The sequence below is a fragment of the Haemorhous mexicanus genome, chromosome 7, assembly GCF_027477595.1.
Source record: "Haemorhous mexicanus isolate bHaeMex1 chromosome 7, bHaeMex1.pri, whole genome shotgun sequence".
Taxonomy (NCBI): domain Eukaryota; kingdom Metazoa; phylum Chordata; class Aves; order Passeriformes; family Fringillidae; genus Haemorhous; species Haemorhous mexicanus.
Window position 1 is genome coordinate 3,433,678 of NC_082347.1, and position 112,335 is coordinate 3,546,012.

Below are 112,335 nucleotides of genomic sequence, written 5' to 3' on the forward strand. Positions count from 1 at the left end.
AGGGGTCTCTGAGGGGAGGTGGGAATGTCCAGGTATGGTGGTGGGGCTGAGGACAGGCAGGAATGTCCAGGTATGGTGGTGAGGCTGAGGACAGGCAGGAATGGCCTGGATGGCGGTAGGGCTGAGGGGTGCCTGTGAGGACAGGCAGGAATGTCCAGGGATGGCGGTGGGCTGAGGGGTCTCTGAGGGGAGGTGGGAATGTCCAGGTATGGTGGTGGGGCTGAGGACAGGCAGGAACTGCCTGGGGATGGCGGTGGGGCTGAGGGGTGTCTGTGAGGACAGGCAGGAATGCCCAGAGATGGCGGTGGGCTGAGGGGTGTCTGTGAGGACAGGCAGGAATGCCCAGGGATGGCGGTGGGCTGAGGGGTGTCTGTGAGGACAGGCAGGAATGCCCAGGATGGCGGTGGGGCTGAGGGGTCTGTGAGGGGAGGTGGGAATGTCCAGGTATGGTGGTGGGGCTGAGGGGTCTCTGAGGGGAGGTGGGAATGTCCAGGTATGGTGGTGGGGCTGAGGACAGGCAGGAACTGCCTGGAGATGGCGGTGGGGCTGAGGGGTGCCTGTGAGGACAGGCAGGAATGCCCAGGATGGCGGCGGGGCTGAGGGGTCTCTGAGGCGAGACAGGAATGTCCAGGCGTGGTGGTGGGGCTGAGGACAGGCAGGAACTGCTTGGGGATGGCGGCGGGGCTGAGGGGTGTCTGTGAGGACAGGCAGGAATGCCCAGGATGGCGGCGGGGCTGAGGGGTCTGTGAGGACAGGCAGGAATGCCCAGGATGGCGGCGGGGCTGAGGGGTGTCTGAAGGAAGGCGGGAACTGCCCGAGGTACAGCTGGTTCCAGCCGGTTCTGGCGGCTCAGCCCAGCCCCTCAGACCGCGGGTGTGACACCTTGGGCAGACTGAGGTAAGGACGGGGGAAAATGCTGGAAAATAGGGAGGAATGAGGGAGGAAAAAGAGATGAACAGCCCACAGGGGCTTGAGGAGGAGGTGGGGGTCCTAGCCCGTCCCGCCTGTGGAGATGCCGTGGTGGGGCGGGTCCGAGCCCCCCGGGTTCTCCTTGTCCCGCTGAGGTGAGCAGTGTGAGGGACTCTGTGGGTGACAGCTGGGCACTTCCAACGCGACGCAACATGAGTTTGTGTCGTTTTCCACCTTCTCACATCATTTATGTGAGGAGAAAGTGGAAAACGAGCCCAGAAATGTTTCATCTGTATGGCTGTGGGTTCAAGTGGAGCACCCTGAGGGGTCAGCTCAAGCGCTGCGGACCCCACTGCTGGGTCCACACTGAGCTTTTTTAGTTCCGTTTTCTCGTTTCAAGGGAAGTATTTGGGTGGGTTTTCAGTTTCAGAGTACTAGACGCTGTGATGACAACAGAGGTTTCTCTTTATCATGTAAGAAACGCTGTAAAGTGCTCGTTTTCTTGGGTAAGAAGGTGTTTTGTCTAAGCAAGGAGGAAGAAAAGTTGCTTTGGCACTTGCAGCTGATAACGTGTATTTTGTGAGAAAATCGGTTTTGACTGTAGGATAGATTTGTGCAAAGTTAAATGAAGATAACATGATTTTATTGCAATTGTGATGTAAACTGAGACACAGCTCTGCCAGGAAAGGTATCCCTCCCTCTGGTATATTGTAGAATTGCATATAGTTCATGCCAGTGCAGATTAGTTGGCTTAGGGCTAAAAGGGGATGTTGAAGACTACTTCTTTGGATCATTCATTGTGGTTTTGTCCTCCTGAGGATGGGAGCATGAGGCAGCTTGATGGACTGATTTGCTGCTCACACAGCTCTGTTTTTTCACCAGAAAAAATATTTAACTGCTTAATGTCTAGCTTCAAATGGAAAGAGGAGAGATCTAGATTAGGAAAAAATTCTTAGAGGGGGATGAGGGACTGGCACAGGTTGTCCAGAGCATCTGTAGCTGCCCCATCCCTGGAAGTGTTCAAAGCCAAGCTGGACAGAGCTTGAGAATCTGATCTAGTGGAAGGTGTTCCTGTTCATGAGAGAGGGTTGGAATTATATGGTCTTTAAGGACCCTTCCAGTCCAAATCATTCTAGGATTTGTTCTGTGATTCTATACACTTTCCAACACTGCTCCCCCTGACAACCCTTGCATGGTTCTTGGGAAGGACAGCCCCAAGAAATCTGCTAGATGAGAGTAAAATTGATTCCCTGATGGAAGGAGGCTTTGATCCCCAGCAGGTGCTTCTTGGCACGGTGGGGTGGGAGTGGAAAAACCTGCAAAGTGGGCTCTGTCTAGGAGGAAGCAGAGCAAGAAGAGGGAGTTGGTGACCCTGGCATGTGGTAGACAACAGCTTGCCATTAAGAGATTGATAAATATGCCTGCTGTTGGGACCATACCATTCCTAGAAACTGCACACAATTTATATAAATAGAGGGGGTGTGAGCTCCAGGCCAGAGTGGGATTTTTTAATGGCTCTTGCCAGCAATGGTAGTGAGGACTCTCGTTGATTCCAAGCTACATCTGACATAGACACAGCAGTGCAGCCAGGCAATATGCTTTTGTCAAAAAACAGTATTTAATTTTTCATTCTTTCTTTCTGCATTTGGGCTTTTCATCAAAGCCATTGCTATTTTCCTTCGATTTTCCAAAGGCAGCAAACAAACAAGCCTTCAAAGTGAAACAAGCCTGAGGTTTTCTTTTCCCTCAGGAAACTTGTTTTCCTTATTTTCAGAAACCAGCTCTCATAAGTCCCTGCTGCTGGGCCTCCCAGTCCCGTGCAAGGGGAGCATCAAAGGGGACAGGGCCTGGTGGGAGCTGTTTGCAACCTGAGAGTGTTTGGTGTTGCAGTCTCCATACTTTGCAAAGTGCCAGGTTTTGGGGAAAATTGCCTGAATTTGACTTGGATCCTACTATGTAGCTGCCTGGTTCTCCAGGCTTTTAATTTTTTTTATCCAATGGAGCAATGAGCATCAGCCCTGGAGCTCTCTTGCACACCTGCAGTTATTGCTTATAGTTTAACATGTCAGTTCTTCTGCATTTGTTATTTTTTTCCCATCTGCTTCTGCACACATTATTTGATTTACTCCACAGAGGAATCCAAGGACTTGGCCACAGCAGCACAGGAGTCAAAGGCAGAGCCTGTTAGGACCACAGTGTCCCTTGTGATGTCAGCCAGGAAAACATTGCATGCAGACAAATATCCCAGGCAAACAGAGGGCAGTTTCAGAGAGGTGTGGGTAGGGAAGTGAAACCAAAACAAACTATCCCTTTCAAACAACACACCGGCTTGGTCTTTGCAAATGTGGACTCCTGCAGTTGTTTGGACCTGAGCTGAAGTGGCTGTAAAGTGCAGCCATTCAGATCTGATGGTGGTTTACACTTGCTTGATAAATGTGTCCCTACAAGAGGTTCTGGGAGGGGGAGACTCTGGAGATGCGTGGGTACTGTTGGGTTGTGTCCTGGAGACCTGGCAGCAGATGTGCCTGTCTCTGCTGGGTGTTGCTCAACACCTTGGCTCTCCCTCACAGAAAACGTGCCTGGCTGAGCCTCTCCTTCCAGGCCAGCCACTGTGGTCATGTTCTTGTGTAATGCAGTGCTTGTTACAAGTGAGTCCACCCGCTCAGCTGCAGTGTGGGGCTTCACTAAAGCTTTTCAGGAGTGATCCTGCTCATCCACAGAACGACTGACAATCCTCTGACCTGCTTTGCAAGCTCTGGCTGTCCAGAGACAATGGCCCCAAGAAAGTTTGTTCTTAACCTTTCCCCAAAGAGCTAATTTCGGTGCCATGCATGCTGCTGGGCTGACAGAGCCCCTGAAAACGTGGAGGAACTTGGGAAGGGCACAGAGTCATTGCAATGGTATGGTTGTTCTTCTATCAGCTTCAAAGCATTAGGAGTGAGGGAGGCTTACTCATTGGTGTCCCTGAGGGCTGCTTGGGTCACCCTCAGCGCCACTCACTGCCTTTCCCTGGATGACACATGGCACACGTGTCTTGGAGGTGTGAGTTGAACAGAAACAGGCTTTTAAGTGGTGTCCTGGTTGACAGGAACCTCTCCAGACCTGGAGGAGGCTGCCTTCATGGGCACCATGAGATTCAGGACTAGTAAAGTAAGGGTTTGATAACTTTGCCTTGACACTCCTTATGGCTGACCCTTTATTAATCTCTTTCTTTCTTTGACCCTTGTCAGCAGTTTTATCTTTAGGCAGCTTAGAGTGGCCTTGTTTCCCTGAGGAGGAAAGGGAGGAATACTCCAAGAATGAAAAGCATTCATTGATCACCAGAGGCCACCAAGCAATAGAGTGGCAGAGGTGGGAGAAACACCAAGTTGTCTATCCATCAGGCCATGGAGCCCTAGAATTAAATGTGCCTTGCAACAAAAACACTTAAAGGACAAAAAATGTCTCAGGGACTGAGAGAAAGCCACAGATTGTCTATCTGAGGCCACCCTCTTATGCAGGTTACACCTGTCTCTGCTGCAGACAATGGGCACTTCCAGTGATGTTTCCCTGCAAGTGGTCAGCCCCTGGAATTGCTCCTGCCTGTGAGATAGAGGCAGGAGCAATTTGTGTCTCAGCCTTGCTCCCACCAGCTCCCCAGCTGCATGTGTGGAACGGTGCAACTCAGAGTCCTGCTCCCAGCCACGTTTGGGGGCTGCCTCAAGGCACTTGCCACCTTGCCTCACTAGTCCCTAACAAAGCAAATGGCAGCTCAGGCTTGTTGCTGTCAGTGTCAGGATTTTAACACCTTGTGGCTGTCAGCAGAGTTGGTGTCCCCTGCACAGCGTGCCACTGGCCCTACTCTGGCTGTAACCTAAACCAGCCTTGAATGTATCCTTGATTCTGTCCTGGCAGGAGACCTGAGAATCCAAATCCAAAGGCAGCATGGTGTTTGCTTTCTTAAAATTGTGTTTGATGTGGGGTAGTGTTAAACAGGTTGACCAAGCCTAGGGGAGAGAGTCACCCTTGGAAAAGACAACCTGAAAGGACTTTCCCAGGAAGACCAATTCCGAATCTGGCAGTTATAAAGCTGCTGCAGCTGTCAGATAGGCTTCTAGGAAAAATAACAGGACAGCAGGACAGAGCTGACAGCTGAACTGGTACTGGTGACAAAAAGCCATGCTGCCTCACCAGGGACTGAAGTGACCATTAGCCTCTCAGAGGGTGTAAAAAACCAAATTGCGTGCCAAAGTATGCTTTGGACTACGCTGATTTGGGACCTGAATGCGCTGGGATATTTGCTGGTGAGTGCAACTGGATTTTCCATCTGGAAGGCATGACTGTCTGGCCTAGAAGCCAATTTAAAGAACAAATTAGATCTGGCTGTTTGTCAGAGTCTCCTCCTCGAAATGCAATAAGGACAGGGTGGTTATATAATGTAAACCATTCTTGGTAGTTTAGTGGTCCTGAAACAACAAACAAGCCAAGGAGGGAAAAATTGGTTTGTAGAATTCAGAGCCAGAGGAGTTCAGCTGAGGAATTCAGTCCACATGATCCAGCAGAGATGTGTGCTGCTATTCCTGTATGTCTTGAAAGGAAACTGCCACCAGATCCTCTGCTATTTTCTGTCCACAGGGCCCTACTGATAGGCGTGATATTTCAGCCTCTGCACTAAACCCCCGTGCTCCAAATATGCAGGGACAGTTGTGTGCAAAGCCAGGCAGTGTTCCCCACTGCTGGGGCGCCAGTGGGAGGCAGCTCCTTCCTCACCAACCCATATCAGAGCCCTCAGGAAAGGCAAACCTCTATGATAAATGTTGTGGTGGCTTTGCCCTGATCTGTTGCCACATCCACTGATACAGGCAGGATGGGCACTTCAGGAAGAATTTCTTCACCTACAGGGTTTCCAAGCACTGGAACAGGTTGCCCAAGGAGGTGCTGGAGTCACCATTCCTGGAGGTTTTCAAGGAATGACTGAGTGTGTCCCTTAGTGCTATGGTTTTGTTGGCAAAGAGGTGATTGGACAAAGGTTAGACTCCATAATCTTGGAGGTCTCTCTTCCAACCTAAATGATTCTGTGATTTGCAAGGTGTGTAGTAGCACCCACTCACAAGGGGTTCCACGCTGTCTTCTCTCCTCTTAAAGCAGAAAAGTTTATTTTAATCATTGGTGGCAGCCTCTGGCCAAATTAAAGACAAATATTTTTGGAGCCTGAAGGAGGTGAACCACCATTTCAGACTGATGTCCTTCAAGGGCCACTGCAAGGGTCTGTTTACTACTTAATACTGATCTAGTAATTATCTATGCTTTACTTCCTGCTGTTCATAATCATCAACAGGCCTCTCAAACTTGAGGAAGGTACGAAGCATGCACAGGAAGTGGACAGCACTGATTTATTGAGGAGAAAGAGGAAGAATGTTGCAGTGCATCAAGATGAGGTTTCAGATGCCTGAGGTAAAAAAGGAGCGCTTGGCCCAGCCATGTGGACAGTGAGTTTTGTAGTGGGATGACCCACATCTCCCCTCTTCTCACTGGGGCCTGTCACAACAGATTCCCTTTTTCTGGGCTGGGTAAATCTAGAGTGACTAAACTCATGTTGAGGTGCCACGAGACCTAAGTGGCAAAGACTAAGGAAGCTAAAAAGAGCTTTTTTTCCGTTGACTTCAGTGAGTCCCAAATGAGAAGGATTGGACCCTTTCTCTTAAAACAAGTTTGTTTGTTGGGACTCAGCTTCAGACATGTCCTTTGGGCACCCAGCCTGATGGAGATGCTACATCCTGGAATACTGCAGCCATCGTGTGTGCTGGTCTTGCCAAGTGTGCCCTTGGGATAGAAAAGCATCTTTCCATAGTCCCCCTCTGATGCTGCTAAAAGGAGGCAGAGCCCCCAGTGGCAGCTAAAAACCCACCAAGCTGGAAGGGACTCCATAGATGGCTGAAGGTTTACTGGTAGAGCTGCTTTTAATAAAGCAGGTTAATTACCCTGCCAGGGAGGATTTACATCAGGTGCCATGAAAGCAGCGCTGGTGGGAGGGAAAACTCTGCTGTGGAGCCATGCTGCTCTCTGACACCATCAATCTGCTCCCAGGCTCACACCCTTCCTGCTTCACCTTGCTTGCCTCTCCCTCACACTGGTGTGCAGGAGTGACCCGTGGGGGACAGAGGGCACGAGTGAGGGCTTTGCCCTGCACAGGGGAACAGTGGTGCTGCAGAAGGACATTAGCAGTGCTCCTTGTCTCCTGGCTTTCCTCTGCAAGTAATTTCCAGGGAAATTGAACCCGACTCCGCTCCATTAGCCACTCGCCTCTTGTCTGCTGGGCCTGTCTTTTGCATTACGATGGAGCAGAGCTGCCTTGCACGCTGCTGTCAGGGTCTGAATCAGCTTTGATAAAAGACCAAGTGTTGGAATGAGAGGAAGTATTTACCTTAAGTTGTTTTCAATTTCCTGAGCTTGCTATATCCATTCTCCTTAGCTTCTGGATTCCCAAACAATCAGTCTTCTGGGGGAGCCTTGCTTCATTACTTTTGCTTCCCCCAGTGCAGTTGTCACTTAGTCTGGGTTTCCCAATCCTCCCAGCTCTGATTCATTAACTTCAAAGTTCATACAAAGCTGCTGCGGGTTTCCCAGCTGCTTGAGCAGGGATACTCGCCTGCCCTGGCACTGCAGGGTTTGGTTTTCCTAGGCAGAGCTGTGTCACAGCTCTGCCTCCCTCCTCTGTGCACGTGGCCCTGGGCAGGACCCAAGATTTTGGGGTTTCTGGCTCACCCCATAGGGCATTCACCCTACATATATTGACTGGTTGTCCTGGGTTGGTGGCAGCTTGACCCTGATCTGCACCTGCCAAAGCTGAAGAAAATAGGTTTTCTTAGTCATGTGCGTGGAAATAGGTAGTGGAGGATTAACAGGAGCCCTCTGCCTGGCAGATGTGAGGGGGAGGGTGGGCTTTGGGGTGGATGGAATAGCCCAGCTGTGCAGTGAGGCTGTAGGCATTCAGCAGTAGCTTTTCACTAAACTGTTTAATGGTAAATCTAAATGCAAATCAGTGCTCTGGCTTATCAGCCCCACGTGTGCCAATGCACTGTGTCGAGCACCACGGTGTAGAGGTAACTAACTGAGCATACAATGCCTGAGCTTGCTTTTAATAGAGGGAGGCTTTCTGCTCAGCAAGGGGCCGAGGGAGTTGCTGTTGGGAACAGAGGAGCTTTTCCTCACAGCCCTAGCCTTGGCATGGAGAATGTTGGGCCCTGATGATTTCATGCATGAAAATCTCACCTTTTATTTTTCCACCTGGATGAGGAGGTTTTGAGTGTTCAGTCTAAGAACCTCTTTGCTACAGCTAAAGCTTCGTACTGCTCCAGCTGTGCTGAGAGCCTGTAGCAATGCTCTGCACCAGGGATTTCCCAGGTTCACCAAAACAAAGAACTTCCAAAGCAGCTCTCCCAGTGTAGGCACAGCTCTGTCATGAGCAAAACCCATCTCCCACAGACTGCTTGTGGGAATTAGGCTTGCAGGATACTTGGGAATAGTGCTGCAGGGATGGAGGCTTTTTCTTGTCTTATTTGTAGCAACGTTGTTCTTAATTTAACTTCTCTTTCCCACCCAGGCTCTGCAGGAACCAAGATAACAGTAGAAAACAGCCTAGCAGAGATGACCATCTCTGCAGACTCCACTGGCACCGAAAATTAAAAATCAGCTCCAAACAAGAAAGAAAAAGCCCATCAACAAACAAAAAACCAAACAATTGCTGTGAAGAAATCAAACTTCTTCCTGTGAAATGCTTCTTGGCCGTGCAGGGCTTCTGCTGTGAGAAAAAAGTTCCTCCATGAAGAAGGGTGCAGAGCCTGGTTTGCTCAGAGCCATTTCCCTCATCATCTGAACAAAAGGTGAGAGGTTAGTTGAAAACACAAGGACAAGCGTGGGCAGTTTAACTGTGTGTCCACCACTTGCTGCCTCCTGCTCTCCTCCAACAAATCCTTCCCTCTGCGGGGTGTGTGAGAGATGGGGTGGCCCCAAACTGTGCACAACCTGTGTTTGCTCCATCCTCTCTTGGAAGCTGTGACACAACCGCTGCGGGAGCTGCTGGTGGCCATGCTCCCACCCTGGACGTGGCTCAGCTCTGCTTGACTGTTCTCACAGAGCTCTGGGGACAGGTTCCCAGCACTGCAGCTGCACAAAGCCAGTTTGCCTTTGTTGGGAGGGAGGCAACGACGAGCTCAGGCATTTTAGGGTTATGAAAATATAGAAGCCTAATCAGATACTACTAACTTTGCTTCTTGCTTACTTCCTTTGCTGCTACCAGTGCTAGGAGTTCATATTGTGCAGTGAGCCCCTTTGTTTTGTAGGAGACCAAGTGATTGAAAACAGCCATGATATTACTATGCATGGACAGTATATTTTTTCCATGTATTTTCATAACCCTTTTCCCAAAGGATCAAATGTGTCTTTATTCTATAACTCCACAATGGGTTAGAGCAGCTCCTCGGGCGGGAATTGTTCTGCTCCATAGGCCACTTAATGCTTCCTATAAACAAATACCAAATTAGGTAGGTAATACTCAATATTCCTGACCTTACTTGCAAAGTATGTGTGACTGCATCTCAGAGGGACAAGGGTGTGGAGATACCCATTGTGAACCTGAGGTTAAAGATGACAAAATACTTGTTACAGGGTTTTGGTTTTTTCTGTCTTAGTTTCTGGAGTTGTTTGTTGGCTTTAGGTTTTTTCTTAATAAAAAGTGAGGGTATGTGTATGTGCAACACTGCATTTCCCACAAAAGAAATGCAGAGAAGCTTTGATCTCAGACCTCTGTTGTACCTTAGGCATCTCTGGTACCTAAGCCAAAGTGTATCTAGTTGAAAATGGAGTTTCACAATACTTCCATGAGATAAATTTTTAAGTATGCATGTACCTGCTTGCTTTTTGTCCCTAGTTAACACTGTGTAATTTTCTAAATATTGTCTAAATTTGAGCCATGATATCGAGACTCCACATCAGAGCAGGACCCCTTGTTCTTTCAAAGTCCCTGGCATGGGAGGTTTCCACTCTGCTTGCCTTTTGAGAACAGGCTGCTTGGGACAGACAGGATACTGTGGGAGCCCTAGACCTTGCCTACACTGTGGGCACAGTGGCAGATGCTGCCAAACTGTTATGGAGGTGACATTGTCCCACTACAAGCCTGCCAGACTCTGAGATATAGAGCAGCGGAGGCCTGGGAAGGTCCAGGATAAGGAAAGGAACACCTCCCTAAATCTCTCTGCCTCAGTGTCCCGTTTGTGTGAGTTGGTTCTGACCTTTCCTCACAAGGGCCCTGAAAGCTGATGTGAGTTTTTCTATTCCCCCATTGCTGTTTCTGTCAGGCAGCCCCCCTAAGATGCTCCACTCTCGCTGCCTTGCCTTGGAGGGATGTGGCTGCGCTTGCCTCAGCCCCTTGCAGCGCTCCATCTGAGCAGCATTTTGCAAAGGGATGGTCTGCAGACCATGTACTTCCACTTGCAAGAGTCCTTCCCACCCCCTTGTTTCGTTACCCTCCTTCCTCCTCTCTTCTCTGCTCAGAAAACATCTGTTTCCAGATGTTGTTCTTGAGTCTAATAAATGCAGCGAAAGGCCTTGAGTTAATATATTTACAATAGCTGGAGATGTTGGCTGCTGGTTAATGGCTGCTTCCAGCACACCAAGACCCCCGTGTTTCCTGCGGGGGGTGGGGGGGAGGGGGAAAGCAGAAGAACAGAAAGAGAAAGAGAACTGGCGTGGGGTTTTTCTCCCTGGTAAACGGTCTGAAAAGGGGAAGATTAGTGGCAGGATTGAGCACATGGCATCTCCAGGCAGCTGGCTTCAACTTTCAGTTAGTGACAGGAAGGACATGTTATTTTTTGATGGAAGGTTGTCTTTTAAGTGATGGAAGGTGAGGAAAGCCTGCTGCTGTTTCCTGTCCCTTTACAAGTGAAGACCTGTGGTAGATAGCACAGTTCAAGCCAGCCAGGTCTTAGAAGCAAGAACCTCATCCATGCTCAGCTCTATCCATTTCTGGCCTGTGGCATGGAGTGGTTCATGTCCACAGTACCTGCTTTGGGTCAAAGAGAGCTTATGGTCTATTGCAATGAGACCACATTGTACCATGTCAGGAATCCCCACATATTGTGAGCACTGTGTGTCTGCTGCAGAGCAGTGCTGGGCAAACTCTGTGGGGTGCTTTGCCCACATACAGATGTCCCTGAGGAAAAACAAAGTTGCCTGTGCCAGCTCGAGGGTGACCAAGCTGGAGTCTTGCCATACCTGCTTGTAACTGATCAATTGACTCAGTGCCATGGGCTAGATGTGAAACTTTTTCATTGAACAGAGGAGTTTTGGCTGCTTTGGGAGGTTATATGTGAGTTCTATTTGGTCCAGTTCTTTATATGTTTGTGCTGAGGTCCTTAAACACCCTGGAAGACGTGTTAGAAGCGATGGAAGTGTGTGGTTACAGTCCTTGAAAGGAATATCATCAACCCCCCTGAGGAAAGAGGGATACAGGCTCAAGCTCAGTGTGTGCAGGGCTTTCTGAGAGTCACCAGTTAGTGAAATCACTCCTGATTGCAAGTGAGTATTTGTTTCTATTCAACCAACTTTGCGAGTCACAAACTTGCAGGAGGACTGGTTTCAGGAGGGGTTTCAGGCTCTCCTCCTCTCAGGCCTTTGAGAGGGCTGAAGTCTGGGGTGTGCTCAACCCAAGGAATGCTGAGCTGATTCCACATGCCAGGCCTGTCTCTGGAGGCAGCTTTTTTTGCTGAGCAGTGCTGCAGACTCGACATGCACAGTTGGCTCAGGTTTGTGGCGAAATTAGTCCATCTCTATTGGCATGGGATGACAGGGCTCCGTAATATCTCATGGATAGAAAAATTACCCTCCTGCACATCTGCACCTAAGGCTTGTGCGTGAAACCCGTCTGTGTGCAGCTCCCCAGCCTGCAGCAGCTATGACATACCCTCTAAATGAGCTGATCAGCTGGAGAGGGGCTGGGGGGAGGCAGGAAAAGGCACTTACAGTCATTCAGGCGATGCTCGTGTCTGGACAGCAGGATCTGTATCAAAAACCAGCACAAAAGAGCAGAGAGCTCTCCCCAGCCAGTGGGGGGAAAAAAGAGATGTAGACACCCAGCAGATTTCCATTTTTAGCTTAGAGGGTGCATTTTTGTGATATCAGTGTTTAGGTTGGTATAAAGGGGAGAGAGACAGACAGACTGTGTTTGTATAACACAGGCAGGTAGCTGCAGTTCTCAGTAGTTCAACCCCAGTCTTGAGGTAGTGTACTGCAGTACTCTCTAGGACACTCAGCACCAGTTGCTAACTGGTATTTTCCTGAGAAGATCTCTGCTTCTCAAACACTGTATCATCAGCCTCTAGGCATCTCCCTTTCATTTCTCTCTGTCTACTTATTTGCTGTGATTGCAGGTGGTATCTTGGGTAACTCCCATGGAGCCAGGGCCTCAAAGACTTCTTTTCCTTTTGTAAAGAAGTAGGCTGCAAACTCAGGGGGTAGGAGACTGGGGTGGCTACACCTTCTGAAGGAATAGACACCCTTTGTGTGCCAGGTCTGTGGGTTACACATCTCTGCCCCGCTCATATGAAAAACTGTTGAAAGGCTGCAGCCATCAGAGGGGTGTTTTCCCTGCGTGCCGGAACAGCAACGCAAATTTGAGCAGTGAGATGACAAGAAACCCACTAAAAGAAATAAAGAAAGGATTTCCTGCCTTGCAGACTCTAAAACCCCATTTTGGGAAGTGAGTGGCTGTGAAAGGCATGAGGCCATCCAAAGAATTGGGGCTGTGTGCTACCGGGTCCTCTGAGGGTTTGTCTGGTGGAGGAGAAACAGCTCGTGCTTGCATTAACCTGCTCCCAGAAGGTCTGTCTCTTCCAGCCCCCTGAAACAGAGACCAGGCCAGAGATGAATATGAGTTTTCTCTGCCAGTTAATTTCCAGCACAGACTGCACGCAAAATCTTCATTTAAAACGTGTAAATGACAGCAAAAGAGCCACAAGGGAGCCAGATTTTAAAAGACCAATTTGCTGCCTGGCTTTTAATGACTGTGCACCACGGTGAGCTCTCTGCTGCCTCACTGCTGAGCGTGCTCAAGGAGAGGATGAAAGAATGGACAGACAGACAGGCAGGGGCTGAGCAGAGCCTGCATGTCACCCTGGAGGATAAAATATTGTATGTTATGCTCAGAAAAACTGGGAGAGGTGGCCCTCCCTTGCTGCTGAAGAACAGAAGGAGGCTTTGTTTCCCAGATGCATGGCTAGGAGCTGCCCTAAGGCACGTTTTGGGGAGACTGCTCCCTGCCAAGGGGGGGATTGTCTGTCTGTCTGTCTGGTGCCCTGTGCCTGGTGGGACATGGAGATGATGAGAAGTTCTGCTTCACTAGAGGGCCTCAGCAGATTGGTTCCTCTGAGCACCCTTGGCAGGTTGTACCCCCAAATCAGGCCCCAGATGTTCCCCCCTTGCACTGCAGCCTGCCGGCCTGGGGTGTTTCTCCCTGCTGCCCTTCCCTTGTTTCTTGTAGAGCCCTCAGCTGCCAGCTCTTGTTTCCAGATGTTTCCCTCTGCTTCTCACCCTGCCTGGCTGCTCTCCTCAAAATATCGGGGTCAAAATCCCCCGCTGTCGGTGCCTCGGGGCTGCCCCAGGATCTGCGTGGGGGACGCGACAGCCCGTTTGTACCATCCCATAAAGTGCTCTCGGCTGCCTGGAGGAAAGGAAGACGCAGGCTGGTGTGAGCCCAGCCTCTGCTTTTTACAATCTCTTTCCTGCCACTATAAATAACCTCGGCGAGAGTCACTTCAAAGGGAAGGGCTGGCGGCGGAGAGGTGGTTTGGGGACCGAGCGGGACAGGGGCGTCCCACTGCCCGATCCCACCCCGGCGCTTTGCATAAATAAATAAATCATGCAGCAAGGGAGAGGTGGAGAGAGAGGGCGAGCAGAGGAGGTTACTTTGGGAAGCCGCGCAGCTCGCTCATCCCAGCCCCGTAGTTCGGAGGGAGTGTGTCATGTTACAGGGGAGCCACGATCAGCCAGAGCACAACGTCGCCGGAGCAGCTGAGAATTACCTCTCTCTAATGGGGACTTTCATGTGCGAGCTCCTGGCCGGTCTGCAAAGGAACTGAAACTGACAGCTTAGAAAGAATCAAAAACTTACCAGCGAACCAAAAGACTGAAATACAGGAGGAAAAAAAAAAAAATCTTGATCAGATTATTTTTTTCCCTCTTGCACTCTTTGCTGCAGCTGGATCCCTTTTTTCTGCACCCCTTTTATGTGTGTGTGGTTTGTTTTTATTTTTTAAAGACACCCCCCCATCCACTTTTGTCATTATTGCTGTCACTTGTGATTTGCTGGCACTGGGATTCCCTTCGACGTTCTTTTCCTATGCCTTCTGGATCGCGCGTCTCGGAGTAGGAGCGAAGCTTTATTTATTCTATTTATTTATTTATTGTTTCTCAGGACAGGGAGGGAATGTTGGAGGAGAAGAGCTGGAAAGGCGTCGACGAAGCAGCTTTTGACAGGGGGTGTGTGGCTCCCCCCAGGAGCGGCGATGGGGAGAGATGCTGCCGCCTCCCTCTCCTGCTGGGCTCGGGGCTGCCCGGCGTGTCCCTGCTCTCTCTGGTGCTCAGCCTCCTGCTGTACTTTCGGACCTCCGATCTGCAGTCCCGCGTGTCCCACTTGGAAGCAGACAGACCCACACAGCTCCCTGCCTGGCTCTCAGCAGACCAAATGGAGACAGCTATTTTGGGAAGAGTTGACCAACTGCTCAATGAGGTCAGTGTTCTTTCATTTTGCATGTAAAGGTTGTAGTATTATGGGTTTTAGGCATATGCATGCTTGCATCGTCACGTTATGCATTTTTCCCCCTTCCTTAAAAATGTGTCTCTGCAGAAGTGATGCTGCTGCTAGGTTGAAGTCCCTGTTCCTTCAGGTCCCTCCCACCTCTCAAACTTGCTCGGCGTTTACTTCCCTCCTCTCAGCCCACGCTGTAGCTGAAGCCTGCACTTTGCAAAGAGGAAACCCTTATCCCTTATCCTGCTGGGAAGGCAAAAACCTCCAGCCCTTCTCTTCAGGAGTCTAGCATGCTGAAAGTGTTAGAATTAGAGGTTGAACCTGGGGATTCAGCATGGGTTTGAGCCCCGGAAGGGGGACAGGCAAGGCATGTCACAGCCAGCATGGCTATGGGAAGAGGTAATTGCAAGCACACCAATGTTGTGATGGGCTGATATTGCTGCTGTACCAGCCCTGACCCCTTCCACAGCTCCTGGCTCAGGAAAATGAGACACGCTGGGGTTGCCAGGATGGTTTCTGGTACTGCCAGGGCATCAATGCAGAGCATATGGCTGTGTTACACTGACTTGAGTCCCATCCAAACACCACTGGACTCTCTGAGCTCTCCTCTGGTGATGGGGGAGTGCTGCTACTGGCTTCAGCAGGTCAATAAAGGGGGCCCAAAAGTGCAGATTATTGTTGCTGACACCTTTTACTTTGCTGTGTTGATGCTGCTGGGGGCTGTCTGTGTTCCTCTACTCTGGCTGCGATGAGTATTCCTTGCCTTGTTGGGCTTTGAAGTGGTGTTGACATGTGTCAGGGAGCAGATGGTGGCTCATGTCTCTGAACTCTCCAGACAGGTCCCCACTGACCTGTTCCCACAGCTCTAGGAGAGGCTTGGGGGTGAAATTCAGAGCTGGAGCCATTTCCACCCACCTCTCCTTTTCTCTGTTTACTCTAGCTTTGGATTGAGTCATGCTGGAGAGATCCCTAGGGCTAGCCCAAAAGCTAGCTGAAAAAAATCTCTTTTGGGCTGCTGTTGCCAGATGAAGTGAGGAATGGGGTGATCAGAGTGCTGACTACTGGGACCTGCCTTGGGCAGTGCTGCCTGGCACCTGGGGTGACCTGGACCCCCTCCTGCTTTCTAGGAGCAGTGAAAGTCTGTGGTGAGGAGTTTAAACCTACAGCTGACAGGCTCTGCTTCTGTTTATGGGTCTTGTGAGAGCAGTCCCTGGATCTGCTGGGCTGTGCAGCCAAAAGCTGTGAACCTTAAGTTAGCAAACACTGCAGGAGCTGAAGGATACGGTTTTGAGTTGCCTCTTTGGATGAGGAATAAGGGAAAGACAGGGTCCATGGGGCAATATCCTACTTTAAAAAGGGGTTTGGGAAGGCAGAAGCATTGTGAGTGATTGGATCTGTGCCCTGTGGCTGCACTCTCATGCAGGGACTCCTTCCCTGTCACCAGGCAGGGGATAGTGCAGCATTCCCTCTGTTGCTGCTGGCACGAGTCTGCTGGGAAGTCGAAGTTTATCTCTATGGAGATTTGAGAAGTGCCTCCCGGGATTGGTGCCTGGGGCCGGATGGCCCTGTGTCCTGCTGGCTCTGCTGGCAGCGACACCTTTGCACCTTTTTATAGCTCAGCTTAGCGAGGAAATGGGGGTCTCATGATGCCCATGTGCCCAGCAGCACCCCCTGTGCTCCTGGGGATGCCCACAGTCCCCACTGCAGCCAGTGTGGGGAGCAGCTGTAGGACAGGAACTACAGCTTGAGGGGCCAGCACTTGCTCCTGAGTACCACCAGGGTTACCAGCTCCATCCTGGGCCACAGCTTCAAAAAGAGCTTGGAGTAAAGTGCTGGAGACTGTGGAGGAGGAAGGATGCCTGGCCCACGTCTCCTGTCCCTTTATACCTGTGAAGGTCTGATGCCCATGGGGGAAGAGGGCTCTGTCCCCCAGGGAGGACACTCTTGCCAACTGTGCTGCCCACTTGTGCTAGGCATCTAAACCTCAGAGCTCCACACTCAGCCAGAGGCACTGGCATGGACCAAGCAGCTCAAGGTCTAGGGCAAGGGGCTGCTGGTGGACAGATGGTGGGGTGCCATATCAGGCTTTTGATTAGGAAAGAAAAATCCTTCTGGTCCTTCTTTTCATTCTGTCTGAAGTGGGGCCCAGGACTGACTGGTGAGGGGCAAGGACGGAGAAAAACAAGGTAGATAAAGGGAACAGGGAAAGGATGGGAATAAAAAAGTAAGGAAAGCAAACTAAGTTGTGCTGACCATGAGTGGGGGAGAGGGGCTGCAGATGGGTTTGCTGTGATGGACATGAAAGTGGGATATTCATCTCCCCCTGCTCAGACCCTTGCTGCCTCTCATTGCCACATCCTCACCGTTTCCTGGTGTTTCAACCTTAATGGGTTTCACAGCTGCCAGCTCAGTGAATCCATCACAAAATAAAACAGCAAAGCTTTAAAGGAACCCCGGCTTTAGAAAAATCTGATCAGAGCTGGGAGGGAAGGCACAGCACAGGAGAACATTTCTAGCTCTGGTGGCTGTGAAGATGAGCTGGAGGGATGTGAATAAGTAAAGTCTGTGAGGGCTGATAGAGGAGCTCTGAGGTTATGCTCAAAACCTTTCCTGCTCTGAGCTGGAGTGTGTAATGCCCTCCAGTCTGGGCCGTGAGTGTGCCCAGGTGTGCCCTGGGTGTTCCCAAGGGTCCTGCAAGGGATGCCATAGAGATTGCACTGAGAAGCACAAATTGCCAAAGTCCTTTTAGAGGCCTTTCTTCTAGACATGCACAAATAAAGTGGCAGGGAGAGGAGCTGGGGTGGTTTGCTTCAGATGTTAATTTTAAGGCAGCTGGTGGGGATGTTTTCTCCATCTCAGAGCCTGGTTTTTGAGCTCTGGTGGCTGGCTGTGGCAGAGTTTCCATCTCAGCTCAGGAGGAGTGAGGAGAGGGCGGGAGATGCCTTCCCAGGAGCAGCCTGAGCAGTGCTTCATTTGCTACTGTGTAAACCTCTGCCTGGTGTAGGCGAATGCCACAAGGGAATTTTCTACCAGACTCAAATTGACTAGGTTTTCTTGTAAAAACATCTGTGCAGAATGGGCCAGAAGCAGGTAGTACAGGGAGAACTTTAACTCCATGTAGGAATTCAAATTCCTCTGCATTTATGAGACGTCATAAAATCATACAAGGAGCACAAATAAACTCACTACTGGCATTTGCAAGAGAGGCAAAGCTTTCCAAAGAAGAAAACAAGGTCCTTTCCCATGCTGGGTAACACTTGCTGCTATTTCACTTGCCAAAAACTCATCAGGGTGGAGAATGGAATGGATTCAGTGCTGTTGCTAGGAAAAAGAAATCCCAGAATTTGTGAGTTTGTACAGATAGAAATGTGTATGTGTGATGCAGCAGCGGGTTATCCCGTGCTCCCTGGGGGAAGATCAGCTGCCCCTCAGCCTTCTCAGGGGCTTGGGTTGAAGGTGTTTGTTGTGGTTTCAGTGACTCTTAAGGGATTCAGGAATGTGCCTGTGAATGGGGAGGGAGCACCGATCCTCACTGCTTTCCCAATAGTCTCATTTCCCTGGAACTCTTTCCTTCTGCAAGCAAAGGAGGGACACCAGGCAACTCTTTCCCTCCTGACTTGAAGCATTTTCCCCCCTCATTTTATTCCATATCTCAAAGCACACAGCACAATTGTTTCTTAGGGTCTGCAAGCTTGCTCTGAGCATCCCCTGCCTACATCTTTAGCTTAGTGTTCTTTGCCCCACAGTCAGGGGATCTATTTTTTTCTTTCAGCTTCTCTGGTAGCTAAGTTCCATTTCCTTTCAGCTGCTTGCAATCCCTGTACCTAGGTGGTGTTATTGCCAAGCTTTTTGCTCCATCTGGGAGGACTTGCTGCTCTCTTTTGCTTTGTGCCACAAAGTCCCATGATCCCAGGAGCTGGGCCTTTAAGAAAAAACGGGGAAATCGGAGGTAAAACAATAAGAGTTAACAAAACCACCCACCCCTGAAATCCTCCTGATGGTTGTAATAGATTATCTATTTAAAATTTGTTTCTCTTAGCTGTTGGAGATAGTGGTGGGAAATGATTTCACCTCCCTGGGTGACTGCAAACAACTGGGAATGCTAAAGAGCTATTAATCTGCCCCCTCTGAAGAAGTGCCCTCCCTCTCACCTAATCTCAAGTGCCCATCCAAAATAGGCAGGCACTGGTTTAGGAGAGCACAGCCTAATGACACTTTAATGTCAGAAGTGGCCTTGCTGTTGCTGCTCTGTCCACCCATGTCAGCCCTGTCCTGTCACACTTGTGGTGAGTTAACAAAACCCATGGGAAAAGCCTGTGCTGACTTTAGTGCCCATTCCCAGCAGGTGTTTCAGCATGACCCTCCTGGCCTTGCCCTCTTGCAGATGGGATTTTCCCTTTCCTCTCACTCAGCAATGTGCCATGGCTCCTGAATCCACAGAGGTGCAGGCAGGGGCCATCAGCTGTGGCTCCAGTGCTGGCAAAGGCTTTTTTCAGCCACTTGCCCTGGTGCAGGGGGAAGATGCAGCTGTTAGGTCACTGGATAAAGTGACAGACGAGAGTAGGCTCTGCTGACAAAGCAATCCCCTCCATAGGAAGTGTTTTCAACCTTTCTGGAAGGCAGCCTGTTGCTGCTCTTGATGTTACATGCTCCAGGTATCCCTCAGGTAAAAAAAAAAAACCCAAGATGCCAGGGAGAAGGTTGCAAACACTAGATTCCCAGAGCCGACCTTTTTTTTAAATTTTGCTTACAAAAGCCAACCTTGCCCTTAAATTGAATGCTTTTCTATTGCCTGTGAATGAAAGTTTTCTCTTGGAAATGACATTTTTAGAGGGAAATACATTTGGTTTGCTCTCCTGAACAAAGCCAGCTTCTTGTGTTGGACCAGGCAATATTTTGCACAGTGGAAATGAGGGAAGCAGAAAATCCTGGGGGGTTTGTTTTGTTTTGCCATCTCCACCCAAAGTTGAATTGAGGTCTCCAAGAGCCAAGGATTTTTTCTGTGGCAGTGTTTGTTTAATAGACTGTGCAGGAGAATGAGCACCAGGCGCTCCTAAATCCCTGGTAGGTTTTGCCTGCCACTAAAGGGGAGCAGTCCCATGGCACCACTGCCCTTTGCATTCCCAGGGATGTGCAGAGCTCCTGGGCTTGAGGGAGACACGAGGGATGGGGCAGAATGTCCAAGTGCTGGTAAGTGAGTGATGGCTGCATGCTCATGGTGCACAGGGCTGTGCTCCAGCCTGCCCAGCAGCACCAGCACCTCCCTCCCCAGAGGCCCCTGTCCTTGAGAAGGCTATTTCAGTTGTCCCAGGTCTTTCCACTACCTTGACCCTGCAGATAAAGCCTCAGGGAAATGTTATCAGCCCTGTTCCGTTCCCAGTCATGCTCAAGTCCTGCTGGGTCATCACTTCCCTGTCCAGTTATGCTGCTCCTCTCTTTGTAAGCCTGCACAGCAACCCAGCCAAGGCTTCTTAGGCACAGCCTAACTCAGCCATTCTCCTTCACAGCCTCTCCAGTGCCTCTGCACTTGGTGGGGCAGGGATCTGTTCCATGTTTCCTTGGAGATTTGTGTCCTCTGAAGGCTCCTGTTGCATGCAGGGTGTTTGGACCCTTGTTGGCTAGGAAATGGCTTTCTGCTCCTGCCATTGCAAACCATCATCCCTTCCTTGTCTGAGCCCCATTCCAGACATGGGAGCACCACCCAAACGTGGCAGTCTGGTGTTGGAGACGTTTTGGTTGGCACATGTGTGGATGGGAATGGGGCTGTGTGTGCCCACATACCAGTGTGAGTATCCAAATAAAGGCTCTGCTGTCCTGCTTGTGCCCATGTTTGACCACAGGCAGGGCTGCAGAGCAGAGCTGTGCCATCTGGGGTGCCAGCAGGATGGCAATGTGCCCAAATGCAGAAATTCACAGAATATCTGTGCTTTTAACTGAGAAGGTAAACACCAATGAAATGCTCTATGGGAACTGGCAATTTTCCTTGCCTGAAACCCTCTCCTCACCCTGCTATCAAATCAGCTTGCTATCAAAACATTTCAATCTACCATGCAAAATAAAGCTCTGAAAATATTTAATTTCTAGTCAGTCACAACAACCATTACTCTTTTGACTTGCAATGAGGGAGCCAGTCCTTTCAAAGTGAAAAAGTGGAAATGTTCCAGCCAATTCTGCCTTCCTTCATCCCAGGTAGAAACAAGCTGATTTACTTTATCCTCTCTAAAAGAATTTTCCCCCAAACTGATGCCTTCTTGCAGGAAGCTGCTTTTGTGAAAATAAAGCAATTTCTATATGATCTTGGGCACGGGCTTCTGTTGTGTCCTATGTAAGGCTATTTCTTTTGAAATATTGGCCCACTTGTGAAGTAGTTAAAAAAATAGGAAGGCTCCATGGGGATGGGAATTTGGGCTTGGAGGTTAGGAGGGAAGAGAGAGTGATTCCAGAGCTTAGGAACCCCAGCAGCTCAGTGGTCTCAAATCATTAACCAAGTGTGGTTTGCAGGCATTAATGAATAACTTATTTGGATTGATTTGCATTTTCTTCACTAAATTAAGGTTATTTTATAAAGTCTGTGAGGGGTGTTGAAGATGCTACCCCTGAAGCACATTTTTCTCAGGACATGGGTTAATTTTGTTGATGTTCCCAGTGAGGGAAGATGCAGTGACCTCAGGTGGAATTTATTTGCCTTTCAAGAGATACACAGGTGGGCCCAGAGAGCAGGGGACTGACACGCTGGCACCGTTAGAAATCCAAACTCATGTATGAAATGGACATTCTGACAAAATTCCACCTTGTGGAAGCTCTTGATAGGTTTTGTTGTGTTTTACCCTTGGGGGAAGAATTAAGTTTCACAGCGTCTGAAGATTTCAGGGGATGCTGTTGCTGTTTTCAGTCATCTTCAGCCCCAATCCCAATCCCAATGCAGTGGGATCCTTCTGTCCATCCAGGTGTCTCCAAGAACATCAGGAATGTGCTGCAGGGTGGAAGAGGACCTGCTTCAGATCTTCATTTTCTGCCCACTGAGTGGGTCTTCTGAGAAATGTGGCTTTGTCACGAGGACACAGTCCCCAATTTATTTGCCACTGCTGGCTCTTGGTTTTGTAATGCCTGTCAGGAGGGCCACATTTGGAGGCCATTATGAAACTCCCTCAGCCTGCTTTCAATCAAACCCTGCATTTCTAGTTAAGGGCTATGAACTTTATTGCCTTTCTTCGTTCCCAAACTGCTCTGCCCTGTCTCTCCCATCTCTACTTGGGCAGCATCCACTTCTTCAAGAATTTGAGGCTTTGCTTTCAATGGTATAAATTAATCCTTTTTCTCTTTTTCCTCTCTTGGCAGAAATTAAAGTTCCACTTGCCAAGACATCGAGAAGTTCGAGACACACACCAGCGATGCAACTGCCCGGCAGGTAGGGATCTGGGACAGCTGGCACTGTGGAAAGTGACAAAAACTTTTCTGTTTTTATATCTCATTGAAGGATTTTTTAATGCAGTCTCCAGTGTGAATGCAAAGTTGCATGACACTTTGCTCAAATACAGGAAATTGATATGGAGATGTGGGCAACAAGTCTGGTACATACGTAGGTGCCAACAGGTGACAGGAACAACAGGAAAAGGGATCCAGGTGGATGTCCAGATAGCCAAAAGAGGACACATCTGGAGGACCAAAGTCCCCACTGATTTGAGATATCAGTTTTGAAGTGGGCAGAGAGGCCCTTGGGAAGTGCATCTTTCTTGCCTGATTTTGGAAGGCTTGAGACATGTAAGCCAAGTCCAACACCAAAGCTGAATTTTGGTGAGCCAAAATGCCTCTAGGGTGAGAAGATTTGAATTCCTTGGAGTTCTACAACTATCCGAGGCATGTTGCAGAATTAACTGCTTTCTGCTAGAAGCAGCCATTTATGAGGGGCTTGAATGAAGTGGTCACTTGAGGTCCCACTCATATAACATACAGAAATATTATGGGATTCCCTAATGGCATTATGGTTTTAATCATGTAAATATCAAAAGGCTCTTTGAGACACATCTTCTGAAGTGGTTTCAATACAATAAGTGACAAATTGCTATGGAAAAAACGTTTGTGAATGGCATTTCATTCCACGAGTATGAATCATTCAGCCTTCCTCATTGTCTTTTGATGCATTTGACTAGAAAAAATAGAGAAGTGCCAGCTACCACTCACATCCAAAGCTGAAGTTCTGGGAGAATTTGAATCTGTATGTTCAAATTGGGTGACTGAAACTCGTTTTGCAAAGAAGGTGGCAGGGAAAGTTATGTCTAGATGAGAACATGAAAGTAGCATTTCCATTTTCAGTTGTTTCCCCTTTGGCTCTCCTTCATGTCCAGTGTGACAGTATTTGGCAGTGTGCTCAACAAAGGGTATTTAGATGTGGCCAACAGTTGGGATAAGGGTGGATAAAATTACAAAGGGGTTGTCTTTGCTGTAGCTAAGGTCTCAAAATCATTGTATTTAGGCTTGTTCAGACACAGTCTCATGTCAGACTGAAATGAATTTGCAGCACAGCAGCTTGTAAAAGCAAGAGTTAAAGTTCTACAGGTTTGTGGTGGAAAGAACTAAAATCCAGGATCCAGAACTGTAGAACACTGGGAAAAGCCTATTTGAGTAGTCCAGGTCAGGACTGTTGGACTTTCTTTTTAGTCCCAGAAAGAAACAATTTTGGTTTAAATTTAAAAGACGGTACAAATGAAATGTTTTCTAAGTAGCGTTTCACAAAAGAACAGATCAAAACTGAGTTCAACTGATTTAAAATACCAGCATTTTCCCTTCAATGGGAACACAAATCACAGCCCTCCTCCATTTTTAAGTTCTTGCCTGGGCTTGACAAGTAAATGCCATAAAACCACAGGAGTGAATGTCCTCCTGGTGTTTCTGAGCCAGTTTGAAGAAGGAAACTTTGAACTTGAGTGCAGAGCAGAGAAAAAAGATACTATTTCCTTTCTGAGGCCATCTGAATGTCACTCCTACACCATTTGTGTGATAGATGATTCACCCAGGTATTTCAGCATCAAGATCATAACACTGGGTTACAGATACCCACATCCATTGGGGAGCTTTGGCAGCAATCTGTACTGGATTTCTCAGAAATCTTAGGTGCCCATTCATTCCATTAAGCTCATAGTATTGCTGAATAACAGCTCTAATTCAGGAGGACAATAATAATAATAAATGTCTCCTAAGGATTGAGGCTTCCTTTTTACCTGTCAAACTTGCTTCTCTTTGTCAAATATTCTGTGGATACAGAAACTGTATATAAAATTCTCCCCCACCCATCAGCTAATCTGTTGAGGGAAATGAAACCATGGTCTAAAGCTGATGTTGTGGCAGGTGAGGTTTAGATTGGCTTGGAGCAGTACAGAAATAAAGGCACCTTCAGCCAGCTGTTGTTTTCTCCTCTTAGACCCTTTGCTCCAGGGTATTTCCCTCTGGTCTCCAGGCTGGTGCACCTGACCATGTTTCAGCGTGGTCTCTCTTCCAGCACAAGACCTTGGGAATCCTTTTCCTCCGTGCATTTTTTTCCCTGGTGTTTAAAACGCCCCAAGGACCAGACAAGATGACTTCTGCAGGAGACCAAGGTAGTCAGAAGTGTCAGGATGTTGCAAGACTTGGAGCATGCCCGTTGCTTCTCACTGGCCCACTTCACTTCCTATAAACACACCGTGCTCCTCAGCAAAAGAAATGTTTATCAGAAGTGACATTTGAGTTCATCCCTGTCTGGGAGTCAGGTCCCTGCATGGCAGAGAAGGGGAAAAGGAAGACAAGTTCATTTGCTGACCTGTTCAGTGCGGATGTGGAGGTCCAGGGCAGTGTCACCCATTGCCATAGAAGAGCTTCTGAACGGATGGGATTGTGAACAGAAATGGTTTGGAAAAGCTGGGAATAGGAGAAAAAAAAGATTGTGAATTGTGTGACTGTGCTGTGGCTATCTGAGAGTGTGTGATAAGGATTCTAGAAATAAGATGGTCAGGAAAACAGCACAGCTGTATTTACAGCAAGTGATAAGGAAAAAAAAAGCTTCATTTGACTGGAGAGCAGCTACTTAAGATCACTTGGGCTGGGTGTGACTACCTGTGAGATGTTGCTCCTTGGCATTGTTTTTTTTGAGTTTAGAGGTCACAGTGGGCTTCTCCAGCAGTGTCTTGGTGGGGAGGACACAGCCCTCAAGTTTAACATAACCTGTCTGGGTAATTAATGACTTTGTTCCCTTCAATAGATAACCTCTGTCTTTCATTCTGTCCCCACTTACTGCTAGACAGATCTGGGACAACGTGGTACAGGTTGGAGAAGAGAAACCTCAATGGCAGCAACGACTGCACCCAGGCTGTTCTCCATCCCCGGACCCTGTGCTGGGGATGGGGCCAAGTTTGGGCAGGGAGCTCACACGTGTTTTGGTCTGAGGTTGTTGAATGCATGGATGTGACTTGGGGAATTTTTCTGGGACTGAGCAGATGCTTTTCCATATGGTGTGTGGATGTGGTCAGGAGCTACCTGAGGCTGGAGGATCCTCTTACAGCCAACCGACCTCCCTTAATTTCCTCCATGTAGTAAAAAAATGCTGCAAGGGGAAAGCATTTTGTTTCAGGTTGACAGGGCAAAAAATCTAAGCTTTCCTGGTCTAATCTTGATCCAGTTGCAGATCCAGACTGTGTCTGCCTGGGCAGCCTCAAACAGCCAGGGGATTACACCACAATCCCTTCCCACAGCTTTCCTGGCGGAGGTGGGCGCTTGTGTATTTTGTATATTGTGACTCTCTTTATTAGACCTTTCCCATCTTACTCTCCTCAGCTCTGATTTTCACAGTCCCCACGTGGCTGTTTTTCACTGTGCTGGCTCTCTTCTCTGGTCTTCAATATCCCTTAAAAAAAAAAAAAAAAAAAGAAAAAAGAAGGCTGGCTGCTTTCCCTCTGCCTCCGCAGTGCTTGTTTTGGTCCGGTTTCTCCTTGGTCAGACTGGGAGCCTGCAGTGCTGGAGGCGGTCAGCCATTCAAGCAGGGAAGCAGCTCAGAGGGATGCTGAATGACTTTTCCATCCCTCCCTGTGGCAGCCCTCGGGGGCAGAGGAGGGACCTGGGCTGCAGGAGGAGGCAGCTCCCAGGCACTGGCACTGACAGTCAGAGGAAGGTTGCACAGCCCTGCCACAAACCAATGTACCTTCTGTTGTTACAGGGGCTTGGAGGATGGTGTGGGGTGGCTGCAAGAGTTTTGGCAGTGGCCAGGAACTGAGCTTTTCTCTGGAATGTCTTTGAGGCTTTGCAAAGGAATGTCCCCTGGGCATTTCTTCTCATACAAAATTTCACCCACGTTTCCTATCTGCCCCACCATGGGGGACAGAGAAGGCTGCTTGGCCACCCTTCATCTGCAATTGACTTTACAGAAATATCAGCAGCAGACACTGCAAGTCAGAATTGTTGCTGCTGTTCTCCTTCTTGCAGGGAAGCTTGCAGAAGCCAAGGTGCAACCATGGCCCAAATTGCACCCAGGAGATGTGTGCCACTTGGTGCACACACTCAGTCCAGGCATTCTGCTTTCCTTCTTGGCTACACCTGTCCTCTGCTGTCTGGACCCCTTGACACATTGGCAGCTGCTGGACAAGGCCAGCAAGAAACAGTGTAGGGCTGCAGTGGGGTGTTGGCTCCCACCCAGAGCCAGCGGGCCAGCTGATGGGAAGTGGATTTCCCACATCCCAACCTGTGCCTGTCCCCACAGACAGGTGCAGAGGAAGGAAAAAATGGTGGGAAAGGCAGCAGATGAGGGGTTGGTGGGGATGGCTGGAGCAAGGGGAGACTCCTGGGCAGTGTGGGCTGAGCCTTGGCCTTGCAGCAGACGGGCAGGATGTTGTATCCAAGTGGATGCATCCGTTTCTAACTTGGGATTTGTATCTTCTCCCCAGACATCTCTGTGGAGATGAGCCAAAAAGGGGGACAGTGCCCAAGTCCTGCCTTCTCCCCACATCCCAGCTGGGGTGCTCCATCTCTTGACAAGTTGTTTTCATGGCTTTTATCTTTTCTCGCTGTAATGTTTAATGTGATCCTTTTTCATCTTGCTGGGGCTGCTTGGACAGATCACAGAATCATAGATAGGTTTGGGTTGGAAGGGACCTAAAGGTTTATCTAGTTATACTCCTCTGGCACAGACAGGGACACCTTCTGTTAGACCAGGTTGCTCCAAGACCTGTCCAGCCTGACCTAGAACACTTCCAGGGATTGGGCAGCCCCAGCTTCTCTGGGCAACCTGTGCCAGTGTCTTAATGCTGCTCCGGGGCTCCCATGAGATTAAAAACATGCACACACTGGTGAGCCCTGAGAGGTGAAGGAGGTGTTTGGGATCCCTGGTGTGGGGTGAGGGTGTGGAAAGGTCAACTCCAGCTATTTAAACACCAGCAGCCACAAGCTGTGTCAGTGGCCCTGGCTCAGAGCCATGAGGAGGATGAGGTGGGAGGGTGCAATGGAACACCCATGGCCCCGTGGCCTTACTGTCAGGAGGTGCATTGAACTGGTTGAAATGCTATGGTTTTGTATTTCACCCCTTTTGAGGACAGTAAGTCAGCGTGGCTTTCTATGCTGACTGTGCAAAAGGTGTTTTCCACCTTGGAAGTGCCTCAACGCAGCTTTTTGACAAGTGCTGACAAAAAAATTGGACAAGAGGACTTCTGTCTCAAGCAGCTGCTCCTTGCCAAAAGCTCTGGGCTCTCTGAATTGTGTTTCCCCTTGGAAGGACTAAGCCCTCGTGGCAGGGCTGACCAGAGAGCTGGGATGTGGAGGGAGCAGTGCCTGGGCCGCTGCGATGGGCTGCCATGTCAGAAAATGGGGTTCTCTGGCTCACCACTCCCCCAGCACATCTGGAAAAAAAATTGCAGTATAATCATTGCTTAAATACTACCCTCATTTTTTTCCCTGGGAATTCTATTATTCCCTGAAATTTAAATATATTCCCCCATCCACATTTTTGGGCCCTCCAGAGTATATACACACTTCAGCCTGGAAAGTTGCTCATGCGCCCTGGGCTGCTGGCTGTATTTTGGGTTGGGGTTTGTTTGGTTTAGACATACTGTTGTTTCATTTGTTTTGAAGATGCAAACCACACGATGAATTCCGTGGATTCTGTGAGCAGTTATGAATAAATGGGGGTGAACAATTCAATAAAAAACCAAACAAATAGTTTGTTTGGTCACTTAACTCTCTTTCTCTGAACATGTAGGCTGCTGTGCTCTTAATTGGAGTGGCTTGAGGAGCCACCCCAACCGTGGCTTTTGTCACCTGTATGTTGCCACATGCATGTCTGAGGGACAGGAAGAGGGAGAAAGGATGTTCCTTAAACCTCTAAGCATCAACTCATCCGGCTTAGTCTGCTTTCGGGATTTAAACTGGCTTTATTAAGGAGCATTTAATTGATTTTAATTAAGCTGCAGTTGTTGCCTGAGTGCAGACTAGGAGGGCTTGTGTAAGCCATCAATATGTTTGTGAGCATGGCCTGTGCTGCAAAATGGTTGGAGGGCTCAAAGCATCCCTGTGGTGCTACCATGCAATAGAGTTAGGATGGCAAACACCTTGGCCTTTCCCTCTTTATCCAAAATATGCTTAGAAACAGCCAAAGCCTTGAAAAGGGAAGGTGCCCTGGAGCAGTGGTGCTCTGGAAGAGGGTGGCCTGTTCATTTACACGCATCTGCTTGTTCAGATAATTCCCCCTTGCCATGTTCAGGCCTGCTTCCTGTACACCCCAGGGCTCCCCTCTCTTTTTATATGTCTTCTTATTTTAAACTTTATATTTTTTGCTTTTTTAAAATTTTAAACTGGTTGGAAGATGGGAAGAATTTCCTCCAAAGACAGGGAATTGCTATGGAGGCTGAGCTCTGCCCGAAGGTGCAAACAGGTGAATATTTATATTCAGGTGTGCATGAGTCCTGGTGGCACAAGCATTAACTTTAACAGTGTTTGTATATTGTGGCCCAAATGTTACATCCTAGCCCTTGGTTGTTTGAGACAGCCATTCCCCATGCAAATCCAGGGATAAACTAACCTATTTCTCGGGCAAAAGATGGTGCAGAGAGAGAGAGAGATTGAGGATTAAATGGATGGGAAAGAGATTTTGGAGCAGATACCTGCCGTGAAGTGCTCTGTGAAGAAAAGCGCCGTGGCTGTGCTGATTTTTATCAGGCAGTGGTCCCGGTGTGACCTTTGCTATCCGTGTCTCAATGACAATCCAGTGGCACAGGGCACCCCACGTGCAGACTGGGGCCTGACAGGTTGCCTGTGGGGCACCGGGGGCGCATGTTGAGGGCCGCAGCAGGGAGCTTCTGCATGTTTGACGGGTTTGTGTACAGATGTTCGGTGGAAGTGTTTACACCATTGCGTGCCTGCTCTCACAATGTATATGGTACATATGGGCATAAATCAACGCCTTGACAAAGCGAGGCAAACCCATCCCAGCTGCCTGAGGAAACCCGAAGAGCACATTGCGCTGCTACTGTACGCGACGGCTTTGATTCCGCGCGAGCGTGCTACCGGGGCGGAGGCTTTTCCCCAGGCCCGGGCTGCGTGCACATGGCCGGGCTGGTTTGCGTCAGCCGCTGACGCACGTCCGGGCCCCGCGACGTGGGCCTCGCGTGTGCTGCCCATGCCACAGCTCTGCGGCCGCCCGAGGAATGAGCGTGAGCCGAGCCGGCCGCCAGGCTCCACGGCGGGGCACGAGCCCCTTGCGCAAAGCGTGGGCGCCCGCCAGCCGCCGAGGAGCGCTGGAAATACCCGGGATGGGCCCAGGGAGATGTTGCAGGCGCCAAGCGGCTCCGTCCGAAGCTGTTTGCCAGGGGATTTCGCTTCGGTGCCCACGTTAGGTGCTGCCATGAGGGCCATGGGCAGGTAAAAAGAAGGTTGCTGGCCTGGCCGGTGGCAGGATGGCTCTGTTTGGTGTCCCTTTGGTGGGGCAGAGAGGGGTTTTACAGTGGGATGCAGAGGCCCGTGAGGAGCCGTCCTCTCCAAGGTTTCTGCTTTCAGTGTGGTGATACCCGATTCCCCGTTGGCTTTTCCGGGCATCTGCCTACACCTTTGCCCTATGGGGACCAAGGACCAGGCTGATCCGCCGGTGCCCGAGGGTGTCCCAGGACGCAGATCAACAGGAAGAGGGGAGGGGCGGCTTTCCTTCCCCCGGCTCGCCTTTCAGCCCTTGTGCCAGGCAGGGGCCGCAGGTACACTGATGGTACAGGGGCAGAGTCAGCCTTTAAAAGGGAGAGGTTGCATCATGCGGGGCTGGGCTGGCCTTGGGAGGCAGAAACCTCATCTGTTAAACATATACCGCCCCCCCTCCACCCGGGAACATTCAATCCTCTCTTTGATGGACGTCCAAGAAAATACTTCTTCCACATCCTAAACTTGTTAGCACCAGTTAATCATCTTAACCTTCTTCCCCTCCGAACACACACTCCAATGAGTTTCCCATCGCTGGCAGCTGTTAAAGACGCAGCGACGCTTTTTGTGCCAGCCTTCGCAGGCGAGCGCACGGCCATTAATTATTAAACCTCCCGGCTGTCCCCCAGGTGGGGCAGCAGCAACACACACCTTGTGCTGAAGCACCTTCGAAGTGACTGTCAGTAGAGTCACTTTGGGGGTGGATGCACTTGGTGCAGCTCTCCCCTTCCAGGAGCTGTACCAGGTCTGTGTTGCTCTCTGCACGGCCTCTTTGACATTACCAGTGCATTGTGAAGCAGAAGCCCTGGAAAATATTTATTTGCATTAGAGTGATGCTCCAACATCCCAGATGAACACTGCAGAATGCCAGCAGGGTGACAGTCAGAGGGGTGGGAGAGATGTGCTCACGTGTGGGGTCTGAGCCATGCACTTGGGGAGAGGCGTGGGTTGTGACATGACACCTGGAAGCTGAGCATCTGCCCTTTATTGCAGCCGGCCATTTCTCCCCTTTCCAGTCTGGAAACCCCCTCGTTGCCCACTGTGTGTCTTTGGTTTTCCCCTCAAAACAAGGTTGTGTTTCAGATAGAAGAAAGGTGACAGCCTGATGCATCCATCCCCTCTGCAGTGCCCAGGGCTCTGGTGGGGCAGTGATGTCCCCTTCGATGGTGTCTACCTCTTGCACATAAGAGATTGGGTGGCAGCCCGCTTGCATGGGCTCCCTGGACCAATTCAACCCCTCTCTCCCCAAACCAGCTCTGGGATGATTCCTGTTCTGCTTGCCCATCCTGCTCTAGCCTGGCTGCTGAGGCTCAGTGTCTGTTTCTTCCTCGTGCAATGTCTTGGGTGAGCAGCATTGCAGACGGGCTGTGCAAGCAGGCGGTAATTAAATCAGTGTATTCCCGGGGGGGCAGCTGATTAACAGCACATGGGGGGCTGAGGCTCACATGAGCAGTATCAATCCATCGCTTGCCTCACTCCTCTCCCTTAGGATGTCTGTTTTTTTCTTCTCTGCTTTTCTTTTTTTTCCCTTTCTTTCAAAGAGAAAATGAAGATTATATCAGCTGAACTGGAATCTGAACTGACAGAGCTTTGTGCGAGGGACTTGTTTATTATGATTTGGTGTTGCTCCGGGCAGCTGGGGACCACCCAGCTGTCCCATCCACGCCAGGCTACCCTTGCTGGGTGGCTCAGCCAGCAACAGGTAGAGGACCTTTTGGGAGGGCTCTTCCAGAGGCTGAACCTGGTACTGGAATGTGGCACTGGGTGGATGCAGCCAGATCCTGGTGGCTGCTCTTTTCTTGTCCTTCTCCTCTGTCATCTGCTGCTGCTGTCCCAGGGAGGAGATGTTGCTGGAGGCAACAGCAGCTGTTGGGAGTTGTGTGTTGGCCTTGTCCCTAACGGAGCTGAAGAACACAATGGGCTAGGATTTTTTTTAATCCTTTTTTTGTTTAGGTTTTAAATATTAGCTCCTTATTAGAGCAATTTTGGCAGCCAAGAGGGAGTAGTTGTGTCTCCCAAAATGGCAGTCCTTGCCTACAGATAAACTTCCCATTAGTCTCTAAGATATACAAGTACCACACCCCTGGCAGAGGGGTTGAAACCCCAAAAGCACCCACAGAGCTTACAGGTCTGTGGCACTGCCTTGGCCACAGTAAGGGAGCCATGTGTCAGCTCTCTGCTCAACAGGGAGCAGTGTACCTGGCTCTGACCCCTCTGAAACCCAGGGAGAAGCTGGATTGCTGTGAGGCTCTTTGCCCCTCCCTGTGCAGTGTGATTTCATCTGTGGTTAAAAACAGAAGGAGAGGAGAGGGGAAAATAAGTGTGTATTTTTCTGAAAGGAGTAGCCTTGTGTTTATTGGTTTACCCCCAATTCATGTGTGTGGTGATCTCTTGCTCATGGATGACCTGAGAAATAGAAAATGCTTATTTTCTGGGGAAGCAGGTGGAGATGGGGGTTTACCAGGTGTGGTTGTGAATACTTCTGTCTCTGAATTCCAAAGCCATCCTGGATAGAACCTCATGCTCTGCTATTGCACTAAACTATTTAAGAGGCAGGGTCCTGGAGTTTGTTGGGACAGTGGCTCTCAGGCCCTTTAGGAAGGGAAGCTACAAAAATGTGACTCTTGGCTCGAGGGCTGGTGTGGGGCATGTGCCACGTGGTTTGGCATGCATTCAGCCATTCCCCCCTCCTCATGGGTTTTTCTACGTGCCTTTCCCATGCAGCAAACTGTTGCAGACCTTGGTTCTCATTCCTCCTCTTTGCTCTCTTCTTTTCTAGAACAGTGAGGGTTTCCTGTTTTGATTGAATTTGCCTCTTTAGCAGTGGCTGAGGAGCCTCAGCCTTTTTTTTACCAGGTGTACCACACAGCCCATGTACTTTGGAGAAACTTCTCTCTGAATATAATGCCCTTTTGCCCTCATGCCCCCAGGGCCTTTCCTTTTGTCTGGCAGGAAGAGCTTCAGAGTAACTGATGTCTAAACTTGCTTGGTTTTCCTCCAAGTAATTTTTTTCTCTGCTCTGGGGAGAAGGGAAAGTATTTCTTGTCCATTTTCTTTGTGTTCTCTTTTCTTTTTGAGATTATAATGGGATCTCTCACTACCTTAAAAAATAACCACCTGAATGCCTAAATGAGAAAAAATCTTGCCCTCTCAAACAAGATGGAGGTCCTGACAGAATTTAGCAGACTTACTGAGCCAAATTTGCCATGTTGGGAAGATGAGAGCATGCAGGTGCCTTCCAGCCCACGCTTGGCGGGAGGCAGCAGTTGGTTGGGGTTCCTTCTTTGCCTTTCCACTTGGATGGCTCTCTCCACAGTGTGTGCTGTGCATCTGGTGCTGGCACTGGAGGCAGCAGGGAAGGGATCTGCACGCACAGTTCATTCTAGGTAAGGGAAGCCTGAGTCCTTTATCCCTGTCAGCCAGTGCAGGTTGTCTCCATATGTGCATGCTGCCCCAGCCTGGCTCCCACTGGGCATGGGGGAGCCAAGCCAACCTCTCCAGCTTGAGATGTGCTAAAAAGCATCAGCTAGAGTTGGCTGAATGAATACTCTCCTCTTCTGCTCCATAAAACACTCTGAACAAACCCACTTAGGCTCATAAACCCCATCACATTTTTCCTTTTGAAAGGACTAGCATCAGCCCCACTCTCCTCCACATGCTCTGTTTGGAAACAAGGCGACGCATCAGGAAGAGCCTGAAGGAAGAATTTATGGTGTCTCTAATTAGTCAGTTTGTTCCATCCTTGAAGAAGAGGATAACGAGCGACAGGGATGCATTGCTGGCCTCTGGAGGAAGAGCACTGTGGCTAGGCTCATGTCCAACTGCTGATAGGGTAATTAGTGGTAACTGGGAGCTATCAATCATCTGGGGTGGAAAAATGTCTGGGCTAAAGGAAAGACCCTCCCAAACATTTTCATAACTCAAAAGGGTGTGAGACAGGGTCTGGAAGGGAGTACTGGCAGTCCGTGAGGTATTTGAGGAAGGAGTCTATTAAAAGATAAATTGAACACAATGGTCTTTTGTTCATCCCTGGGTAGGTGACAGAATTTGCTGTTATAAAAGTTGCAAAGTATTTTGGAAGGAGGAAGGAAGAAGAAAAGAGTTAGCAGATGGAAAAGAGAGAAGAATAACAAAAATTAGGGGGAGAAAAAAAAGTAACAGTGCGCTAGTTATTAAAATCAGCTGCTAATTGCAAAAATTATATAGGATTAAAATGAATTAAGCAATTTGCCAAATGAATAAAGTGTGCTGTTTGCATTTGAAGTGCGCGAGCAGAGAATTTATTCAAATAATTATTAGCTGTAGTAAGGTCCAACTTTCTACTTTTCCCAGACAACCACATTATGAGAGAGATTGTAATTTTCAGCAGGAAGTAAAAATGCCATGGATTTTGGTTTTTGCTTTACCCAGCCATGATTTACTTTGGCCATTTTTTCCTTGTGGTTCCTTCCTAATTCTGCAACTCTCTGAGGAATAGGGCTTGTGCAGGGCCTGGCCAAGTGCTGAAGAAGTCAGCTCCTCGGTGCAGAAACAAGAGACTCCTCTTGAGCAACCAGCTGTAACTTTCAAACTGGTTTGGATCTCTCCAGAGCTTTCAGATGCCACCTTCTTATTCCTGGCATGGAAGAGGATGTGTTAGGGGATGGAGGGTGGGAGTTCCAGAGAGATTATCAAACATCTGCCAAAGGATAGGGTTTGTTGGAGTGGTCCCTTCTGGAGTTGGCACATGCGTCCTCAGACTAAGAGTTGCGAGGTGCTTCTGGTGCTCAGGTGTTTGAGGTGGATTTCAAAAACACAGAAGGAGCTGGGGAATTGGTGGGTGGTGCCCCTGGAGAGCAGGTGCTGGGGAAGAAGTTGAGAAAACTCAGCAGCCTAACAGAGAAGCTGCTGAAGGCAGTGGGTTGAAGTTGTCTCGGTGCAAAGGAGCCACAGGAAGAGATCAGCTAAAGAAAATCACTAAGTCCTCAGCAAGGTGAAATTTAAGACAGGAGGAAAGTAAAGCTGAAAGGTTTTAAAATGAATGGGTGTGCATGATGAAAATCTGAGAGCCTGGGCTGCGGTGGGACTGTCAAGGACACCAAGGAAAGGCTGAAGTTATTCCTTGTGAGTGAGCAGGAGACCTTCCTCCTCCCTGGAACATGAATGCCAGTCACACCCAACAGTGAGGACATCAGCTTCTTAAAGAAGAGAGCCCTCGAGGGCTCCTGGAGAACAAGTGACATGTCAGAACATAAGGGCAAGGCAGAGGTGGTGACAGGGAGGAACTCATTTGCCCTCTGTGAGTAAGACCCTGTGGGTAAGGTAAATAGACACCATGTCTTCTGCCTTCACCAAGTCGTCTGCCATTGACTCATGCAGTGAGCTGGAGAGGCAGTTGCTGTTTGAGAATTGCATTTCAAGAGGCAAAAAGGCCACTGAGGGGGAGCAGTGAGAGCAACCAGAGGTCCAGAAAACATGGCCTCTGCAGAGAGACTGGAAGAATTAGGTTTTGTTTAGTCTAAAGACAAGAGAAGACTGAGGAACAGGACTGCAGACATCAAATACATGAGGTAACCGCAAAAAGGAGAGAAATAAAAAAAAAAATCCCTTCTTTGAATTTGCTGTGCATCAGAGGTCATTGACTGACTTAAACAACAACACTGGAAATTTTGGGTAGTCTCTAAGAAAGATAATAAATATGGCCTTATGAATCAGGGCTTGGGTATTGCCTGGACTGGATCACTAGGGAAGCATGTGGTGTCGCTATCCCCAGAGGACAGCAGCAGGTTAGAGAAATATTTGCCCAAATGGGCTAGGTACAGACTTTTTATTCCTTTGGTTGCTTTGAAGATGTTCCCTCCTCAGTTTCGTGTCACTCTCATTTCACAGGAATTCTTTAATCTCTGTTTGGTTTGCTCAGGGGAGGCAGAAGGGGAAGAGAAAGGGGCATAGTCAAGAGCAGCGGTTTTGGGCTGCTGGTTTGCTGGAGCCTGGGGGCTCTTTGCACAAGGTGGTGGAGTGGAATGAGCCTGCCACCATAAGGTTTCCATTTACCATCCAGGGGTCTGCACCACTACTGGAAAACCTTGGGGGGGCCTTCAAGTATGAAAACCCACTGGGTGAGCTGACCCTGGGAGTCCTTCCCAGTCCGGATTTCTCTGCTTTCTGTGGTGCTAAGTGCTTCAGCATGGCAGGGACAAATGTGATTGTTTGCTGCTTGGGAAGAGCTTGCTGACCCATGGATGCCTGCCCAAAAGGAGCATTGTGCTGTCCAGCATTGGCCATCCCACCATCTCTCCCCTGGCGGTGCCAGAGGTGCTCTGTTTGTCCTGGGTGCAGCCAGCACTGTGTGGGCCATCTGCTCTTGACCCTTTCCTGCCCTTTGTTTTTACAATGGAGCTTCCCAAATGTTTGTCAGAATATTTTTTGCTTGTCTATTGTTGAGCACTTTAATTTGCCTAACGGGCTGGCTGTGGTTATGCCAAAGGCCCCACTTACCCTTATTAGATTATTTTGGCTCTGGAGGCTGGCTCCTGTTGTCCTTATTTTGAAACAAGCAGAGATGTTTGGAGATGCACTTGGGATCTGTGATTAAACTCCACTATCAGACCCCCCCCTCTTTTATTTTTGAGACTAATGCTTAATCATGTTAATTTTTCTGTGAGGCTTCACCTTGGTGTCTACTTTGATCATAGCAGCATCCTTTGGACTTTTTTTGGTGCTGTGCTTGTGGCCTTCTGCTTGGCTTGTGCTGGTGGTGGTGATGCTGGGATGCTCAGAGTGCCTGAGCAGTGACTTTTATCCTCAACAGCTGCTGATATTAACTGCCGACTCTCAGTGATGTCATGGGTTTGATTTTGGGGGCCAGCTTGAATGACTGGCATAACCTGGTGCCTCAGCTTAGCGTTGGTCAGATTTTTTGGCAGTGAAATCCTGATGGTCCTTTCACTGTCCAACATTTCTGCAATCCTTTGAAGAACCTCTTGCCACTCTGCAAGGGTGTAGCCTAGAAGGGAATGTTTTAGGGATGGAGGAGCCTGGCCTTTTGCAAGGGCCTTCTGCTCTCTGGAGTGAGTTATCCACGCAGGTTATCTGCCACTGCTAACAAAACCTGAAGCAAAATTACTGGAGGTTGTGCTTTGGGTAGTCAGTGTTTAAAAATTTTCTTAATATTTTCAAGATTTTTTTTTGTCTTTAATTCCACCTACCGCTAATACTAATGAATTATGGCAAGGCACATGGCATTTTTTGCCTTTTCATTTGAAGTTCTCTGAGTTAATGTTCCCTCTGCTTCCGCATGTACTGCCTGTCCCCTGATGGAGGAAGGGAAGTTGGCTCTAGAAGAACATGAGTACTCTGGATCTGTTGTGAGAAAACTGCAGCATGTCTGTGTTTAAAATAGGCCAAACCCATTGTTTGTGCTCCATGCACCCAGCTGGGGTATGCCTGCTCCAGAATGGGGTCAGTCTGCACTGAATGCCCATGGAGCCACGAATTAGGGGTTCCATGCCACCCTGGCTAGGGTCATGCTCAGGCCGCTGGCATTTCAATCAGCATTTCATAACTAATTGCCTGGCCACAGCTATCTTGTTATCAATTAACATAGCCCTGAATGTCAGGAAGTAACTGTATCTCTAACTCCCTGAGGCTGGCTTCTGGGTCTGTGAAATGGCTGGATTTCCTCCCAGGGATGGATTACATGTTTACATCTTTGCTGCTGCCAGAGTGTGTAGTGAGGATGACCCAAGTAACCAACAGTAATGTCTTCGTGTTCCCTCTTTCTCCTCCTTGTCTTATGTATGCTGTACAGGAGGGAAAAAAACCTCCTTGTGTGTGAGCTCTTGGAGCAGGCTGGAAGATACACACATTGCAGACACTGTACTGCCTGAATCCAAGAAATTAGAGGGAAAAAATAAGCAACAGCATTTGGGAACCTTTTGAGATTGGACACTTTACCAGACTTCAGGAAATACCCTTAAGTGGATGGGATCATTTCAATGATCCTCTCGGTCCAGAGAGTGCTGCTGTCTCAAGCTGGAGAATATCTCTGTCATCAGCAGAAGGCCTCTCACCAAACCTGCTCCTCTACAGCTTTTAACATCTGATAGTCTGCAACATGAGACTTTCCAGATTAGGATAAATTTGACTGGCTTGCAAAACGAAGCCTCTCCTTTTCTGAGGCCTGCGAGGCTACAGCGTGGAGGGTGGCATTTTATCTCTCTTAGTGGCTGAGAGAAAAGGAATCATTGCAGCTCTGTTGTGGTCAGTTGCTGGTTGAACATGGGGAAGATCCAGTGAGCAGAGGGCTCTGTGGCATGGCCTTGCAGTTCACCACAGGTGTGGTGTTTCTGTATGTGCAGTAAGGTGGATCCTACCCTTAGGTGGCTGCTGATTTGCTCACTTGGGCTACAGAAAGGCAGAGCTTCTTTAAGGAAGTTTTCTGTCTGCATAAAAACCAGAGCAGCTGAGAAGGGACAGTGCAGATGGTGCTAATTTCCAGAGGCCATATGTTTGGAGGGACCTTGGGTACCCCTACAAGAATTCTTTGTTTTCTCAATGTTCCGTTTCAAAGGTGCTCTGGAGGTCTTCTCCTTGCAGGAGACCACTGCTTCCTCCCACTCGTCCACTCCTGACACGTTTTCCCTGTCCCCTCCTCCATCCCCTGCTGCTCCACAAGCCCTGCAGCTGGATAAACAGCTCTTGCAGTCACTTACAGCCCTCCGGTGCCTTCCAGCGCGGCGCCGGCACGGAGAGAAGCTTCCTGAGCAGCCCGTCGTGGGCGGACGGTCGTGCTGCAGCCCGCGTGCCAGCGGCGGCATCGCCCCGCTCCCAGCAAGAGCAGGTTCAAAACACACAGCATCTGGAGGTGCTAATTGCAACTGTGGGTTCTCTGTCCGTGCAAGGCTGAGGAATTTGGTGATCTGGAAGCTCTGGGTCTGTCTGCTGGCTGGGCTTCGCTGTGGAATGGACTTGGAGATGTTCGCAGTAGCTTTTATCGCTTCTCTGTTGCCTCCTCCTTTCCCTGTTGGCTGTTTATATGGAAAGGGGATCTAGCTCATCTCCTGTGCAGCACCACCTCTGTCTCACCCCAAAAGAGCCTGCTGTAAGGAGGGGAGAAGCCCCCAGAAAGTGTGATTTGTACTTGTGGCTGTTCTGTTTTGTTTGTGGAGCTCTTTGGAGTTCACCACCAAGACCCGGCCCATGTGGGGGCAAGCAGGCCTGGGTCCACATGGTTGCCCTAAACTGGCTGGGCCTGCATGTCCCCATGTGACGTGGGGACTACATGCAGTGGTGGTGTAGTGACTCTGTGCAGTTCAGGTGGCTTTTGTAAAGGGTCCCATGCAGCCTGGTCAACTTGTGGGTTTGTTCCCTTGGCTTGCAGGGTTGTCAGCATCCCTGCCTGGGCCAGAGCAGCTCTGCCAGAGCTTTGGCCAGGACTGAGCTCACTGCATTGCTGGTGGTTGGAGCTGTTGAGAGTAGAGGCTCAAGTATCTCCGTCCTCTTTTATCCACTCTTTCCTGTAATGTGCATTAATTTACTACTTGTATTAAGGACCGAGCCACTTGAGAACCTCTGCTCCATCTTGTCATTTATCACTCTGACAGAATATGACCAAAGCATTTTGCTGAAGCTTTATTCTGCTTCGTAAAATCCCCTATGCTTTGCAACAGCTAATCCAGCAGCACCTCCTCCCTTCCTGCTGTCTTTGGGACATCTTTCCTCCTCCTCCTCCTCCTCCTTCTCCTCCTCCAGCCCATGCAAGATGATGTTGCTTTTGGAAATGACTCTGTCTGAGGGCTTTGCTTTCTCCTGGGTCACACGGATGATCCCCAGGATTTGAAGCCCAGTCCCTGGATGGTGTCTCCAAGCTGACTTATTGCAGCCAAGACTGTGTCCCTGCAGCTCGCTGATGAGTGTTTACACAAGGCTGTGCAGTCCCCTTCACATAACCATTAATTTTATAGGGGGCACATAGCAGAGATGGGCCTCCACTATTGCTCCTGCCTTTGATCTGTGTGGGGTGTGTGGCCCAGAGCTGCCAGCATTGCTGATTTACTCCGCTCTGTGGACGGAGCTTCTGGAGCAACAAGAGCTTGTGTTTGCTCTCAGTGGTACAGCAGCACCATTACTGGCTGTGCTGCTGGCTGGTTGTGTTTGGGCTGGAAGGACAGGGATGGCTCAGGGTTTGCATGTCCTTAAGTTTTTATTTTAATATTAGCTCAGCAGTTTGGTTCATGCAATCCATGAGTGCCCCAAGTCCATGTGGACAGGTAGGTGGGTTATTAAGGGTCTGAAGTGTTGCTAATGGAAATAAAGGCCGTGTATTGGCAAGCTATAAGCACTGACCCTCTGTCAGGGCACTCAGTCTGAAACAAAATCTCTCCAAAACAGTTCTCTCACAGAACTTTATTGTGATCCAAGCCAGACTCAGAAAACTCTCTCTTTTTTTTTTTTCTTTCTTTTCTCCCAGTCTGGCATAAATTAGGATTCCGGCATCCTAATTTATGGCATTCCGTGTGACCTTGCCCTCCTAAATGAGCTGTCTGATCAGAAGCCATTTCGTTTTTTAGGCTTGGTGTAGCAAGTAGGACAGTGACCTCAGCATCAGCACTGGTGGGCCATTGCCAGGTGGGCCATTTTGGTGGGCCATTGCCAGGCCAACCAAATCTGGATTGCCCCTGTCTTATATTTGATTTGAGTTGTTGAGTGGTGACTTTAGCTCTGTCAGCCATCATGAAGGTGGTTATTATTTTTTGTATTTTAACCAAAAGTTTATCTAGAGGTAACCTCTTCTGATCAACCACAAAGAAAGCCGTGTCTGACAGTGGCATTTGACAGGGCAGTTTCAGGTCACCAAACCTGGGGTATGAGAGAGTGACAATAAGTGAGAGATTTCCAATGTGGAAAGTGTTTGTTCATCCAAGGTCTCCAGTTTCTTTAGTGGACTTCCAGCCAGGGGCATTTTTGGGATGATGACTGTTCTGCAGGTGCTCACATCTGCCTGTTATCTGTCAGCTCGCCTGTTATACTGCTTAGCCTTGCTTCTTGGCACTCTGTGGGAAGGAAAAAAAAGAGAAAACACAATGTCTATAAAGTATGGAAAATGTAGAAACCCCTGACAGTTGTATGGTGTGTCTTGCTTCTCCCACAGAGAGGAAACCACAAAGTAGTGAGTCCGGGGGTTTCTTTCCACACACACAATATCTGTCAGGATTTTGAGGAATTTTCTGGGAACTGATGAAAGAAATGTGCTGTTTAAGCCCTGATATATATTGTACAACCATGCTGTATGAGGGAGATGCAGTGCTCCACACTGGCAGGTTCCAAAAAATATTTCCAAAATAAAAGAAACCCAAAGGATTTGAGGGAATTTCTTCCCAGAGGGCAGGATGGCTTTGATGGGATCAGAGGCAGAAGAAAAGGGGGAAATTAGCTTGTATTAAAGAGAAAAGGTACCTGATATCTTTAATAGCTGTAGTTTCCTCATTAACCATTTCACACCTTCACAAGATTACCGATTCTGGTGGGAAATGGGTAGGAATTGTAGCAGCAAAGGGGCTCTTGCCTCCTCAGTTTCAACTTTCTTAGCCCCCATGGGTGGGCAGGATGTGAGGAGGAATCACATAAATAACAAGTTCCCCACTCTCATGTGTGCTGGAAGACCAAAACTGAGTGTGACAGTGTCAAGAGCCTGACTTGCATGGCCTTCCCAACACAGGGCTCTGACAGGGCTGTCAGAGGCTGCCCTGCACTCATGGTGGTTATTAGCAGCTGCTAATTGTGGGGATACCTTAATTAACAAGCAGGGAGCAGGTGAAAGTGCATCAATAAATGGGAGCAGCCTGAGGATAAAGCCCAAAAGATGGTGCAGTGTTTTTTTCTAGCTCTTTTTGTTAGGATTTATTGCATTAAAAAATTAATTACTGTTTATTTTTCTTCTCTCTTCCAGGTCCACCTGTAAGTACCAAACCTCTACGGTTATAGAAGCTGTTGGCATGGAGTCTGTCAGTGGTGTCTTTGTAGTCCTGGCAGCCTGGGCCATCCCAAACAGCAAGTACTAGGGGAGCTCAAGGCTGGATTGGGGTGGGATTGCTCCTGGCTGCAGCTCAGCAGGGACAGGGACATGGCAGATTCACGTGGGGCAGAGATCTGTGTGTTAGCAGCTGGCCCCGCAGCCTCTGGGGGAGCTGGCTGTGTGTGCTTCCCATGCATGGGATGCCACGTGCTGAATGAGATGTGTTTGCAGAAAAGGGGAAAGACAGATCACAAACACATGGCAGGAGCTGAGCTGCAGGGACTTGTTCCCTGCTACTCACCCGAGCTGGCTGAACTGCCAGGCCTTCAAGTATAGCTGCACAACTATCAATTTCAGAGGAAAAATTGTGTTGACAGCTTCCTTTTCAAATGTTAGCTAATGTAAAACCTCAGCACAGACAATTTAGGCTTCAGGAAAATAGCTAGGTTATTGCAGAAATTTTCTTGCAGCTATTACCAGACCCACAGTGAACCAGAAGCAGCAACGCAAGGACTGAAGCCATGTATCCATAACTCTCAGGATTATAAAGAAATGCTACATTGTCTCATAGCAGGGTCCTTCCAGAGGAAATGGTTTATATTCCTGTACAATAGAGGGACTATTCAGGGTTTCTGTGAAGGAACATGAGAAGTTAAACATACGGTAGTCATCTTTTGTCTGTTCATGCAGAAATGTCTTAAACAGTTTGCAGATGACGTTCTGAATAGTAGTTGCTGCACAACCTATTTTCTTTCCCCTTTCATCAGGCTGAAATGCTATAGACTCAACTCCCACAGATATACGAGCACAGACCTATTTAATGACAGCAATCTTCCAAAAAGTTGCACCTTCTAGGCCAAAAGGTCTGAAAGCATTTCACAGCTGGAAGGCCTGATCCACACAAAACTTCAGCGATAGCTTATCCCAGGGGCTTTCAGGACTGGCTGTTTCAGCATTAGCTGTGGCTTTTTGGGAGGAGAGCACGCCTCTGCAGGCAGCTCCAAACTGGAGTCCCTCCATGGCAGTTCCTGCCACTTCAGACTGGGCAGCCCATAGGTTGGTACTAAAGGGATGAGGTGGGCACAAAATTGGCAGTGGTGTTGGCATTTCTATTATTGCTGTGAGAAATCAGAGAGAAATCACTGGATCAACACAGATGTCTTCTAGAGAGCAGTCATTGCCTTTGTGGGGTGAGGAAGACGCACGCTCCAGGCTTCCTCTGCAGCAATAAGGGTTAGAAACCTAATATTGTAATGAGAGATTGAAGCCTGGCAGAAGCACATGGGACCACCAGAGAAGTGCTGACATTATATGCTACTGTATCCTGGCTTATTGCGACCCCTGAACCTGTCTCTGCAAGCAGACTTCTAGGACAGGCTGTGAGGAATGCTACAGCCAATGGAAATAACAAGAGGAAGTTGGGCAGACTGAGTGTTCTTAGCCAAAGTGAAATTTGTCTTGGACTAGTAGGACTCTCATCTCATTCAGGACCTCTTGGGTTTCTGATCAGCTGGCAAGCGACATCGGCTCAGTCACTGTGAGAAAAGGTTCACCTCTGAAAAGCCAAGTGAGTTCTCTATGTCCCCATAGGAAGTATTCCCCCACCCCTGTGTATTTCTCCTGCTTGAAATGGAGATGGTTTTATGAGCAGCAACCTGAGCTCCTTCCTGGCTGATTGTCATACACATTGTTCTGGATAGTGACCCCAAAGCAATGACCACCCCACGTCTCTCTCCCGTTTTTGTTTCCCAGCTTGCAAAAGAGACAACAAACTGTGTGACAGGGCTTAGCTCCCAGTGCAGGTATTGGCTTGGGTGTGGAGATGGGCAGAAATACTCGTTAGAAACGCACTCAGCCCTGCTCACAGTCAAGGACAAGAGCCAGGGAAATGGATGAGCACCACCAGAGCAGCAAAAGGGAACTTCATGTTCTTCTCTTGCCCAACGAACACTTCCACCCTTATCCTCAAGTCAGTGAAGGCTTTGGTGAAGACAAGGGCAACCCGCAGTCATGTAAGATATTTGATGAGATTGGGACTAAAAGGGGTGAAGGAAGGAAGTGATGAAATCCTGCAATAGTCCTTCTGCTGTCTGGACCACATCCGAAGCAAATGATCCTCTCACGGACATTTTCTCTCCCATTTCTGATCATGCAACATTTCTGTGGCAACTGCAGCAATTCCATACATGAAAAAATAATATTTAGCAGATGGAAACTAAGGAAGAAAGTCAAAGCCCTGTAATTAGCTTGTTCTCCGTGGACTTGCAGATACCTTCAGAGCTCGTGCGGAGAGCTGTGGGTAGAGTTGTGCCAAAAGGAGAGAGAACTTCACAAGCAGGAGATTAGGAAACTGAAGCAATCAGAGCTGATGGTCAAGGAGCTGTGGAGAGTTTTTTTAACCATTCTGTTTCCTAAACACTTCCATGTGGTTCCATGTCTTTATCAAGCCCTCCTTTCAGAGTTCGAGGCTGACTTTTCCTGTTTCAGTGTATTTTGTTCCAGGGCCTCACAGAAAGGCCACAGCTCCTGGTAAATACTTCATTATTTCTGTTTCATCCCCTCATTCTTTCTGTCTGACAGTACTTTGATCAGGAGGCTCCCAGCATCCTTAAGGTGGTAGAAAGTAGACTTGCATAAAAAATGGAACATGGAATAGAATATTGCAAACAGGACATGGCCCATACAGAGTAAGGACCACAGGAGCTTTGTAGATCCAAACTTAAAGGGTAGCATGATCCTCATGAACCCTCCTATGTGTGGGAAACACTAGTTTTGAAGATGTCTTTGAGGGTCTGGTTGAGGAGGCAAAGTGTTCAGTGTTCTCGCTGATGGGATTTGCTAGTTGCAGCAGGATTTAGAAGGCCTAAGTCACCTTGGGACAAATGCAAAAATCCATAATAACAGTATCTGCATCTGAGTTAGTCATGACTGAGGAAGGAGCGTGGGTTTTGGAATTACAGCAGTGTGATTTTCTGGTGATGGTTCCGTGCTCCCCAGGCTGTGGCTCACCTGGAGCCTGCACGAGGCAGTTTCCCAGTGAAGGAAATGCAAACTGTGCTGCTGGCTCTCCCCTGGCTCAGGTCAGGGGCTGCTGGTTGCCTTTCATGCTCTTTTAACTCTGATGTGGGAGCTTCAGGCAGCTTTTCATGACTTTGTAACCAGCCTACACGGTATCATCCACCCACAAGTGCTCTTTCCTGGCTGCCTGTCACAGACAACCTTTCCTTATAAACATCTGGCATTTATTTGCTGTCCTACAGGGAGCTCCCCCTTTGCTGTAGCTCTGCTCAGTCACATTCCAGACACGGTGCCGTCATGTACCACTCCAGGTACTCACAGGGGACCTGACACAGCTCAGCCCCGACCTTGGGCCCTTCCTGCTCGGGCACCAGCCACAGCAGAGACAGAAGAAGCAAATTCAGCTTTTGCCTCAAAAACCATGAGGGAAATCAGCCTGGGCTCAGCTCTGGAGGAAAGCAGTATTTAAGGGACTGAAAGCAGAGGAAAGCTCAGTATTATGTTTTCCAGCAGCCATAAAGTAATGCCAGGGCCAGATGCTGACACCAGGAGCTCTGCTCACTGCTGGCACAAAGAGATAGGCAAATATTAGCAGGACTGAGAACCCACCTAACACCCTAGAAGAAAGCACTTTCCCATAATATATCCTCAACAAAACTTAAAATCAAGCAGCTGTTCAGGGTTTCATCCATCTGAAAGGGGTGCTTTTGCAAAGTGTACACGGCTCTTCAATTTATCACAACATGAGCTGCATTGGAAAGGAATGCCCCCCATACCAAACAGCCCCCCCAGGTCTGCAGAGGGAAACGACTGAGCTTCCACCAGGGAATGGTTTGATCCCAAGCAATAATGTTTGAGTTTGGGATGCACAGCCTTTGTGTATTCCCAGAAGAACAAACAGAGCTAAGTGCCTTCCCCTGCCAGAGATTTCAGATTACGTTCACACGCGCTAGCACTGAACGTGTGGGGAGGCATAAAGAGGTGGCACCAATGGGGCTGGTGTCTCCAGCTGCAGAAACCAGAAAACCAGGTTTATGTCTACAGACAGAGTCAGCCAGGGGCAGGAACATTCTGTTTTACATAAGGAAACCCCAAACATCGCTGGAAACAGAACTGAGGGATTATTATCACGTCATTTTTGCAAAATATAGAGCAAAAGCTACATGACTGCTGAAGCCATAATCATCAAGATCCTTTAGCAATGAGCTGCTATCTTCCAGATCTGCACAGCCTTCAGTTTTGGTGACCAGGAATGCAGAGGGGGTAATTTTTTTTTTTCTTTGGTAATTGCACAGTACAGTTTAGCTGTAAGAGGCAGCCAACTGCCTTGTAGGTAAGTGGGTGAAGAAAATTGTCACTGGTCCTATGTTCATGTGTTTACGAGGCTCTGTCCAGTGTCACCTGACCCATAATCATTCCCAAAACCACTGTTAGGATCACTCACATGCTGACAATGCACTGGGAAGTATCTCAGAGGGGTAGAGGACACTGAAAACAGCTGCTCATATGTCTTCTTCCAGACATGCTTTTTCCTGTGGCAGCTTGTGTTCTCACATTTTTCTCTTCCTTTGGACAGGACAGTATTTTTAAGTCTAAAAGAATTGTGTTTTAAAGTGATAACTCTATAAATAAATAGCTAACACCCAGATGATTTTGGTCAAGAAAGAGAAAAATATGACAGTTGGCCACTGCAGGAAGCCAGTTCCCAGGACCTGGATTTTATGAAGTGTTGGAAATAGGGATAGTACTTTGTTTGACTGGAGACTCCTGTCCTCCTTTTGCTGCCTAAATTGCTGTATGTAATTTGTGTTGTGAGATGTGTGGGTTTGTCATATGTGGAAATGAACTGGTGGCTCACACGTTCTAAAGACAAGTTTGGGCACACGCAAACACATTTTACTCTTTAACCTTCTCCCTTTCAAAATCCCTGGACACTTGCACCACAGTGTGAAGCTGCTGCTGTGGCTTAGTTCAGTTATGCTGTTTTAGAACCTTGCTTTTGGCCAGTTACCAATTCCCTCTGATTTTTGCCTTAATTGCCAGGGGGACAAAGGTGCGATGGGAATCCCTGGGCGGCCGGTAAGTCAAACCCTCTCTTGTGTGCCTTATCATTCCCATTCTCTTCCAACCCCCAGGATTTGGGGGTGAGGGAGGGTGGCTTTCAGGATAATCCTTGTCAGTTTGAGCAAAGCTACTCTCCCTGAGCCCCACACCTGAGGGGCTCCCCTGGTCTCAGCAGGGTGACCAGCCCTGCAAGCCACATACATGCTGGGGAGGTGTTTCCATTTCACCTGCTGTCCTATCCAGGCCCTCCTCTGGTTCAGCATCCCCCTGTGTGGGTGTCTCCCACTGCCACCTCCTGTGCCAGCTGGGCTTGCTAACCCTGGGTTTCCTAACACGCACCCCTGCTTGCCACTGGCAGCTGCCCTGAGCAAAGGGGGCCATCCCCTGCCTGGCTGAGTGCTGTATTTTGGAGCTGCTCCTTGCTCCCGTGGTGAGGATGGGGAGGAGGACTGGGGCAGGAGCTGAGGCCACCCTGCTGATGCCAGCCCCATCGCCGGGGTTGTGGGGGGCAGAGCGTGCCTTTGCCGCTGACGCCTGTGTTTGTCTCTCTCCTTTCTCTCTCTCTTCCCTGCACCCTCTTGCATGTGGCTGTGACGGCTGCCACTGACCCAGGGACTAAAGGGGCAATCTGGAGAGAAGGTGAGTCAGCTCCTTGTAGCAACCCCCAAACTGTCCTCTTCTAGGGCCAGCCCAAGCTCCCCTGTCACAGTCGTGGCCACTGCAGCCAGCTTTGGCCTTCCACACCCCTGGGCTGCCCCATCTTCCGTGTCAGTGCAAGTATATTTCCCAAATTCCTTCCAGGCCACTCAGCCTCCAAAGATGCTGTGTTTCTTGTTTATGACAATTTACTAACAGCCTAAGAGCCAGTGGGCAAATGCAGGGCTTCCTTCAAGGCTTCCTGGATTTTAACCATTGACTTTCTCCCCCTCTGGCAGCTCTGCTTGCCCCAGCCAACCTGCAGCTCCCCTCTACCTCCCAGGTTAGCCTGATCCCTGGTGCAGGTGGGAGCAAGGAATAAAAGTGGCATGGCACACTCCTATTTCTGGCATGGTGGGATCTCTTCCTCCTGAGGAAAGCTGATGGTCTGTGGGACACCATCTTACAGACTGTGTGCTGTGCAGTGAGTTGAGATTTGTACCCACAAAGAAGTGCTGGTTTACAAACTGATCCTACTGCTGGCCCCTGTTTTGAAGTGTTTGGCATTTCAGTGTTAGTATATTTACCCCAGAGCTGTACCTCCCTCCTGGGAGAGCAGGGAAGTTGAGGTGTTTGGGATTTGTAAATAATTGAATAACAAAATGTAGAAATTAAGAAAGGTGTGGATATTTATGTGACAAGAAGGGTCATCTATGCATTACCATACCAGACCCATTCGCTCCTCTTCATAATAGAGAGAAAAACACAGCAAGGAAGGGGAAAGTAGGATAGAGATTCTTCATCTTTGTGTTCACTCTTTGCTCATTGGAGCCAACCAACATCCAACAGACCAGAATTTCGCACCTGAAGCCATTCTGCTTTTTTCTTTGCATATCCTTGCATTTGTTTCTCACCAAAATTTTCATGAAGGAACAGCAGATAGATACAAACAATCAATGGAAAAAAAAATCACTCCTAATTGCCCCTTGCTGCCTCGAAGGCCTCCCTGAGAGCCCTAAGTCTGTGGCAGTGCATAGCTTTGTTTTCCAGAGTGCTTTGCTTTCTTGCAGGCTGCTTGGTTTACGGGATGCTCTGTCCCAAAGCTCCTCAGCCCTGGGCACTTCTGGAGCTGCCTCTCAGGAGTACATCATGTTTCCAAAGAGAGTGACATGTCCTGCCCATCACACGCTGTGGGTGGCGTGGAGTTGGAGAGGCAGCTGTTTCCTTTTCCAGCAAGCACTTTGCTTTGTTTTCATCCACATCTCAACTGAGTTTGAGATGTACACAAGCGAGGCATTTCTGGAGGCAACCAAATGAGCTGCCTGCAGCTTCCCTTTCTCTGGAGCCCAGCACATCCCTCTTTTTCTTTCTTCTGCAGGACACAACCCTCCTGGAACTCGCAGGAAGGAAACAGAAAGGGTTTCAGGCCATCTTTCACACTTGCAATGGGGCAGAACATCTGTTTTGCCAGAAAGTGTTTTATGTGTTTATACTTCTCCTTGCTGTGCAGCTTCCATTTTCTGGCACATCTGAGAAGCTCTCAAGGACATCTTTTTTCCCAAAGTGTCAGGCAGGAGCTGGGGAAGGCAGAACAGCAGCTGCCCCGTGAGCCCTGAAGATCTCACACCTAAAGCACCCTCATTTACCTGCAGTCTTGACAGGAATGTAGTTCTCTTTGTGTTTTCCTCTCCTATTCTCACCCCTTTGTCTCTCTGCAGGGTGCTCCAGGAGAAGCTGGTATGTCCATCATCGGGCCCCGTGGTCCACCCGTAAGTGGCTTTTTCTCTCTATTTTTATCTGATGCAGGATGTTGGCAAGTTACTGGGAAAGGCTTAGGAGGGGCATTAGGACTCAGCATCAGCTGGAAAGAGCAAAAACCTTGTATAATGTGGTTCCCATGCTGAGCCAGCCTTGGTTTTATACTGCTATTATATACTATATATAATGAAATTATAGCTCATATTCCAGAACAAATGAGGAAGCCTTCCCTTGGCAAGGAAACCAAAGTCCTGCATTTAAAAGGAAGAAGTGTATTTCCTTTGTGCAACAGGGCTGCTATCACTTTTGGAGAAAATTTGCCCTTTGCCTGGCTGATTTCAGCCTTTGGTTTAATCAGCAGGGAATAAGCCCCCTGATTTTACTGACTGGCAGGATCAGAGCCAAGCCAGTGACTGGGGAGCTCACAAAGACAAAGGGTAGTTCAGAGGTCTTTGTCGTGCACCCAAAATCTTGGGAGCTCCTTGTCAGCATGGTCACTGCTTATCTGGCTGAGAAAAGGCAGGATTTTGCACCCTCCAGTAAAAGTGTCTCTACAAGGTGCAATGAGTCAATCAGACAAAACATTTTGCGAGGGCAGGGTCATAAAAAAAGCCCAAGATGAAGGGTTGGAGTGTTTACATGCCCTAAATGTTGGATGCTTCTTGCACTGTGGCTCAGCCATCAAGCCTCTGCTTTTGTGCTGGTGCAGCCAGACCTCTCCACTCCATCCCTGCACAGCCTCCACCGGAGATTTCCATGAAAAAAGACCTGGAGATTCAATTCTCTCCCTCCCAGTGGGCACTTCCGATTTTGATTAACCTGTGAAGAGCACCGTCCTTGACCTGCAGAGAGGATGGGCTGCTGGCAGCCTTTGTTTCACAGCCGAGGTCAAGTGAGACAGACCCGGGCAGTGCAAACACTTGGCTACATCTGGCTTTCCAATTAACTTCCCAAAAGCCCCATGACAAGTGTTTCTAATAAAAACCAGCTTTGCTGCTCCCCAGGCCCACCTGCCGGGGATGCTGCAGCTTGAGAAGCGACAGAACCCAAGCCCAGGACCCAAATGGGTCTCCCCAAGGGTTTTATGCCTAGCAGATGGTCCCTTGCCACACATCCAGGCAGGGAAGAGGGGCTGGCAAGTCTCTCAAGCCAAGGTCTGAGCAAGACCACCCTGCTCTACAAACAGCAGATTTTGGAGGGTAAGTGCCCAGTTGTTTTTGCTGTTTCTCACAAGCTCTGCCTCTCAGCCTTCTAATTATAGTAATCAGAGAGAAAAGCCATCAGGTCCTGTCCATGCAGGTCCTGCAAAGGAGGCAGTTTTCTTGAAGGACACGTGCCTGGGCTGCAGGACAATTTTGTCTGCTTTGCTGCTGTTTGGGAAAGTGCAGAACACATTGCATCTTTAAAGCAGCAGAAAAATTAGATGGCAAATGGTGTCTAAAATGGGGTTTTGCCTACACCAGTCAAAGCCCTGAAGTGCCAACTCCACACTTTCCCCCTGCAAAGCCTACTGTGAAGATGATCCAGTTTCCTGGGGAGCTGGTGATAGGTCAAAAGGATGGCTGAGCACTGAAGACAAACACGGAAACCCTGGCCAAGGGGCCACTCGGAAAGATGTGGGATGACAAATAGTTTCCAGATTTTTGTTTGGAGGTTAAAGTTTTTGCCGGAGCTCAGAGCTGCTTCACTCCTGGCCAGAGAGGGACAGTGCACCAATAGTGGCAGAAACAGACGGTCTCCATGATTTGGCAGCTCCCAGAATTACATACTTCATGCAATCAACATTTTAAAAAGGAGACAAGGAAAACCAGCCACCCAACAAAAACAGTCTCTTGGAATCGCTCGCTGCTGAACTGTTGCCTTGGCGTGATACCGTGCAAATCACTCTGCTGTCCTCCAAGGAGAAAGAAGCAGCAGTCTGTAGTCTACAGAGGAAGCCAAATTGCACCATTTCCAGGTTTTCTCCCTATTTCTTTTTTTAGCACTTTTTGTCAGGGAGGTGTCCAACAGGGAACCAGAATTCTGGCTAGGCTCTTCTTGCTTCTTGCCTTTTCAGAAGCCAGCGGTGGACAGATCCTTTAATTTATAGCCTATCTTCCCTGCTGGTCACTGGCCAACAGGGCCAGGTGGTTTTGTGTGTATCTTGCAAAGCAAAGCTGACCAAGTTCAACTTTGCAGAACTAAAGAAATAGTGCAAATGTGATTAGGTCCTGCTAGCATTGCCTAGCAAACCAGAACTCTTCACTGCGACGTGAGGGATTCTGTGGTGGGGGCATCCCTCAAACCCTGCAAAGAGGCTCTTTGGGCCCATCCTCTGCAGGGGTAGACCCTCAGTGAGTCTCTCTGCAGACAGAGGGTGCCTGGAGATGTTACCTGAAGGTGAAGGTTTTCCCTATCAGTGCAATTCTGATGTCTCCCAAAGGATTGTTATTGCTTCAGTGTGGCAAACCTCAACCTCACAGCCCAGAAGCCCCATCTCCTGCTTGCCCTTCCCTTCCCTCAGCACCACATGGGATCACTCCAGCTAAGGCAGAGATGCACCCTATTTATGCCCAGCTCTATCCTAGGAAACCCTTGTGGGGCTCCAGCAGTCCAGTCATGGTAGCTCAAATTGCTGAAGAAAGCATTTTTTTCCCCCAAAATGAGGGAACACATAAGGAAGCTGGGCATTTTGGCATCACAGCCCAGCTTTCAGGGTAGGCAGGATGCCACAGTGGTCAGCTGATGAGCGTGGCACAGGATTTACCTCATCCGGCTGTTTCTGTCTACGTGAGACTGCTTCAAGATCTGCTGAAGCCTGGCCCAGATGGCCCATATGCTTCCTGACCTTTTTCTTTTTAAAACAGATTGAAAAATCCTTAAATGGAGTGGTATCCTTCCTGGATACCAACAAAGCTATGGTAACTGTGACCTTGTCACAGGCCTCAAAAATCGAAGAACTCCAAAAAATTTAACAGCCAGGACATTTTCTCTTTTTTTGGTGTTCTTAAGCAGGGGATGAAGAAGCTGCCAAACACATCCCAAGCCAGTGTTTGCTGTACCTGATCCCAAACTGGTAGCCATAGCCTAGCTAGCCAGGAAGGGGCAGGGGAAAAGTTGAGGTGCTCATGTTCCTCTCATCACACAGCCTCACTCTCCTTTTTGTCTTAGCTCTCAGAGGATAAAAAGAAAAAGAAAAAAAAAAAACAGAAGAGGAAAAAAAATCATCTCCAGAATTATTTCTGAGGAAAATGAATGAGCTGAGATATAAGATGAGGGGTGAAGGAGGAGAGGGATGGTTGTATTTAGACACCAGTGACCTGCAAGGTTTGTCTTGCATAGAACAGCACCCTGCATTAAACATCTCAGGTTTATGGCAGCAAGAACTGCCATAAAATGAGCTCAGCCTCTGGAATATACTCCAAAAGTCTAACATATGGGCTAGAGACACCCATTTAATTAATGTAGAAACTTAAAGGAAACTGCCTGCAATCCAAACTGGAGCTGCTCCAGCCTTTTCTTGGCCCTGTGCAAATTGGAGTGGGGATGAGAGATTTCCCCTCCTTCCCAAGACACTTTCCCCTTGGAGGGGAATTGGGTATCTCTTCAGAGAGTTATAGGATAATTGGTCAGAGGCTGGAGGAAAGGCTCTGTAAAGAGGACTTAGGATCCATCAAAATTCATTTGAGTTCCTCTAAACTGCTGTCTCTGTTTCATCCTTCCCAGGGACAGCCGGGAACAAGAGGTTTTCCTGGATTCCCGGTAAGTGTAACTCCTAATTTATGAGGTACGGATGTGTGATACTACTAGGAAGCCCCATAAGTGCTTGCTGTAGCTCATCATTTCTTCCTGAAACCAATGACCTGGTCTGATATCCCTGGAAAAAGCAATTTTTTCTTAGTTTGTTTTTCTCCTCCTTTTTTTCTTCTTTTAAATGATACTTAGGGAGCAAAAAATCCTACCAAACCACACAACTCTGAAAGGAAATTAATTTTAAAAAAATCCCCAAGTGTTAAAATAACATAGTTTAAGCCAGATCTGTTCAGTAAGAGAAAACCATCCTAAGAAATACCCCTATCTCAAACAAAGAAAACAACCCTTAGGTAGGGGAAATTCCAACTTTAATTGAGCTTTTAGATGATATTCCAATAGCAGCAAGTGCCTGGGATCCAAAAAAGGCCCTGCCTGTTGAGGGTCAGCTGGGGACTATGCTGGGCTGAACACCCTGGTCATGAGAGGGAATTCTTCTCCAGCACAGTTGCAAGGGAACAGAGATAATGCCCAGGAGAGGACAAAGCAAATCTCATTTCAATCCTACAGTTGCTGGCAGCACTCTGGGAAGCGCTGAGGCTGCTGAAGAGCTCCAACAGTTGCTGTTTATTCATATGCATTTATCCTGGACAGCTAGGAAGCCTGGGGCAAACACAAACACCCCCCACATCCCTGCCCTGGCCAGGCAGCTCAGCTGCTGCTCCAGGTCTGCAGGGGGGACTCTCACGCCTGCAGAATGGGAGGAATTGGCAGCCTCCCCCTGTCTGCCCGGGCTCCACCTCTCTGCCTGTTGTGACAGGGGGGCTGTGAGCTGCCCCTGGGCTGAGGAGAAGCAGATCTCTCCAGGCCCTTGTGGTCTTTGGCTTTTGGAGGAGCAGAAAACAAATGGGCCCAGCTCATGAGAAAGTGCTGGGTGGGACAGCTCTGTGGAGCCTGTGTCTCATCAAACAGTACCTTCAGCATGTGCTGAGCTGTATGTCATCTCTTCCCTGACACACTTTTATTATTCTATCACTTGCAAAAATTCCTCTTCCCCCAAAGGTGGGTGCCCTTTTAAGTGAAAGTCTTGAGAAAACTACTGATATTCAACTAGTTTACCCAACACTGTAAAATTTTAAATTCTGATATTTATTTTTGCAAATTGACTATGAATCCCTCCTTGTTTCTGTTCCTGGGTCCAGCATTGCTGCTGAAATGTGCTGACAGTGAGCAGGTCCCTGCTGAAGCAGTTTGAAATCTGGGCTGGTACTCAGTGGGCCAGGGACCTGCCAGGACTGGACAAGAGGGCAGGGAGTCACCTCACGTCACCCCAGCCCATGCTGTCTTGTGCTACCTAGTGCTTCCTGGGACAGATGGACAAGATGGACAGACACCATGGGGAAAGCATTTCTCATCATTTTTCCTCTTTTTTTTCAGGGCCCTATTGGTTTGGACGGCAAACCGGTAAGCAAAGAACTCCTCTGCAGGCTTCTGCCCTGCCTCCTGCAGGGTCCCACTGGGACCCTGGTGTAACACACTGGGCTGCAGCCTGTGTGTCACACCTCTCCTGCAGGGTCCCACTGGGCTGCAGCCTGTGTGTCACACCTCTCCTGCAGGGTCCCACTGGGCTGCAGCCTGTGTGTCACACCTCTCCTGCAGGGTCCCACAGGGCTGCAGCCTGTGAGTCACACCTCTCCTGCAGGGTCCCACTGGGCTGCAGCCTGTGTGTCACACCTCTCCTGCAGGTTCCCACAGGGCTGCAGCCTCTGTGTTACACCTCTCCTGCAGGGTCCCACAGGGCTGCAGCCTGTGTGTTACACCTCTCCTGCAGGGTCCCACTGGGCTGCAGCCTGTGAGTCACACCGTGTGTTTGAAAGGGATTGTTTTGCAGTCCATGCACATGCATGGATTAAAAGGAAATGAGGAGGTTGGCAGGCAGGAGGATGCCACAGATGCCTTGAGGGAGATGCAGGAGTCAGGAGATTAAGAAAGGCAGAGTATGGCCTGTTCCTTTCTAGGTAAATCTATAAACTAGCAGTTCACAAGTGCAGCAGCCTGGCTGCTGCAGGGGAAGCCTTAGCAGGCACTCCCACCCAGAATCAGACAGGCAGAGCAGATCCCCAAGGTATCAGCCCTCTGCCTTAGCCAACACCTTCCTGCTCTTTGCTGCTGCACCAAAAAGCTGCAGTAGAGGAAGAAAGGATCCTAAAGACCTCTTTGAGACCTCCATGCTGTCCTTAGAGATTTGCAGTAGAAACCCAAGTTTTTCCCATCCTTCAGAGGTGGGCAGAAATGAGCTACTTCTCTGTGAACCCAGTGGGCATGAAACACGTAGCTCCACGTGGCAGCCATGTAGCCAGGTTCCCCACCACACTCCTCCAGTGCTGCAATGGAGAAGGAGCTGGTAGCTCATTCCTCTGGCTTCTGATTTCCTGTTTTTGCCACGAGGAACTTCACCCCCAAGAGAGATGTGGCAGCACCTTTCTTGTACTGCTCTGGGGACACACACTTCACTCAGCAGAAGCTGTTGAATCACCATCATCTAGAGTCTGCAGTGATGTGTGTTTCCTTTCTTTTTCAGGGGCATCCTGGACAGAAGGGAGAGATGGTAAAAATGCATTTGTTTGTCTGTGGGTGATGGGTTGGTTTGCAATGATGTTGGGCCTCAGCTGGAAACAAGCTCATGGGCAGGGTAACAATCTTCCCTCAGCTGATGCACTAGCTGCATCCCTAATTCTGTAACTTCATAATAGCAGTGCTGGGATGCGTGTCTGTAATTTTTGCATTATGCCTGGCACATTCATCACGTCACAACAGCAACTCTCTAGTTAGGCATGGGATGTGTTTTCCTTGCACTTAGCAATTATGTTCTTTAAATATATTCTGGGAGCTGACATTTTTTGTGGTTGGCCTCATAGGACAAGTAAAAGTTGATGGAAAGATTTCTGAAAACCCATCTGGCAGCTTTCAACTTATCAAAAACAACCAAAAAAAGCATATTTTTCATATTAAATGCAGTTCCCCCCACCCCCCTCCCTCTTGAAGCTCTGTTTCATACGTGCATCATACTAAAATGCTTTTGGTTGAAAATGATAAACTTATGGAAGCCCAAATGCTGTCATGTTCCTCTTGACATCTCTGATGATGAAATCCCAAATATGAGTATGTCAAGAGAGAGGCCCTGTAGTCACCTTCGCTCACTAGAGTGTTGAATGTTTTCTTCTGCTAATTCTGTAATTCTGTTTTTTGAGCCCGAGTGTCAGTATAGCCCTCTGGCAAGCACATGTTGAAGATCCCCCTCCCCACTCCCCTGTTGCACAATCCCAGCTCAGCCTTCAGTCCTGGCTGCCTCTGGTTCCATCCCGGAGCGTGGCAGGGGAGACTCGCTGTCAGCTGAGGTCCTGGGAACAATAAGGGTGTGTTTTCCCGATGGTTTTTTCCCCTCTCCTTTTAATATTTCCCCCCCCCCGTGGTGCAGCCAGAGCATGTGTGCATTTTTCACTCTTCCAGAGTAACAAAGGGAACCCGGATCTCTCTTGGGAATTTTCTTCACAATTGTTTTTAAAAGCTCAGTTATTCTATACGATGTCTTTTTGTCACTGTAAATGGAAAATCATCCCGGGTTAAATTCTGTGTTTCTTTAAAGGGTGCTGCAGGTCCCAGGGGACAACCTGTAAGTATCTCTCCCCCTAATCCCTTTCCCCTTGCCTTCACTGAACTCCTTCATTTACTGAGGCCTTTTTTGATCACTTTTCTCCTACAGGGACCCCCAGGACAAAAAGGAGAGAAGGTAATTTCAGTGGGGGCCTTGTTAAAAGTGAGGAAGGGACTTGGTGCTGCTTGATCTGGCTGTGAGTGAGGAGTACCAAGAGCAGAGTGCTCTGGGGATGGGGACAGGAGGCAGGGTGCTTATCGGGTGCAAACTGGCATAGCTGCACTGAGTCTGATAGAGTCACGATGATTTACACCTTCTGGGTCTGACCCTGCGTGCCTATTTTGGTCGCCTCTGTTTGTGGTTTAAACTCTTTCCTTTTTAATCCCCTTCTTTCACAGGGTCAGTGTGCAGAGTACCCGCACAGGGTAAGTCATTAGCCTTATTATCCTCTGTCCCGTGCCTTCCTGCATGTTAATCCTCCTCCGTTTGAATGGCTTTTTGTTGGAGGTAGAGATCGTTCCATTAACAAGATGCGTCATCTGGGCCCCCGGGGCACTGCTTGGCTGATTGATGTGTTTCACAGAAAAGCAGCAGATAAGGTTTTCCAGGAGGGATGTTGGTTCTCCGGTCCACCAGAGCTGACCCCTAGAGAGCTGCTGTCAATTCTGCTTCCTGGAGACCCTCCTGTGCTTTGTGCTGGAGAGGGGAAGGTCCACGTCCTCAGCCCAAAACCCAGTGAAACCTGGGGGTTCTGGAGGAGTAGAGGTCACCCACTCATGCCCTGTGCTGCTTGCACAGCCTCTGCTCTGGCTGTGTGGCCTGGAGCAGTGTGGGGTTTGAAGACCTGGGGAAAACTCTATCATCATTCCTCCCTTTTTCTTCTCCCTCGTGCTGGTGTCATCCCTGCACAGAGACAAGGGGAAGGGTGGTACTCCCTGCACTGCCTGGCCATGGTGCTCTGTCAGGTCCCCAGTGAGCTGGTCCCCAGGCCTGGTGGAATATCTGCCTGCAGAGAAGAGGCTGAGTGGGAGGGTTGATGCCAGCAACTGTTTACTGAAAGCCAGGATGTTGCCCCACCTGCCCCTTCATCTTGGCCTGGCCAGCATGTGCTGCAGCCAAGAGTGGAGAGAGAACATCATGGGGTTTGAGGGGATTTAACCAGTTCTAAAAACAGCCAGAGTGCTGAAAATCCACTGGAAATGCATTGGAACGACATCATATGAAGTGGCTGGAATTTGTAATCTGGGTGTACAGGGAGACAAGCTTAAGAGCTTTCTGTTTATTTTTGATGGGCCTCTGGATAATCAGCTGGGCTCTGGTCCCTGGCCCGGAGGGAGCAGGGTTGGAGCAGCAGAGCCTCTGGAGAGAGAGCTGGGCTGGCAGCAAGGGAGAAGGGGGCTGTGGGGAAGTGCCAGTGCCCCGTGCAGTAACAGCCGCTCAGCTGTGTTTATTTAGCCAGCCGGCTCACTAGATTGTTATGTTAAACAGAAGCAAACGACACTGGTCACCCGAGGAGTGTCCTGAGTTCCTGTTACACCCTTGGCTCTGACTGTCCCCAGTGCTCAAGGTGAAAAGCAGTGGCAGGACCCAAAGCAGCACTGGGTGCATCCCTGGGAATAGCCTGGGCTCAGGCACGCTGGTTTGGTGGGTCAGGGTTGTAGGGTGGCTGGTGAGCTGCAGGGCTGTGACAGTGGGAAAAGTGTGGGTGCAGAGCCTCACATTCTGGCAGTGTTTCCTTGCCTCTCATGGAGATACTTTTGGTCTCATGAGGCAACAAGCTCAACATTATAAAAAGCCCATGAGTTGTTCATGGCTGAGACACGCTCACGGGAAGGGTGACTGTCCTCAGATCAACTCAAGGACAGGCTGTCCTGAACTGCAAGTTCAGGGAACCAGAGGCACAGACCAGCCAGCAGAGGTGCAGTTCTCTTTCTTCCTCCCTGAATGAAAATTAGGATGGGCCTTGTTGCAAAAATGTGGCACTGCTGACCGAATTGCAATTTATTCTTGCTTTTCTGTTTGATAAGGCTCTTTGTCAGATGTTCTGGGTGAGGAAATGAAAACCAGCATCCTGACAAACTGGGGATGTTGTTTCAGTTTTGTTTCATATTTGTTTTCTTAGGAAGGAAATACAAGGTTAGGATATGTGCCTTGGCTCTTGTAGATTCCTATTTTTTTGGTCTGTATGAGTCTGTGTGGCCTGCACTGCTGTGAGGGATGAGCCCATGCATTGGTGCTGCCCGTTCTCATGGTGAGAGGGGCCCTCAAGCTGCTGCCAAGTGCCACTCTGGGTAACAGGGGGACCATCCATGCTGGCTCTCAGAAATGCTGTTTGTCTAACTGACCCTGTTTGTCTTGTGTGTGTTCCCTGTCCCCAGGAGTACCTAAGTACCACACTTGCAGCCTTGCGCTCTAACCAGATCCTTACGCTGAAGGTTTGTGGGTAGCAGTCTCAGGGGACCCAGTTCTGATGCAAAGGCTTGAGGGATCCAATCTTGCAAGCTGCCTTCTGAAAAAACTTCCCATTGGAACACAGAGGGGACAGGGCAGGAGCTGGGTGGAAGTGCCTTCAGATTTCTTCTCACCTGAATCCATTGCAGGGTCTTGTCTTGCCTGTTTTCAGGACTGGTTCTCTCCATTTTCCTCCTTGTCCTTTCCAGCATCCTCCCTCAGCTTCCCTGTGAGCTGTGTGATATTTCAGATACCCTTCAGCATTTAAGCAGCCAGGCAAAGCCAGCTTAGCTGGCTCTCCTGAGCTAAGGGGCCTCCTGCACTGTCTTTTAGAAAGGGGAGGTTTGCCTTTGGGTAAAATCAGCCCAGCTGAATTTCCAGCAGCACTGCTTTTGGAGTGATAGCTTGTGGCTGTCTGGATCAGTGCATTTGAACACAACCACCTAATCATGATGCTGCAAAATTGGGTTGCTACTTCTCTTTGCAACAGGACTGGATCCTCACTTTCACTGCACACATGAAGTACAATGTTTAAAGGGAATAAATTGTGCTCCTTGGAAGTGTATGGTTTCTGTGGTGGGACACCTGTGGGCACACCTCTGGGATCTGATGCACAGCTCACGTGGGGAAATGTCACACATGGGCACGTTTTTGTGCCCAAGCACAGAAAGGCTCTCTCACCTCTCCCTATGTAAATCAAGAGCAGCTTCAATGGAAAACTGATAGGAACAGGAAAGTGGATCAGGCCAGAGCAGCATTCCTGGGCCCGGAGCCGATGTGGTGGGTGCCAGGGTGACAGCAGCGTGCATGCAAGTGGAAACTGGATACAGCAAAAGGATGAACAAATGCTCCTGAGCTTTAGTGCATTTCATTTCTGTGTGTCCGGGTCAGCTTTGTGCCCTGAGGCAGCATTCCTGGCTATAAGCAGTCAGAAGGTGATGATACTGTTGAGCAAGGAAAAACAAAGCACAGGCTGCCAGGGCAATGCCCTGCTTAGGTGTCCAGCTTCAAGGCCTGGTCTTGTCCCTTGGCCATGGTAGTTGTGTATGCCAAGTTAAGTGAACCAAGCCAGGACTTCTGTGCTGACCCCAGCTAGCCTTTCCCTGCTCCCTTCTACACCTGGAGGAAGGGTGAGACCTGGAGATACACTGAGCTTCCTGTAAGAGAGCTAGAAAACTGCACTTGGAAAACTTGGAGAAAATTGTAATTGTCATAGGTGCCCCACATCTGATGATGATGAGAAGTTAAGAGAAACAGTCCCATCACTGGACACCCTAGCAGAGCCAGCGAGGGATGTCTTGCAGCGAGCAGTTCCTAAGGAGATCAGCAGAGCTGAGTCAGAAATCTCCTGGCTGTGTTCTGTTTCCAGGCAGAGGGAGCTGTGAAAGCTCTGTGCAGTGGGGGCATTGGGGTAGTGAGTGGGCACCCCACACCTGCCAGGCTGGCCCCTGGTGGGTGCCCCTGTGAGCAGCACGAGGAGCTCAGAGGTCTGCCAGCAGGTACCCGCCCCACGCTGCTCTCCTGCCAGGCTTCATTTTCATGGCAATCTCTCTGTTCCCCTCTTCTCTGGTCTCTCCCCTGGCTGCTCTCTGACTCTGGGTGCCCTCATGGCCTCCTTTGCCCTGTGACCTTCTGGTTTGATCTTCTTCAGCTGCTGCCTCTCCTCAATTCAGTGCGGCTGGCTCCACCTCCGGTCATAAAGAGACGCACTTTCCAGGTAGACTTCTCCTCCTTGTTGCCTGTTTCTGAGCTTATCCCAGTGCTTGCAATTAATCAGCTTGCTACCTGTCTTTCTTCCCCTACAGAGGGCTTTCCAAGAGTTTCAGGCAGAGCTGAGGGACTTTCTTTAAAGCAGAGGAAACCTTTGATGTGATAATGTTGCTAAAAAGAAATGCAGTGAAGCCAGATTTTTGAACTAAAAGAAATGGGCCATGAAGCTGTTCTTGGGGCTGTCGACAAGCAGCCTCCTCCCTTAAGGAGTCAGTTCCTGCATATTCAATCTCCAGAAGAGGTTGGAAGCCTCTTGCTGAAATTCATCTAATGTCTGTGAAATTTAACTGAGATGAATGAATAGGCAAACGCTTCTTCTAAGGGCTAGTCTAGTCTGAGGCACTTGGGGAAATGTGTTTAAATAAGCTCTTAGAATGGTTTCATTAAATTGCATTAAATCTTTGTGTAAACACATTTATTTTGGTTTCCAGGGCCATAATTCACGTTTAGTTTATTTTGGGAATGAATTCATAAAGTGAATTACGGACATATGAATAGTGAATAAGAGTGTCCATAGTCAGAGTTCATGTGGCTTTTAATGAGCCCACTTTATGCTCCCTCATTCCATCAACTGGGATTAGCTTTCCTGTGTGGACAAACTGCTGCAATTACCCTGCTGAAGTGTGCTGGGCACTCTTCATTAAGTGGCTGGGTTTTGTCACCCTGCTGCCTGTCTAGACAGTTGGATGCCAGCAAAGAACTGCAGGGTGCAAGAGACTTTACCGTGAGGTGCCTGGTCCTTGCCCAGCTCTGGATAAATCCTGACACGTGAGCCCGTGGTTTCAGTTCAGTTTCTATCGATTCAGCACTCACACCACACAGAGCCCCATGGATTGCGCTGTTTGCCCTTCAAAGTGACAGTCTGGAGAGCCAGGCCAAGGACTGACCTCTTGGGAAGGCTTTGAAAGCTGAAGTTCCTCTCCAGGATGAAGTGGGAAACTTGAATAGCTGCCCTACATCCTGTCGTCAGCCAGGGCTGCAAATTCCCTCTGTCCACAGAGGAAAACTTCACCGGAGTTTTGCCATGATCCCTTTTGCCTTTGCTGTATTCATTCTCTAAATGCAGCAGGGTGGGGTCTGCTCCTACAGATCTGCCAGCACCAGGCAATTCCAGGAGCCCAGCCTGTGAGTACTAAGGAAAAAAGTGAGGCTGCAGAATGGATGTTTGCACCAGCACCTGGAAGAGAGGAAAATCCTGCTGCTAGCTCTGAGCACATCAGCAGGAGTGCTTTGCCCAAGGGCTGGGGCTTAGCTGAGCATGGGCTGAGTGGGGTCCTCTGTGAGCAAGCATTGCATTGCTGGTGTTTAAAAGAACTGAAAAATAGTTCCAGTCGACAGCTAAAAATACAGAATGACACCTGATCTCCCACTTACTGTATCCACTTACTGTCCATTTAGCTCTGTGGGGGTCCTGTTTTGCTGAACACATTAATGAGGCTATAATGATGTGGTGATAACACTTTGTGTGTTTAGGGATCTGCAAGGATGGGCACTTGCTTAAACAGAGCCTGCTGTGCCCAAGACAGCCGAGTGAGGCTTGGGGTGAGCTCCTTCCATCCACACCCTGTGCTGGGGCAGGGCTCCTGCTCTGCCCGTCTCCCTGTCCCCTACCAGCACCCCGTGCTGCATTTTAGTGCCCTAAATTTGGAGCATGGACTGGGCTGGCAGAGAGTAGCTGAGGTGGGAATAGAGGAGAGAGAGCCAAAGTGAGATGGGCAAAGCCCCCTTTGCCTTCCCATGGCGCACCCATGCTGGGGGTGTTGTAAGATGAAGTGGGAGGGAAGTCTTTGAAGCTGGAATGAGAGGGCAAGGCAAGAGGAAATCTAGAAATATATTGCAGTGTCCTCCCATCATCTTCAATAGATCCAAATTACCTTCCATATTTAAAAGCTATGAGACCATTTTCAGGATACTTGAGTAGCACTGAGTATGGAGGATAAGGAAGCTTAGAAAAGAACCTGCATTGCCTTGCAAGGGCCACAGGATGAATAAAGATGCATTTTAAAACTGGGGAGAAGCAAGGGCACCCCTCCTGCCTGGCCCTGCAGGCTTCCCAGCGTGGGCTGAGGGTTGGGCAGTGAGGCACAGGAAAAGAAAGGGCTGTTGCTCCACATATGACCGAGCTCGTGAGCCTGGCCCACGTGTTGGAAATTTTCTTTTAAATAGAGCTCATGGCAGAAAGGATGAAATTTGCAGCTTATTACTTTCATTTATCATTCTAAATAAAGCAAACATCCCTGTATCTGCATGTTTTACTAAAGGCAGCCAGGATAAACAGCGCACTTGGTAGGAACGCAGGGGACAGATTTCATGCATTTTCCTCCAGTGTGTAAGGCTGTAGAGAGGAGAAATGCAACAGAGATACAACTGCACACCCACTGACTTTTAGTTGAGAAACAGCCATGGTTGGTTTCTAGCTTCCCATGGACCCACCAAGGGAAGTTTTTCAGATTTGAGTTGGATCCCTAGCAGTAGGCTCTGGTGGTATTTTATCTAGGGAGGTGAGCCTAGTGAGTGAGCAGCTTGGCACGGGTGCCACGGTGCCCTAGGAGCTGGATTCATCAATTCTAGATCAGCAGTCTGGTATTCGAACGTGCTGCTTCCAACCCACTGTCTCCTCAGTGCCTCTTGGTGCCACGTGCAGCCCCTTTGGGCCAGATGACATTGCTGAGGCATGAGCCACAGGCACTGAGTGGCCACTGAGGGGCCTGGGGAGGAACTGGCTCAAACAGCTCCATCTCACAGAGCTGAAAATGACAGGTGGCTCAGCAGGCACTGCCTTGTTACATCTTAGAAAAACAGCCTCTGCCTGGTGTCCATGGGCCTGCCTTGGGTGGGCTCCAGGAATGCCATGATGATCGTGTTATTTTTTTTTTTTGGATTTGTGGCATTTCTACTTTTGGTGCTTGGCAAAACAGAGGGAGTGTTGTCCAACAAATATAGTAAGGGGGAAAACTGGCTGAGGTAAGACACTGTGGCCCTGCCTGGAAGTGCCAGTGTCATCACGGGAGGCTTTGCTTCACATGTGACTGTCAAGTGCTTTGGAAAGCCTCCTCAGAGATGTTGGTCTTTGACACATAAATTTTACTTGGCTGGCTCAATGAAGGAAAAGGTCTCTTTGGACTGCTCTGTCATCACTAGATCCCTCTAGAAGGGAGCTCAGACCAGGTGACCTTAGATGTCTTTGCAAACCATTGGGTGCTGGCTCCTGCTCCCCAGGCAGCCCAGCTGTCCTCGGCAGGGCTCTCCATCACTCTTGGAAACTTCTCCTGGCAGTAACCTGGGACCTGCTTCTGTCTCCTCTGCTTCAGTCAGGCTGGCCTGCCTTGGGCCCTTAGGGTGGTGGTGTGAAGGGTTTGCTCTGCCTGCTGGTAACTCTTGTTTTACAAACTGCAGGGTGAACAAGGACAGGCAGGGATCCAAGGTCCCCCGGGGCCCCCGGGTCCGCCAGGGCCCCCTGGACCAGCTGGACCCGAAGGAATCCCAGGACGTCCTGGGCCAGTTGGACCCCCTGTAAGTCCTTACCAAAACTGAAATCCTTCTGCTTCCCCATCCCCTAGGGCACAGGCTGCTTCCTCTGGCCTCTGTTGCTTCTAGTGAAGCTGAGATAGGCACGGGTAGAGGCTTGCAGGGAATGTGGATGTGTGGACAGGAAGAAGTTCCGGGAAGGAGGGGAGTGAGAGGGGAGGCAGTGATGTGAACTGGGCACTGCTGCTATCTGGACACACAGAGGGTGACACCAGGCTCATTTCCTCCTCCTCAGCCCCTGCAGATAGCCCCGGGGAGGAAGTAACACGTGGGGTGTAATTGTGCTCCCTGCCACCCCTTTGAAGTCCTGTCCCTGTCCTAGCAAGCAGCCGAGGAGGGTGGGAGCAGAAGCACCACTTGTCAAATAAAACCATTGCTGAATGGCAGGGCAGAGGACAGAAAGTGCTGCTAATGTACCTCTTTCTTGCAACAGGGCAGAGCAGGAGAATCTGGAAAGCCTGGCAGAGATGGAAAGGTGGGTACCAGAATCCAGCTCTGTTCCTGGGAGCTGCAGGGGCCAACGTGCCATGCTGGCTCTGCAGTCACTGGGAATTAAAGGAGCTTCCATCTCCAAGAGTTTTCAAGGCCTGCCAGCAGGAAAAGCAAATCTTGTCCCTGGAGGCAAATGCACCCCTCCACACACAAAACAGGGGTCAGCACCCTCATTTCTCTCTGGGAGATTTTCATCTCTCCTTCTGAGGAGCCAAGGACAGGATTGCTAAACACCTGAATTGCCAAAGCAGGTGGCATAGGCATCAGAGCAAATCTAGAGTAGTTTTCCTTCCTTGCCTGATCACAGGCAGCTCCTGCGTAGATACTTTGTTTATTTATATTTACACACACGTACGTCTGGTATGCTTCATGGTTCATATCAGGTAAATTGTTTGGTTATTTCTCATTTAGAGACACAAGTGGTTTGTTTGTTAATACATTCTCTCTGTTTAGCTTGCCAGAGGAAGCTGCAAATGCTTGATTTACTCCAGAGTTGCAGTGGGCTGGGAACAAGTTCCCCAAGCAAGCCAGAGAAACAGAAAAGATTCTGGAGCATAATGCATAAGGCAGAGCAGCAAGAACAAGGTTTGTTCTTGCTCATAAACTGAGCAAGAACAAACCTGGGTGTATGGAGCACTGTGGGCATAAGTTTATTTGGGTGTATGCACTAAAATATCTACATGAAGAATAGATTGGGGATGTTTGAGCTCAGCAGTGCAAATCTCTTAGGGGTGTTTTGAATCAAACCGGCCAGCATGCCCCCATCACCCTGCTGTCCATGTAATGTCACACTTTCCAACCCCAGTGTCTGTTTTGATTTTATCCACAGGGCTTACCTGGGCCTCCTGGACCAAAGGTGAGACATCTCACCTCCCTTAGAGGTGTAGAAAGATGATGAACAGAGATGGGCTCTCCTGACGAGGACAGATGTGTACATTTGGATGGTTGGAGGAGGGGTAAAAGAGGTTACATCAAAGAGCTGAGAAGGATTTCTGACCCAGCTCAGCACTGCCTCTGGGGCCCAGCCCCTGTGCTGACTCATGGGTTTCGTCCAGGCGACACGTCTGAGCTGCCTCTCCACTGAGCCAGGCACGCCTCATCAGCCCAGCTTGCAAAATTGTTTGCCACACACAGCTTTATTGGCTTCTTCCATTCTCAAAGCATTTCCCAGTGCTTCAGGAATGGATTTTGCAATGCTATTGTTAACTCTGCCACGGTTTCCCATTTATTCACTTGCCAAAGTGCGAGGGAGGGGGTGGTTGTTGTTGTTTTCAGCTGCAGCCACCCAACCTAATTTGTTTTTATCTGAGATACGTAGCCAGGGTGAGGAGACAGGAGCCATGGAGTTGGGGCACAGGGCTGACACATGTTAGCTGTCTGCCAAAGCTTTCCTTCCAGGGCTCAGCCAGTTCAGGTAATGTTGACCTGTGGGTCTGAAGGGACAGGAGCTCGCTGGAATCACTCTGAGCAAAAGGCAAATTTTCCCCATGGAATGCTCACCCATCCCAGCAATACCCCAGGGAAATGGGCAAAGATTTGTCCCTCTCAGGCCAAGTCTCACTTTCTTTTGTCTTTTTGCCTTTCACAGGGGGACACTGGAATTCAGGGATACCCTGGCAGGAAGGTAAGGAGGGAAGCTCCAGTGTTTTTAAATGAATTAAGTGCACTGATGCTTTCTGGAATCATGGCTGAAAATCTGTGGATTATGCTGGAGCCTCCTGTGGAGCTCTGCTCCTGCTCAGTTTGCAACAGGCCCACAGATTCCCTGCTGTCACCTGTGTAAAGAGAGCCTGGGCACAGAGTTATCTGTAACTCCCCAGCAGCTATGGAACAAATACCTCCCTGTGTGTGTGTGTGTGTGCCTCTCTACACCCACTTCCAGGCTGAAATGCATTTCTTATGCATCCAAACCCATATGGGAGGCTGAAAAGGGCCAAATCCATGTCTGCTGCTCTCTGGGATACAGAAAAAAGTCCATCCTGCTCTGGGTTAAAAGGCAGAAGTTGGCAGTGCCCGAATGCCTTCAGCAGCAGCTGATTAACAGCAGGGCTGTCAAGCCCGAGGGTGTAATGAAGAGACAGGAAGAGAGACAGGGGAAAGACACAAAGGGAGATCAAACAGGAGAGAGGGAATGAAGAGATACTGCTAAAGAGATGTCAGCTGGAGAAGGGGAAGGTGAATGTTCCCGGCAGGAAGGAGTCCTGTGTCCCCTGTTATCTCCACGCTGCTTTATGGGTGCTCTGCAAGCAAAATGGCAAGACCTGAGAGCTTTTTAATTAGCTCTGTATAAACTGAGAAGTTTTTCTTATGTCAGGAAGTGGAAATTACAGCCCCTGCAGACCACAGCCCACTCCTGCAGACAGACACAATTTATTGCCCCTTCTCCCAGTGAACCCACAGGTTTTCCATCAGGAGCCCATCCTGTCCCGTGTGCTCAGGGCGGGCGGCTCTGGGCAGCGACCTCCCGGCGAGGGCCCCTCCCAGCAGCTCCTCTTTCATGAAACAACTTGTCTGGCTCAATGCCTGCCGAGCCAGGAGCCTGCCCTGGTCTGGAAGGATGAGCCCAAGGCTTTCCCTGGGAAAGCTGGAGGGAATGGATGGATGTAGGCCACCAGATCCTAACGGGAAAGGAAAAGAAGGTGAAATGTTGAGGGAAGTTGTTAACTCGGATATGATACTCCCTTCACTCCATGCATTTCATACCCTGAATATCCTTCTTGATGCTCCTCTCCCAGAGACCCAGGGGTAGGTTGGTGGGACACCTCAGTGTGGGACATGCCTCTCCCCTCTCTGCTGGCTTTTCTGGCAACCCACAGCTCCTTTTCTTGCTGCTGTGTTTGCTTCTTCCACTGTTTTCTTTGTTCTCTTCCTCAGGGTGAGGTGGGTGAGTCAGGCCTGCCCGGTGCCCGTGGCCTCCCTGGAGCCTCTGGCCCCAAGGTAACCCTTAAACTCGAGTCAGTGGGGCACCCCTCAGGGGCAGATAAGTGGCACAAGCCTGTCCTAAAGGGATATCAAAGGCCAGGGGCTGGAGACAGTTCTCTAGAGCCTGGAATGAACCACGCAGACAGGAACACTTGCTCCTGTGTGAAGAATCTGGGCAATTGTTGGCCAAGGTGATTCCATGCTGTCCTGACCCAGGACCTGCACAGTCCCCCATTAAGGAATAAAACTGACCCAGCCTTTAGGGGCTTTTGCACCAGGGCTGTGAAAATGAGGGTACTCTGGACCATGAAATGTTTTAATGGTTTCTGCACCCTTATCATGTAGAAAAGCATTAGTATGGGCAACCCCCAGCATCCACAAGGACCTAAACTGCCTTTGCACTCCCTGGGAGGGGAGGGAGGGCTGCAGCCAGTGCTTGACTGGTACCATGTGGCTGTGAGGAGACCTGGAGTGCTGGGGTTGCATTTATCACACCCCTCTTTTGGCTGCTTTGTCTTGGTTTCTTGCTGTTACAATTGAACTGCTTGCTTTGTTTCCCTTTATGTTCACTGTCCCTCTCTGTTTCCCCCCTTTCTCTCTCCTTTGCTGGGCAGGGTGAAAAAGGGGATGCTGGCATAAAGGTAGGCACGACAAACACGTTTTCCTAACTCACAGTAGATCACCTGGGAGATGCTGCTGCTTGGGCTGATGGGTTGTAAGGGGAAGTTGGGTGCAAGGCAGCCCTGTGGGGTATTTGTTGGAGTGCACATCTGTGCTCTGATGAGCCACAGACAGGCACTCCCAGCTCAGGCTGCCTTCATCCCTTCGGTGGAATTCCATTCTTACCAAAGGCATTTCTCTGGCTATGAAGCTTGCTGGTGATTTGTTACATCTCCCTATTTGATGGGCTAGGTTGGGGTTTCCTCATAAAATCTGGTTAGCTGACGCATCAAATCCACTCAAACTCCACCATTCAGGCTGAGGTTTGGCACCAGCTTTTCTGTCTGTTTCTGGACACTTTTTCCAGGCTCATATGGTCTCTGCCCAGATGTTATCTATTTGACTGAAATTTACTGTACCCATATATTTAAAGTATATTACTCAATGTAGACTGTGCTTAAAACATTACAACATTGGCAAGTGTTCATGGCAGTCAGAGCACACTGTGTCATGCCATACATCTTAGACATTGTGAGGAAAGACTGGTCCTGTAATATTTGGAAAGGCATTAACTGTGACACGTTCATTTCAAGTATTTAGTGTGTGGCATGCAGCTCATTTATCCTGCAGCACATACACTTTCTATATCTTTTCCATCTGGATGGATTACTGTTTGAAGAGAGAAAAGGCCCCTTCAGAGCTTACCAAGGATGCATTACTTGGAGTTTAAAGAAATGTTCTCTGGGTTCATAGCTGAATAGAGCAGCAGGGATTGTCTTCCTGCAAGAAAACACCTTCTCAGAAACACTGCAGTGCATGTGTGTGTTCATCTCCACATCAGTGTAATTCCTTCAAGCACAAAGGCATTGCTCCTGTTTGTGCCAGTGTGAATGAAGGTGGAATTGCACCCAGAACTGATTGTTTTGAGGGCTTGGAGTTTGCTGCTCTCTTGTCAGCCTGTCTCCCATTAAAGTGAACTGAAGGAATGAAGTCAGAGTGTTGCCTGGGAAGGAGAAAAGGCTGAAAGGAGAAGCTGTGTTTTATCCTTGCTGAAACTCCCGTGTTTCCCTGCTAGCACTGGAACACCTGCTTTGCTCATGCCCATGTACAAGCACTAGCCAGCTCTTCATGTGGGTTCTGGCAAAGGGGAAGTCTCCAGTCATGTCTCAGGGTCATCCAGAGGGTGAGAGCCTTCCCTGACTTGCTACTTGGTCCTTTATTTATGTCTTACACACCCCACTTCAGGAAGGGCAGAGATGAAACCCACCACACTTGTAGGATACTAAATTGCAGCTCCAAAGGGGCACCTCTGCAGCCCCAAAGCAGCAGTTTCTTTCACACACAGACTATCATTTGTTACTGTCGAGGTCACTTTTCTCTTGACTTCCTTTCTTTTTGCTCAGAGGAGTTGAAAGGGAAGTGCAGACACATTCTTAAATCAGCAGCCAGACCTCACTCAGTAGCAGCTCCTGAGCATCCAACAGCACGTGCATTTGTTGTCTTTGGAAATTGCTTCTTTCTGTTGTCCTCCCACCTAGGAGGATTGATTGGGACTCTGGAAGACTTTTACATCTTCCAACTTTGGATCCAGTTACCTAGACTAGATTTTACGTTCTCTTTGCCTTGAGGAGCCCTGGACAAACACCATGATTCATAGATTAGCTGTAGTGGCCAATTTTGCATGGAATATCACTGCTTTGGCTGGCAGTGAAGAATATCTCTGCCCTGAAGAGGTTTCCTAGTATCACACAGAGCCCTTGTTCGTTTAACCACCTCTCCCCACCCAGTGGCAGGTGCAGCACAACCTAGATTGTGCCTCAGCTGTTTTTTTCTGTGGCCACCATTTGGACTTTGATCATGTCAGGACCTAAATCTGTGTCTCATGAAGGTCTTTAGGCAGTGATTGTGATCACCTGGGCCTCTTGAATGAGCATTTGACTCGGTGTCCCCAGCCTGTCACATTCAGCTTCTCTGATGTTTTCTTACTTTTTTTTTTTTTTCCTGGGTAAGGCTTTTTCTCGTGCTCTGAGGAAGGAGCCATAAAGTGCCCAGAGCCTTTCTTAATGAACCCTGATAATTTGCCTCTCACAGCAAAGAGCAAAAAGGGTGTCTGCTTTAATTGGCAGCTGATGAGCTGATCAGCGTGAGCATGGCCGGCACCCAGGGGGGATAAAGCTGCTCACAGCAGGCAGAGCAGGGTGTGAGGTTTCTGTGTGAGGGGGAGAGGTGTAGCCTAACTCTCCAGGGACCTGGGGGAGATGCTTCCTAAGCCAGCAGGAGGCTCAGGAGAGCTGGGAGGTGCTACTGCTCGCCTTCCTGAAGCCCCCTGGGGAGCTGTGCTGGATGTTTTGCCTTTGGTACCCAGCTCCTGACTCGGCTGCCCCGTTCCGGGGCTGCTTTTGCTGGGAGGCTGCTGCTGCCCGCCTGCAGCACCGGGGATCACAAAGGGAGCAGCCCAGCGGGTACTCGCTGTACTACAATGGCTTCCAAACACACTTAAGGGTTTAAAGATGTGCTGCAGAGTTGTTTTTCCTGCTTTTTCTCCGGCGCTGCGTTTCTTTCTGTTCTTCAGTGGCTCAGTGTCACGTTTGTTGCTGCCCTCTCTAATTAGCCCTGTGTGATCCCGCCGCTGCCGGGGGCTGTGCCAGCCTCCTCAGGAAACACAGTGTAGGCTGGTTGTGCTCTGAGTTGCCCCTGTGGGGGTTACCGAGCTCCCTCTCACCGAGGGGGCTTTGCTTTTGCAGGGTGAAATAATTAAGGAGCTCTTCAGGCAGGCAGTTCTTCCAGGAAAGTCTCCGGGAAGGGGAATTACTGTCACAGGCTGGGCTGCCCTTTGGGGATGGTCTCTGCAAGCAGGGTGGGTGTGTCCCAGCAGAAAGCATCAGTCTTCCCTGCTGGGTCTCACTTCAAAAAGACAAGGAGCATAGTTGGGAAGGAGAGAGACCAATCCACGTCCTCCAGTACCAAGTATTCCTAATTATTGCTTTACTTTTCCTACTGCTGAAAATAGGGGAGTTAAGTAGGCTGTGTAGGGCAGGAGGTGCCCACACTAGGTCATGGATATTATATTAGAAAGTGTTTTGCAAAATATAGTTCACAGGATGCTGTAATTACAAAAAGTTGTTTTTAAAAAAGCACACACATACACACACATATATATATATATATATATCCACATATATATATATATATATATCCCTGCTAAATAGTCCTTCCAAGCAAGGAATAAACACCCAGAAGAAAATTACAGGAGCAGTATGCAGATGGCCTGAAGGTGTTTTATTTTCCAGTTATCAGCAGACAAAATTCAGGCTAACAGCACAAGGGTTCTCTGTCTCTCCAAACAGGTTTGTTCATCCCAGGGTCACTGCAGGCTGAGTGCCTCCCTGTGCCCTACAGAAGGCTGGGATGTGGTAGCAGGGTGTGCAGGCTGTGGCACTCCAGTGGGGTCAGTCCTGCTGTAAGGCTTGAGAGGGGCCACTGGTTTGGGAAATGGCCCCAGCTAGGACAGTCAGGTGGGGAAGACAGTGCCTCACCTCACTCAGGAGGGTTTCTCATCACCTGTGCCCTGGCCTCTCCTCATGGAGCCCTGGGAGGACTGATCTCCTGTCTCTTGCTGTCTTTCTCTGTGTGTCTTGCTCTGCTTCCAGGGGGAGAGAGGCATGCCAGGGCTGCCAGGAAGACATGGCTCTAAGGTACCTTGGAACCAGAGGAGTGATGCTTGTCTGCCTGACCTCACCCCTAGCACTCGAGTGCCCCTGATGCACAGGCATTTGTGTGTGTGTCTGTGAGCCACTGACTGTCCTCAGCTGAATTATTCATGCTTCTAAATTGCAAAATACAGGGCCTAATTCACGAAGGCACTGGTGGGGGAAGATGTGTTTTACAGAGCAAATGGCCTGCCCAGTCTGATGCTGACTTGCAACATCAGCATCTTAATGCTTTCCACCTGGGAGAGCAGCCAGTTGCTGATGTTTGTAGGGAATTGACCTTTTGTAAATTGTCCCAGGTGGGCACTGCAGGTGTGTGTCAGCCCAGCTGGGATGAGCAGGGCTGCCCAAGTGGGAGCCTGGGCTGACACAGCAATGAGTCAGGGTCAGTGTGTGAGCAGCCCTGCATGTCTGTGGATTGCAGTTTGAGGGTAAATACTAGAAAATAACCATGGTCTGCAGTCACTGCTGTTTGAAGGCTGAAAAATGAGGAGCAGGCATCCCAAGGCTCTGCAAAGGCCTAACCAAAGGCACTTACTGCACGTTCTCCCTTTCATGGCTCCACAGCCCATACTGGCTAAACCCTACTGACCCTGAGACACTCTGGAATGCTTTTTACCCCATTTATTGCATAGAATCCCTGATCTCCATCTTCTGTCCTTGTGTTTTTTAGCTTTTGTCCCCGATTTCTGTTTCAGAAAGCTGAGAGGTATGATCCTGCTGCTCTCTGGCTCCCCACTCTTCCTTGTTTGAACTTTTCCAAGCTTTTTTCACTTTGAACTTGGCTCCCAGTCCTCTGCACTGCCTCATGTGCTACATCCCACCCCCTCCTATTTCCCAACTTCTAACACAACCTCACTCCCTCCCCCCTCCTTAGTTGTCCCTCATATTTGCCTTTTTAACTGGACCTTTTCTAACCAGGACCTGACTAATGCTAACACAGGGGATACAGAGATTTCAGAGAGGATGCTTGACAGGGACGACCTGCTTTTTGCATCAGTGCTGTTGAGGGCAGTGTGACAGTCCCTGTGGGAGCAGCTGCCTCCTGAGGCACCTGTCTGGGATGGCAGGGCAGGGACACTCCACAGTCCCATGGTGGTGGCTCGCTCTGCAGTGCAGAATGACAGAATGACACCCGAATTGCAGTGCTTGGAAGTCTGGTTTTTCCCCTAAAGTGTCTGGCTTCAGAGCTCTCCTGGAAACATTTTGGGTTTGTCTTCTGTGATAAGAACAGGTTGGGGGGTAATAGCCAGGCCAAGGCTCTGGGGTATGAGCCAGCCTTTCTCAGGATGCTTGAGCTGAGGTATCTGGGCTCAAGCCCAGAAGAGGGGGTTTGGTCCTTGGTCTGTCTTTGCATTTCTCAGTTATTTGACACTGTTCTGCTTGTTGGCCTTTGCTTCACTTGCAGGACTAAAACCAGGGGTGGTGGGGGTGGAAATCTGTTTGACTGGGTTGTGCTCATGGTGCCTGCCTTTGGAAGAGCTTTCTGGAACCCAGAGCCAGTGCCATGGGTGAAGAGCTGCTCAGGGAATGAGGACGTGTGCTGTGTGGGGTTGCAGCATCACTTCTGAGTAGTGGAAAGGAGAAGATGTGGATTTTTGCATTTTTGCTTTCACCTGACTTGTGATACCGTTTCATTTTAAAAAATGTGTGTCTGAGGAATTTCAAACAAGGTGTTGCTGTCTCTGCTCTCTCTGCCAGGGCGCTCCCGGGGTGGCGGCCGCAGGGATGAAGGTCAGTTCTGGGCTGCAATGCCTCGACTTGGGCACGGGCTGGAGCTGGGAGAGCACAGGGCGCTAGAAAATGGTCGGACAGCTCCCACTGATGGGGAATATCAGAACTGCCTGCCTTTGGCAGAGGTACCAGACCTGTCTGCAGCCTCCCCCCCGGGGCTGGTGAGCTCCTGTCAGCACAGGCTCCCCCGGCTGCACCCGCAGCCTTGCTCTTCTCCTGTGAAAACAGAGCAGGGAGTGGCAAATTCCTCTGTGCCAGCACATGAGTCTCGTCTTGCTCTGCTCTTTTGTATCTGGTAAACATCTGCAAGTACTGCAAGGTGGTTCCTCTGTTCTGTGGAAGCCGTGAGTCTGAGCTTTGGTGGTTTCTTATGGCAGAATGGGAGCTGGCTAATGAAGATAAAAGAGGTTCCAGGCACAAAAATTTGCAACTGTAGCACTCTTGTGCCTTTACTTACCAGCTCAAGACCCCCATAGATGATTGTTCTTTACCCCACTCTGATAGCTCTAGGAAGATTTGTACTCTCTCCTGCTGGTTTGTCACTCTATTTTCTTGTCTCTTTCTCACCAGGGCGAGCCTGGGACTCCAGGAGAAAAGGTACTCTCAGAAGGTTTTGCTCTGAGCCTGCACTTCTGGTTGGTTTGTGTATTTTTCCCCTCCCTGAGCTGCTGAGGGAGCTGAGGAATGTCTGTGTGCTTCCCAGTGCCCAAATCCAGGCCCTAATGGCACCTGGCCCTCTAAGCAAATTAGTAGTAGGGTACAGTGATACACCCAGTGAGAGAGGGACCATACTGCAAATATTTCCATCCTCCTGCTCGTTTCTGTGTGTCACTGTAGGACATGAAATGACATGCACACACTGCTGTTCTCAAGGGAAAAAAGGGGGACTTTATTTTCTGACTCCAATATTTATAGATTTCTAAAAGTGACAGTGGATTGGAGGGTGACAGTGCCACCTCTCCAATGACACTGGGCAAACCAACAGTCCATCAAATTTCTCTTCTTTTATAAAAGAATGCAAAACAATAAGTTATTTACAGAAAGTGTGTGAGAAAGTTCATTACAAGAATGTAAACTTCAGAAGGCTCAGAAAAACTTAAAAAATCAGAGCAACATCTGTGTCCAAGGGAATACCTTCCAGCTGCCACCCTCCTTTCCTCCCTACTCCAGAAGAGACACAGGGCACACTTTGCTTAGGAAGCAGGTTCCCTCTGCCCCTTCCCTTGTCCCCCCTTGTGCCTCCCAGCACTTCTGTGTCCCCAAGCCTTCCCATGTCCCTGCAGAGGGCTGTCCCCTCCTGTGTCAGTGTGGTGTGACCTGGTGTGAGTTCCCAGGGCAGGCATGGGGCAGTACTGCCCTGTCACTGTCACATTTTCTGAAAAATCCCTTCGCCAGGATTTCTTCTGGGAAGTTGAGAAGCCTCAGAGATAAAGGAAAACAATAATTATCTGATTGCTTCTCCTGTGTTTTGCTGCTTTGGAATGTGGTTTGGACATTGTTTACCAACAGGTGGTTGTTGGATTGGTTTCATGTGAATTGTTTTTAGTTAATGACCAATCACAGCCAGCTGTGTCAGGACTCTGGAAGAGACACTCTCAAGTTTTCATTATCATTCTTTGTAGCCATCTGTCTGCATCCTTTCTCTATTCTTTAGTATAGTTTTAGTATAGTATTCTTTAATATAATACAGTAACATAAAATAATAACTTAGCCTTCTAAGAACACAGAGTCAGATTCACTCATCTCTCCCCTCATCGGGGTTGCCTACAAATTCAACCCTGCCCCATCCCTCTCCATCCTGGAGCAGCTGCCTCCTCTTGTGTGAGGCTGGCTGGGTTATGTTACAGCATGTGACAGCCATGTAACACAGCGTTCTCTGTCTCTTTTCTTCCCCACCAAGGGAGATTCTGGAGAGCCAGGGAGGATGGGCCCCCCAGGTTTGCCAGGGAAGAGGGGGCAGCGGGTAGGACATTGCGTGTTTGGGCTGGGTGTCCTGGCAGTGCTGTGCTCCTGCAGCTGCATTGGGCTGCTTGCAGGGGATTATGTGTCCTGTGCTGGCTCTGGCCCCCTTGGTGAAGTGTGTTTGTGTGTTCCTGCTTGCAGGAGGGTGGGGGCTGCTGGCAGGCAGGGCAGCATGAGATGCCTGGGATGTAGTCTTGTCCCGGGAACGATTAAGGACAGTGCCACTTCTCTTGACTCCAGAAATAACAGCCTAAACAGGGATCCAGTAATCTGACCTCCTTCCTCAAGAAATCCACTGCTTTGCACCCTAGTTCTGGCAGCACAGGATGTTTTTAGTAGTTCTTATGGACACATGTATTCAAAACAGTCCTTCAATGAAAAGTGGGATGCCAAAGCAGGATCAGGGATTCGCAGAGCCCTGGGACAGGATTAAGAATTAAATTTTTACAAAAACCTTCAATGCCAAACCTTTTCCTTGGGTATGAGGTCTTGAAAATGTTTTCCCTCTTTCCAGGGAGAGAAGCATTAATTTAGCAATGTGCATGCTCTGGCAGGGAAAGAAAGCTGGGGGAGGGAGGGGCTTACAGGTGGCTGGAAGCCAAATTACCTTAGAGAAAGGGGTCACTGCTCTCTAGAATTGCCTGACAAAAATATTGCTCCTAGTAGATTATTTTCCAGGGAGCCACCAGTGCATGTCTGTTCCTGGAGCATTGATGCAAGTCCCCTGCATGTCAGATGAGTGCCCTTGAGCTGTGATGAGCAGCAGCAGCCTCTGCAGGCCAGCAGCATGGCTCCAGGAGAGAGCTGGCCACTTGTGGGGGCAAAGAGGGTTTGAGTTGTTCTGTATAATCTGTACAAGTTGCTGAGTCTTGGAGCTGTGGGGATAGTGGCTGAGAACACACCTTTCCCTGGGGATGCATTTGAAACATCTCTTCAGGGTTACAGAAGCCTCCAGTGTCTCTCTCTGTCCTGGCAAAATGCAGACTCCCAGACAGCACACTGTGCCTGGAAGCCATGGGTTTAGCAGCTGGGTGGAATGGTCTGAAGAGAACTTAACTTCAACATAAAGAGCAGTAATTGATCTCCAATATTGAAAATATGGCCCAGGTGTCATGGTGAACTGAGCAAAGCCACCTCACCAAGGGAATGCTGGATGCTCTCCATTGCTCACTGCCCCTGGCATCCTCCATGGTGCCTCACACAGCTCAGCCTGCAGCTCTCCAGGCAGCATCTTACACCATCAGCTGCTGGCTTTGCCATTTCTGCCACTCCTGTCTTCACTGCTTACATGGCCAGTGTGTGTCCCAGAGCTTGGCTGCCAGCTGAGATGCTGCACTGCTTGGCTTCATTTGGGAGCATGATGAGTCTGGGATTTGGAGCTAGGGAAGAGGAGCAGGGCATGGAGAAAGTCCTGCACTCCAACTAAAATTCACCCTGGGCAACTGTGGGTGTATGGAACAGGGAAAGCCTCTGCAGAAGAAAGGTCAGGGAAAAATGTTCAGCAGAGCAGAGGGATAAGGAAGATCACAGGGGGGACTCTGGATCCATTTCTCATTCACCTTCCTTTGGAGAGAAATGGCAATGATGTGCAGAGATAATTAAAAGGTTGGGCAAAAACATGTAATGTCTTGAGCTGGTACTGCTCAAGGTCTGTGCCCAAAATAAAATCCCTAGAGAAGGGAAAGAGGGTGTGAAACCAGGAGCAGATCACCTTTTTACTGCTCCTCCAGGATGGAGAGCCTGCAGAGTCAGCCTTGACCATGTCTGTTTTGCCAACAGGGTGAGAAGGGACGAGCTGGTGACCCTGGAATTCCTGGACTTCCTGGCCCAAAGGTTTGTCTCTTTCCTGATTTTTTTTTTCTTTTTTTTTTTTTTTTTTGGTGGGGCCACTTTCACCCCTTTTCCTCCCTCCCTCCTGTGCACAGCTCACACATTCTTAGCTGACTGTGGCAGCATGTCCTGCACTGCTCAGCTGAATGTCATCTTCAGTCAGGGGTGTGAGGGAGGCACACAAAAGATGCCTTTTGTAGGAATGCAGTGAGGGGGAGGTTGTGGTCCTGGGAGCAGGACCACAGAATCATGTTCCAGTAGTTCCCCTTTAAAAGCCAGATGTAACACGACATTTCAGCCTCCCTCCTGCTGCAGGATCCATGGATGATGAGGAGCTGGGCTTTTGGGGAGCTGCACTGCTGTGCTCTGAGTTGGAGGAGCTTTGTGCTCAGGGAGACCCAGGGCAGGTCAGATAAAGCTAAGCCCTGAAACTGGTTTTTCCCCTGTGCTCTGAGATTTTCAGGTAGGAATCACACCTTTCAAATCAGACTTGCACAGGGTGCTTTTCCCTTGGGAAAGGGGACAGTGCAGTGAATGCCAGTGGCCATTTCAGGAAGGGATGAGGGCATAGTGGCAAAGCTCTCCTGTTACTGCCTTATTATCTGCTCTGTGCAAGGGACATGGTGTGCAGGGCTGAGTGGCTGGTGGCTACAGCTCCAGAGGGAGCATTCCAGAAGAAGCCATCATCAATCAGGTGGTTTAACCAGCTCAGTTTCATCAGGAGAAGAACACAGTGTTCAAAGGCAGGCTGGGGGATGAGGGCTGTCCACAGGCAGCCTTGTGCAGCCAAAGGGATGAGCGTGGCCCTGGCTGCTGGCAGGGCTCCACAAGGACCCTCAGGCTGGACCTGCTGTCCTGGTTCCTGGCCAGCTGCTGCCACTGGAGCAGTGCTCTCTGGGCTGTCAAGAGTCCAGCTGATGGATCTTGTCTTGGCTGTGTCTCTGAGCCAGTGTTTTTGGCAAGTGAACTTAGAGAGGTGCAGAGTCTGAGACACGTGGCTTGTTCTTCTTTGCTAACAGGGAGAGAAGGGAATTGCTGAGAATGCCTTGGTGGGAGCTAAAGGAGAACCTGGCCCTCCAGGTCTGCCTGGACCCCCTGGACCAAAGGTGAGGGATTTTTCCTTCACAGAGTCGTGGGTTGTGAGGGAATGTGCCCAGCAGAAGGTGTGTAGGAAGGAGCAAAGGTTGTATTAATCTGTCCCCACCTCTGATCACCTGCTGGAGGGATATCAGGCTCTACAGAGTGTTCTAGTACTGTTGTTCTGTGTGCTGCAGGTGAGAGAGTTTGTGAACTGGTTTTGGAAGGAAAATACCCTTCTTGTGCTCAGATAACTCTGTAACAAACCAGTCTGAACCCTCCCTCTGCACTGGATGGAACAGAAGGGTGCCTGGTGGGCAGTGGTGACAGGAGATTTGGGCTATTTGAGGAGAAGGGAGCACAGGGGGGGTGCTTGGCTGGTGCCAGCTCTTCCTCCTGGAAATGCAAAGCCAGCAGTGAAGTTGCAGCTTCTCACCACAACACAAACCCACGCCTCTCCCTTTCTCTCCCTGTCAGGGAGAAGCAGGTGACATTGGTCAGCCTGGTGCTGCAGGATCACAGGGAGAAAAGGTAAGGAGTGCTTCTGCACTGCCCAGCTCTGGGTTCCCAGCTTCAGGAGCTGCACATTTGTTCTGTGTGTACAAAACTTAGGTGAGAAGGAGAATTTTAAATCGAGCTGTCTAGCCCAGATTGTTTCAGAGAACCAGCAGAGTATGATTCCTGGACTTCAAGAAAGTGAAGGGATGAGCTTTGCTAAAACTGTGATCTTCCTGTTTCAGGGGGAACGTGGTTCACCAGGAGACCAGGGACCCATGGGCCCAAGGGTAGGTGTTCCTTCACTGACAAAGAGTTTTGGCCCTTCAGAGGGGTCTAAGGATAGTGGGACAGTCCAGACTGGGCCTTGCTGTCACTAAGAGTACTCAGAGATGGGCAGTGGCTAAGTTTGAGGTGGGCTGTTTCTCCACTCCACACCCACAGGAGGAAAACATTCTCCCAGGCCATCTCAGGGTGGCTCCTTCATAGGAGGAGAAGGGTTTGGGCATCCCAGTCTGGACTCAGGCCCTTGACCTACCAGAAGAGGGCTACAAGAGGGTGGATGCATGCACACATCTACCAGTTGGTGAAACAATCCAGTTCCTGGATTCTGGCCTCAACTTCACCTCTTCCCAGACTGCCAGCTTTGATGGTTGTGATTTGGTGATCTGAGCTGGGCTGGCTGCAACTCTGTAGAATCTCCTGCACTGCAGGGCCTTTCTTTAATAAATGAAAAAGTGGGCACTGGTGAAATGGGCCCCTCTGAGCCCCCTTTTTCAGAGTGAACCACAGCTCTGAGCCCCCCAAGGGAAGGGCAGTCCCAGCCCCTGGCTGAAGAGCTGGTATTTTGCAGGGCCCCAAAGGAGAGCCTGGGAAGGATGAAATGATGGACTATGATGGGAACATCAGTGAAGCTCTCCAGGTGAGCAGCTGCCCTCCTGTCCTGTGAGTTGTCTGCTGGATGCTTGACTATTCCCCAAGGGCTGCAGGCAGGGGACAGGGCAGATCTGCTTCCTTGGGTAGCAGCAAAGGGAAGCTTTGGCTGTGCCACAGTCTCCATCCCACAGCTCACTGCCTGCAGGGTTTTGCTGAGTACCTGTGCACTGGCTGTATTGTATTTGCAAGGACCCTCATGGCAAGAAAGAATTATGAATCTGACTCTATGTTCTCAGAAGGCTAATTTATTATTTTATGATGCTATATTATATTAAAAATACTCTATTATACTAAAGAATACAGAAAAGATACTTACAAAAAGCTAAAAGGCTAATAATGAAAACTTGTGACTCTTTCCAGAGTCTTGACACAGCTCGGCCTTGATTGGCCAAAGAGTCAAAACAACTCACTAAAATCCAATTAAACAATCTTCAAACACATTCTACATGTGAGCACAACACAGGAGAAGCAAATGAGATAAAAATTGTTTCTTTTTTTTCTCCAAGGCTTCTCAGCCTCCAGAGAGCAAAGGGATTTTTCCAGAGAATGTGAATGCCCCACTGGCTGGGCTGGTGCACTGACCCTGGTGGACAGAGAGGTCACATGAGTGCTCTGGGAATGGCCCAGAGCATGGGGTGGGTAGTGGATAAAGTCACCAGAGCTTCCTCAAAAGGAATGTGAGGATGGAGTGCAGTGAGCTGGGCTGTGCCCAGCTCTGGGCTGGCCTGGCCTCCACTGGGAAAATGGAGAAATTGTAGAATAACAGCTCTGTGGGACTTGGAGTGAGTTTTTAGTTTGGCATTCTTTTGGGTTTTTTTTTCCCCTCTTCTTAATTTTGTCAGCTCCTTACTCATTTGGGTCAGAGTTACATTAGTGGGGAACAAGCCACCTCCAGGAAGAAGCTTAGTTTTCCAATGTTTTCTAATTTTTTTTCACTTTTTTTTTCCCTAGGAAATACGAACTTTGGCCTTGATGGTGAGTTCCTGTCCATGCTGTGGGGTTTTACACAAGCAGCCATATGTCCATCCTAAGCAGATGGCCTGACAATTTAGGTGCAGCTACAACACTTGGCCTTTGCAATTGGGAGCTAAAGCTGGGGCAGCTGAGAGCTGAAAGAAGAGCTCATCTTGCCTTCTGATCTTGGCACTTGAATTCTAATCAGGGCTTTCATCTCTCTGCTTTAAGAGGTCATACATGCTGCTCAGAAGGAGCAGGGAAGAGCAGGGCTCTCCATTGCTCATCTTCCCAGCAAAATTTGATTTAAGGAATCCCTTGGAATATTCCTCTGTGATTGCCCCTTAAACTTAGGAGAGGTGTTTGGTTGCAAACCACAAAAATACAAATATGAAAATAATTTTTTTCTTGATCTAGGGACCCCCGGGACGTCCAGGTGTGGCTGGACCTCCAGGGCCACCAGGACAGAAGGTATTGTCCCAGTTCAGCACTTGCAGGTCTCAGGGAAACACAGGAGTGGCCCAGGCAGAATTCCCACCCCCAGCTCTTCCCAGTGTCCAATATTTCCTGTCCAGCACTGTCAGACTGTCCTGCTGTCCTCTGCCACTCCTCCTCACACACAATATCCTGAAAATCTCTTTTCTCACAATGATAATGCCTAATCTGAAAGATGAAGGATCCTTTCTACTTGCCCTCCCCTTCAGGAAGCAGCTTGTGGGAACCAAACTGTGGGATTGTGTTTTTTGGGGACTGCATGACTGCACTGGGAGCTGGCAGTCAGGATCAACAAGATTGGGAGAATGCTCAGGCAGTCTCATGATGTAATGTTTCAACAGGGGTTTCCGTGGGGTTTTTTTGTTTCTTTTTTTTTTTAATTCTATGACTGCAGAAAATCCCTGGGGTTTCCATGCTTTATTTTTGGTGATTACAGGAAAAAAAAAATGGATTTTTTTCTGCTTTTTTTCTGTGTGAGTAGCCCATGCAAACTATTTCTGCAATGCTTGCCCTTTTTCATCACAGTGCCCCACAGAAGGAGTCAGAGTAGCTGCTTTCAAAGTGCCAAAGTAACAATTCTGTGTTGCAGGGTGAAATTGGCTTGCCAGGTCCTCCAGGCCACGACGGAGAAAAGGTAAAGCACGATGCTCTTCCCTCAGGGGCCTCACCTGGGTCATCTCTGGCACTGACATCCCACAAGGAAAAAAAAAAGTATTTTGCTTCACAAGAAGGAGCATTAATGGTTTGTCAGTGTCCTCACATTTGTCATGGCAGTGCTGCTTTGTCCTGTGTCCCAAGGGCATAGCTGGGAGGGAAAGGATGAGCAGAGCAAGAGGCTCTGAGCCTTGCTCCATCTGTAAGTTGTTTGTTGTGTGAATTTCATTTAGGGACCACGTGGCAAGCCTGGAGAAATGGGCCCTCCTGGGCCTCAGGGCCTGCCAGGGAAGGATGGACCTGCTGGGATGAAGGGAGAGCCAGGCCATGCTGGGGGCAGAGGAGAGAAGGGTGAGAAGGGAGATCCAGGACAAGCAGGCTCCCCGGTGAGTAAATCAAAGCCTCTCCAGTCCTGCTGCCCACCCAGCTTGTGGGCCAGGGCCCCAGGGCTCCCTGCCAGGTGGGTGCTGCTCTGTCAAGTGCCACAGTCCAGCAGATCCTGGCTTCCTGGCACATGTGTTGTCCTCTTGCTGGAGTGGCTGTCCCCAGGTGCCTGCCCTGCACCGTGTCCCCAGCCCAGCTTGCTGCCTGGTGTTTTGCTGGCACTGAGCAGGTGTGAGTGTGAGCCAGGAGGCTGAGGCACCACACACCTCCTCCTGGAAGGGCAGCTGCATGGGGGAACCCCTCACATCCCAGCTACTAACTGGGGCACAGTGCCCAGCTTCAGTCTGTCACAGCTCCTGTGTCCCCAGCACTGCTCAGGGGGGTTTGTGCAACAACCTCCTGCCTCTCCATGGGATTGTCAGGATGAAACTCCTGCTGTCTCAACAGCTGGCTGTGGGGAATGATTGCTAGCCCAGACTCCAGCAAAGGGCATAACCCTGAGCAGAACTTGGAGGCAGGAAAGCAGCACCCCATCCCCACTCTGGGGGCTGGTACATCCACAGTGACAGGAGGATGTTCAGCCATTTGCCCCTCTGCTTTCAATGCTAGTGAAGTCCTGCATTTCCCTGGATACCTGGTGGATGTCCAAGGTTTTCAGGGTACTCTTGGGATTACCAGAGCCAGTCTTGCCTCTTAGACTGATATGTTATATGTCTGCCTGACTTAGTTGTGCAAAACTCCACAAATCTTTCTTGATCTGTAGGGACTAGATGGCCCCACTGGAGAGAAGGGTGAACAAGGTGACCAAGGGATACCAGGACCATCAGGATTGCCAGGGCCCATTGGACTTCCAGGACTGACAGTAAGAATGGGAAAGAAAAGGCTGCTCTTTGCTTGGTAAAGAGAAAATAGCATAGAGCAGCACACCAGGGCTCATTTCCCAAAGTGCTGAGTATCCTGGGAGCCTCAGAGCCCTCCCCCTTTGTTAGGTGTCACAGAATGTCCCTCAGACCTCCAGCAGCAGGCAGGCAATGTGAAACACATGGCCTGTTCCCACTTCTCCTGGGGGAGCTGCTGCTGCCAGCACAGGGGGGGGCTCACAGGCAGCTTTGGTGGAGCTCCAGAGCACAGCCAGTGGTGATGGGCTCTGCTGCTGTGTGCAGGGAGGGAAGGGGGAGCTGGGGAGCACAGAGACAAAGGGAATCCAGGAGGGCTGGTATGTGGCATTTTTGGGGTTCCTAGGACAAAGGTGGAATTGATAAATTTGACTCTATGTTTTTAGAAGGTTAATTTATTATTTTATGTACTTATATTATATTAAAGAATGCTATGCTAAAGAATAGAGAAAGGATACATCAGAAGGCTTAACAAGATGCTAATTAAAAACTCATGGCTGACTCCTCAGTCCTGACACAGCTGGACCACGATTGGTCATCAAGAAAAAACAATTCACATCAAACCAATCAAACAACCACCTGTTGGTAAACAGTGTCCAACCACATTCCAAAGCAGCAAAACACAGGAGAAGCAAATGAGATAAGAATTGTTTTCATTCTCCTCTGAGGCTTCTCATCTTCCCAGGAGAAGAAATCCTGGCAAAGGGATTCTTCAGAAAATATGACAGTGACACCAGCAGGTCACTGCTCCCGTGTTCCTTTGGGATCTCAGCAGCAGGGGAGGGGTGATCTGCAAGCAGTGCTGCTGGAAACTGGCACACCCCCTCTGGTGACACCCCTTGGCTGAGGACAGCAAGCCTCATGCTGTGGGGCTGCACCAGCCACCTGTGGCTCCTGATCCCTCCTTTCCCTGACACGAGGACAATCTGTCTCACAGCCCTCAATCAATAAGTAAATGCAGTAAATGATTTCCTGGCAATTGTTTGCATGTGTATATATACACAAGTATTTTTTTTATTGCCCAAAAGATTTTGGTGTTCTTGAATTTGCCTGTTCTTCCCTCAAAACTCACCCCTAGCTTTGGAGTGCCCTGCAGCAAGAAGTTTCACAGGCTATTGAAACGTGTGGAGCCAGACACCTTCTTTAATATCTTTTGCTTTTTGACCCTGTGTGGTATTTTTGGGGTCCCCCATCATGGGAAGGAAAGATAAATCTGACTTTATGTTTTTAGAAGGCTAATTTATTATTTTATGATCTATATAATATTAAAGAATGCTACACTGAACTGTATTAAAGAATAGAGAAAGGATACAGACAGAAGGCTAAAAAATAGTAATGAAAACTCCTGACTCTCTTCTCAGTGTCTGACACAGGCTGACCATGATTGGTCATTAACTAAAAACAATTCACATGTTGGATAAACAATCTCCAGCCCACATTCTAGAGCAGCAAAACACAGGAGAAGCCAATGAGATAATATTGTTTTCTTTCTTTTTTTTTTTTTTTTTCTGAGGCTTCTCAGCATCCCAGGAGAAGAATCCTGGGCGAGGGGATTTTTCAGAAAATGTGACCATGACAAGCCTATGCCTCCTTGTAGGAATGGTGGTGGAATAGTGGAAAAAAACCTCACTGCTTTCCCTCACCTTAAAGATTGGCCCCTTTTGCATAACCCTCCCCTGAGTCCTGCTGCTGCTTCCCAATGCAGTCCTTAGGTGGAATCCAGGTTTCTCTGGCTGGCAGAGGAGCCCTGCTGCACCCTGTGTCCTGTCCCCCTCTGAGCAGCCCCACTTTGCCCCTGAGGGCAGCACATTGATGGTGACTTCTCTTGTGTTGCTTTCCAGGTATCTGGGCCCCCTGGACCCCAGGGCCCTCCAGGACCTCCAGTAAGTTTGAGTCATTCACCTGAGGAGCAAGGGAATGGGATTAGAGCAGGCAGTGCCTGGGGAGGGTTCTGTGTGGAGACAGCCAGAACCACTTCATTGAAATGGGAACATGCTTGGTATCACTGCCAAACCCACCCCCAGGGCAGCTCAGGGCTGGCAGGGCAAAGGAGGAAGGTTTTGGTAGTTGGAGATGAAAGGGAAGACAGTAGTGAGATGGGATGGATGGGATTAAAGGGGTCAACTGCAGAAATTGTTTTAACAGCACACCTGGCCCCCTGCCAGGGTGTGCTTGGCAAGAGGCTCCTGGTTAGGGGTGAGAACAATACATGAGGTGCCCCTTCCACAAATAAAAAGGCTTTGGGGCTGAGGGATCCTGCCCCACAGAGCAAAACCTTTGTACTGCATGCTTCCCTGGGAGACCTGGAGCTTAAAGCCCATCCTGAAAGATTGCTTACATCTTGTCTCTCCTCCCAAATACAGGGTCTTCAGGGTGTCCCAGGACCCAAGGTAAGGGTACAAAGTATTACATGCTGAAATGTAACAAAAGTTGTCCCAGGTAGAATTCCCTTCAGTAACATCTTTGTAGTTCAGGTGGTAGTTTTCTTCCATTTTGGTAAGAGGATAAATCCTTCTGGATATTTTCTTGAAGGAAATGGATTAGCAGCTCTCATTTTAGGACCTGGAAAAATGGTCATTCCCTCCAGTTTTCACCCAGAGAAGTGGGAATTCACTGGTCTGTGGAATTCTGCCCATGAGAACACAGCTGAAATCTCTGTCTGGAGGGTGGAGGTCTGTACAGTGGGATGAGTATTCTGCCACACAGTCCTAAGGAGCTGAGCTCTAGCTAAAAATTAGTCTTAAAATTACCCTGTACATTCTGCTGTAAAGCACTCAGGAACTTCACCATCCTTGGTGGTGAGAATCTTTCTAATCTCCATCTAAATGCTCAGCCTGCACCATTGCCTTGCCCACTGTAAAACTGTTTCCTACACAAAAAATAGGGGAGTGGAAATGTTCAAGGAGAGCTGCATATTTCTGGTGACATTCTGGACAAAGATTGGAAAATGTGCCAAGAGTCTTAATTTTAATTATTTTTAGTATTTGGCCACCAGCATTGTTTGGGCACTAAAAGGGATGGGTGTGTTTTAAAAAGCCTTGTGAACAGCAATGATTAGGAAAAAAGTTTTGGGTTACATTTTGATTTTAAGAAAAAGGGGTATATTTTTCAAATATTGCTTTATAGTTTATAGTAGAGAATTTTAAATATACAGCTGGGAAAAGAATGCTGAAATTGTTTTTTTTTCTGAAATGTTGAAACTGATGCCTTAGCATCTCCAAAAATTATTTCTGTGTGATTTTTCTTCAAGGCTTCTAGACACCTGTCATTCACTTCCAGTGGATCCACATCTTAAAATGTAACCCCACTGTATCAGATAACTTCTGGTTATTTATATTGATATATAAATATATGTACAGCAACAACAGCAGGGAGAGCAGCACTGGAGTGAGCTCAGCTCTCCTCTGAACATCTTTATCTCAGGGCCTGAGTCTCCTCTGATTGCCACTGAGTTAAAACAGGTGCTCACACAGGGTAATTTGAGTGACAGTGCTTTTCTTCATTATGCTGAGACTTGGGCTAAAGCATTGCTCTGCTGCTCTTGTCTTCCCTCTGCTCTCTGAGGAGAGGAATGTTTGTTATATAAGTGCTGTTCTGGTGGGTTTATTTTCTGCTCCATCCTTCCTTTAGGGGGAAGCAGGGATTGATGGAGTGAAAGGAGAGAAGGGTGCCCAGGGTGAAAAAGGAGACAGAGGGCCACTGGGATTACCCGTAAGTATCCAGGAAGCAAGCAGCACTTTGTGAGCCAAACTTCATAGCAGCTGTAAAAGGATCCCTCAATAGGAGAGAGGCACGTGGGGATTTGCTATGTAAAGTCAGAGAAAGAGATGGTCTATAAATAACTGTGCCTTTGCTTTTTAAACCCAAAGCTTCAGTTTCTGTGCTGAGCCTTCAGCTTCTAGATCTGTTCAATAGATGAGTGATCACTTTATTTCCTCCTGCTTCTGGCAGGACTGGGAAAAACAAGCAGTAGCTTTCCTGGAGGTTCTCTGCACTTCTGGGCAAGATGAGAAACATAAGTCAGAGATGTGGAAAGAGTAAAACCTTCCCCAGCCATTTGTCTCCTGGGCTAAGCTTTGTACAAAGCATGGTTGCTCTAAGTGCAGCCAGCTTCTTTGATAGCTGGAACATTCCTGTCCCTTCTGCCATGGGATCAGTGCTCCCCCTGGCCCAGCTGGTCCCTGCTGTGTGTGAGCTCAGTTCCAGTAGCCTGGTGTTAGAGCACTGCTTGGCTTAGCAGGAGACATTGGGGCATGGTGTATTATAGAGGGGTTGCAGGAGCTTTAGATACAAACCTGATGATGGTTTGTTACTGGTTAACTGGTGACGAAGTTACTGGGTGCTAACTTAGTCCCACCCAGTTGTTCCACCAGCACCCAGGTTCTCTCATCATTAAAAAGCACTGGTGGCACAGTAGATCTTCCCCCTTCCCCAAATGTTCTGCCTGGAACAAACACTGCAGAGTGCATCTCATGTGCTGTGTGGCTTGTTGTCCTGTGTTTGACCACCCAGATCCCTTGTCCCTGACTTTGGCTGAAATGTGTGTCTTTGTTTGTAAAATGTTTCCCCCTTTAGTTGTGCAGAGCAGTGGTTCCCTTCTAGGGCTTGAATGAATCCCCTCTGGCTCCAGGCTCTCAAATGAGCCCAGCCTGAGTACATTCCCTGGGGCTCCAGGCAGGGCAGTGGGGGAAGGGGAGCCTTTGGAAGGCTCAGAGGCCAGGGATTGTGCCTCAGTGAAGCAGTGAGAAGTCAGAACCCAGTCCCCTGAGAAATGCCAGTGGAAGTTTTCTGTGTACATGGTTCTTCCCTCGAGCCTGTGGGGTATCCAGACAGGGGAAGGAGATCCTTGTGACAGCCCAAGCAGGAGGTGCCCCAGCAATTATCCCAACATCTCACCCTTGTGGCAGGGAATGTGCTAGCTGCTTCTCCTGCAGCAGTGAGCCCCATGGGGCTCCAAAGGTCCCTTGGCTTTTCCCATCGCTCTTCCTGAGCAGTGGAGGTGGCTCAGAAGGGTCCTCTTAGGAATGTTTTGTTGGGATCAGCAATATTGGCTGGCCAACCAGGCAGCACAGCTCGTTAGATCAGTTACTGTGGAACTTGTATCCTTCTTCAGAGCCACTGAACTTTCTCCATAAGCTTTTCCATGCCTGATCCAGTGTCTCTTCAGCCTGTCAAACTAAATGCAGTGCCAAGCAGGTTCTGAAATATTTCAGGCTGTAAAATCCTGAAGCTGGATCTGCTGCCTTTTCCTCTGACTTGGGGCTTGACATCGCGCTGGAATTCCAGTGCTGATTCACTGCAGTAGCCTTGGCTGATGGGGTGAGGAGCTTGTAATTCTCAGGTGGAGGAAAACTCAGTATTTGGTACTTACATCCTACCACAGTTTCCCTCCCAGCCACTGTCTGAGACAAGCCTCTGGGCTTGATGGGCCCTGGGCAGAACCACTGTTAGGTCTTGTGGATGAGGAGATTCAGGGCAGGAGCTGAGCAGACAGCAAAGGGCCACTTGATCTCAGTCTGGTGTAAATCTGCACTGGTGACACAGGGAGATGAGCCACCTGTTTCATGAGCCCCCAAACAACTGCATGTGGAGTGGAGCAAGCCTGCAGCTGACCTAGTGGGCACCACAGGCCCTGGGTTTCTTGGTAGCTACTTGAACAGCTGATGGTTCTGCCCTGCCTGTAAATGCCTTGGTGAGCAGTGGCCTCTGAGCCTTGTGTCTCACCTGTGTTGCCCAGCCTGCCACGGAGGCAATGCAGATTCCAGCTCCACTGTCACATTGTCCTTTTCACCACCTGTCATAGAACAACTGCTTCCCCAGGAGTTTTCCTGGTGGCATTGAGTGAAGGAAGTTTGCACTCTTAAGAGGATCTTGAGAGTGCAAAGAGAGAAAGCTGCAGGTTAACGTTATATGTATTCAGTGTTTCTGTGTTTTTGTTGGTTTGCTTGTAAGTGCCATCACCTGTCCTTGAGATCTTAATTTTTGTTAATTGCAAGCACATGTTTGTCTCAAGTCACTGCTTTACTCACCTCTCCCCTCCCCTCTCCTTTCCCCTCACCCTCCTCCCCTCTCCTCTGCCTTGTTTTTGTGACCCCTCCCTGCCTGTTCAGGGTGCTTCAGGTTTAGACGGCAGGCCTGGACCAGCGGTGAGTTCCACTTCTCTGTTACCCCATGTTTGTCCTCCCCAGTATCGTCACTCGTGTTGTGTCTTCCACCCAAGTCTTGTTTATACCAGGAATAATCTTATTTTTACCAAAGCAGCCTTGGGGGAGGGGGTTAAGCTTAAAATGAGGAGTGATATCACACCCTTGTCTTTGATGCTACCAGTCTGGATGCTGGGATCACAGCCTACCTGTTCCACTGTGTCTCAGGAACAAGAGGAATGAAACCTCTGCATGATTCCATGATGCTCTCTTCCCCTGTCCTCTTCACCCTGGAGGGTCTCCAACCTGTCATTCTCCAGGAGGCAGGAGAGGAGCTGTAGTCACAGAGCAAGGGGGAATGGCTTCAAAAGGAAAGATTCAGTAGGTTTAGGTTGGATATTAGGAACAAGTTCTTTACTGTGAGGTACTGGCACAGGTTGCCCAGAGAAGCTGTGGCTGCCCCTCCCCTGGAAGTGTTCAAGGCTTGGAGCATCCTGGTCTAGTGGAAGGTGTCTCTGTTCATGGGAGGGGGTTGGAGGGATGATGTTTAAGGGCCCCACCGACCCCAAACCATTCTGTGATTCTAAGTAATGCCAATCTGGTTCTGCAAACCACACAGCTATTCTTGGGTAACAGCTGTTAAATAACAGCCAAATATTTTCAGTCTCTCTTGGGAAATCACAGATCACCCATGTACAATCCATTTGGCTATTTAAAAACAAAAAGCAGTTTCTCCTCCTCAGGGTAGCTGGGGATAATTTCAGCTGCTCTGACTTTTTAAGAGAATCTGAGTGGCAGCTTAGAGTTACTTGTTTGGGGAAACTGTAGATCCAGTTTTATAGATGTGCAGGGCAGATTTCAGTGTATTCCTTTGCAGTAAAGGGTGCATAAGTGAAGGCAATTAAGATGTCCATGATTGCATGGATCTAAGGAGAGCCTGATTTTTCTCTCTTCCTTCTCCACACTGAAGTTGTGTGCTGCATGAGCTACTCCTCAGCTTGTGTTCTGTGGATCTTGACTTCTCTGAAAAGCTCTCCTGATCCACATGAGCTGTCCTGCTCTCATCAGAGGGGTTACTTTAGTGACTAAGCATTTGCAGACTGACATTAAAATCTACCCTTTGCTTTAAGGCTTTTAGAAAAAGACTCTCCCACTTGGGAAGTTTTCTCCTTGGTTCTTCCTAGGAGTCAGGCAGTGTGCCTCAGAAGTGTTCCTTTATTGAGGCTCCTTGAGGGAATTGTAGACCCAAACCCATGTGGTTCAAGGAGTCTGAGTTGGAGGTGCTGGAATCCTGTTCTTAGCCACAAGGGTATTGCAGCCAACATTAAAGGTCACTTTGACTGATTTCCCAGAGGCCAGGTGAGTCTCAGGAGCACCAGCAGGGAAGTTTGGTGTGCTGGTGGGAGATGGGTGTGTCAAAGGCTCAGGGAAAACACTGGGTTTTCCTGTCAGCATGGCTGGGAGCCTGGTGGAGTGACAGGAGTGGCAAAGGAGGAGCAGAGGGACTGGAGGATGCCCCTCCCAGCTCACACCTGTGCCTGTACACACCTGCATTCAGCTCTGCAGCTTGGGCTCTGTCAGCTTGCATGAACCACTGACCCAACACTTCCCATCTCCTCAACTCCACTGACTCCAGGAGGGGGTAGAGAAAATAGGGAAATAATCAAAATGAAAAGCAAATTGTTTATCATGTGTGTAAATGGCTTTTATTCTGCTACAGCTTTCAGCCTTGTCTGGTATAGCCTAGAGAGAAAGAATTCCTGTTTGTGGAGCTGGTAGAAATGCCTGCTGAAATAATTGTCAGGAGAGAGCTTCAGAATTAAAAATGAGGCTCTGTAAGTGGTGCTGGTGTGATCTAACACAGCAGTTCCCATGTTCTTCAATTTGCCTTGCCAACTACCAATCCATCTCCAGCAACACTGAAAGCTGTAGTGGTGCTAGGTGCCTTCCTCCACCAGCCTGTCCTTTTCCTGAGGGAGCAGCAATGTCTTCTGGCTTTAAGGAGGCCCTGGAATAAAAGTGCCCTGATGTGTTTTCCTTCCTACAACTGCAGGGTATTCCAGGACCAATTGGGGCTTCGGGACCAGCAGGACCAAAAGGAGAGAGGGTGAGTTTTCTTCAGAACTGACAGATGCTCTGTAACTTCTCTGAAGATAAAACAGCTCTGAGGGATAGAGGAGCTCAAGGCTTTTCCAGAGCTGGAATTTCCCTCTCCTTGCTCATAGAAGAGCCTCAGCTGGGCCTCTTTGGTGCTTGAGTATCTCATCCTTGGGGGTTTGCAGGTGCTTTGAAATGCATCCTTAGCTTTTTCTTCTGTGGTGCTCTGCTGCCTGTGTGTACTAAATGGGAATGTGAACAGTTTCTACTCTTTTGTATCCATTTCAGGGCAGTAAAGGAGATCCTGGAGTTGCAGGACCAATGGGGCCAGCAGGGCTTCCTGTGAGTATGGAAATCCTAGGGATTTACCTCCAGAGCAGTTTCCTTGCTGTGCTTGACAGCTGAAGATGCTGCTGTGATAGTGTTTGCAGCCACAGCTGGGTCAGGTGTAACTCAAGTTACAAGGCTTTCTTCACCATGGGAGGGACAGAAAAAGCTGAGTAGCTTCAGAGCAGACACAAAGTGATGTGAAGGAGGCTGAAAAGAAATTGTTAATTCACCTTGGTCCTTAAACTGCCTAAAGAAGCTGTGTGGGACTCCCAGGATGTGTCTCTTAGTCCAAAGTGCTGCTTTTGAGCAGCTCCTTTACCTTGCACAGCGTGGGTGCCTGCCTCCTGTCTGAGAGAGCCCTGAGTTGTCATTGCAAAAGGGACAAAGACTGCCTTCAGTGAGGTTATTTCCACTGTCTGGGATTGCTTTTGGCAAAATGGAGCCAGCCTTGGTGCTGTGGTCTAATGCAGTCATGGAGTGGCTTTCATGCTCATAACTGATTTGTTCCTTATCTGAAGAGTCCAGAGGGTGGTAGTGGTGGTGTTACTACTGGAGGTGGAGGTTGCCAGGTGGAAAAATTGTATTTATTTTTGACATAGCCATTGGTACAAATGGAAAAAACCAGCAAAACCCTGAGCACACATTCCTCTCTTTAGTGGGAACGTGGTGAAATCTGCTTGTTTTGAAATGTTTCTTTCTGTGTTGATGCATTTCAGGGTTTACAAGGTCTACCTGGTGACAAGGGAGTCCGGGTAAGTTACCAGGCAAACCTGGTGCTTCATTGCTAACACCTGTACTCAGTGACAGCCCAGTGAACTCCTGTGGCAGCCAGCATGTGTTTGTGTGCCACACCTTCACCCCAGTGACTTTGCACACCTGTACTTTAGCAGCTGAGACCTGTAGCTCATTCCATCACCTGGAACATTGTGCTACATCTCGCTGAAGGCTGTAGGAGGGATTTTCTGATGTGTTCATTGTGGTCACACCTGTGTTCTAACTGAAGCACAGGACTTGAGTTGGGCCAGCATGGTGTGCCTTAGGAAATCCTGCTTATCTAGTTCCTGATGTGTGTAGGGATTCCTGGGAGAATTAGCTGAGGTGCAGCCAGCAAATCTTATTTCAGTATTTCTAAATTGTCCCTGAAGCATGAAAGAGAAGGTTGTCTTCTAGCAAACAATCCTGCAGAGAATTTGAAAGATGCAGAATTTGAGAAGATACATTAAATTTGCCTGTCTTGAAGAATCAGGCCTGGAGTCTCCTCAGGCATTGTCCTGATGTGATGGTGAAGGGCTGGGTCAAACCCAGTGACAGGATGGCAGCTTTCCCATTGTACCACCTGTTATAAAAAGATAAACATTGCTAAGAAGTGTCTGTTGAGAAGCTCCTTCTTTTTCATCAGGTTTTCTTGCCTGTTAAGGCTTTGAATCTGAATCATTTTGATAAAAACGTTTAGGGGTTGTGGTTGCACATAATTTATATTTAGAAATATAAATTACTTTTGGATTTGAATCTGTAACATTACAATTGTATAAATGTCAAGAGGTTCAATACAGTCCAAGTGTATGTAGTCACACCTTTTATTCATGGGACTGTGGCATCACCTAAATTTATCTGGAGGTGTAATTTTTTTATAGTGCATGTGCCTATGTGATGATTTCATTATATGGATTTGCTTCTGATGTGTCCTCTATCTGCAATGGGTTTCTGACCTTACCCTGCACAGAAAGGACAGTCTGGCATCTTAAACTAGGGCAGAAAGGTTCAAGTTCCATGGAAGCACCAAAGTTCTCCCCTTTTTTTAATTGCATTTCTGGCTTTGCTTCTTAACTTTCACTTCACTTTTGTTTTGTGTGTGTGGCTTCTTCTAAAAAACTGTCATTTTTAATTCCTCAACTTTTTCAGTTGGTTTTTGAACTGAGTGCCTTAGTTAATAGAAGGCTCTTTCATTAGCTTTCATTAATGGGATTTCTCTGAGCTCTGCCATAAAAGCAAGTGAAAACTGGGACAAATTGCAACTCCCTGTAGAGGCTGAGCTGGAAAGCACAAGTGGGGAATTCTGCTGGTCCCTGGAAGCTTGCATGCTTTCTGCCTCACTGCAGCCCGTGGTTTGCCATGGTAAAGTGAGAGAGACTCAGGAGTGTAAATGGGAAGGGCAGTATCTTAGGGGACCCTAGAGAATACCCCTTTTGCCCCTGAGCCTTTGTACAGGGATTTCCCCTTACTCCTTACTCTGAAGTGCCAGGTTGCCAAAAGCCTCTCTTTTCCTCTATGCTTTTGAAATCCCAGAAATGCTCCTGCTGCTCTCTGCTTGGAGCAGATCAGCATGGCTGTGCCTGGGGTTGTGGCACTAATGGCAGTGGGAACAGGCAGCATTTTGTGAAATCCAGCTGAAAAAGTGTGAGCCCTGAATTTGTCCTGCTGTTATTTTAATGCTGGGGGGGGGTTTGTGTGTGTTTGTGCATCTTCCTTGCTCCTACAGGTCCACCTTTGTCCCCTTTATCCCTTCCTCCTCTTCCACCTTTCTTCCTGGTTCCTTCCTCCAGAGCAACCCATGCTGCATTTTTCCTGGATTATCCTCTCCATTCCAGTGCTTGGTTCTGGGTGATTTCTCCTCATTGCCTTTCCTCTCCCATCCATTTCTCTTGCCAGCTTTGGGTTTAACACTTTATTTTTTAAAAAAGAAGCAGCAGCCTGTGCTGTCTGATTTTATCCCTTAATTCCTTTAACATTCCCCACGAGGACCCTAAGCTCAGTTCCCTGTGCAGCAGCCCCTTCTCCCTGTTTGATGCTCAGCAGCTTTGAGAATTTCCTGTTGCACAGAAGGATTTGGTGTGGATGTAACTGGCAGATACCACACTATGCCCTGCCTTGTGCTGCCAGTTAAGGATCAGGGACCAGCTGCTGCCCTGTGCCTGTGCTGCCTAGGACTGCTCCCTGCTCTTACAGGTTTTTTGGGAGGGCACTACTCAGAGCATCCCAAGGACAGCCAGACTGTGCAGACTCAGAGCTGAGCACTTCCTTCATTCCCTGAGTGAGACTTTCTGTAAGAATGGGAATCTGGAGGGATAAAAAAAGCATCCCAGTGCTCTCCCAGAGCCCCAGTACAGGAGGGACCTTCCCAGCCAGCTGGAGATGGAGATAAGGAGGCACAGTGCTGGCCAGAGAGAGGTGGTTTCCCATCCTGTGTTCCTGGGCTCAGCCAGGTCTCCAGGGTGCCCTCTCTGATGTGTGGGAAGCTCTGAGAAGTGGTGTGAGGATCCCTTTGGTGCAGAGCCCTGTCCATGTGGGACTGCAGCCACAGCCACAGTGTTTATGCAGCTCATCCACAGCTCAGCAGCTCCAAGCATTGATCTTCACATCTCAGAGGGAGATTGATTTGAAAATGTTTCCTTAAATGTTTATCCTTTCTTAAACTATTGCTGACATTTGTTTGAAATGGATGATCCTAAAGCTTTTGTGTATTCTTTTTTTCTTGGACTAAACTATTATTTACAGGGGGAGAGGGGCAAGAAAGGCTCTAGAGGGTCTAAAGGGGATAAGGGAGACCAAGGAGCACCTGGATTAGATGCACCCTGTCCGTTGGTATGTCCTGTTTCATCAAATGTATTGTTTTAAGTTGTGTTGATGGGGAAGACAGAAGGAAATCATAACATAAATAATGGTCTTGCAAAAGTACAACATTCAGATAAGCCCAGCTGGGTTCCCACCCCAGCCTGTGGGACCAGCTGATCCTCTGAGAGATCAGGCTGCTGAGGGACCATGGTTATGTTCCTTCCTCTTCCAGACAAAGGTTTGGGTACATGGGGTGTGCCATGTGCTGGGAGCTCAGGGCTTTCTCCACTGTGGATAGAGCCCTGTCTCCTTTGCTGCTGGTTCCAGCTCTTCTCTGGAGATGCTCCATGGGATCAAAGCTACCTGACAGCAAAACTGCAATGCTGGTTCCTTGCCTTGGAATAACAGCCAGCTGATGTGATGGCCTGAGAGCACACAGGGCACTTGAGCTGCACTACCCAGAGGGAAAACAAGTCTCACTTATCCTAAATGGGATGTGTTTCTGTCAAAACAGATTGGCCATAAGTCTAGATGAGTGAATAAATACAGGAATATGGGTACATTTTTATGTAAATTCATATGCTGTGGCAAACACTGCCAGAAATCTGCTAGCAGTGCCACAAATTCCAGGAGTACTTGGGGATCATTCTTTTAGAAATCCAGCTGCTGGGTTTCTCAGTGAGGATTGGAGGAATGGCTGATTTTGGAATGGAGGAAATACCATTCCCATCCTCTCAGAGAAGCATCTCCCGGCTCGTAGATGACAGAAACTGCTGCTGCTGCAGACACAGCTCAGTGTGCAGACAGGGCTCTGTGCTGGGTGTGCAGCTGAGTGCCCTGTGCCAGTCCCAGCAGGCACTCAGCCTCTCCTCCTGGGACGTGGAGCTGGCTGGCACTGACTGAAATAACGATAGTGGTTGATTTCATGAACAGGGTCTCCGAGGTTTTAAAGGCGAGAAGGGTGAGCCGGGGTTACCTGGGCTGGACGGCCTGGATGCCCCATGCCCATTGGTATGGTGTACCTTCCCTTTCCTGCATGCTCGTTTGCTTTTTGCCTCTTGGTGCTGTTTTCTCATTGCCCCAAACAGCTGCATGCCCTGGAAACACTGGCAGTTCCTTCCTTACCTGTCTCCAGACTCCCTCTGGTTGCTGCTGTCAGAACCAGGCCCTTTCCCTCATTCTGATTCCCAGCAGCTGTCAGCAGTACTTCGTGGCATGAGGAAAAATAGAGTTGGAATGTGGTTTTATTTACAACTGCTTCACTTCTTCCTTTGCCTTCCCTTTGACAATTTCCAGTAAACCAGTGTATGCAGACCCAGCTCTACACTGGCTTGGCTTCCTCACAAGGAGCTGCAGTGCCTGTGTCCTTCATTAACTCTGTTTTTAATTGCTTGTGTGTGTTGAGTACAGCCTGACATGGTTCTGTATGACCTTAGTCACCCCATACATGAAGATGACTGAAGATAATAGTTATCCCATTAGTAAACCCATGGGGACACTTAACCTCCCTGCTGGATCATTCCTATGTATGACTCTCCCCAAAAGTCCAAATTGTACCCATGGCATCTAGAAAACTTGAATTTAGGATTGCCTATTTCCCAATATCCATCTTATTCAAGTGATAAAATGACTATTGTATTAGTGCCTGGTCTAGCCAAACTGTTGTAGGACAAAAGTATTCAGAAACACTTAACCCCAACTGATTTCTTAGTATCCCAATAAAGGTCACCAATTTATTCATTGGCTCTGAGTTTTCTGGAGATGCAACATTCAGGTGATGTTTTTGCTCTCTGGGAGAGTCTCAGCATCTCCATAATACAAAGTAACTTCTAATCCCCTGTCCATCCAGCCCTGCTTGGAATGACAAGGTTTGCTTGAGGATGGTCTTTCCATTAAGGAAGTTTGAGGCCATCTACAAGGGATGGGATATTGTTAGTTCAACTAGCTGGGAAAATGTTTCCCAAAGCAAAAAGCCACATTTAATTTAAAAGGTTTTCCTAGTTTCTTGAGGGAAAAAAAAAAAAAAAAAGGCCATGAAATTGCCATGAAAAGCCTTTGTTATTTGAGCTTTGTGAAAAGCTGGCATAATTTTCCTTCCAGTGTTCCCTCCTTTGGGTGCTGCCATTGCCTCTTTGGGACAGTGACCACTCAAAGTCTCAGTTGCTGCTCTGTAAATTCTGGGTAATAGAAAGTTGTGCCAGTCCCCCAGGTGAAACCATCCCTGCCCAGAACAGTGCTCAAAGGAGGAAGACCACAGAGCCATGTGTTTTGTGTCCCAGTGATCACAGCCAGGTTTCTGTGGAGTCACTTCTGGCTGAGTAAGGCACCTAATTTCACAGGAGCAAGGATTCCACCAGTGCCCTGGCAGGTGACATTTCTGGCTTTGCCACTGCTCCCAGTGAGGATTCACCCCACATGGCCATATTAGAACTCACACTTCTTTTCATCCCTATTTTCATTAAGGGAAACTTGCCAGAAAATCTGATGAGATATGGATGCTGTTATTTTTTATACATGGTGTTCTGGCATGCAAGCTAGCTTGGGAACGTGAATAAGCATGTTTTTTGATCCAACTAGGTTAAAAGCTTGGCATCCAGCTGACACATCCATGTGTGTAGCTTAAGGAGGCTGTGAACTAACTCTTGGCACATCTGAGATATGTGGAAGGAGATCCTTGGTACTAACAAGCACGTCATGTTCCCGTTCTCGGCACATTTGCCCGCAACAAACACTTCCTTGTGAGCCTGGTCTTCCTCTGATCCCTGAGCTGTGACTCCCTGGCCTCCCATTCCTTCATACAGCTAACTTCCCATCTCCTCCTGCCATGCACTGTACCAGCCATTCCTATCACCACCAGTGTACCAATGGGAGCACCACAATATACCCAGTAAATAAGTTGTAATTTTGTATTTCCACATAGTTGGGGGAAGGGGAGGAAACAGCATAAGGAGACCAAAGTCCAAAAAATGCATTTGAAAAGCAGTATTGTTATAACATCATGGTAATGTTCAGTACATCAGCCCCCTGGAAGTGCATCTCCAGTAAATAGTTCATTTCTCAATATATTACTGTGCATTTGCTTTTCTGTTTGTATCTTTTTGGGGTTTCCTGAGGAATAGTGATAGACCATGAATCTGCCACGTGCACACAGCACAAGAATTTGACTTCTTGTGTCAGACATGTATTTGCTTACACCTGACTTTATCTGCTGCTCCAGAGCACCTTAGCACTGGTGTCGTATCTGGCCCATCAAAGAGGGTTGCACAGGGTTGAAATGGTGGCAGTAATCTACAAAAGCATTTCCCAGCCATGGAGCCCAAGACATCACGGGTGCAGAAGTGCCAGGGGATTTCCACAGAAATCCCACTGATGGTTTTGAAGCCAGTCCCTTTTCAGGGAGTCATCCTGAACCAGCAGAGGGGCTGCCCTAATTTCCCTGGAGCAGGATCTCCCCAGAGGCAAGAGGGGATAACTGGGCAGTGTCTCACATGACAAAGCCAACCCTTTAACAGACAGGGCAAAAAGGAAATGGAGATTTTTTTCTAGATCCTCCTCAGGGTCTCAGGTTAGTGCTGACTCTGGGATTGGCTTTAAAACTCAATGTTACAGAGCCAACCAAGCCTGAGGACACAGAGCAGCCACCTCTCACTTTCCTGTTTATCTGGCTGAGTTGGACCTCCTGTGTTCCTTCTCTTCTTCCTTCAAGGAAGCCTGGATAGACTCCTTTCTTAGGGGAGGGTGGTTCTTGGGTACATAAGTCCCTTGCACAGCCTGCAGGCATTTCCCCTCTTCACCCCAGCCCCTGCTTCAGGCTGCACTGGTTGTGCCAGCCAGAAGTCTGGGTCAGCTGAAGGATGAGGAATATCTCTCAGACTATTCCTCCAGCCCAGGTTCAAACTGTTTGTTGCAGTAACAGTTAACCCACGCCTTCCTTTCTCCATCTCTGTGCTACTTTCTGTGTCCTAAACTGCTGTTTCATCCATCTTTTTCCCAGGGAGAAGATGGCCTTCCAGTTCAAGGCTGCTGGAATAAGGTAATTTGGAAATGTTGCTGTGCTGAGTTGGCAGTGCCATGGGTCCTGCTAATGTTTTCCATGAATCTGGCTAAGGGCAGAAGAGGTGTGGCTGCATGGATGGGATTTCCAGGACTGTATCCCAGAAAAGTGGCAACCAAAACTCCTCCTTATTTAAATCTCACAGTTCAGCTCTGTGGGCTACAAAGGAGAGAACTGTACCTGTGGCCTTTGTGCTGCTTGCCCCAAAGTGAATCCTTGCACAAAGATGAGATTTCCACCTGGGTTCTCTCAGATGCTCCCTGCACTCCCCAGGGTCTGGCCCACCTTCAGGAAAGATGGAAAGGTCCCTGCTGAGATCCATCACAGCTCCTTTTCCTCCTGGAGAGCCCCGAGCCAGCTTCCCTAACAGTGTCCTTCCCCTGTGAGCTGTCACTAACACTTGTTTATGTTTTCTTTTGCAGTGATGGTTCTAACCCTGGACTGACCTGTGTGTGTTACTGTACATAGAATATTTATTTTTATACGGTGTTCTTCTCTGAAATGCCAAAAGTTATGCATTTTTACAAATTATCAAAAAGTGGCATATTTTTTTGTACAGAAAATACTAGATCTCCCTTTTTTCCCATTTGTCAGTTCTCTGTATGGTTCTATGTCTGCATTATGCTTGTGTTGTCATGCAGTACAGCTGTAATATTTACATGATACTTGTGCACACATGATGAATATAGGAACTTAATAAATTATTGCATTTAAAGTGCCCAAAGGAACTGCCCTGTATAGATTTAAAGGTCATTTTCATTTTTCAAGCTGGATCATCCAAGAATATTTCAGAATATTATGTATTTTTTATTAAAATGAAATATTAACACTTCTGTTGTGATGAATTAAAGTGTTGCTGAAAAACCTCCTAGTGGTCCCTGTGCACTGGGAATGCAGAGACACCATGATTTACAATTATCCTCCCATGACCTGGAATAACCCTCATGACAAGGAGCCCTAGTTGGCAAGAGATTCTCGTCCCTTTCTAAATTGCAGGATTTCAAGCAGCTTAATTAAAGCCTTATTTAAAATTAAGCATGATACAGCATACCTTGATATCCTAACAAATGTTTGTAAAATCAATCCACGTGGCTTTTTAAAATGTTAACCAAAGGTCGCATGCAAATTTGGAAGTGTGTCATTTTCATTTGCATATGCACATCTTAGTTATCCTTCCTGACCTACCTTTGTTGATGTCTCAAGTCTAAACTACCCAGAGAGGAAAGCACCACCAGACTGAAGTGAGCATAAATGTGCTTTCCTAAGGATGTGGGGGAAAAGTGGGAGCCTAAATCTGTTCCCTTAAACACATCCACTTGCCTTGGCCCTTCACACAGGGGGCAAAGGCAGTGCAGGAGTCTCAGGGGAAGCTGCCAGTGTTTAATGATCCCAAAGGAAAAGCACAAGTGGTGATTTATTAGTGAGACTGATCCACTCAAGTCCTGCTCTTTGCATGATGCTGCCACTCCAGCAGGAATTCGGCTCCTCCTGGCTACAGCTGTGCCAGTGGAAGGGGTCACCACCATGATGCTCCCTATACTCACCTGTTCATCTGTTCACAAACTATTATCAGGTAATTTTCCAGATGATTCCAAGCAGCCTTTTAGCACTGTCATAATAAAGAGACAGAGTAAGGGATGTAGTTCCCTTGTACACAGGGAAAGGCCTGCTGGGGACTGCCCAAGGATCCAGGCCAGCCTCTGACTGCTGCAATCCATGTGTCACTCGCCCTCTCAGAAATGGATTGAATTTCATCTGAAAACCAGGGAGTTTTCCACTGCCCTGTGTCCTTTCCCTCCCTGCCCTGCGGGCTGTTCTGACTCCAGTGCCCTCACAGTTAGGAAACTCCTTGCAACTTTCGACCTAAACTAATTCATGGTATTTACAACCATTTGTTCTCATGCCAACATTGTCCTTGGGATGAAACGTTTCCATGCATGATGTTTTCATGAGATGCTGGGTGTGCTGGAGCTGAAACGGCACAGACAGAAAATGAACCACCGAGCACTGAGGAATTCTCCCTGGTTTTCTCAGTAATACATGTCGTTAATATAAGTCCCAGCTCCCTGTTAAAAGGCTTTGCAGCTGTGAAGGTGAGCTAATTGGAACAGCTAATGGTCCAATTGTGTTTTAATTGCACACCTGTCAAAGCAGTTTCCAAAGTCCCAGCCGGGTGTATTCCTCCTGCTTTGGGTTTGGAAGGTTGTAGCAGCAGCAGTGAGTTCCTGCTCTGATCTTGAAGGCAGGGTGTCTGAATGCTTCAGTCCCTTCTACAAATCCTGGCTCTTCTTAATCCTTAAGAATACAGAGATCCCTAGGAGAAGCTGCCAATGCTTCCTGTTCCCTTTGGTCTGTGTAGCATGGTTTTGATGTAGCTGCTTTTTGTGATTGCACTGCATGGGATTGTTGTTGGTTGTTTTTAGCTGATCCAAGAGCAGAGCAAGTGCACATCTACCACCCTGTCCTGACACAGTTCCTGAAAGGTTAAGGACTCTCAAGGTGATGCTGTACCTGTTTTATTTCTTGGGCTCTTTTTTCACTGCTCTATTTGTGAGAAAGCTCTTGCTTGAGGTGTAAGGGAGCTTGAAGTGAAATTGCCAGAACTCTTGATAGTACCTGACTTGGGTCAGCAAAGACTTTCCTACTACAGGAAAATGTGCAGGGTACCCACTCGTTTAAGGGTTGGAAAAATGGTGATAAGTGTTCCCTGTGGCTGTGGTGGATTATAGCCTGGGATTTTAATTGAAGTACCAGATAACCAATTTGGATTGCTGCTCCACAGCCCCAATACAGATACAATCTCATCAGCCCCTGGGGATAGACAAGAGAGCTCAAATCAGTGATGCTGCACTGACCTGCAGCTCTTCCCAAACCTAAGCTCCTTACATGTCAAAAGAAACCCAAGCAGGGCAGCTGGGCTTGTACCTGAGTGTGGCAATTTGTTTCAGGCTCTGTCCCTACTAAAACCTGTAACCAGGCTGCTGTTGCTGTGGGTTCCTGTCAATTCTGCCTGTCTGTTTTCACATGAAACCTTTTATCTGCCACTTCAAGGGCCAAACTCCTTGGCTGATAGCCAGAAAGTGAGTCTGAGGGTGGAGAAGCTTGGGAAATGGCAGCAGAGGGAAAGGAGGAGGACCTTCCTGAAGATTTGCTGGAGATGTTTTGCAAGTTCCCTCCCTGGAGCTTGGGAAGAGTTCCTCAGCAGTGCACCAGGAATGTGTGCCCAGATGCTGGGCCTGCAGGAGCTCGGCGTGCCAGCACTTTCTGCTTTGCTTTCTGTTTTCTCCCAGAGGCCAGTGGCAGGGGTTGAGAATGGCACCATTTATATTCTTTTTCTTTGGTCATTTTCACTTCACTCTACTATTGTGGTCAGACTCTTCAGATGAAGAATTAGGCTCGTTTTCCAGCAGCAGCTACATAAATGAGTGCAAGACATAGACAATATTTCTGGGAGGGGATCCTTTGATCCAAGGAAGAAACCCTTCTTGAAGATTTCTCTTTAGAAAAGCAGAGAAACCCCAGGACTGTGTTCAGTTCAGAGTGCTGCTCAGAGAGGATGTGATAACACTTTTTGCTACCATTTCTGGTTACCAGGTGACAGACTTCCACCTGTATCATTGAGGATTCCATCTTTAACCTTTTCATCACAAACTTTCTTCTCCCGTTTAATTTTAAGGAAATGTCATTGGTTTGTTTGGGTTTTTTTTAAACCATACTGGATTCTGAAGGCATGAAATATGTTTTCAGAAGAGAAAAATGTGGAGTGTGGAAAAAGGCTGGTTTCACTAATTCCTTTGCTTCCTGTACTTGTGCTTTGGTCTGCACTGCACCCTCTGGATATACTTTGTCTGGAGCCCTCCAGAAATGTTTTCTGCTGGCCCATTAAGGCCCTTTTGTGGGTACATCTCCACAGATGTACATCCAGATGGAAAAGAAGGATCACAAAGGTTCAATTCCACTGTTACATGTTTTAATGTGTTCACTAAAGGGAAATAAAGATTTGGCAAAGTGCTGAGGTTCAGAGGACATTTCCCAGCCTGAAGGACAGAATATACAATCCTGGATACTTTCTGCCAGCTGCCATGCAAACCTGGCATCCTTTACTCAGCCCCCACTGCTGAAGGTTAGCATGTAAGCTCAAGTGTCTTTCCACCACAGCTCTTGCAATTTATTTTTAAAAACCCCAAATTTAGAATAAGTACCTATCTTTTGAACATGAAAAACCATTTCTACTTTCCTGAGTGCACTGGGAACCCGTTTGCCCAAGAACTAAACCACATATTTAACTTTGAGGGAGCGATTCCCTGCTGGCCTAAAGGATCCATTTGCATATTGAAATACTTGGGTGAGCCAGGGCCATTGTTATTAGAGCTAATGAATGATATTATCTCGGTCATTAGACATATCCAAGTGCGAAGTAATTCACATTACAGCTGGGGAGAAAGTGCTGATTTCAAGCTCAAAGGGATCCCATTAACCCGGAGCAATCCCAGATTCAAACACTCTTTGTCAGCACAAGTAGAATCATTCTGATCTTTCGATAAGGACTCGTGTACCTGACACCCATCTCCTCTCTCCAACGCACAGAAAGTCTACGGTTAAAAAAAGTCCAGGTTTGCAAAGACTGGGGGAAAAGTTCTACTTTCAGGTTCATCTGAAGAATTGCAATTTTTTTTATTGAGGTTTCTAACAGAGGTGTTCAGGAAATAGAGTAGTGGGGGAAGAAATTGTTTCACTTGGAACCAGGCTGGTGGAATCATTAATTTATTTTATTTGTATTTTTTTTTTTAATTTTTACTTTTTTGGGGTGGGTAGAGGGAGAACCTGACCAGAACTGCAGGCGGTAGGGTGTGCATTTTTCCTTCTTTTTTAATGAAAACCATTATATATATAGTTTGATAATGTTGCTTTTACTTTTTGTTGATGATTTTTGGGGCAACTTGTTTGCTCTATTCTGTTTTCTTGTGTTTTCTTTTAGTATATTTTTAATGGGCTTTTGGAATAAGTGCGTAGAAGTTCCTCACCCAAAATGTCCTAAGGACATTCCTGTTGTTTTTTTTTTTCTCCCCAAGTTCGGTGGTGAAAAGGTGCTTTCTATCGGCAAAGGCGTTTTTAGTGGGGATAAACACATCCCCAAAGGCCACACCTAGGGACCAGGTGCCAGTGACCTCTCCCAGACAAAAAGCTCCCTCCACAATGCTTCATTTACATTTACAAAGATCCAAAGGGCTATGCTAGGGACCAGCCGCTTGGAAATGGTCTCTTCCCACCTTCGGTGGTCTGTCTGAAAGCAGTGAAGTCTGGCAAGAGTCACTGTGTCCTCTTCAGCAAAATCTTCTGCAGCCTGGAATAGCAGGCATGGCTAGAGAGAGCTGAAGAAATAAATTAGGAAGACGTTTATTTGAAGATGGCAAGTTCTTGGAGGGTACCTGCTCAAGTATTACTGTCTGTTGCTGTTGTTTTCCCTCCTCTGAATCCAGCAGCACATGCAGGCTCAAGCTTAGCTTTAGGCTGGGCTTCACCCTGAGCCTATGTGCAAATGCTTTGCTGGATGAAGGTCTCCCCTTTTACACTTTGGGGTTTTTTTCTTCCCTTCCCCTCCTTTTGTCCCTATATCTTCCAGATGTTTTTGATCCAGACAAAATAACTGCTTTTTCTGCGTTTTCAGAAAATCTCTGTTGGTCACGTTTGGATCATTTTCCACTCCCTGTTGTTATCTGCCCTTCCTGCTGTCCTCCCTCCCTCCTTGTAGGGCTGCTTTGGTAAACATTTTGGTCTGATGAGAACATGGTGACAAAACATGAATTAAGGTTGTAGATGTTTGTGATTTATTTTAGAGTTGACTGTAAACCTTTTACTGTTTAAAAGGCAGCAAGGGCAGTGTAGTTTTGTAGCTTTCTTACGATTTTGTTTGTTCTTTTTTTAAATGGAGTTAGAATATTGCAGGTTGGTTTTTTTTTTTTTTTCAAGAAAAAAACGTGCTAAACTTTTGTTTTTCCTGCAAAACAGGAGTTTGTTGAGCTGCTGTTTAAAAGCTTAGTAAGTTAGATACTAATGGCAGGTACGAGAGGACTGATTGTAGAGCTTGTGGAGTGCAACTTAGACTATTGCTTTCCATGGTATGCTGTTTGTCAGTCTCTTGTCACCAGTGGGGGTTTGCTGGGAGTGTGAAATTCCATTTTGTGATAATTCCATTGTTTTTTCACAGTAATGTTTCAACATGTTGCTTCAGTAAATCGTCCCTTTTGCTCTCCTGCAAAGATTTGCTTTTACCCTGATGTTGCACCCCACCAGCAGTGCCACAGACCGAGCAGCTTCACCCTTTCTTTGAGCCTTCCAAAGGGAGAGCGTTAGCTCCATGAATTCCACAGCCTTTTCTGGGTGATGTCAGTGAAAAAGAGAGGGAGACACTTAGCAGCAAGACTGTGCAGGCCACTATGAGCAGACTCCTTCTCCGAGCCTGGTCCTTCAGCATTCATTGATGACCTGTGCCATTCCCACTCCCTTGGCTCTGCTATTCCTTGTTCTCACTCACCATTGTGTTCAAAGGTGGGCAGAGTGAGGCAGAGCATTCATTGTTGTGTTCACCTCCACCCCAAAAGGGCTGAGATTATCCCCTGGTGCAGGGAAGGATGGCCTGATCCCACCCCATTCTCATGGCTGCAGTGATGCAGAATGAGCTCCAGAGGCTGAGCAGGGCAGCTCCTGATTTATGGGGACAGCCTGTGCCTGTCACAGGCTCTCCACACTTGCATCACCAGTGGCTGCAGTGAGTGGCTGTGGGGTTTCTCTCGATGCTCTGCCATCCCTCATCCAGGCAACTCCTCCAGAAAGTCACATTGATTTCCTCTTGGCATTCAGAGTCCTCAGAGCTACAGGAAACAGGGCCCTGCTGGCCTGTCCCACACCTGGAATGCTTGTGTCATTGGCACTGCTCCCGTTTCTCATCTTTGTGGCACTGGGGCACCAAATTCTTTGGTACTGAGACACTTTGTGTCCAAGATCTGCTCATCAGCCAACACCAGACAAACAGAAGGACCTGCAGGAGAAGGATTTCTGAAGCAACTCTGTATCTGGTTTCCTTGTGTTTTACAAGAGAGATTTTTTCACCCTTTGATGGCATAGGATGTAGAATATTTATTGTAGCTGTAGCAAAGTGATGAATTGTGAGTAGACTTGACAGGGCATTGTTTCTATGTTTCTCTTACAGACACTGATTGATTGAGATGTTTAAATCTGAATACATTTTGTACACTTTTTTTTTTCACACTGAGATTTTCAGCCTGTATATTGAATATCTAATGTTATTTGACATTGATTCATGTATGTGCTGTGTATACTTTTGTGTTACCAGTAATTTTTACTGTCATTGTGCTGTTTCTAAGACATTATTTCAACTCCTTTGGACATAGTTTAGCTACTTGGAATTTTTTGGACTTCCACAAAATTCCATGCCTAGTAATTGCTAGAATGAAGAGAACAAAGGGATGTTCTTTCCCACAAGCTTTTCAATCTCAGTAGGAGCTTCTTCAGCCAAAATGAGCATTTGACTTTTCTTTTTCACTTTTTTCTTGTTAATACAATAGTGCTGATTTGTTTGGTTTTTAATCCTGGGAATTCTGAATTCCATGTTGACCATTCCTAGCAATATTTTACAAAAGCAGAGACAGCTGTGCCATAAGGAGTTCTACTGATCATAACAGAATTGAGATATTGTAATTATTTGGTGTTTATTTATAAATATTTTTTCCACTATTAGGTTTTTAAGCAAATCTTTTCTCAGTGTGATATAAGATTAAAAAGACACTAAAGGACTAAGCACTCAACATGTACAAGGAAAGGGATTCAGGTAAATTATTTCCATCTATATGAGTGAAAAATAGCTTAGGAATTTTTGTCAGAACAAAAGCTGAGTTTGTTACACATTTCCTGAGTCCATTAATTAATCCAGTGATTTCAATGAAACCATCCCTGTCCTGGAAACCAGAGATACACTTAAAGAACCCCCTGAATCCACTCCTCAGTAGGAAATAAAGCTGAGTTTTGTAAAAGTAAAGTGTTGCTTAAATATAGCACCTTCAAAGCATTTCTGTCTTCTGGTAGAAAATGAGAATGTTATCTTTAATCACTGAGTACCCACTCATCAGATAAAGAAGCCAGTGCTGATTTTATCAGAGGTGCTGGTTTATATTGTGATAAAAACTGCTATGCAGAGCTGTGTATTACTGTTTTAAATACCTTACCTTAGGACAGTATTTACATTAATTATCTACATTAGGAGAACAAATATGTGAGATTTTAGGAGGAAGTTTGTTTGGAGAATGGGTTTTTTGATAACTAAAAGTGGGCTAAAAAAACAGGCAGGTTATGAAAAATATCTCTGGCTGGGGGGTGGTTGTAGTGTTAAACATGACATGGTACCTAAAGTGTCATCCCATTGTTTTCCAAGAGGAATCTGATGAATTCCCTGTGCCTTGTGTTGAAGCTTTACTCCTTTGTGTCAATGTTTTAGTGAGGTTTCTGTTTTAATTTATAAATGAAATACATACATAGATAGCTATTCCAGTACAGTCTGCATTTGTTCCCTACGATGTACATACTTTTTTTCCTTTTATAAAAATGCCTGTTTACCTGCACATGGTTTGTGTCTTTTGTAAATGCAAATCACAGCCCATAAATTCACTTACAGGTGAATTCACGTCCCCTGTGGGGGTGGGTTTTAGGTTCCTGTGCTGAGGCAACCACGCCATCTGCTGTTTGCCAGTCAGGCCCGGGAACTGTGGAAGTGGTGGGAAACGTCAATGGATTTAGGAGAGAAACCCCGGTGGGTTTAAAAGGACAGAAACCTCAAAAAGACTGTTATTACTATAAAATTAGATGTCTGGAGAGAGGACAGAGTCCTGCTTAGTGCTTGTGTAAGGGAAAGGCAGCAACATCCACTGAGCCCTAGCACTGAACACTGCAGAATCTGCACAGGAGAAAGCCTGAAACCTCCCATGGCACAAACAGCAGCTCGCTTTTACAGCAGGAATTCATCAACCACAAGGCCCAAACCCGCACTAATTGTGGAACTGAGAGAGCAAGGGCACAGAGGGGAGAGACAAACTCTCTCTAGTTAAGCCCATGCTAAAATTCTTGTAATTATCAGCTTTGTGTGCTGTCTTCCTCTGAAACTGGAACAATGGGGAGGTGTCCATCCCTCTGTCCCTTCCCTCAGCTTAGGGGTACAGCCCTTTCCCTCCCCTCCCCTCTCCTGTATGCCTGGGTGTGTTTCTGTGTGAGCCCAACCACCAATGCAGTGGAGGTTCCTTGGAATCAAAGTGTTGTGATAAAGAGACATTAGCTCTGAGTGGCCAGACAGCAAAAGTGTGCTTCACTCTGGGTACAGACAGTGAGCTTGGAGTGAGGCAAAATCCTCAAGAATGTGGATGTTTAACAGTCATGCATAAAGTCATATAGGAAAGCAAACAGGTTTTGATGATCTAACTGGGAATGGAGTATGTATTCAAAAGTTTGGTTTTTATCTTTCCTTAAGGCTTCAAGGTCACTCTTGTTAATAAAGTGATGGCTCCTGGATATGTATTGCTCTGCCCTGGGAGAGCAGGGAAATCTTGCACTTGCTCAATAAATAAATGTTCTGGAGGCTTGCTCTGTCCTGCCTCAGACAAACGAAAGGCTGAGACCCAAAGGATGGCTTGGACACAGCTGAGATTTTTTTTTGTTTTTCCTTTCGGGCTATGCAGTTAGCAGGAAAAAATAGCTAATGAGGTAAATTGTTTTGTTTTAAATCAAACTCAGGAACAATTATGAAAGCAGACAAACAAGCAGGGCTGTGCTGTCCTTACCTGTGAAGCTGCTCTGAAAAGAACCTGGAGCTTAATGGCCTGAGCCAGGGAGACAATGAGCTTGTCTGTGTCACCAGAGGAGAAAGGACATGTGTGTCACTGCTCCAAAGGGTGTAACAGCAAAGGGACAGACATCCTTATCAGCACAGGAATTATCAATCAGATCTAAGATCCCTTTGCAGCAGGTGAGAAGTGGGAAGTGTGATCTGTTCAGTGCAGATCTGGAGGGATGTGGAGTTGAGTGACTCAGTGCTCAAGCAGTCCAATGACACATTGCTCTATCTTTGCTCCTCTGACAAACAGAGTTCTGCAAATGCCAAACCCCAGGAGCTCCCAGGCAAAGAATGTGTCACTTCTGCACCAAAAAGCTGTGCTATAATAAATGCACATTACTGCAAGTAGTTTTCTTAAAGAAATTCACAGGGATAGAGGCTTTTAGCTTGGCAGTGCCTGGTTACCACATTGATCTGTGGCCAAAAGCATCACTCACAAATGTATGGTTTTATCCATCTGGCTTTCCTCAAACTCAGCAACTGAAATAGGTATTTTAGTAGTTAATGTAAAAAACTGCAATCCTTGGGAGGTCCAGAGCACCAAGCCAAGAGCATCAGTCCTTTCTCAAGCCACCACTCAGTTTCCTTAGCTAGAAGTCCTGACCTGTTCTAATTCCTTGGATAAGTCAGTCTATGCTCATGATTCCCACAATTTTCTCTCTCCCCTTCTGGCTACTCTTTCTGAGTTGTGGAGAGGGATCCTACAATGTATTCCTCAGCTGAAAAAAATGTAATTTTCTGGGGTTTGCTACCTTATTTTTTTTTCCTTCATTCTGAGAGATATATTTGTAAATCTCCATTAGACAAAAAAAAAAAAAAAAAAGTTATGTTGATTGCGATTAAACATTCAATTGGTATTTTTACTTATATGGCTAAGGAATAATTAAGACATGATCTTAGCTGCATTTAAGATAACTACAAAGGATTCAAACCTTTTAAAGGATGAAAAGACATCTTTGATATTTTGCTGAGCTAATAAGCTACATTTAACTTTTAGAATCAGTTGGTGTTTGGGGAAGAAAGACCTTTCCCCTTGCTTACACACTTTAGCTAACCTGTGACTGCAGCTAATCAGCCCACGTTAAACAACGTGTCAGAATCTGACACACACAAAGACTTTAAATTCTGAAATATGTGGGATGGTCTAATTTAAGAAAGTACTATTAAAAGAGTTCTCCAGAAAGTTAGGAAGTAGGTTTTCTGGCTTCTTTAGCCCATTGTACCCAATCTACTGGCATAACAAGCACATAAGCAATATGAAAGGTGGAGAAAGGGTTTAAAAATGGCTAAAAAATGGGAAAAATCATTCATTAGAGAAATATAGATTAGTTGCAGAACTTGGTTGTTACAGCTGTTCACTATGACCATTGTATAGACACACATCAACTTTGATTGCATTGTGTTATCCTAATGTCAGGGCAGTGCCTACACTGATTTGATCAAGTTCCCTGCATTGTATACACACATGAAATGGAGCTTTTGGAGTACTTGGCACTCCTGTGCTGCCAGGATGGCCCTGAATGCCTGCCAGCCCCAGCAAGAGCAAAGCCCTTTCTCTGGGTTCTGGGGCTATGAAATATTCATTGCAATGTTTGAGCTGTAACAGCTTCTGCCCCAAAATGAGAGTGCCTTAAACAGGCTGTTTCCCCCCTAGCTGGGGAGTCAGGCAGGCAGCAGGCTAGAAATGATCAGATAGATGTGTTGTTTATTTTGCAAAGTAACAGATTGTATTTGTGCTTGAAAGGCAACAGGCAGATGGTCTTTGCACAACCTAGAGAGGGCAGGCCCTGCTCCTGCTGAGTGGGGAAAGCTCTGCTTGACTCCAGCAGGGCACAAATGAGGGTTAGCAACAGTTCCTCCTTGCACAGCTCCATCTAAATGGCACAAATGAGGGTTAGCAACAGTTCTTCCTTGCACAGCTCCATCTAAATGGCACAAATGAGGGTTAGCAACAGTTCTTCCTTGCACAGCTCCATCTAAATGGCACAAATGAGGGTTAGCAACAGTTCTTCATTGCACAGCTCCATCTAAATGGCACAAATGAGGGTTAGCAACAGTTCTTCATTGCACAGCTCCATCTAAATGGCACAAATGAGGGTTAGCAACAGTTCTTCCTTGCACAGCTCCATCTAAATGGCACAAATGAGGGTTAGCAACAGTTCCTCCTTGCACAGCTCCATCTAAATGGCATAAATGAGGGCTAGCAACAGTTCCTCCTTGCACAGCTCCATCTAAATGGCACAAATGAGGGTTAGCAACAGTTCCTCCTTGCACAGCTCCATCTAAATGGCTGGAATATACAGGTGCTGTGACCAGAAGTCTCTTTCCTGCTCTAAAAAGCAGCTGTTCCAAGGGTGCTATTACTGCAGAACAATTCACACTCAGTAACTGATCCACTGTTGCCTTGCTTTGATCTGCTCTACTCAAAAATTCTTTATTGTGTCATCAAGTGACCCCAAATCTTCCAGAAATATTTGAAGCAACGTAAAATATCCATGTAAATGCTGTTAATATTTAGGTTAAGGATAGGCTGTATCCACTGGAGAAATAAAGAGTAGAATATGAGTTTATGGTGTGAGACTATTAAAAATCACAACAGCACAAAAATTGTTATTAAAATTCAGACATCTATGACAGACTTAAAAACTGTTACACTGTGAAAATTTTCAATGTCCTCTCTCGCACTTCTCCAGCACTCCTGTTTCCTTCAGGAGAATGTTGTTTATAAACAGAAAAATGTTGTTATAAACAGAGGGAGTTCTCCTAATGTTGAAAGTTTGCCTCACACAAAGACTTTTTTTTTCCTTGAAAGTCCTCCCATGTGCTCGTGTTCTTATCACACAGCAACTAT

The 112,335-nt window shown here is 48.2% G+C and overlaps 2 protein-coding genes across 7 annotated transcripts; both read left to right on the forward strand.

Annotated features, from left to right (window-relative positions):
* Window positions 1-13,770: 13,770 nt before the first annotated feature.
* LOC132329602 (collagen alpha-1(XIII) chain-like) lies at window positions 13,771-32,574 on the forward strand. The gene is made up of 3 exons (XM_059850797.1): window positions 13,771-14,671; window positions 22,028-22,097; window positions 32,558-32,574. The coding sequence occupies exons 1-3, from the start codon at window positions 14,369-14,371 to the stop codon at window positions 32,572-32,574; spliced, it is 390 nt and encodes a 129-aa protein (XP_059706780.1). The 5' UTR covers window positions 13,771-14,368.
* Window positions 32,575-41,537: 8,963 nt separating this feature from the next.
* LOC132329648 (collagen alpha-1(XIII) chain-like) lies at window positions 41,538-108,222 on the forward strand. Of its 6 annotated transcripts, none has more exons than XM_059850888.1 (39): window positions 41,539-41,542; window positions 46,662-46,697; window positions 47,295-47,321; window positions 49,037-49,087; window positions 52,782-52,817; window positions 54,243-54,269; window positions 55,387-55,413; window positions 56,452-56,478; window positions 56,569-56,595; window positions 56,859-56,885; window positions 58,839-58,895; window positions 64,078-64,194; window positions 64,643-64,684; window positions 65,531-65,557; window positions 66,290-66,325; window positions 71,934-71,978; window positions 73,695-73,727; window positions 74,298-74,324; window positions 75,628-75,690; window positions 77,469-77,522; window positions 78,539-78,625; window positions 79,074-79,127; window positions 79,337-79,381; window positions 79,945-80,013; window positions 80,979-81,002; window positions 81,399-81,452; window positions 82,066-82,110; window positions 82,364-82,516; window positions 83,278-83,376; window positions 85,252-85,293; window positions 85,774-85,800; window positions 87,041-87,121; window positions 89,521-89,556; window positions 91,607-91,660; window positions 91,939-91,992; window positions 92,697-92,732; window positions 95,476-95,562; window positions 99,527-99,565; window positions 100,009-108,222. In XM_059850888.1, exons 2-39 carry the CDS (start codon window positions 46,677-46,679, stop codon window positions 100,009-100,011), a joined length of 1,860 nt encoding a protein of 619 aa, XP_059706871.1. In that variant the 5' UTR covers window positions 41,539-41,542; window positions 46,662-46,676; the 3' UTR covers window positions 100,012-108,222. The 6 variants fall into 6 exon arrangements, with proteins under 6 accessions (XP_059706872.1, XP_059706871.1, XP_059706870.1 ...); XM_059850887.1 differs by lacking the exon at window positions 58,839-58,895 and adding an exon at window positions 60,563-60,628; XM_059850889.1 differs by lacking the exons at window positions 47,295-47,321; window positions 58,839-58,895 and adding an exon at window positions 60,563-60,628 and having other exon boundaries at window positions 41,538-41,542.
* Window positions 108,223-112,335: the final 4,113 nt, after the last annotated feature.

What these genes read in the sequence shown, in the direction of transcription:
- LOC132329648 (XM_059850887.1), top strand. Translation starts at nt 46,677, where the DNA reads ATGGGAATCCCTGGGCGGCCG. An exon ending in AGCCTGGCAGAGATGGAAAG is followed by an intron (nt 64,685 to 65,530) that starts GTGGGTACCAGA and finishes TTTTATCCACAG; the next exon opens with GGCTTACCTGGGCCTCCTGG. An exon ending in ACATCAGTGAAGCTCTCCAG is followed by an intron (nt 80,014 to 80,978) that starts GTGAGCAGCTGC and finishes TTTTTTCCCTAG; the next exon opens with GAAATACGAACTTTGGCCTT.
- LOC132329602 (XM_059850797.1), top strand. Translation starts at nt 14,369, where the DNA reads ATGTTGGAGGAGAAGAGCTGGAAAGGCGTCGACGAAGCAGCTTTTGAC. An exon ending in TTGACCAACTGCTCAATGAG is followed by an intron (nt 14,672 to 22,027) that starts GTCAGTGTTCTT and finishes CTCTCTTGGCAG; the next exon opens with AAATTAAAGTTCCACTTGCC.